The sequence below is a fragment of the Hyperolius riggenbachi genome, chromosome 4 (genome assembly GCF_040937935.1).
Source record: "Hyperolius riggenbachi isolate aHypRig1 chromosome 4, aHypRig1.pri, whole genome shotgun sequence".
NCBI classification, from domain to species: Eukaryota; Metazoa; Chordata; class Amphibia; order Anura; family Hyperoliidae; genus Hyperolius; species Hyperolius riggenbachi.
This window is the reverse complement of record NC_090649.1, coordinates 464534831-464679009: the sequence shown is the minus strand read 5'-3', so window position 1 is coordinate 464679009 and position 144179 is coordinate 464534831. Positions and strand designations below refer to the sequence as shown.

The following is a 144179-nucleotide window of genomic DNA, read 5'->3' as shown; positions in this document are numbered from 1 at the left end:
TGCAGGAGCTCTGGTGATGGGGGGGGGGGGGGGGGGGGGGTTCCGATGATCTTCTCTGCAGACGTGATAACTGTGTAGTTTGTGGTTGTCCCTGGCGGAGGGCTGAGTACCATATGAACAGCCATTGTTTGTTTTTGTTTGTTTTTTTTTTGCAATCTGGAGGAGTTACCATCCCACCTTAGGTCGCTGGATGGTAGGATAGGAGGCGATCAAAGGGATTTTTGTATTGATGATGATGTATCCCCAGAGAATACAAAATGTACTTAGAGTGCAGATTTACTTTCAGAACAGGTAGAATTTTGTTTAGCTTCAGCCAAGTATCAGTAAATAGCTGTGGGTGGGGCTTGTAATGTTTCCAGGTGCTTTCTATGGGAAGAGTCACCGGCCCCGCCTTCATCCATCTACTGTTGCTTGCTGAGGGAGAGCTGGAGAATCCGGTTTCTAGGGGAAAGCAGGCAGCAGATTGTTGAGGGGTAGCTTGAGAGCTAGATCAGCTTTCTATACGCAGAGACTGGCCTTTACTTTTACTTTAGACAGTAATACTGCATAAGGTGCAGCACGGTGGCGTAGTGGTTAGCTCTCTCGCCTTGCAGCGCTGGTTCCCTGGTTCGAATCCCAGCCAGGGCACTATCTGCAAAGAGTTTGTATGTTCTCTCCGTGTCTGCGTGGGTTTCCTCCGGGCACCCCGGTTTCCTCCCACATTCCAAAAACATACGGATAAGTTAATTGGCTCCCCCTAAAATTGGCCCTAGACTACAGTACTTACACTACATAATATAGACATATGACAATGGTAGGGATTAGATTGTGAGCTCCTTTGAGGGACAGTTAGTGACAAGATATATATATATATATATATATATATATATATATACTGTACAGCACTGCGTAATATGTCGGCGCTATATAAATACTAAAAATAATAAATATTAATAAGGTAAGTGAAATCTGCAGTATTTAGTTATGCTGAACATGTAGATTTCCTGAAGATGAGGGCGACTTATTTAACGTATTTAATTTAATTCAAGAAAGTCAAAAGCTACGGGAATTCTAAAATGCTCTCTGTTTGGAAATAGGGATGTCTGTGCACTTCTTAAAACTGGTCTCTTTTTCTTATAGGTAATCAATGAACTTAAAGGCAAGAAGATTGAGGATGTAATCGCTCAGGGTAAGTTCTTACCTTTTTCAACGGTGTGGTTTCGGTTTGCCCTAGATTTCTAGCGTCTTCTTGACGTCGTGACTTAACCATATTGCGTTATTACTGAGTTAAGCATGCGCAATAGAACTTTCATTCTCTGAAAACAGCTGATGGACCGCTGATTTCAGAGACGTGCCCAGCCGGAAGTTCTGATCAGGGATGCACCATTCTCTGTACAGACTGCACTGTTACTTTAGTGCTGCAGAAAGCAATAGCAGAGACAGGAGGGGGCAGAACAACTTGCCTCCTACTGTCTCTGCTAATGCTTGCTGCCTCACTAAAGTAATGGTGCAGTCTGTACAGAGAATGGTGCAGTCCTAATTGGAGCATTTTGCATATGTCTTTGAAATCCGCTGTTTTCAGAGATTAAAACATTCTATTGTGCATGTGCAATGCGGCGCTAGCGTTATCACCAGGGCTGGATTTCTGGGAAGGCCAGGGCCTTGGGCAGCTGCAGCCTGGGGGGGGGGGGGGGGCACCTGGACATGAGAAGGGCTGCTACATCTGAAAGAAGTCTGCAAATGTAAAGCAACACATGAGTAGGGAAGGTGATGTCCAAGAGAGCTGTGCATGAAAGATAGTGGCTGCTGTACAGGAATATATGATGTTAGGAAGTGGGACATGGAATAGGAGGGATGCTGCTGCACTTGGAAGGAGAGCCCCAATATACTTAGCCTAGAGGCGAAAAAAGTATACATATTGGCCTTGTAGATCACTTAATATGGCTATGACATAACGTTAAAGGAAACATCAAGCATTTTAAGCTACCCCAGATCTACTTACCCGGCGCTTCCTCCAGTCCCTGCAGCCGACCTGTCCCTGCAGCCGACATGTCCATGCTAATAATTCTTGGCTGCTTGATTTGATTGGTCCATTTCCAAGCTACACAGATATGCCTAAAATGTGCATGAGATTTACTAGCATGTCATTGACCATCCTTACAAACAAGCACTACTGTAATAAACTTTATACAAGACTACATGGCCGATTTCTAACAGTGTATTGGACTTAAAAATAATAAGCTGTAGCTTGAAGGCGTAGCTGCAGGGATGTACAACTCAGCACACAAGCGATTTCCATCTATTTTTGCGGATCAGAACCAGAACGTATACTGTACAAACGGAATGGATGTGAAAGGATCCAATGTTAACCTATGGATCCATTCACATGCGTCCGTTAGTACGGATACATTCCGGTCCACGGATCTAAATACTGCTGCAGGCCCTAATTTTCCGGACCGTTCTGCCCGGCGGAACGGATCCAGACAAAAAATACTGCAACATTGGGGCAATGGGAAACAGAATGTTTCTTCACACTAGTGAAGAAACTGACTGTTTCACGGGGGATGGGGGCATGTGCCGGCGCGAATTTAGCGACGGGAGGGTGCAGCAGCCGGGCGGGTTAGTGAGGGAGGGTTTATAAATACCTAATTTTCAGTAGTAGCCGGCGGTAGAGGCTTCCGTCTTCCGCGTCATGTGACTAGTCACGTGAAGCACTGTGTAGTCACAGCGGAAGAAGAGGAAGCCTCTACCGCCGGCTACAACGGAAAATTAGGCATGTATTTGCTGAGTGAAAACGGATCGGATCAATCATTGATCAGATCCGTTTTCACTATGTGAACCGGGCCACGGACTGAGCCATCCGGATCCGGTGAAGCGGAGACCGGATCCTTTTGGGTCAGAACGCTAATGTGAAGCGGACCTAACAGTCTCTTAGCGGCGCTGTACAGACTAACCAGCAAGCTCATGGTGACCCAGAACTCATTGGAGTGTGTAAGGGACTACAATGGTCCTAAAAGCCCCCTTACTAAGATGTTAAGAAAAACAAAAATTTGCTTTCTTAAAACAGAAAGAATTTGCGATAATTCAGGTTGGAGTGAGCTTGAGATGTCTCCTAGAGCACCACTGCTGAATATATGCAAATTAACCATTGTACCCTTAGAAGCTAAACACACCTCCAGAACCGCTGGAATGCAATGATGTGTCAGTCTCTTAGCGGCGCTGGGAGACTGATGGCAGAGCTCCGTCATCCATGCGGAGATGCGCACGCATCCTGCAAATCCCCACTCCAGGACTTGACCTGGGGCTGCTGCCTTTGTCACACCCAATGGCGTTAGGCAGACTCAGAGAGATTTAAAAAAACGCTTTTTACCTTATATTCAACAGGGGCATGTTTGCCCCTGCTAAAACGCCGATATCCCGCGGCAGAACGAGGGGTCTTTACACCCTAAATCCACTCGGTGGTGCTCGGGGAGCGCTTCCTGTAGAGGCAGAGCTAAGCCCTGCAGCTCTGCCTCTCAGCGCATCTGTTAGCCCTGATCGCCACCTCTCTCCCGCCCCTCAGTTTTCAATGAGGGGCGGGGGAGAGGCGGAGATCCACCGCTGATAGACGGTGCATGGAGGCAGAGCTGTGGCTCATAGCTCTGCCTCCTAGAGCAGCAAAATCCACGACCAAGAAAGTTGTGGATTTTGCAGGGGGGGGGGGATTTGGGGGGTAAAGACCCCTCGTTCTGCCACGGGATAACGGCGTTTTAGCAGGGGCAAACATGCCCCTATTGAATATAAGGTAAAAAGCAATTTTTAATCTCCCTACAGAGTCTCTTTAAGGGGGTTAAAGGACACCTAAACTGAGGGATATGGAGGCTGCCATATTTATTCTTCTTAACAATGCCAGTTGCCAGGTAGTCCTGTGTTTTAAAGGAAATAAAAATGGCAACCTTCATATCCCTTTCCATGTAAAAAACGTATAGCGCACATCCAAGTACATTTTTCCTTCTAAGGTTCAAGTGCAGACTCCTATCTGGTGTGTACAATCCTCCACCATAGACACCCAACAGCATGCAGACTCGCCAGATAATTTGGCCACTATTAGATTGGCCAAATGTGCACATATCCAGGAGCCTCAGGATCCTGGTGCACTTCTCCACAAAGGATTACCAGATTTTGTCCCAGTGTCATGCAGCTTGTAGCAGACACAGACAGCACCTCCAGCAGAGAGTGGACACAGGTAGAGCTGCTGCAAAGTCTGGAGGAACAGCTGATTCACAAGGGGGGGTCTCTACGCCATGTGAGGGTCCCCCAAACACACAGCTCATTCCTCTCCTCCTTCCCACTCAGCATTCACACACCTGGCTGCAGGGGGGCTTCTCACCTGGATGGGGGGAATACACATTGTCCAGAGCAAGAGCCCTCCTATCATGTCCTCAGTGCAAGCTGGGGGTGTGGCCTCCTCTCTATGGCTAGGAGTCTGCACTTAAACCTCAGAAGGATAAATGTACTTGGATGTGCGCTATACATTTTTTTTTACATGGACTGTGAATGGGTCTGCCAGACCTGGTTGCCGTGCACTCCGTTGGACTATGTGACTTTTTACTGTAGCGCTTTGATATAAATTTTACTGTTCATATCCCTTTCGTTTCAGTTGTGCTTTAATGTTGGTCATTTTCCTTATTGCCAGAAAAGGTATATTAAATAAAAATCTGAATTTAGAGAATTAGTTTACCATCTGTATTTCTGTAGATAAAATAAAGTTGGCAGGTTGTCGGTGCTGGCTTTTGACTTTTTTGGCTTTCGTGGTTTTTAAATAAACCACTCTTAGAATTCTAGAAAGTATTCTCATTTTTCTGCACACGTTAGTATATTAACCACTAAGGATACACTCCTCTTCACCTTCTTGGTTTAAGGTCCATCCTAATACCCACAGGTTTGGTTATTGAACCTGCTGAGTTTCGCTTGTGGACCAGAGTAAATGAGAGGCACTTTAACTGGATTTTTCCACTTTTGGGAAGTTCTCAGAGGAGGCCTCTCTAGACACAACTTTAGTTGGTTCTGGTAACAGCATCACATATGTATGTATAAACATGTTCCTGTTACACAGAGCCGAATACTATATATAGTTTCTAAAACCCCATACACACGCTCAACAGCGGCCTTTTATGCAGCACAATTATCAAACAACTTTTGTTGTGAAACAACCAGAAAAAGTTGCTTGCTATTCAAACAAGTGATCAGACGTCAATCCAACTGTTGGATGTTGTGTTATCAATCTTATCAGTTGTGTGAACAATGGCAATCAATTTTTTTCTGGTTGTTTCGACTTGTTTCACAACAAAAATTGTTTGATAATTGTGCTGCATAAAAGGCCGCTGTTGAGCGTGTGTATGGGGCTTAAAACATAGCTCACGTGGCAGGAGATAACATGGGTACATATACCCCTAGGACTACTAAGAACCTGTTTGTGTTTACTTTTTTTATTTATTAATCTTTTTTTTTTAAAAAGCGCTAACCTATTAGACGGCACTGTACAATAGGTAGGGGAGTCAATACAACATTAAACAATGTTAAACAGGGACATTATAGTGTGCAACAATGGTACACAAAATGGGTTGCTTTTTTATTTACAATTTATTTTATGCATTGTAAATGTTAATGGCCTAATGTTGTCTTTGTGCAAATGAAGCAGTCAAACAGGAAGTCGAATGTAGCTGTGACAGTTCGAGTCTGCTTTAACCCCCCTGGCGGTATGAAAAATTCCGCCAGGGGGCAGCGCAGCAGGGCTCGCTACATGATAGCCGCTGCTCAGCGGCATCCCCCCGCCCGCTTCGATCAGGAAATCCCGTTCAAAGAACGGGATTTCCTGGAGTGCTTCCCCCGTCGCCATGGCGACAGGGCAGGATGACGTCACCGACGTCGGGACGTCATTGGGAGTCCCGAACCACCCCTCGGCGCTGCCTGGCACTGATTGGCCAGGCAGCGCACGGGGTCTGGGGGGGGGGGGGGCGCGCCGCATCAGATAGCGGCGATCGGGCAGGGGCCGGCGGCGATCAGAGTGCTGGCGCAGCTAGCAAAGTGCTAGCTGCGTCCAGCAAAAAAAAAAATTATGAAAATTGGCCCAGCAGGGCCTGAGCGGCACCCTCCGGCGGCTTACCCCGTGTCCAGCACGGGGTTACCGCTAAGGAGGTTAAAGGGGTTCTGTGGAAGGTTTAAAAAAACTAACAAAAAAAAGCTGACACTTACCTGTAGGGTTGCAACCGTATGAAATTCCACGGTATAACCGTCAAAACAAATACCATGGTATACGGTATTAAACAATTATTTGGACCCGGGCCCCATAGGTAGCCAGGGATAGGTGTAGCCAGAATTAGGTAGCCGCAGCATAGGAAGCCAGGAATAGGTGTAGCCAGGATTAGGTAGCCGCAGCATAGGAAGCCAGGGATAGGTGTAGCTAGGATTGGTGCCCGCAGTATAGGGAGCCAGAGATAGGTGTAGCCAGGATTGGTGCCTGCAGTAGAGAGCGAGGGGGGGAGGGGGGGGGAGCAGCAGCAGGGGGTACTCTCCAGTATGTGAAAGTTTTTTTTGTTTTTTTTTTTTTTTGTTTTTTTTTCTGCAGTTGTACTGAACCATTTGTAGTTACAAAGATCTGTTGTGAGTTTTGGAACGTGATATATATGTAATCTTATTGTATCTGTTCATTGACAGGTAACACCAAGCTGGCCAGCATGCCCTCTGGAGGTGCCGTGGCCGTTGCCTCTGGATCTGCGGCCTCTGCAGCCGGTGGATCTGCTGCCCCAGGTAATGTCCTGCAAGACGGCCTTACAAAATGGCCGTGATCAGACATGCAATGATAAAGTCCCGTTGTGAAGATGGGATTTTCCACTTAAACCACATTAATGGGGGGGTAAAGACCTCGTATGCCTGTGGGGATGCGGCGAATCATCTTTGCTCTTAAAGAGAACCAAAGACTAAGCACCTTCATGTATTTTACCATATATATCAATGGGGGCATGACAGTAAACACCTACTCTGCTCTCTGTTTCTCTTTTACTACTCAGTCTTCTTATCAGCTCTGATAAAATCCCTGACTGAGCATTCAGTCTAGCTTTGCCCCTGATTGATTATAGCTGAGTCAGTCTTCTGTGATGTCTTTTCAAGCCCAAGCCTGCCGCCTTCTGGCTCTGCTTTCCTGCTATCCTTGTAGCAGGAATGCAGAGCTTGAAAAGACATCACAGAAGACTGACTCAGCTATAATCATTCATAGACTGAATGCTCAAAGACTCCTCCGTTTATGCAACCTCCGACTCCAGGTACCCAAAATTGCTCTGACTCCATCTCCTCGATTCTGATTCCTACTTATCAGTGCTGTGGAGTTGGTACAAAAATCCTCTGACTCCACAGTATATGAAACCACCAACTTTGTCTCCATGTACCCAATATTGCTCCGACTCCACAGCCCTGTCTCTGCCTATCTCAATTATGAAGTAGGTAGCAGAAAGCACTTTGGATTGCCAGTGTATTTTCAGCAGTGTTATTTCATGTAGACCGAGAAGGTATGCTTAGAGAATTTATAACTAAGTCAAGGAGCAGATTTAATGCTTCTTAATGGGCTCTATTCACAATAAGCAATTTGGTAAAATCTTTTTGATCACTAAAATACTGTACCTCCTGTGGTATTTAACACTTTTTTCCAAATTCACAAAAGTTTGCCCCCCATGAGGCAGAAGTTCGCTAATTTACCGAACAAACATGCCTCAATTCACTGAGCCCTGGTTGGAAAGTGTCACTTACCAGCCTTCTAGCAGGGCAGCAGGGAGATTTGTGTGTGACTTGGATGTTTTCCAGACTGCATCCTGTCATCCCTTTAGATGTGCTTGTCCCACCAGGGGGAGCTGTGCTAAAATACAAATATGCACATCTAAAGGGATGCAGGGATGCCTGCAGAGTTGTCAGCTTGTCTCTGCTTTGATACACTGAAAGACCCACCTGCATCCCTATTGCATCCAATCACAGTGAGAAGCAGGCTGTGTGGCTCTCCCTATTGGCTGGCTGTCTAGTTACCGCACAGAAACCGCATGGGGAGAGCAGGTTATCGGCTGCTGTGGGCTGGAGAAAATTACTGAACACTTTTGGCCGGTAAATAACATGCGGAAATCTTTGAATTGACATTTCTTGACATTTCCTGAGGTAATTGCCACACTAGTACGGGAACAGTGATTTTTCTGTGCAGTGATGGGTGTAGTGACTTGTAACTTGGGAAGGTGATCAGTAAAATCAGCTGCTTAACATGTCCCTGTCCTGTGTAGAGGAGAGGCAGGAGGCTTCCCATAATACCCAGAGCAACAGCAGTTCTCCCAAAAAATCCACCACAGCTTAATCCTTGGCCATGGTAATTTTGGCTGTCAAATGGCTGATGTCAATGTGAGGCTTAAAGAGACTCTGAAGCGAGAATAAATCTCGCTTCAGAGCTCATAAATAGCAGGGGCACGTGTGCCCCTGCTAAAACGCCGCTATCCCGCGGCTAAACGGGGGTCCCTTCACCCCCAACCCACCCCCCGCAAAAGTGTGTCGTGAAAAGGTCGCTGGCTGTCTCTTCCTGGAGGCAGGGCTAACGGCTGCAGCCCTGCCTCCAGTCGCGTCTGTCAGCGGCGCATCGCCGCCTCTCCCCCGCCCCTCTCAGTGAAGGAAGACTGAGAGGGGCGGGGGAGAGGCGGAGATACGCGCTGACAGACGCGCGTGGGGCAGGGCTGCGGCGGTTAGCCCTGCCCCAACCAGGAAGCGCTCCCCGGGTGTATCGAGGGGGATTTGGGGGTGAAGGGACCCCCGTTAAGCCTGCTATTTATGAGGTCTGAAGCGAGATTTATTCTCGCTTCAGACTCTCTTTAAAGGGAACCCGAGGTAAAGGAATATGGAGGCTGACCTGTTTTTTTGTTTCCTTTTAAATAATACACATTGCCTGGCTGTCCTGCTGATCCTCTGCCTCTAATAGTGTAAGCCATAGATCCCAAACAAGCATGCAGATCCTATGTCTGACAATATTAGCTGCATGCTTGTTTCAGGTGTGGGATTTATACCCTACTAACCAGAAATATCAGCAAGACTGCCAGGCAACTGGTATTGTGTAAAAGGAAATAAATATGGCTGCTTCCACAGGCCCTATACCTCAGGCTCCTTGTAAGTTTATCTTCCGTATGGCAGCCTGTGAGATTGTTGTGAATACTGCTTGTTATTGCATAAGGATGTTAACAAAACGGTTTGCTTTTCAGCTGCTGAAGAAAAGAAAGAAGAGAAGAAAGAGTCGTCTGCTGAGGAATCCGATGAGGACATGGGATTCGGCCTTTTTGATTAAATCCAGCTCCTTTTACAATAAAACCAAAAAAGACTTTTCTGAGCTTTGGTGTTTTTGCTTTCTGAAAATAAAAGGGCATCATGGGGGGGGGGGGGGGGTTACAGCTTCTGTTTGCAGGGAGTGGGTTCTGCTTTCCCCTCTAGTGGTTTAGAAGGATCATATAAGCACCAATTGGATTAGAAAGTAATATAAGCCCAGAGGGAAAAATACAAGATCCTAAATCCGTGGGGTGTTTATTGAACAGCTCTGCAGGAACAATTCCACAACCATCCTGAATGAAATGCCAGGATGTTTGCATTCTGCTAGCTGCAGCTATTGTGGAGTCTGGGCCTCACTGATGACCTCACCACCACTTATGCTGGGAATCCACCATGCAATTTTCTGTTAGATTTACCTGCCAGATAGATAAAGTTCAACATGTTGGAAATGTATCTATCTTACCATCTATCTGCCGAGCAATTAGGCATTGTTCTACTCAGCAGGAGATAAACAGAAGACAATGCACCAGAGGTAATGACCATTCTCTAGAGAAAATAATCGATGCATTCTAACACAAAATCTAACAGAAAATTGTATGGTGTATTACAGACCTGTGGTTCATTGATAACACTGTGTCCATACAACACATACCCAGCCGCCTGCAACTCGCAGAATACCACACTGAGGATCATAGGAATACTTCCACAGGCTGCATTTTGTGAAGATACCAAAGAGTAAGACTGATAACAGGACGGTGCAAGGAATTCTTGTCTGGTACCAAGAAGGGCAGGCTCTGAAATTGAGCTTGCATTGAGAGTGCTTTAAAGAGAATCTGTACTCTGAAATTCTTACAATAAAAAGCATACCATTCTATTCATTATGTGCTCCTGGTCCCCTCTGTGCTGTTTCTGCCATTCTCTGCTGCAAACCTGGCTTGTAATTGCCAGTTTTAGGCAGTGTTTACAAACAAACTAACCAGCTTCTAATAGGCTCAGCTAAGCAGAGTGTGTTAGTCACACAGAGCCTGCAGGGGGTGTGTACAGCTTCTAGCTAATCACAAGCAGCCCTGCACATTCCAGTCTGACTGCCTCAGCCTGACTGTGCCGACTATAGAGAGAAGATTAGATCATATAACAGAGATAACACAGCTACTGTGCAATTAGGAAAAGCTGCAGTAAGCCAGACCACATTAGAAAAGGCATAGGAACTTATAGCATAGAAGAAATAAAGATAAACAATTTGTTACAGAGTCTCTTTAAAGAGACTCTGAAGCGAGAATAAATCTCGCTTCAGAGCTGATAGTTAGCAGGGGCACGTGTGCCCCCTCCTAAACCGCCGCTATAGCGCCGCTAAACAATAATATTACAATAATATTTATATAGCACTTTTCTCCCTGGGGACTCAAAGCGCTGTGACCCTGCATTATGCAGTCTCAAAGGCTAGGGAAGAGAGGTGAGTTTTTAGCCTTTTTTTAAAGCTGTCCAGAGAGGGAGCCTCTCGTACTGATTGTGGAAGTGAGTTCCATAGAGTAGGGGCTGCGTAGGAAAAGGCCCGAGCACCAAATGTTAAGTGTATCCTGGGAATAATCAGCTTCATCTTGTTGGCAGAACGGAGGGTGCGTGGAGGGGCATAAAGTTCCAATAGATCCGCTATGTATTTGGGTCTCATGTGGTGTAGAGCCTTGAATGTCAGCAGGCAGATCTTAAAATTGATTCTCCATTTTACTGGCAACCAGTGAAGAGTTTGCAGTACTGGGGTGATGTGTGAGCTGCGGGGGGCATTGGCTAGGAGTCTGGCTGCAGCATTTTGTACTAGCTGTAAGGGGCGCAGAACCTTTTCTGTAGATCCGATGAACAGGGCGTTGCAGTAGTCTAGGCGGGAGGATACAAATGCGTGAACCAGGACAGGTAGGTCTTCAGCTTGGATAAGGTGTTTGATTTTCGCTATATTTCTTAGATGGAAGAAGGAAGACTTGACGACAGCTGATATCTGCTGTTTGAGTTTTAGATTTCCATCCAGGATCACCCCAAGGTTTCGCACAGAGTCTTTATACTGTACAGTATCTCCCCCAATTGCTAGTTTGAGGTGGTGAGCGTTTTGAACTTTATCCAACATGTGTGGACCACCTACCACCAACACCTCTGTTTTGTCAGAGTTCAGCCTCAGCCAGCTGGTGTTCATCCAATTTTGTAAATCCACTAGACACGCATTTATGGATGCTGATGGGTCTTGGGTGCCAGGCTTGAAGGACAGATATAGTTGTGTGTCATCTGCATAACAATGGTATCCTAGGCCATAGTTCTGGATTATTTTGCCCAGTGGGAACATGTAGACTGCAAAGAGTAATGGTGATAGTACAGAACCCTGTGGAACTCCATAGGGAAGTGGCACTGGATTAGAGTAGTGTGTGCCCAGACATACTTGCTGTGTCCTGCCAGATAGGAAGGTCTGAAACCAGCTAAGAACAGTACCCCTTAGGCCACAGTAATTCTTCAGTCGCTGGATTAGTATTTCATGATCCACAGTATCAAATGCTGCAGACAAGTCAAGAAGAATCAGAATTGAGCAATCACCCTTGTCCCTTGCAGTAAGTAGATCATTCATTACTCGGACTAATGCTGTTTCAGTGCTGTGCCTTTTCCTGAATCCTGACTGAAAAGTATCAAAGATGTTGTTATCTGTAAGCCTGGCTTCCAGCTGGTTGGCGACTACTTTCTCGATAACTTTTAATAGGAATGGTAAGTTTGCAACAGGTCTGTAGTTGGTTACAGAATCAGGATCTAGTGATGGTTTCTTCAAGAGGGGTTTTATGATTGCTTTCTTTAGTTCTTCTGGGAAAAGTCCACTTTGCAAGGAGCACTGAGTGATTTTGTGAAGTGCTGGCCTGATCAGCTCTGGGCACTGCATTAAGGATCCAGTTGGGCCAGGATCCAGGTCGCAGGTAGTGGGGCAGAGACTTTGAATGAGAATTCCAAAATCTTCTTCACTCAGAGTGTCAAAGACTTGCCATGGTGGTACGGTAGTAGGCAGATGCAAAGTCCAGTGGTCAATTGATGTTGGTGTAATGCTGGCACGGATGGTAGACACCTTGTTTGTGAAGAGGGCAGAGAATTCTTCACACCTTTCCCTGGAGAATATGGTTGGGGCTTTTAGGCAGGAAGGATTGCAGAGTGATTCCACTGTGTGGAAGAGTTGACCAGCTCTGTTGTTGGCTGTAGATATTTTGTGCGAGATAAAGTCTGATTTTTTTTCTTGGTTATTGCTTGTTGGTATTGTCTGAGGTGTTGAATTAGGCTAGATTTGTGCTCCTCAGACCCTGATTTACGCAACTGTCTTTCAAGTCTGCGCCCTTTCTTTTTTTAGATCCATGATGGTTTTGTCAAACCAATTAGCTTTCTGCTTTTTTGTTGCTCATTTGGTGCGCCATGGGGCAATACTGTCAAGTGTTTCATATATCGTGGTGTTGTACTGGGTTACTAGAGTGTTTGGGTCCATTTGACTGTGGAGCAGATTTGTAAAATCCAGGTTGGCAGTTATCCTCTCCGGTGTTAATTTTATTTAGGGGATGGATTTTGATTGTTTCTTTAGGGAGCTGCTTAATAGGGTGATGTTCAATAGTAAACTGTATTATGTGATGGCCTGACCACACCACTGGGGTTACTGTTATGTTACTAATGTCCATTCCGAGGTGGAACAGTAAGTCTAGCGTATGCCCTCCTCTGTGGGTAGCAGATTTTACAACTTGTGTGAAGCCTAGTCCACCCATGAGATTTATTAGTTCATTTGCATTTTGTGATTGAGTGTCATCAACCCAGACGTTGAAGTCACCAAGGATGATCCATCTCGGATAAGACAGTCAGCATTGCCAGAAGTTATGAGAATTCCTGTAGGAATGGGTCAGCATCTCCGGGGGGACGATAAACCACTAAAATTTTGAAGCCTTTACCAGCTGAGATCTGAGCACCTATACATTCAAAGGACTTTGTTGAGCCAACATTCAGGGCTCTGAGCTGCAGAGTTGTTTTGCCACAAATTGCTACACCCCCTCCTCTGCGGTCTCGTCTTCCCTCACTTAGGACTGAGTAATTGTATGGGATGGTTGCTTCCAATGTGGGGCCCGCATTGGCATAAATCCAGGTTTCAGTGATGCATGAAAAATCGCATGTCTGAATAAGGTCCGCAATAATGGCTCTTATTGTTTATAGAGCGGGCATTGCAGAGCAATGCCGTGACTGCATGGGGCTTAGCATTGGCGACTGGGTTCACTGCCGGGGTGTTACTGCATCTCTGACTAGGGACATGGTAACTTCTGCTACCTTCACCCCCAAACCCCCCACTGTGATACTTGGTTGCTCCTGGAGGCACGGCTAACTGCTGCAGCCCTGCCTCCAGTCGTGTCTATCAGCGGCGCATCGCCGCCTCTCCCCCGCCCCTCTCAGTGAAGGAAGACTGAGAGGGGCGGGGGAGAGGCGGAGATACGCGCTGACAAGACGTGCGTGGGGCAGGGCTGCGGCAGTTAGCCCTGCCCCAACCAGGAAGCGTTCCCCCGCTGCACGGAGGAGATTTGGGGGATCAGGGACCCCCATTAAGCCGCGGGATAGCGGCGGTTTAGCAGGGGCACACGTGCCCCTGCTATCTATGAGGTCTGAAGCGAGATTTATTCTCGCTTCAGACTCTTTAACCACCCTGGCGTTCTATTGAGATCGCCAGGGTGGCTGCGGGAGGGTTTTTTTTAAATTAAAAAAAAAACTATTTCATGCAGCCAACTGAAAGTTGGCCGCAAGAAAGCCCACTAGAGGGCGCTCCTGGAGCATAATTCCGATCGCCTCCGGCGATCAGAATTAACAAGGCAGGCTGCAATGAGCAGCCTTCCTTATTTGGCTTTCCTCGTCGCCATGGCGACGAGCGGAGTGACGTCATGGACGTCCGCCGACGTCCTGACGTCAGCCGCCTCCGATCCAGCCCTTAGCGCTGGCCGGAACTATTTGTTCCGGCTGCGCAGGGCTCGGGCGGCTGGGGGAACCCTCTTTCGCCGCTGCTCGCGGCGGATCGCCGCAGAGCGGCGGCGATCGGGCAGCACACGCGGCTGGCAAAGTGCCAGCTGCGTGTGCTGCTTTTTATTTGATTCAAATCGGCCCAGCAGGGCCTGAGCGGCACCCTCTGGCGGTAATGGATGAGCTGAGCTCGTCCATACCGCTAAGGTGGTTAAGAGGGTTCAGGTTGGAGATACCCCAGAGTATACCTTGTATGATAGGGGGTTCCTAGACTAGAGCGTACATTTTATGTAGGTTCCTATATTGGAGGATCTGCAGGGGTGTTTTTGTATGGGCAAAAGCTGTCAGGTTGGCAAAACCTTAAAATTTTATTACTGTTACTAGTCCTAATGCCCGTTTAATAACAGGCGCTAGGTTGCACCGCACACTTGTCGCATTCATGTAATTAAGACGCTGGGAAATTTGGGCACAGGGAAAAGCTGAAAAAACTGCTCACCGTGCTCCTTCAAAAGCCACAGTGGCGATAATGCTAATTTCCCATCCAGGCTACCATGGACTCTGGGGAAATACATAATTTGGCTTCGAGCTATTGCTGGTGGACAAGTTAGGCTGTTTTACTAGTAATTTGGGCGCCATCTTTTGACAGCACCTAAATTACAGTATAAGTGCCTTTATAGTCAAAATTCCCCTTACGGCCTACGACTGTGCACCCAAATTTCCAGAGCCCTTTTTGCTCGTCTCGGTGCCCACCGCCTTGTGCCTGCGCAGTATGGCTTTTGGCGCACACACTGATCCAGGTGGGGGCAGTCCTCATGTAGCGTGGACATGTCCCCAAATTTTCTTTGCAAAGTCCACAAACATTATTAACTGTCCCTCAGAGGAGCTCATAATCTTGAGTCCATGCCATAGTCTGGTGGATGCTGGCTTCCGTCCACAAGGTTTAGTACCAGGATCCACCACGCTTGCGCAAGTGATGTGGTCAATCAAATTGTATGAGCCGCTGCATGTACCTTCTAGCTATGGTTGCGTACACAGGCCGCTGGATGGATCTTGGCTGAGACTGAGTACAGGTGTCCTCTGAGCTCGTTTAACCTCCCTGGCAGTAACCAGAGTTAGGTTCAGAGTGAAAAGAAGAAACCGGGAGTGGTAATACCAATCCTGACTCTGGGTAGCCGCCGGAAGGTCTATGGAGAGCCTGCAGCACAGCGGGTGTTTAAGCTAGCCTCCCTGGGATCCAGATGCTGGCAGCCATTCTTCTTCTGGTCCTTGGAGGCTCTGGATCCCTCAGGTGAGACTGCTGTTTGTCATCATGACAGACAGTGATCTTACAATAGGGGTATAGTCCCACCTGGAGGACAATTGCATCGCTAGATCCCAGGAAGGTAAATGCAGGGTATGATTTTTTTTTTTAATTTTTTTTTTACTTCCTGGTTTTAGGGACTAAAACTGTGTGGGAAAAATTGCACTGTTTAAGATCCGTAAATAATCATACCATCAGGGAGGTTAAAGACTCACCATGGTGGATCTTAAAACTCCACACCCCACAAATGCTCCTCACCCACCATCTTTGCTGTGGATGGTGCCTTTGTCCCTCATCCCTCTTTGTGAGGACCAGTGCTTACCAAAATTATTTTTTTAGGCGTTTCTAGGCATGTGCCTAGCAATTTTCTAAGCATGCCTAGCGATTTTTGGAGTGTTTTGGTGTTGCATTTTTTTTTGTTACAGTAGAGCTGTAACTGAACAGGTTCTGTAACAAAAACGCTAGCCATTTTGCTAGAGTTTTGCTCTGGTGTTTTTTGGCGATTGTCAAAAAATCACCATTCACACTTTTTTTTTTAGCGACCGCGTTTTGCAAATGAGTGGGTCCATAGACTTATTACCCTAGCCCTTTGAAAGGTGCTAGCGTTTGAGCATTTTGCCAAAATCGCCAGCAAAACGCTCATGTGAATGGGCCCTACAAGAGATTTTCCACTTTCCTATACTTAACATTGAGGCTGAATCGCCTCAGAAATCAGCAGAAATGCTGCAGGACTTGCGTTTGGGAGAAAATCACATCGCTCTGCTGTGATCCATCCCATTCAAATACATTAGCCAAACGTTTTTAAAAGCGCTCTAGGTGTGCATTGATGTAGCTGATGTGCAAACTTAAATGGAGCCTGAACTGCGAGGTATATGAAGGCTGCCATATTTATTTCTTTTTAAACAATACCAGTTGCCTGGCTGGCCTGTTGATCTCTTTGGCTGCTGTAGTGTCTGACAAGATTAGCTGCATGCTTGTTCCTGGTTCAGACTTCAATGAGAAACATCTGATCTGCATGCTTTTTCAAGGTCTATGGCTAAAAGTATTTGAGGCAGAGGCTAATGGTGTGCACACACTTGAAAGATAAATGAAAGCTCTTATGCCGGAAATACACGGGTTGATCTGGCAGCCGATTAGCCGCTGGATGGACCCCAGCCGCATCCCTGCTCATCTGCGCGGATCGATTGCCGCTCGTCCCTGCCGCCGCTTCCTTTATCAGCGCTTGATTCCCTGCCATTGTCCGCCGGCGGGGGTTGAGCGGCTTGATTGGGCCAGCTGAATATTATCAGCTGGGCAGATCAGCTGCTCGATGCACGGTACAGAAACGTACCGTGTATCCCCAGCGTTAGACCAATTTTACCACCTTCCATGTAGTATGAAAGTTATCTACACAGTCTATTCTATGGAGCTGAACTCCCCATCAGATAAAAATCTTTGCAAGATGCTGCACACATTCAGAAGATCTGCAGATCAGATCCACCAGGATGGATTTTCAGATCTGCAGATAATTATCTGATCTGCAGATGAATGTCTGTTAAACAAGGTGTGTATGAGGATTTGCAGATATCATAGACTATGAATGCATTTTGCAGGAACAGATCTTTTGCATATACTGATCTGTTGCATGTGTGCAGCATCTTGCAAAGATTTTTATCTGATGGGGCGTTTAGCTCCAAAGAATAGACTGTGTAGAGTATGGCTCTCATACTACATGGAAGGTGGTAAAATTGGTCTAAGATCTTTCAATTGCGTACACACCATTAGCAGGACAGCCAGGCACTGTGCATTGTTTAAAGGAATGGCCCAAGCTATTGAAGAAAAAAAATCCACTTACCTGGGGCTTCCTCCAGCCCATGGCAGCCGTCCTGTGCCCTCGCCGCAGCTCCGGTGGCTCCCAGTCTTCTCCGCTGGTGCAGCCGACCTTGCCAGGTCAGGTTCCGGGTTGGCTTCTTCTGCGCTCCACTGTGCGGGTCACTTGGTCCCTCCGACGTCATCAGGACGGTACTGCGCAGGCTGAAAGTATTTGAGGCCTGCGTAGTACCGTCCTGATGACATCGGCCGGACCACGTGACCCGCACAGTGGAGTGCAGAAGAAGCCAACCCGGAACCCAACCTGGCGAGATCGGCTGCGCCAGCTGAGAAGAGCGGGAGCCACTGGAGCTGCGGCGAAGGCACGGGACAGCTGTCATGGGTTGGAGGAAACCCCAGGTAAGTGGATCCTTTTTTTTTTTTTTTTTTTTTTTCCCTTCAATAGCTTTTTTTAAATCATGTAGCGAGCCGAGGGCTCGCTACATGATAGCCGCTGCTCAGCGGCATCCCCCCAGCCCCGCCGATCGCCTCAGGCGATAGGCGATCAGGAAATCCCGTTCAAAGAACGGGATTTCCTGGAGGGCTTCCCCCATCGCCATGGCGACGGGGCGGAATGACGTCAGCGACGTCGGGACGTCATTGGGAGACCCGATCCACCCCTCGGCGCTGCCTGGCACTGATTGGCCAGGCAGCGCTCGGGGTCTGGGGGGGGGCGCGCGCCGCACCGGATAGCGGCGATCGGGCGCGCGGTGGCGGCGATCGGGGTGCTGGCGCAGCTAGCAAAGTGCTAGCTGCGTCCAGCAAAAAAAAAATTAAGTAAATCGGCCCAGCAGGGCCTGAGCGGCACCCTCCGGCGGCTTACCCCGTGTCACACACGGGGTTACCGCTAAGGAGGTTAAAATGAAATAAATATGTCAGCCTCCATATCCCTCTCACTTCATGTTCCTTATGAGATAAAATTTTCAGGGTCAGGACCCATTAGCATTCCGTGGATTTGCTGATCCCTGGTGATTGACAAAGTGCTAGGACACTATGGAGTGCTATGGGGGTAATTTCACTACAGCAATAACTATTTGTATGAAATCGCAAACATGCTGCCTGCAGAATATTCAGAGCTGCTTGCTTGCAGCTTGGGGTTGGACCAATCGAGATGGTCAGGAAATGTTTGTAATTGGCCCAATTCCAAGCATGATACAATCTGCATGTAAGCTCGGCTGGGATTATTCCCATCTCCAGTATTCAGTGAAGGTAGTCACACACTTGTCCATTTTCCGTTTTTATTCCCTACAAATTTGATCACTCTGATTCTATCAGAAATCTATGTCCCATCATGTCTGACCGATTGTAATTTTGATTGATTTGGGCTAAAAAAAAAAATCAATTGGACCAGTCACCAGACCCAGGGTCGGACTGGGCCACAGTAGTACAGTTTTTTTCCCTCGGTGGGCCCTGCCTCCAGGTCTCTGGTGGGCCCCCCCCTCCTTGTCTGACAGAGATCCAATTGCTGCACAAAAATTCTCTTCTCAGTGCTGTAATCACTCATGCTGAGAGCAGTGGCGTAGCTAAGGAGCTGTAGGCCTCGATGCAAATTTTACAATGGGGCCCCCAAGCGCTCTATACATAACAATTGATACGACGCACCAAAACTGCCAATGGCAACTACAGTGTCAGAGGTGCAAGAAGGGGATGGGAAATAGCTTGTTAATGATTACCACTGTTCAAAGTATCTAAAGATGTGATTATTATGAGCACAGGACCAATAGAGAGGTAATACTGTAGTTGATGGAGGGCCCTTCGGGGCCCCTTTGGCCCAAGGGCCCCGATGCGGTCGCAACCTCTGCAAAGAAGGACATTACTTTACATTGAAGGAGGGGACTCTGCAAAGTTTTGCTGGGCCGCCGTGTCTCTGAATTACAATGCTGCTAAGGTCATGTACATTTGGCCCTGTCCATAATACATCGTGACCATGCCCACCTTCTGGTGCATGGTCACACCCTTTTTCCCCGCAATCCTGGGATGTGTGGGCCCCAGGTTGAAATTTCTTTGGTGGGCCCCCAGTGTCCCAGTCCGACCCTGACCAGACCCCTGCAGTGCTGTGGTGCATTACCATAGCAAGGCACACATTAATGCAGTAATGTGGCTGGCTAATGGGTTAACAGGCGGTGTTCCCCCTGTGCCAGTAATGGTAAAATTAGGCAGGTGCATAAATTTGCATAAAAAGAAACAAAATCAATATTTATGACTTTGATGAACAGAGGCGCCAGCAGAATAAATAAACACTTTATTAGTACCCCAATAGATGCATCTATTGGGGTACTAATAAAGTGTTTATTTATGTCAGACAAGTAGTCTAGTCTGCTTTCGGAGGTAAGTCCACCACTGCCTCCCCAGCATATTTTAAAACTTTTAATTGTTTTTATTCTGCTGGCGCCTCTGTTCATCAAAGTCATTATAGTGTCCACCCTTGGGACCCACCCCTACCTTTCTTCTATCTACAGAGAGCGACTTCTTAACCCTGAGTGAGGACAGGTCTAATCTCCTCACCTGCATTCACAGTGGTTGCCTCAGCGGTAACCCTTGTTTGTGAGTATAACCTTCTCACATTACATTATCCACTATTGTCCTGAGCATACTACACCATATTGGGCTCGGTGTCTTTTTCTTAAAATCAATATTTAGTAGATCCTCCTTTTGCAGAAATTACAGCCTCTAAACACCTCCTGTAGGCTCCAATGAGAGCCTGGATTCTGATTGAAGGTATTTTGGACCAATCCCTTTTTACAAAACATCTCTAGTTCATTCAGGTTTGATGGCTTCCGAGCATGGACAGCTCTCTTTCACCTCCTGAGCATTACGCCGTTCAGGAGGTTTTGCCAGTTTGTGTCCCCCAGTATAATTAATGGTATCCCATGCCTGTAAAACCTTTAGCTAGCACTCGGCTAGCTAGTACAAGTGTCCAGCATCCCCCGATCCAGCCAGTTGTATTACCCAGCCTGGATCCTGCGATCCCCGCACAGCTCCGGTCTTCACTACGGGGAGGATCGCAAATGACGTCGCCGACGTCATGCGCAAACCCGATCTTCCCTATAGAGAGTCCGTAGATTTTCAATTATATTCAGGCGATTTTGCTACAATGGAAGGTATAGGAAATGCCTTTTCCAGGTCAAAGAGTTCACGTCCTGACTTGCGTCAGGAAGTGAGAAAACAAATCGCTTTGAAAAAGCGCTTAACAAAATCATAGCGCGCAGTGGAGCACCGGGAGGGGGGAAAAAACGTGCAAAAAATCAAAGATCGCTGGCATCAGCTACTTTGATTTTAGATATGAACAAAGCCATACTGAATGGAATCCATGTGTCCCTCATCTTTGAAAAGATTCCCAGTCCCTGCACTGGCCACACACTCACAGCATGATGAAACCACCACCATATTTTACTGTAGGTAGCAGGTGTTTTTCTTGGAAATTGCTCCCATTGTGTTTGGAGATCAGGTGCCTTCGCAACACAGTTGTACCTTGATGGGAAGTTGCCTTCCCATCGACTCAGAATCTTATGGCACAGGTTGCAAATGGCACTGTTGTTGTCAGAGGCACACACACAAAAAACACTGGTGAGCTTTGGGATGACGGCATTCTGGTTGTGGTAACAGCAGAAGTTGGCGGGTGTGTTGGCTCGCTGACCCCCAGGTGACGATACATGTAGTGTACTGGTTAAGGGCTCTGGCTTTGACATGGGAGACCAGGGTTCAAATCCTGGCTAGGTCAAGTATCTATTCAGTAAGGAGTTCAAGGCAAGACTCCCTAACACTGCAGGGTGGCCTCTTGAGCGCATCCCAGTGGCTGCAGCTCTTGAGCGCTTTGAGTCCGACAGGAGAAAAGCGCTATACAAATGTTCCGATTATTATTATTATTACATGCTGTTTGCCAGTGCCACTAGCTCCTTGCAATGAGCTCACCCTGCTTCCAACACTTCTCTCCCTCTCTGTCTCCCCATCTTACCTGTCCCCCTCCTCATCTCTTCTTGCAGGCACCCCACGTCACATGCATGGACACATCATCATCATAAACTGCTTCACTTGCATCTGACAACTGACAAAAGGAAGCAGCAGCGGGTACATCATCATAACACCTTTCATCCATGTGTGTAATGTCGCCTGACTGAGGTCCAGTAAACATCAAAAAAGCGCTAGCGTAAAAGCAAAAGCATAACGCTTTTTGAAGTGATTTTTCAGAGGGATTCTAGGCATGTGCAAGGCGATTTTCTAAACATACCTAGCGATTTTTGGAGCGTTTTGGTGTAGCGGTTTTTATATTTTGTTACGGTACAGCTTCGGTAACAAAAATGCTTGGAAATTCGCTCTGATCTAGGGCTTTTCAGAGCGAATTTTCCACTTTCCTATACTTAACATTGAGGCTGAATCGCCTCAGAAATCTGCAAAAATTCTGCAGGACCGGAGTTTGAGTTTTGGGGAAAAAAATGAACTGCTGTGGTGTGCACCATCCCATTGAAATATCTTAGCCAAGCGGTTTTCAAACCACAAGCGGTTTTAAAAACGCTCAGAACCACTCTTGGTGTGGACCAGCCCTGAGACACATCCTTATCTCCATCCTCTAGAAATAATGCTTGCGCTTCACTCATTTCCTCAAAATGATGTGTAAATAACTGACACATCATGTGAAGTGGCTAAAATCAAAATCGCTGACGCCAACGACTTTTGATTTTTTTTGTGTTTTTTCCTCCCCCCCCCCCCCCCCCCCCACTGCACGCTACGATTTTGTACAAAGCGCCTTTGTAAGCTCTTTTGCAGAGCGATTCCGTTTTCTCAATTCCTGACGTCAATCAGGAAGTGAATTCTTTCACCCGGAAATTAAAATATACAATGCATTTATTCATAAAAGCGCAAAGGCAATCAAAGCGATTTGTGAGCCTTTTGCGTTTTTTCCATTATAGCAAAATCGCCCAGAAAATGGTACATGCAGCGCTTTGCTGAGCGGAACTGTCACATAAGGAATCATTGCACGTGCGCTTTTAAGGCATTTTTTTTTAAGCTGGCCATACGCTTATTTAATTAGAACTCAATTTTGATTATTCTGATTTTGTTCCCAATATGTAGGTTATGAAATTGGACGTTATTTTGCACTGCGTTATGTGTCTCTTAGTGCGCCGTTTTCGTAGCATACTCATGGAACGAAAACGGCGCATGCGTTACATTTAAAAAGAAAAAAAAAACCTTAAGGGCTGGTGCACACCGAGCGGCTTTTTGGGCGTTTTCAGATCCGCTTGCGGCTGCGGATCTGCTTGGTCAATGTATCTCAATGGGGTGGTGCACACCAGAGCGGGAGGCGTTTTGCAGAAACGAAAAATGCCTGGGTGAGGCATTTTTTGGATTGCGGATGCGTTTCTGCCTCAATGTCAAGTATAGGAAAAACGCAAACCGCTCTGAAAAACGGCACTTCAGAGCGGTTTGCCAGGCGGTTTTTGTTACAGTAGCTGTTCAGTAACAGCTTTACTGTAACAATACAGGAAATCTACTACACCAAAACCGCTAGACAAAACCGCAAAACGCTAGCTGAAACGCTACAGAAAAAGAAGAAAAAGCGTTTCAAAATCTGCTAGCATTTTGCGGATCTGCTAGCGGGTTTTGGTGTGCACCAGCCCTAACTGAGCATGTGCAACACACATAACGCAGCAGATATATTGCTAAACGACAGCATGCAGCACTTTTTAATAACGCTACACGTTACACACTGACGCAACGTGTGCACTGTGAATGTCGCACAGACTTTGCATTGCTGTGCGTTACTCTGCGTTAAAGTATTTTCTAACGTGCGACTTTAACGTCGCACTGTGAAAGAGGCCTAAGACTAAAAGTAGGCTCAGCCTAGAGTACTAATGTTCTAGAGGCAGAGGATAAGCAGGACAGCCAGGCAACTGGTATTGCTTAAAAGGAAATAAATATGGCAGCCTCCATACATACCTCCCAACATTTTAAAATTTGTAATATATCAATTTAACCACTTAAGCCCAACTGGACGAAAATTTTCGTCCAGTTGGGCTGCGCGCACTCCCGCGGGTCGCGCGCGCTCCCGCGGGCCCCCCCGCGGGTCGCGCGCGCTCCCGCGGGCCCCCCCGTGCGCGCCCCCGCTGCTGGCCGCTAGCCCACCGATCAGTGAAAGGGATTATAAATCCCTTTCGCTGATTGGACCCCCCCCCCCCCCCCCCCGGAGAAAAGCCGACAGCGTCTCTTCAGACGCTGCGGCTTTTCTGAGCTCTGGTCTCCTTTCTTCTGCCTGAGAGCGAGATCGATCGCTCCCAGGACTTTTTGATTCTGGCCATCTTGTGGCCAAAAAGCAAATTACACCCAAAACACACTTGGTATTAAATAAATATATTTAAATACATTAAAAAACCCCTGTTTACCTCCCACACCAAAAAATACCCACATACAAGTTTAAATAAAAAAAAAAAAAAAATTACAATAATAAAAAAAAAAAAAACCATCAATAGTTACCTAAGGGTCTGAACTTTTTAAATATGCATGTCAAAGGAGTATATCAATATGATTTAATAAATTATGGGCTTCTAAATAGTGATGGACGCAAAACGGAAAAAATGCACCTTTATTTCCAAATAAAATATTGTCGCCATACATTGTGATAGGGACATAATTTTAACGGTGTAATACCCGGGGCATATGGGCAAATACAATACGTGAGTTTTAATTATGGAGGCATGTATTATTTTAAAACTATAATGGCTGAAAACTGAGAAATAATGAATTTTTTCAGTTTTTTTCTTATTCTTCCTGTTAAAATGCATTTACAGTAAAGTGCCTCTTAGCAAAATGTACCACCCACAGAAAGCCTAATTGGTGGCGGAAAAAACAAGATATAGATCAATTCATAGTGATGAGTAGTGATAAAGTTATTGGCAAATGAATGGGAGGTGAAAGTTGCTCGGATGTAAAAAAATTTCAACCCTTCCGGCTTAAGTGGTTAAAGGATGGGAATAAAGTTTAGAGTCAATCAAACACATTTTTTAAAACAGAATATATATATATATATATATATATATATATATATATATATATATATATATATATATATATATTTTACATAGAAAGAGGGACAAAGTCCTGAAAGAAAGACAAATAAGGAGGAAAGAGGGACAGGGTTCCCAAAGAGGGACTGTCCCTCCAAAAGAGGAACAGTTGGGAGCTATGTCCATATCTCTCTTGCTTGCAGTTGACTGCCTATGGTCACTGTGAGGACTTTTGTTATCAGGCAGCCGCATAGACAGCCCCTTTAAGGACCGCTACAATCAGGCAATGCCATAGACAGCCCCTGCGAACAACACCGCTATTATCAGGAACAGGCAGCGCGTAGTATACCCTGTGCCAGGAATTGGCTATGTGCTGCTCAGGCTGTACAGTAGACAGCCGTGTGAGGACCCCGGCCCATGTGTAGCTGCAGAGACTTCCTGACATCGGGATAAGCATGAAAAACCAATCGTCTTCACCGGGGATAGACCGGAGGCTGAAACACCGACTGACCCAGGTATAGAGGGTCTTCGACACCGTGCCCAGACTGCACTGATCCTGTGTACAGCTGCTAGTCCCCTGCTCCCCGGCGTACAGTGACACCCCGAATCACACAGTGTACCCCCCCCCCCCCCCCCCCGCCCTAGTGTCACCTCCATCCCTCCTATGCTATCCATTATCCTCCACCCCAAATCCACAGTGTACTCCTGTGTGCCAGTGTCAGTACACAGTTTACCAATGCCACCTCCAACCCTCATAATCACTGATCAGTGCCACCTCCAGCCCTCATAATCACTGATCAGTGCCCCCTCTATATACCAGTGCCATCTCCATCCCTCATATTCACTGCACAGTGCCCCCTCTATATACCAGTGCCACCTCCAGCCCTCATATTCACTACAGTGTGCCCTCTATATACCAGTGCCATCTCCATCCCTCATATTCACTGCACAGTGCCCCCTCTATATACCAGTGCCACCTCCAGCCCTCATATTCACTACAGTGTGCCCTCTATATACCAGTGCCACCTCCATCCCTCATATTCACTGCACAGTGCCCCCTCTATATACCAGTGCCACCTCCAGCCCTCATATTCACTACAGTGTGCCCTCTATATACCAGTGCCACCTCCATCCCTCATATTCACTACACAGTGCCCCCTCTATATACCAGTGCCACCTCCACCCCTCATTCACTACACAGTGAGCCCTCTATATACCAGTGCCACCTCCAGCCCTCATTCACTACAGTGTGCCCTCTATATACCAGTGCCACCCCATCCCTCAAATTCACTACACAGTGCCCCCTCTGTATACCTGTGCCACCTCCATCCCTCCTATTCATTACACAGTGCCCCCTCTATATACCAGTGCCACTCCATCCCTCAATTAACTACACAGTGCCCCCTCTATATACCAGTGCCACCTCCAGCCCTCATATTCACTACACAGTGTGCCCTCTATATACCAGTGCCACCTCCATCCCTCATTCACTACACAGTGCTCCCTTTATATACCAGTGCCACCTCCATCCCTCATATTCACTATACAGTGCTTCCTCTATATAACAGTGCCACCTCCAGCCCCCTCTATATTGTATTGTATTTAATGCACAATGCCAACTTTCGGTATGTACTTTAATAAAGAGGAAGTAACTGAACTTATTGTGATCTTCATAAATTGGCCTTTGTAGATTTGCTTTGTATATCAGTTGCCTACACAAACGTTTCACCTTCCTGTGTTCTTCTTGCAGTATTTGAGCAGTAACCGCTGTGGAGGATATGTGGATATTGCATCTGTAGCTGCGGATCTGCAGAGGACATACAGGTAACACTAATGAGGCTCTGCTCATGTGCATCTTCACATTAGCTGAATACCCGATGGAGCCCGGGTGTGTATTTGGTTGTTGGCTCCACCCACTTTTTCTAACCTTGACACAGATTCACTCAATGGGGTCAATTCATAAAGCATTCCCGCATGCGGTAATGCTCAAAACAGCTGACTTTACTGACCACTTAGCAAAATGTAAATTCATAAAAGCTGTTACCGCATGAAAAGCTGAAATTCCTGAGCAGTGTAGTAAATTACCGCCATTTGCAGTGATTATCTCAACACATGTCACTAAATGTCAATTCATAAAGATTAGAGCAGGCGGTATTGGGACTGATAATACCGCTTGCTTTGAAGAGGTGATAAGAGCAAAGTTAATGGAGACAGATCTCCCAGGCAGCAGCGGTGAGAACAGAACAAAAAAGACTTCCCAGAATACCCCAGGCTGTGTTTTTTTTTAACCTCTTGGGTACCTGTTTTCAGATATATTTCACATCAGAAAGCCTGCATGTGTAACATTTCTTGACGTTTTTCTAAGCTGTGGCAATTAAATAGATTGTTTAGAAAGACTAGTAGGCAGATTCAGGGCAAACAGAGGCAGTTTAAAAAAAATGCACATCTAAAGGGAAGTTGGGGATGCCTCTTTTATTGTAACGCTGTCTCTGCAGGAGAAAATGTATCAACTCAGGCAGCTTCTCATGTTAACGCCAGCTTGTTCGGGAAATCACAGAACTTCTATCGCAGCTGTAAACAGTTTTATGAATTAGCACACAAAAGTCTAAAATACCGAATGCAGTATTTTCCCCCAATTTTTTTTTCCCGTACAGCCTTTTATGAATTGACCCGATTGACCAAGTTTGTGAGCTTTGGGGTCCTTGGTATCATAAATTTCAAAATTCCCACTCAACACCCTGCAGATTTGATTGATCTGCAGGCAATCGATTCCCCACAAATTTTCAATTTGGTATATCAATTTTAAAAAAAATTCCCTGCTGAAATCTACTGAAGATCAATTTGCAGTGTATGGTGTGGGTAGAAAAAAACAAAGTTTTGTAAAAGTAATACCTTTTAATGGCTAACTGATAAAGTTAAATGATGCAAGCTTTCTGGGATCTAGTCCCTTCTTCAGGCATATTTCCAGATGTTGGCTGAAGTAAAACACTGATGCAGGTAAATAGTAAACATGTAGATGGCAGTTGTGCTGGTTACTGTTTAGCAGTTAGATATCAGTGTGTGGTGGAAATCGAATCCTTCCTGAATCAGTTTCTTTCACAGAGGAATGGATTGTATTGCCACAATGTGTGGCTATCTATAAGTGTATGGCCAGCTTTAGGCTCCAGTTCCAGTTTTTATTGAGCCTGAGCTGCCTAGTTTTGGGGATTTATCCAGCCCTGATAGAATATAAAACCTCAGTTGATCCGGTCCAACTTATTTTGAATTGTTTTTTGTTTTTGTGTCCTTGCTTTCTCGATAAACAGGACAACTGAAGTGAGAGGAATATGGAGGCTGCTATATGTATTTACTTTTAAACAATACCAGTTGCCTGGCAGCCCTGCTGAACTATTTGGCTGCAATAGTGTCTGAATAACACCAGAAACAAGCATGGGGGTTAATAATCAGGGATGATCACCGACCTCAAATGAGGATTAATTATTAGCTGAGCTGCGGGGATTGGAAGGGTTATTTACCCATAAATCTGCATCCTCCCCGCGCTCCATATAGGCCCATGCATCCTCATAGTAGCGTTCCAAGCCTCGCTGCCGTCACTTCCTCATTCCGGCTTGGAGGAAGTGACAGCAGCGAGGCTTGGAGCGCGGGGAGGACACAGATTTATGGGTTTATAACCCTTCCAATCCCCGCGCTCAGCTGCTGTAATTAATCCTCATTTGAATCACTAGTAACTCATGATTAAGGTTGGAGAACATCCCTGTTAATAATGTCAGAAACACCTGATCTGCTGCATGCTTGTTCAGGGTCTATGGCTTAAAGTATTAGAGGCAGAAGATCAGCAGGACTGCCAGGCAACTGGTATTGCTTAAAAGGAAATAAATATGTCAGCCTCCATATCCCTCTTGCCACAGTTGTCGTTGAAGACCTGAAAAATGTAAAAAAAATTAAAAGGTGCATTTGGGCCTTTAAGGTACAAAATTAGTTTGTGACTGTGCTGTGTTTGTTCTTTTTAGCGCTGAATATGGGAGAAGGAAAAGAAATGCTTTTAGAATCCAAGTGGAGAAAGGTAAGACTTCCTATGTGATGATTCTGCAGTATTTTGCTAAATCTCATGTCTAGAATGCGTGTCCTTTGTGTGGCTTGTAACTTCATGATCTTTGCTGCTCTCTAGTGTTCAAAGTGATCTGTGATGAGAATGAGGACATCGGCGCCATGGAAGGCGCACATCTGGCAAAGCGGGCAAGGAAAGGAACAGAGGGGTAAATATTACATCTATTGTCAAAGGGAGAAAGTTCAGTCAGCATTGGCTGATGTTGCTGTAGATGCACAGTGCTAATGTCACAGCACAAGTTCACTTTTCTATTTGCTTCCCCAGCTGTGTGCCTCCCTTACTTCTAACTGGTAATGCAGTGCGGTTGTGCTGATTTGGCCTTTGTGCTAAAATATAAGCTTATCACAGCCAATGTTTGCATTACAAAAGTAAGTTTGCATCAGTTTAATGTGTACGTATTATAACGTCGCCTGGAGAGTTAGGCACAGGGAGAGCCGAATGACAGCTGACCCTGCTGCATGTTAAATTCTGGCCGGTGTTAAATACTAATTCCTCCAAGTTGTAGCAACTGAGAGGGACTCGTAACTTGGTGGTTTACTATTGCTGTCACCCGAATTACATTGAAATGCAATGTGCCATCTAATGTGTGTGTGTGTGTGTGTGTGTGTGTTATTAAAGGGGCAGGACAGCGAATGCAGGCTACTCGGATTTCCTTAGTAGCTTGTTTCTCTAAGAGCAACACTTGTTAGATAGTGCTGTTGTTTGGATAGGATTTATAGCTCACATACAGACCCTGACGTCGCCAAGGCAATGGAAGCGATGTACTATGTGTTCAGTGATAACAGCTCTCTTTCTCTTCTCTTCTCTCTTTCTCTTCTCTCTTTCTCTTCTCTCTTTCTCTTCTCTCTTTCTCCTCTCTTCTCTCTCGCGAGAGGTGTTTGGTAAATAAACAGACAGCCTGTTTATTTACCTAAGACATTCCAAAGCACAGTACTTTCTGCGGAATTAACTTGCATTAGGAGGACGGGGCTTTAGCTGAGGGAGAGGAGAAATATATTATCTGTTATCACACTACATAACTGAACACAGACTAGTCCTTCCCTTGCCTTATTAGTGACGCCAGCATCTGTATCTGGACTATAAATGATCCTATTTAAGTGACCTTTGTAAACGACAGCTTTATCTAATATATGTTGCTGTTCCTAATAGAAACTTGCTACTAAGGAAATCACAATAGCCTAAATTTCAGTGTAGTGCCCCTTTAAGTCTATGGCAGTGCCCAGGTCAGGTGCTATGCAGCTGAGAGCATTCTCCGAAATGACCTGCCTCGCAGTTAAACATTTTAAGGCTGATACACACCATGCAATTTTCATGTCAGATTGACTGATCGATAATTTCCAGCATGTCCAAACTGCTTCTGATCAAGAAAGATCAAATTTGATCATTCCTGATCTCACAATTGATCTTTCTCAGTCAGAAGCAGAGGGCAAGTTGGGCAAAAAAAAATGTGCCTTGGGGCTGCTGTAGGCTGACATGTGAATTAGGGCTATAGCAGCAGGCAGTGGGCAATTTGGGCACTAGCGAAAGACTAGGCCCAAATTACGATAACAGCGCAATTTGTCTGCCAGCAATAGTTGGAGCTGAATTGCATGTGAGCCCCGCTGAACAACAGTAAAGTAAAGACCAGGGCTCAGACTGATTAGTGCTGTGATAGCAAAGCGATTGAATTCATCAGCAGAGCAACAACCAGATCACCGGCACAACGTTTCAGGCTGGTACTCCTTTTCTCAAGTGCCCAGTGAGAGTAACAGTGGTTTAAATACAAATCACTGTAATAAAAACACACCCACATATGGCCAGCACATCTCTTAATTACATTGTTAACTCTAACAGGCCAAATACAAGAGCAGCAAACAAATGTAGCATTTCTTTGAAAATTCATCATTTTAGCCCCCAGCCAGTGTCCCCAGCTCCTCTATCCATCAGGCCTCATGTCGCAGTAGTACTTTGGTGCCATTGCAACCCTCTGGTACCTAAACAACTTTAAGAACACACCAGCACATTTGATTCGCATTGTGACCAGCTTCTCAGAAATGTTTTGCCAGAGGTGGTTCAATCTCCTTTTTGGTTCTTAATAATTTAATCTATTCCTGGGCGCTTCTTTACCCCCTATGTGGTACAGAGATCATGTGTTCCCTATTAAAAAGAAGGTAACATGTTGCTTGTTCCTATCTTGGCTTTGGTATGTCTAGGAATAGTTATGCAAGACTTTTTTTTTTTTTTTTTTTTTCCTTGTTAGAGATTTAGCAAGTCCCTCTGATGACTCTTCAGACACTGACGACTACACAGATCAGCCGGTAAGTTGATGCTACTCTAAGGTGAAAAAGTATGGCTGCCTTCCTTAATTTTTTCCTTTATTTTTTTTTATTTTTTTGTACTGTTGCTTGGCCATACAACTTAGCACCCAGATAGGTTTTACCTCTTCTTGTCACTAACAGAGCTTTCTTTTGGTTGTCTCTCGTGCTGCAATTTTTTTCCCCAATAAAAATCCCTGTCTAGTAATTTACCCCCTCCCCCCCCTGGAAAGTGTCCCTAGACTGAAATCCATACACTACACATACATGGGCATCAGCCTGTGCATGTGATTAGATGGGGAGCGGTTAAGTGGAACGGTTAAGTGACAAGGCTGTCCCTTGTACAGTGCTGCGCTACATCGCAGCTCTGTACAAATGTTCGTTGCTCCCCCCCCCCCCCCTCTATTTCAGCCTGCCAGTTCCGATCGCGGCTTGCAGGCTGATCACGCATACTCAATTTGTTTCCGCGCAAGGAACACGCGAGTGTATGTTCCCTGCTAATCCCGCCAATCGGTGTTAGGCGGTCCCCAGCAAGCCACGCTCCCACCACTGATCAGTGTGAGGCGTTCGGGAGGTGGTTAATTATTCTTAGGCCTCTTTCACACTGAGGCTTTGCGTTGGCCTTTTTTTTTACCGCCGACTAATGCTATGCCAGTGAGTCTATGGGGCTTTTTACACCAACGTGATGCGGCGGAAATTACGTAATCACCGCAACCCCCGAAACGAGCGCATACCTATGTTACCGTCGATTCGCACGGCGACGTGTGGCGAACCAGAAGTGATGGCAATGCGTACATTCTAATGCCAATTCTTGCATTAGCATTGTGGCGTGGAAGCGTATTTTAGCAATTCACTTCAGCGGAATTCCTTTCTTTGGCCACAGGAAGTGAGCACTAGAGAGCCACACTTTCTCCTTGGATTGCTGCCAGACAGGGATTACTGTGTATTAATGCAGAAATCGCCAAAGGCTGTTTTTTGGCGATGAGACCCTCGCATCACACTACCGCCAGTTAGCGGTGTGAAATCAGCCTCACTTGTTTCGGATCCCTGAAGCAAATTTTACTGTAGTACAAAAGACAACCTGAGTAAAGACAACACACAGTTCTAGACTGTTCTCTTGATTTATTGACAGAAAAATGTCCACTAGTACTCATATCAGCCGTGGGGAAAAGTAACTGTTAACGGTATATAAATCAATAATGGTGTATTTCCAGCGATTGAAGAATTACTGTGGCCTAAGGGGTGCTGTTCTCAGCTGGTTTCAGTGCTTCCTATCTGGCAGAACACAGCAAGTATGTCTGGGCACACACTACTCTAATCCAGTGCCACTTGCCTATGGAGTCCCACAGGGCATCTGTGCTATCACTGTTATTTTTTTGCAGTCTACATGCTCCCACTGGGCAAAATAGTCCAGACCTATGGCCTAGGATACCAGTGTTACACAGACGACACACAGAGGCTGAACTCTGACAAAACAAAGGTGTTGGTGGTCGGTGGTCCACACATGATGGACAAAGACCAAAGTCTCCCTACTTCAAACTAGCAGTTGGGGGAGAAACCGTACAGTATAAAGACTTGGAAACCTGGGGTTTATCCTGGATGGAAAGCTAACACTCAAACAGCAGTTATCAGCTGTGTTCAAATCCTCACTCTTCCATCTGAGTAATATTGCAAGAATTAAAGGGATACTGAGCAGCTCTAAAAAAACACAATTTGTACTTACCTGGAGCTTCCTCCAGCTCACTGTAGGCCACGAGGTCCCCTGGCGTCCTTCTGGCTCCTCTCCCGTTCGAGCTAGCGGCTTCATTAGCATAAGTCCCCACTGCGCACATTACGCATCATCACGGCGGCCAGCATGAGAGTCCTGCACATGTTCAGTTTAGAGTTAGAGAATGACACGTAACGTGCGACGGGGACTTGTACTGGCGACATCAGGCGGATGTCGCCAATTAGCCAAACTGCCAGCGGGACCGGGAGAGAAGCCAGGTGGATGCTGGGGGACCTCGCTGCCTACAGTGGGCTGAAGGAAGCCCAGTAAGTACAAAGGCCTCTTGCTCCCTGCACACTGCAAATCGGAATCTGAATCGGATGTAAAAACTGAATAAAAAGCGGAATCTGAATCGGAATCACTTGCAGTGTGCAAGAGGCCAAATTGTGTTTTTTAAACCTGCTCGGTATCCCATTAAACATTGTCCCAGCTGAAGACCTACCTACTCTAGTTCATGCATTTGTATCCTCCCACCTGGACTACTGCAATGCCCTGTTCATCGGATCCCCGGATAAAGTTCTGTGCCCCCTACATCTAGTACAGAATGCAGCAGCCAGACTCCTAGCCCACCCCCACCCCCCCCCCCCCCCCCCCACAGCTCACACATCTCCCCAGTACTGAAAACTCTACACTGGATGCCAGTAAAGTGGAGAATCCATTGTAAGATCTTCCTGCAGACATTCAAGGCTCTTTACCACGTGGGCCCCAAATAAAGAAAGTGGATCTATTGGCACTAAATGCCCCCCTACGTACCCTCCGCTCTGCCAATAAGACTACTTTGGTTATTCCCAGGATCCACTTAAAAACATTTGGTGCTCGGGCCTTTTCCAATGCAGCCCCTACTCTATGGAACTCGCTTCAACAATCAGTGTGAGAGGCTCCTACTCTGGAAAGCTTTAAAGAGGGACTGTAGTGAAAATCTTAAAATTTAAAACGCATACAAATAAGAAGTTCATTTCTCCCAGAGTAAAATGAGCCATAAATTACTTTCCTCCTATGTTGCTGTCACTTACAGTAAGTAGTAGAAATCTGAGATTACCGACAGATTTTGGACTAGCCCATCTTCTCATAGGGGGGTTCTCAGGGTTTTCTTTATTTTTAAAAGCACTTAGTGAATGGTAGTTGCTCCGTCCAACTGCCAAAATAGTGTCCTGTGAGCAGGGAGGCTGGCCAACATCTTTGTATTAATCATTTTCAGGGAGTGTCTTTATAAAGAATAAAGGTCATGCTGAGAATCCCCCATGAAGAGATGGATTAGCCCAAAACCTGTCGGTATGTCAGATTTCTACTACCTAATGTAAGTGACAGCAACATTGGAGAAAAGTAATTTATGGCTCATTTTTCTCTTGGAGAAATGTACTAATTTGTATGTGTTTTTAAGTTTTAAGATTTTCGTGACCGTTCCTCTTTAAGAAAAGGCTAAAAACCCACCTCTTTTCCTGGGCCTTTGAGACCGAAGAACGCAGGTCACATCGCTTTGAGTCCACAGAGAGAAAAGCGCTGTAAAAATATATTTTTCTGTGCGTTGTGCTTTCCTGTTGCAGTTCCTCAACTCTCCAGCAGAGGCCTCTACTGTACAAGAGACCAGTAGCAGGCAAGCTGCTGTCCCAATGTAATCAATTGCATCAGTGCACTTGTTTTGGTATTTATCTGCCTTTTAATTCTCCAAAATGTAAGAATGCAAATGAAATGTCTGTACAGTGAGACGTCTCCCATGAAATAAAATAAATTCTCTATTCTTATTTTTCTTCTTCAGTCCTCAAATCATATGAACAGCTCTCTGCTGTCTCTATACCGTAAAGGAAATCCTGACTCCTCCTCTAGCACTCCTTCCAAGATGGTGGCTCCCGACACCAGCACTCCCGCACCCCCCAGATCCGGCGCGGGAGCGGAGAACAGCACTCCAGAGCTCCGATGGTTCATTGACAAGAATCCCAGCACAGCTGTGCAGAAGAATATCTTCATAGATCTGTGTGAGGAGGGTGAAGGCAATAACAAGGCTGGGGGTAAAGAGGTGAGCATCATGTCTGTTACATCATGGTATTTTTAAAGCCACACTCTGGACTCAGATGTCTTCCTGGTCCTGTGTGGGCGGTGAGTGGCAGGAAATGAATGGGAGAGCAGCAGTGGCACTTGTGAGTGGGTTAGGAAAGGGGGAAAACATCTGCAGAATTTGTGATTGGGTGCAGCTAGTTGCAGGAGGGGGGGGGGGGGGTAGGGAGGAATGCAGCTGGGGCTCTTGTGATTGTCTATTCCACTGGTTCCCAACCCGTGTTTTGCGACACATTCATGTGCGGCAGCATCAGACGTGTCGCCACCTTGTTCTCTCTCCCCGCCTCTGCTCTGTCTGTAATTAGAGCAGGGCTACAAGAAAATGGCAGCCGGTGTCCACACATGCGGACATCGGCTGCCATTTCCTTGTAGCCATCTAACTACAGAACGAGCGGAGGTGGGGAGATGGTGACTGAGGAGAAGGAAGCCGGTCGGCTACAAGGCAGCGTCTGCCAGCTCTGAAGGTTACATGAGTACTGACCACGGGAAGGGAGGAAAAGCAGGCTGGCCACCTACCTGGCTAACGCTTAGACGCTAAGGCAGCTATACTGGGGGTGACTATACTAGATACCCATACTGGGGCAACTATACTCCCTATACTGGGGAAGCTATACTACCTATACTGGGAGCAACTAACCTAGCTACCTATACTGGGAGCAACTATACTAACTATACTGGGAGCAACTAAACTAGCTACCTATACTGGGGCAATTATATTGGGGGCAACTATGCTAGCTACCTATAATGGGGCAACTATACTATTTATACTGGGGACAACTATACCCGGCTACCTACCCCTACTTACCTATACTGAGTCTGAGAGCGAGTTTTTTTTTTGGGGGGGGGGCACCATGGCTATAACTCGCAAGATGCAAATTGTGGGTACTATGCCATCATTCCAAATTGGAGGGGGGCCCTAACTGTCCCCCTGAAAGGTTCTAGGCTTTATTTTTAAGTATATTCAGGATAATGTACTCTTTCTATCCATTTCATGGTTATTCTTAGTATTTATCTATTCTACATATGTGATGTGTCACACAGATCTGAGCGTTTGGTGTGATGTCACGACTTCAAAAAGGTTGGGAACCACTGGTCTATGCAAATCCTTTGTTACTGATTAAAGGAAACCCGGAGTGAGAGGGATATGGATGCTGCCATATTTATTTCCTTTTAAACAATACCATTTGCCTGGCTGTTCAGCTGATCCTGTGTGTCTAATACTTTTAGCTATAGACCCTGAACAAGCATGCAGCAGATGAAGTACTCTGACCCAGCTGACTCTGGCTTTACTGGATTAGCAATATGCTTGTTCCAGGGTTTTGACTCAGACACTACTTATGCCAGAGGATCAACAGGGCTGCCAGATAACTGTTATTGTTTACAATGAAATAAATATGGCAGCCTCCATATCCCTCTCGCCTTATTAAAGACCGTCATATAAGGTATAGAGTACATGCTCAATTTTCAGACTGTCATGGCTTGAAAAAGGAGCATGTCCATCGCTTTGAATGGTTCAAATTTCTGTAAGACTTCGAATTGTAAGTAACTGGGTTTGTAAGAACTTTACAAGACTAGTAAAAAGTTTTTAATGAAATTTTGACTTGATAAGTAACGTCTTGATATTCAAGCACAGAGTATATACACCCGTCACAACTGAGCTGATGGTGCTGATCCTACAGGATTATACTTATCAGTGTTGAGACTGTTCAATGTCACATTTCTATCAAATCTTCAAAAGGAGGCAAAAGTAACTGTCATTGGATAAGTTCTTAGTTAAAGGACAATTGAAGTGAGAGGGATATGGAGGCTGCCATATTTATTTCCTTTTAAGCAATACTAGTTGCCTGGCAGTCCTGCGGATCCTCTGCCTCTAATACTATTAGCCGTAGACCCTGAACAAGCATGCAGCAGATCAGATGTTTCTGACATTTTTGTCAAATCTGAAATTAGCTGCATGCTTGGTGTTATTCAGACACTACTGCTGCCAAATACATCTGCAGGGCTGCCAGGCAACTGGTAATGTTTAAAAGGAAATAAATATGGCAGCCTCCATATGCCCCTCACTTCAGTTGTCCTTTAACCTTCCTGGCGGTACCTCGGGCTATGCCGCGCAGGAGGATTTTTCAGGCCCTGTTTTTTTGTTTTTTGTTTGTTTGCAACACGCAGCTAGCACTTTGCTAGCTGCGTGTGCATGCCGATTAGCCGCCGATCGGCAGCGCTAAGGGGTGGATCGGGACTCCCTTTGATGTCGGTGACGTCATCCCGCCCGTCGCCATGGCGACGGGGGAAGCCCTCCAGGAAATCAAAGATCGCCGGAGGCGATCGACGCGGGTGGGGGGATGCCGCTGCACAGCGGCTAAGGCTCGCTACATGAATGTAAAAAAAAAAAAAAAAAACTGCTGCGCTGCCCCCTAGCGGTTTCTAATAGACCGCCAGGAGGGTTAAAGGAAAAGATCTGAGGGGAAAAAAAAAAGTTCTATTTACCCGGGGCTTCCTCTAGCCCCTAGCAGCTGATATGTCACTTGCCGCAGCTCCGGTGTCCCAGGATCCCCTCTGTTGCAGATGCCAACCTCGCCAGATCCACAGAACGCTCAAGACCATGTGAGCGTGATCACAAGTGGCGCTTACGCAGAAGATGCCGACCTTTTAGCGATAGTGGTCCTTTAAGACTATAATGACCCGAAAGCTGAGAAATAATGATTTTTTTTTCTTAATATTCCCATTAAAATGCATTTAAAAATAAATAATTCTTAGCATAATGTACCACACAAAGAAAAACCTAATTGGTGGCGGGAAAAAAAAAGATATAGTCAGTTGTGATAAGTAGTAATTAAGTTATTGGCGAATGAATGGGAGGAGCGTTGAAATGTGAAAATTGCTCAGATGCATAAGGTGAAAATACACTGAAGGCTGAAGTGGTTAACCTGCTTATTGACCACCACCAGAGAGGAGAGGAAGATAGGTGCAGAAACTGAAATTAGGCAGGCACTAAGTTTGGTGAACTGGGATAATGTACTACAAGGGGAAGACACTGAAGGGAAATGGCAAGCTTTTAAACTTATACTCAATCAATACTGTAGTATGTATATCCCATATGGAAACAAAATGTCTAGGAATAAAAAAAGGCCTCTATGGATGAATAGAAAGGTTAAAGATAAAATGAAGAGGAAAAAGAATGCCTATAAGGTCTTAAAACAGGAGGGGACAGAGGCTGCACTAAGCAATTATAAGGAGTGCAATAAAAATTGTAAAAAAGAAATTAGGCAGGCAAAGATTGAAGCTGAAAAACAAATCGCTAAGGATATCAAATCTAACCCAAAAAAGTTTTACAAGTACATTAACTCTAAAAAAAGAAAGGTTGACTGTATAGGACTCCTAAAGGATGAGGATGGGAACTCAATGGTGGATGACCAAGGTAAGGCAGAGTTATTAAATGCTTTCTTTGCTTCTGTCTTCACAAAAGAAACAGCACTGTTGCAAACTACAGAGGCGGAAGAGTCTCAATCTTCTAACTGTAATATTAAATACTTAACACAGGAAGAAGTGAAGGCAAGACTAAATAAATTAAAAATAGACAAGGCACCTGGCCCGGATGGCATGCATCCTCGGGTCCTAAGGGAATTAAGTTCAGTTATAGATAAACCCCTTTATCTTATCTTTTGTGACTCTCTTGCAACTGGCAGAGTCCCAGTGGATTGGCGTACAGCCCACGTTTTCCCATTATTTAAGAAGGGCAAAAAATCTGATCCAGGAGATTATAGACCTGTAAGCTTAACATCAGTTGTATGCAAACTATTTGAGGGGTTACTAAGAGATACTATACATGACTTCATAGTAGAAAATAATCTTATTTCTCAGCATCAACATGGGTTTACTAAAGACAGGTCCTGTTTGACTAACATGCTCAGCTTTTATGAGGTAGTGAATGCTAATATGGATATTGGGAATGCTGTAGATGTGATATACTTGGACTTTGCAAAGGCCTTCGACACTGTTCCGCACAAAAGTCTGGTGCAAAAGTTGAGGATGCAAGGACTGGGGAAGAGTCTGTGTTCATGGATAGGGAACTGGCTAATGGACAGAAAACAAAGAGTTGTGGTCAATGGATCATACTCAAAATGGGAGACTGTTAGCAGTGGGGTCCCACAGGGGTCTGTTCTGGGTCCAGTGCTCTTCAATTTATTTATTAATGACCTAGTAGATGCAGTAGTGAGCAATGTTGCTATTTTTGCAGATGATACAAAATTGTGCAGAATCATTAACTCTCAGGAAGATAGTGTCATATTGCAACAGGATCTGGATAGGATGGATATATGGGCACATACATGGCAGATGAAATTCAATGTTGACAAATGTAAGGTCATGCATTTTGGACGTACTAATGGTCTAGCACCATACAAAATAAATGGGATACAGTTGGGGACATCAAACTTGGAGAAGGACTTAGGAGTACTCATTGACAACAAGTTAAATAATCGTACTCAATGCCAAGCAGCTGCAGCTAAAGCTAACAAAATTTTGGGATGCATTAAAAGGGAAATAAAAACTCGAGATGCTAGCATAATATTGCCCCTGTTTAACTCTCTAGTAAGGCCACATCTGGAATATGGAATTCAGTTCTGGGCACCACATTACAAAAAAGATATTGCAGTTTTAGAGCAGGTGCAGAGACGAGCAACAAAATTGATGTGTGGGATGGAAGGACTCACTTATCGAGAAAGGTTAGATAAACTGGGTTTATTTAGTCTAGAGAAAAGACGCCTTAGAGGGGATCTAATTAACATGTATAAATACATCAGAGGGCAATATAATACCTTGGCGGATGAGCTTTTTGTCCCTAGGCCTTCTCAAAGGACTAGAGGACATGATCTGCACATGGAGGAAAAACGTTTTAGCCATTTATTTAGGAAAGGGTTCTTTACAGTAAGAGTGATTAAGATGTGGAATGCATTGCCACAGGAAGTCGTTATGGCAAACTCTATACCTGCATTTAAAGGGGGCTTAGATGCTTTCCTTGCATTGAAAGACATCCATGGCTACAATTACTAGGTAATGCCTAATGATGTTGATCCAGGGATTTTATCTGATTGCCATCTGGAGTCGGGAAGGAATTTTTCCCTTTAGGGGCTAATTGGACCATGCCTTGTAAGGGTTTTTTCGCCTTCCTCTGGATCAACAGGGATATGTGAGGGAGCAGGCTGGTGTTGTACTTTATACTGGTTGAACTCGATGGACGTATGTCTTTTTTCAACCAAAATAACTATGTAACTATGTATATTAAACCATTCACTGTTTTTTCCCTTTCACAATTTTGGACTTCCCCACTTACACCTGGTCTCCTTTCTGCAGAATTCTATGGATGTTTCTCTCTTGGAGAGTGAAAAGAAAAAGACAAAAGGAAGGAAATCCCGGAAGTCTAAGACTGGGTCACAGGATGTGGAGGAGGAGATAAAGTCCGCCATAATGGAGAAAGGTGAGGTAGAAGTGGTGGCGCCCTTCTTATCCTGGAGCTTCTTTTTTTTTTTGTGTGTGTGTGTGTGTCACACGGCTGTCCCCCTGGCAGGCTCAGGAGTGATCTGCTGCCATAGGCTGAAGCCTATGACAGCCGATCACGCTGATTGGCTGGCAGAGGGAGGGAGGAAGGGATATAAAATAAATTAAAAAATAAGCACATTTATTGAAAAAATAATCAAATATTTATGAAAAAAAATAAAATAAACGCTGGATCAGACCCCACCAACATAGAGCTCAGTTGGTGGGGAGAAAAGGGGGGAGGAATCACTTGTATGCTGAGTTGTGCGGTCCTGCAGCGAGGCCTTAAATGGAACCTAAACTGGGAGGGATAAGGATGTTTTCTTTTAAACAATACCAGTTTCCTGGCAGTCCTGCTGATCTCTTTGGCTGCAGTAGTGGCTGAATCACACACCTGAAACAAGCATGCAGCTAATCCAGTCTGACTTCAGTCAGAGGACCTGATCTGCATGCATGTTCAGGGGCTGTGGCTAAAAGTGTTAGAGACACAGGATCAGCAGGAGAGTCAGGCAACTGGTATCATCTTAAAAGGAAAAATCCATATTTCCAAATTAATTTCCGTTTAGGTTCCCTTTAAAGCTGCAGTGGCCTATTTTTGGTGAAAAATGGCCTGGTCACTAAGGGGGGGTTTAACACCACGATCCTCAAGTGGTTAAAGCAGATCTAAGTTCATCGTTCGTTTCTAAAAAAAATTTTTTACAGTGTGTGCGAGGCTTTAACGTGCCCATTAATGATTCAATTCCCTGGACAATCAATCGTCTGATTCAATCATAATGATCATAACTTGCCGATGTATTCCACTTGCGGCCCACATAATGCCACTACTTTCTCCTTCAAATCCGGAAGGAGGAGGTAGTGGTGTTAGCGCTATCTAATTTTAAATTTTTAGTAGCTCTGTACACGTAACTAACATCAATACCCAGCAGCACAGGGGCCCCGATTACCTGCGGACAAGACACAGAACACGGGTAACTTGATAAGGAACAGAGGGGAGGGGGGAACAGACGAGCGAGAACAGACACTTTCCATACCAAGAGACTTGTACAGGTTCCGTGAGCATCCACAGTTCTAAGAATCAGATTGACATTAAATGATAAATTTCAAGAAAAATGGCAAATGTATAAAGCGTAACTGAAGATTCGTTAAAAACAAACAGTCTCTCTGACTTGGGACTTCCCCAGGCCCTCTGCAGCCGTCCTGTCCTGCGCCGGTCCTGTATGATCCTCGGTTCTCCCGCTGCGGTGCAATTTCATAACTACCGACTTGCAATTAGATGGCAACTGCTCTTGCGCAGCCCTGGCCACATGTACCCTTCTTCGCGTTACCGTCTACTTACAAGTCATCGATATCCAGCCGATCCGATCATTTGATCCTGTCTTCTAGAAATTGATGCCACAAGTGTTTCCTGGTTGATCGCTTTTCGGCCAAAAACTATCGATTCAGCTGATCGCACTAGATGGAAGAGTTTGCTTTATCGGCGGTGGGTTTGGAATGCGTTGCTAGCGGCATTTGATTTTCCGAGGAGAGAAGTACGCAGCAAAGCTTGCCCTCAGCTGTTCACTGGTGCTTCCTCCTGGGTCTTCTCTCCACCTCTGGGACTTCTCCCGGTCTCCTCACTCCTGTGGCGCCTGTGTTGTCACAAACACTAGAGGCCTCTAGAGATCATATAAGGTATGTGCCATGGTGTCCACTGTGTTTAGTCTCTACTGTAGTCACTGGACCCAGAGCTTTGCGGGATAGATGCACTGGTGGTGGAGAGAAGGGTGGGAGTTTGGATTGGGAGGCGCCAGTGGACAGATGAGAGTATTTGCTGCCTACACTTCAGTCTTCGTGCTGAAGTCTATTGAAAATCTGTTTGTAGAGTGTGGAGGGGATTCAATCAGATAGTTCCCTCTTTGATCAGAATATGTGAGAGTGCTCGGTTTGGGATATCAACCAGTTTATGGCAAACTGTAGTCTTCATTTCATTTGATTTAGCCATTTACTCCCTGTGTTCATGTTCTCACTCCAGGTAAAGGAAAATCCATCGAGTTGCAGAGATCGTCTGTTAGCTTTGAGGATGTTGGAGGAAATGATGAAACGTTGGCGGTACGTTTTTCTGTATTAATATTTAAAGCAATCCTGTTATGGTACACCGGGCCGTGAACTGGCGTCAAGGTCAAGAACAAAGATCTACATTGTGTCTGCTGAGGTCTGGTGCTGTGCTGGAATCTGCCCTCCCATGTCCCTTCTGTACATATATCTGTCCTTTTCCTGCCCCTCCTGTGGCTGCCACACCCACTTCCAGCCCCCTAGTGATGTCATTTCCTGGCCTAAGCTCCAATGTTTAAAGTGAGTGCTAAGCCTGAAAAAAATAAGATACTAACCTATAGAGCGGGAAGATTCTGGGTCCTATGGAGCAGGGGTCCCCAACCTTTTTTGACCCGAGGACAACTTTGATGTAAGACATTCTTTCCAAGGCCTGGCAGAGTGGGATGGGGAGAAATCAATGACATAACAGGATAAAGTGTATATAATACTATATATTTTTTCAAACAATTCAAATATACACACCAAATAAGCCCTCATGAAAAACAGCTTCTCAGCAACATAAACAAGGGAAAACAGAACATATAAAAATTACAGCAGATCCATATCTCCAAACCAGACATTGCAACTAGAGTTGGGCGAACAGTTCGGCTGTGTTAGCCGAACTGCAGCCGAACTGTTCGGCTGCCCAACCTGTCATTTTGCTGTGGCTCTTACTACTTCTGGGTCGCAATGACCCGGAGTAGTACGTCTGCGCTGGCCCGGCGGAGCGCGTCCTAGATCGCGCTCCCGTTGCCGGGCACTCTCTGCGCATGTGTGTGACGTCACTCATGACGTCACACACATGCGCAGAAAGTGCCCGGCAACGGGAGCGCGATCTAGGACGCGCTCCGCCGGGCAAGCGCAGACGTAGTACTCCGGGTCATTGCGACCCAGAAGTAGTAAGAGCCACAGCAAAATGACAGGTTGGGCAGCCGAACAGTTCGGCTGCAGTTCGGCTAACACAGCCAAACTGTTCGCCCAACTCTAATTGCAACTAACACCGTCATAGTGTAATGAGTACAGCTAAAATACTAAAGCCTAACTAAATACTGACAAGTAACAGTTGTTTGAGGTTTGAAAGTCCTGGGAGAAAGTTCGAACTATGCTCAGGCACAAATCTTTTCTGCAACCTTAAAGAACTGTAAAAAGAAATAAATATGGCAGCCTCCATATACCTCTCACTAAAGCGGTATTGTCACCATAAAAATCAAATTTCAACAGCAATTGGTCTGAGTGTATTAAGTGATAAAGATGCTAATCCTGCATTCAAAACTTTCAACACTTTTTCTGCTGTTATGGTTTGTAGTTATCACATACTTTAGGAGCACTGGCCCTAGTGCCAAACAGTGCCAAAGAGTTGAATGCTGGGAGCTCTTTTTATCTATAATATATTCCTCCTCTTCTCCCTATCTAGCTGCTTAGGGCTCTTTCACATCAGAGCTTGCGTTGGAGAACGCTCAAAGCATACGTTTTGTTGTATGCGTTTTGATATGCGTTGCACTGCAGTGAGTGTGCGTTTTTAATCCGTTTTCAATGCGTTACAGCACATAGAAAAACGCAGGTTATTTTTTTTTCTTTTAGTTTTCAACTTTCTACATTGTTCCTCTGTTGCATTCTGGGACTGATTGCCTGCGTTAACGGATTAAAAGCGCGCATAGTGTGCGTTTTACATTGACTAACATTGTAACGCATAAAGCTAGCGTCGGCCGAAAAACTGCGCCTGGGTGCACAAAAAGGCTGCGTTATATGTGAAAGCTAAAATAAAAGTCTATGGACTTTCATTTCACCTTGGGTAACGCAAACTTTACCCTTTGCGTTGAAACGCAGAAAATCTGCCCTAATGTGAAAGAGCCCTTATCATACACCCTCTGATTACTTGTGTTTACAAGCAAGGCTGAGGTGACTCAGTGATTGGATGTGTAAATAAAAAATAGACTCTGGGAGGAGGGCAGCTAATGAATACACAATGAGCAAGAGAAGGGAGGGGGGAAAACAAGAGTCAGGGAGGATATGATGTCAGCATTAGCTTGGCAAGATGGCCACTGCCTAGAGTAGCATTCTCTGCTTTTCAGTTATAATATTCACAGGAATCAGTATGTGGATAGCACAATACATCTGTTATGTAAGTAGAAGTAGTATTTATCTACTTATATATGTGTTTTTTATTTCTAGATTAGCATGGGTGTCGCTTGTTCTTTAAGCAATGCCAGTTGCCTGGCAGCCCTGCTGATCTATTTGGCTGAAGTAGTGGCTGAATCACACCAGAAACAAGCATGCAGCTAATCTTGTCAGATCTGACATGGTCAGAAACGCCTGATCTGCTGCATGCTTGTTTAGGGTCTATAGCTGAAAGTACTAGCTCGGGATAACCGGCAAGGAGGTTAAAGAGGAACTTGTGCCACCTTTTTAACTGCACCCTCTCCTAAAACTTCACGGCAAATGTCCTTTTGTAGCAGGCAGGATGAACTCTTCACCAATGGCAAATGGCTTTTTAGCCTTAGCAATGCGATTAGCCACCATGAATGACGCTTTTAGTGCACATACGTGTGTTGAAGTGCTGGACTTTAGCAATCGATTCTGTCGTTCATATTCACGTTGGTTTCTTTTAAATAAACTCCAAAGGCTTTTTCTTTTAGTGCAGGGTGCTTGGTCTCCAAGTGTCGTAGCAGTTTTGAAGTTTTCATAGCTGTATTGGATCACCACATGTTAGACAAAGTGGGTTTGGAGAAAGAGTATCTCCTGTAGCAATGAACCCATAATTTAAGTAGGACTCTTGGTACTTTTAAATGCAGCTTTCTTTTTGTTAGCAGTCTTGGAGGATTCTGCGGTATCACCACTGGGTCTTTCCCCTTTTTCAAAGAAGCACTCCAGCAATCTTTGGTTACTCATTCTGCCTGTGAGCTTGCAAAGAAAAAGTGTAAAGGGGCCCATACACCTAACGATTTTCCCGCCGATATACGACCGATTCGATCACAGTGATCGAATGGCTGTGAAATCGCTGCCCACACCGCTGACAGAACGATGGATTTCCGTCCAAAATCCATCGTTCCCGTCGATCCATCCGTGCGGAAGATTTTTTTCGAGCGCCGGCGGGTCGGGAGTGTGTCGATAGCGGTGTTCGATTGCCCAACGACCGACGCAATACAGCGGGTATACATTACCTGTTCCACGGCGCGAGTCCCGCTGTCACGTCTCCGCGCTGGTCTTGTCTTCGGCATGCTTCACTTCTTCCTGCCCGGCAGGAAGTTTAAACAGTAGAGCGCCCTCTACTGTTTAAACTTCCTGCCGGGCAGGAAGAAGTGAAGCATGCCGGAGACCAGACCAGCGCGGAGACGGAGCAGCGGTGTCCAGGGGACTCGCTCCGGCGGAGCAGGTAATGTATGCAGGCGGGGGGAGCGGCGGCAGCACCACCACCACCACAGATTGTGAACGGTTTCAGGCTGAAATCGGTTCACAATCTGTTTGCAGTAAAGGTAGCCATACGATCCCTCTCTGATCAAATTCGATCAGAGAGGGATCTATCTGTTGGTCGAATCTGATAGCAAATCGACCAGTGTATGGCCACCTTAAGAATAATGCAAGTGTACAGTGTTTTTCCAGGCTCTGTCCTTTGTTTTCTTGATTCTGATACTTCGGTTGGTCTTCTCTTTGTGATATGTTCTTGTTATTCTAGGAAAGCATAAACAAACTTGCGACACTAGGGATTCATGATGGCAAAATGTGAATCAACTTTTCACTAGTTATTACTCAGCTCACACTAAAATATGCCAACAGAGATAGGACCTGACTCTTCATCCCAATTGAGCAGCCGTTGCTCTCAGCCACACTTGCAGTACTCGGCCACCACTATTCATCTGTGAATGAATCTGCTATGGCTATGCAGCAAACACATACAGATTCCTGTGCTGGAAGGAGATCTGTCTATGACTATTACTGCAATTCCATACACTTATGCCAAGCTGCACCCACTCAGGCTGGCATTCACATACTTTGACTGGACTTGTCAGGACCCCCACGCAACTTCTCGGCTGATGCTCGTCACACTGCTAACTAGCAGGAAAAATGGTGTGGCTGAAAACGATGCAAGAAAAAAGCTATCCATGGCTGAACAATTTAAAATGTAAATGGTTTTATATTTGGGATAAGTCACTAATAAACTTTGTGCTAAGATTGAAATGGTGTGTAAATTATTATTTTTTTGTCATGGATAGCTTTTTTTTTTCCCTTTGTTAACCTCCCCCAGCAATCTGCAGAAACCCCATCTCTCTGGCAATCTATGCATGTGTTGCATCATATGCTAGCACAGTAACTCCCTAGTCACTAGTGTGAATCGCTAGTGACTAGGGCTGGCATATGATGCAACGTATGCAAAGAGGCAACTGACCAAAGTGTGCCTTGACTGACATTCTCACTGTGTGAGCAACCTACCTGCAGAAAAAAAAGCTATCCATGACTGAACAAAATACACACCATTCATTCTATATTTCAGTGTTAGCACAAACTTTATTAGGGACTTATCCCAAATATAAAACCTCTATTTGGGAGAAGTCCCTAATAAGCTGTGTTGAGACTGAAATATAGAAGGAGTGGTGTGTATTTTGTTTAATTATGGATACCTTTTTCCCTTTTTTAACCACCCCCAACAATCCACAGAAACCCCATCTCTCTGCCAACCCATAATCCTAATTATGTGCAGTTTTTGATCCACCTCTTGCCGGCTTGTTTTTTGAAAGGTATCCATGACTGAACAAAATACATTATTATTCATTAGGGCCTAATTAATAATGTATTTTGTTCAGTCATGGATACCTTTCAAAAAACAAGCCGGCAAGAGGTGGATCAAAAACTGCCCATAATTATGATCACTGATTATATCAGCAAAGTATTAAAATGCATGTACAACAATCCCAGGCCTAGGGCCTGTCCTAGTATGCAGCACAGAAGTATCTGAGGTAGTGAGGCTACATTCAAAGGAAAGGAGGAACAAGTATGAAATACACAACGAATACACATTAGAAACTAACTTGTCAGACTTACCCAGAAGAAAATGTATTTGGATTGAATATGGTCCGCCACGCTCTCTCTGTCTCACTGCCACCCTGTCTCACACTGCCGGAGGAAAGCGCGGGTGCACACTCTGAAGCCAAACGCTCGAAAAAGATGGTATGGGCTAGAGCGGCGTGACTTCCGGCTTGCGCGGCTGCGCTCTGCAATGCGTACATGCGGGGATCTAGCCGTGTGGAGTCGCGGCTAATGAAGGAGGGGGCAGAGGCAAAGTAAAATCAGTGTGAGGCAGGGGATTAGCCGTGGCCCGGCGCAAAACGTCCCGCGGACCGGTATTGAGCCGCTGACCGGGGGGTTGTGGACCCCTGCTAGAGCCTTCCTGCTCCTCTCCTGGTCCCTGTGTTCCAGCACTGTCACCTGGTAAGCAGTATCCAATCGGTCGAATACTGCTCCTCTTTCACCGTGAGAGGCTTTGGGCGGCTCCTTACCATGCATGTGGGAGTGCGCGCTCACGCATGCGCAGCACAGAGTGGCCTGTCTTCAGGAGCACCCGGGCTCCCGAAGCCTCCAGTGGTGGGGGATTCAAACCGGAGTGACATTGCTGGAACGTGGGGACCATGAGAGGAGCCGGAAGGCTCTATAGGACTAAGAACCTTCCCTATCCATAGGTGAGTATCTGTTTTGTTTTTTTATTTTTTCGGGCTTAACATTAGCTTTAATAGAACTGGAATGCCACTTATAAATGTGGAAATTTGCGACCTTTCCCGAGGGCTGCAGCTAAGTTTGCTGAATGTGTCAGAAGCATATTAAGGTACCCCCCATCATTATAAGTTTGGCAGCCAAAACGATTAACAGTAAGGGCCGGTTCACATGGGCTAAATGTTTTCCTGCACGCTTGCTGAGTGCTCATTTACACTGGGAGCCAAGGCCCTTTCCAATTCCAGTTCTTATGTGTAGTCGCAGCCAGTATCGCTAAGCCACTAAGGCCTCGATTCATAAAGCATTACCTCATGCGGTAAGGCTGAAAACAGCAGACTTTCCCGAGCACTTAGCAAAGTGTCAAGTCATAAAGGCTGTTACTGAATGAAAGCTGACATTACCGACGAGGGAGATAAATTACCGACTTGGCTGTAGTTACCTCCAACACATGTCAGTAAATTGTCAGCAAATGTCAATTCATAAAGCCTTCATCAAGTAGTAAGCCTGAGGATAGTTACTGACACCTCTGGTGAGGCGTTAACAATGCAAAGTGCCTGGAGCCGAAGTCTGTGAGTCATCTGTGCAGAGCAAAAGAGCAATATCGCCACACTGCTCTACCGCTCAATGAGCTGCGGGAATTTACCAACCTTCAACGGCAGCTGGGGAAATCTTTATGAATTAGCACACAGACCGGGAAAATACCGAGTGCGGTATTTTCCCAACAAGATTTTTTTTTTTCCATCGCACTGCTTTATATGAATTGAGGCCTATATGCACGGCTATAGTGATTCGGCAGCAACCTGTAGAGATTTGCAATGCAGTGCAATCTGGACAACTAGCCACAAGATGGGCAGCGTTTCCCTGCCCCGCTAGTATTGCCGGGAGACGCACCATCAGCCTGGTGTGGAAATATGCCCAGAAAGCATTTAGTGACTTCCGGCTGCATTTTTCACCCTTTCAGGGGGACATGGAAAAGCAATCCTGGAAGTTACATATTGCTTCCAGGGTGGGCTAAGCGCCATGCAGATGACATGAAAGGCAGGGATAAAAAATGTGGCATTTGTGCAAATAGCGGTAAACGATGGTACCATCACTGCCCATTTATTTGAACAAGCGCCGCAGCAGACCTTTTCAGCCCGGGAAACTTCTGTGTGAACCGACTCTTAAGCTGTCAAGCATCAAAGGCATGTGTACCTTTTTTTTTAAAGGATAACTGTACTCACATCAGTAAGTTTTTACTTACCGCAAATGTATGCCGTCCCAGGGTTCTCCTTAAAGGATACCAGAGGCGAAATCTGGGTAGGGGGGCATAATCCAATACTCACGCGCCTTCTGTTCCTCTCTGTCCCCCGCTGCTCTTCTCTGGTCTGTCCCGTTGTCCTGGGCGAATTCGGTGACTTCAAACTCTGACATACTGTGCAGTGTATACGCAGTATGTCCATTCTGCGTTCCTGTAGCTGCACAGAGTGACGTCACAGGACAGGAGTGCACTCGCTCCCCCTGCGTCTCCAATCAGTGCTCATGCCAGGATGCAGGAGCAAGCACGCTCCTGTCCTGTGACGTCTTTACGCGCCCACAGGGAAGCAGAATGGACATATACTGCGCATGCACGGCACAGTATGTCCAGGTTTGGAGTTGCCCAGGACAACGGGACGGAGGGGAATGGGAGTTGCGGTGAGTATTTCATTAATACCCCTCTACCCAGTACAACTTGAGTTTTTACCAGAGCCTTTCGCCTCTGATATCCTTTAAAGCAGGGGTCTCAAATTTACCTGGGTGCCGCAGGAGGCAAAGTCAGAATAAGGCTGGGCCGCATAAGGGAATCAATCAATCAGCAGCTCACGCTTATTTCAAAATCAAATTCACACTGAAGCGAACTATTTTGCCTATTTTACTTTATAGTTTGCTTCAGTGCTCCCATTACAAGTAATCCTCCGCGTCCCCGCCGCAAAACGCGGGCTGCAGACCCCCCCAAATCGCCCGGGGGGCAATCCGCCGGCATTTCCTGGAAGGGGCAGAGCTTTCAGCTTCAGCTCTGCCCCTCCTGACATCAATCGCGGCGCATCGCCGCCTCTGCCCGCCCCTCTCACTCTTCCTTCACAGAGAGGGGCGGTGATCCGTGCTGTGATTGACGTCAGGAGGGGCAGAGCTGAAGCTGACAGCTCTGCCCCTTCCAGGAAATACCGGCGGATTGCCCCCCGGGCGATTTGGGGGGTCTGCAGCCCTCGTTTAGCGGCGGGGATGCGGCGGATTACTTGGGAGCACTGAAGCGAACAATAAGGAAGCTTTTGCCGGCGAGAGCCACAAAATATTGTATCGAGGGCGCAAATGGGCCGCGAGTTTGAGACCGCTGCTTTTAAAGGATACTGAGCACCTGGTTTCTTCTAAGTGGAAAAAATCTTCTAAAAGGACCTCTGTTGTGAAAATCTTAATAGTTAAAATATATGTAAACACATACAATGAAGAAGTATGTTTTTTTTTTTTTTTTTTTTTTTCCCAGAGTAAGATGAGCCATAAATTACTTTTCTCCTATGTTGCTGCCACTTAGAGTGAGAGTACTCTACAGTCCGACTATGTCCCGACTTGCATACCTGAATGTTAAAGGGATACTGTAGGGGGTTCGGGGGAAAATGAGTTGAAGTTACCCAGGACTTCTAATGGTCCCCCGCAGACATCCTGTGTCCATGTAGCCACTCACCGATGCTCCGACCCCGCCTCCGGTTCACTTCTGGAATTTTAGACTTTAAAGTCTGGTAAAGGTGTGTGAGGCACCCCTCTGTAGTAACTGTGTGATGTGCCTTGGCAAGGCCCGGCAGCACTCCTGGCTAACTTGATGCTTGAAAGAAAGATGCCGGCACCATCAGATATCTTCTTATGCTCTTTTATTCATCCAAAAACAGCGTAGCCATCATAGCAACGTTTCAGAGAACACTTCTCCTTTGTCAAGCTAAGCCACGTTGTAATACACTTAATATACATACTTTCACGCTTTATATATAGGACATGGTAGGTAATCCACCAATAACATGGGAGATTGGTGTTTAACCAATCCCTCAGGTCCGCTGCTAGTCGGACCTGATGGGAAACTTCATAGCTTTAAGCCTATTGGGCGCTGATAGGAGAACCCGCCTCTCCCCTCTTTTGAATCTATTGGTCGCCGCCACGAGCCACCGCTAACCATGCCGCGCCTCCTCCTGCGTGCACCGCCCACCATCTCCGCAAACAGCGGACCTGATGGGGAACATCGCAGGGTGACGTGGGCGGGAACAGCGTCATACGCTTGTCCACGCCCCGCCAGAGTTGCAGCCAATGATGTAGGTGCCGTCGACCGTCGGCACCTCGCATCACCCGCGATGTAAACAAAGCGGCAGAGCGTGCGGCGAACTATACAAGTCAAGGCGATCATATACTTTGTTACATAAACACGACACTGGCAGAAAGCCATAAATAGAGGAAGCTGGGAAGGGAAGAGAAATAAGGAACAACAGGGGAACACATACTATAAATGAATACCATAGTAGCGTGGATTGTCATGTGATACACATGAATAAAATTGCAATTATAAGTGCAGCAGCCCAAGGGGAGGTACCTACAGAAACGGCAGCAGATCTAACTCACGGTTTAAACCCCGTGGTTCCATGGTATCGAGTTTTTTTTATCCAAAAAGCCTCACGCCATAATAACTTCTTGATCCTGTCACCACCTCTTCTAGGGGGTGAAACTTGCTCCAGAATCATGAATCTAAGTTGAGAGACATTATGTCTAGCTAGAGAAAAATGATAAGGGACTGCCTGATCAATTAAACTTTCCCGTATTGCGTGTTTGTGGGATGAAAGTCTCACTTTCATTTTCTTAGTGGTCTGGCCAATGTACAGAAGGCCACAGGGGCATTTAAGAGCATATACTACATACATTGAGTCACATGTGTGACATCCTTTAATCTTAAATTTAGTGCCCCTATGGGGATGTATAATTTCATCGCCTTTAATGACCGAACTGCAGTGAACGCAGTTCAAGCAAGGGAAGGTATCTTGTCGGGTAGAAACTGATTTAGAGGACGGATTTGTATCTGCATGTACCAATCGGTCCCTAAAATTTGGTGCTCTACGATAAGAAAACAGGGGAGGATTCACAAAATGTTCTATGTCTGGAAAGCTGTCGGACAAATAGTGCCAATGTTTCCTAATAATTTTAGATACATTATTACTGGCTGTAGAGTATCTGGATACAAAGGGTATCCTATTTGACATCTGTCTATTATTTCTTTGTAGAAATAATAGACAGATGTCAAATAGGATACCCTTTGTATCCAGATACTCTACAGCCAGTAATAATGTATCTTGTGAATCCTCCCCTGTTTTCTTATCGTAGAGCACCAAATTTTAGGGACCGATTGGTACATGCAGATACAAATCCGTCCTCTAAATCAGTTTCTACCCGACAAGGTACCTTCCCTTGCTTGAACTGCGTTCACTGCAGTTCGGTCATTAAAGGCGATGAAATTATACATCCCCATAGGGGCACTAAATTTAAGATTAAAGGATGTCACACATGTGACTCAATGTATGTAGTATATGCTCTTAAATGCCCCTGTGGCCTTCTGTACATTTGCCAGACCACTAAGAAAATGAAAGTGAGACTTTCATCCCACAAACACGCAATACGGGAAAGTTTAATTGATCAGGCAGTCCCTTATCATTTTTCTCTAGCTAGACATAATGTCTCTCAACTTAGATTCATGATTCTGGAGCAAGTTTCACCCCCTAGAAGAGGTGGTGACAGGATCAAGAAGTTATTATGGCGTGAGGCTTTTTGGATAAAAAACTCGATACCATGGAACCACGGGGTTTAAACCGTGAGTTAGATCTGCTGCCGTTTCTGTAGGTACCTCCCCTTGGGCTGCTGCAGTTATAATTGCAATTTTATTCATGTGTATCACATGACAATCCACGCTACTATGGTATTCATTTATAGTATGTGTTCCCCTGTTGTTCCTTATTTCTCTTCCCTTCCCAGCTTCCTCTATTTATGGCTTTCTGCCAGTGTCGTGTTTATGTAACAAAGTATATGATCGCCTTGACTTGTATAGTTCGCCGCACGCTCTGCCGCTTTGTTTACATCGCGGGTGATGCGAGGTGCCGACGGTCGACGGCGCCTACATCATTGGCTGCAACTCTGGCGGGGCGTGGACAAGCGTATGACGCTGTTCCCGCCCACGTCACCCTGCGATGTTCCCCATCAGGTCCGCTGTTTGCGGAGATGGTGGGCGGTGCACGCAGGAGGAGGCGCGGCATGGTTAGCGGTGGCTCGTGGCGGCGACCAATAGATTCAAAAGAGGGGAGAGGCGGGTTCTCCTATCAGCGCCCAATAGGCTTAAAGCTATGAAGTTTCCCATCAGGTCCGACTAGCAGCGGACCTGAGGGATTGGTTAAACACCAATCTCCCATGTTATTGGTGGATTACCTACCATGTCCTATATATAAAGCGTGAAAGTATGTATATTAAGTGTATTACAACGTGGCTTAGCTTGACAAAGGAGAAGTGTTCTCTGAAACGTTGCTATGATGGCTACGCTGTTTTTGGATGAATAAAAGAGCATAAGAAGATATCTGATGGTGCCGGCATCTTTCTTTCAGACTTTAAAGTCTGAAAATCACTGCGCCTGCGTTGCCATTTCCTCGCTTCCCCTGATGTCACCAGGAGCGCACGGCGCAGGCACAGACCATACTGGGCCTGCGCAGTACACTCCTGGTGCCATCAGCGGAAGCGAGGACACGCCAACGCAGGCGCAGTGGTTTTCAGACTTTAAAGTCTGAAATTCCAGAAGTAAACCAGAGGCGGGGCCGGAGCATCGGGGAGTGGCTGCGCGGGCACAGGATGTCTGTGGGGGACCATTAGAAACCCCGGGTAACTTCAACTCCTTTCCCCCTCCCCCCTTACAATGTCCCTTTAACTCTTTCAGGCAAAGAAAGGAAGGAACACCGCATAGTTATTTGTATGCTTGGTATTATACATACACCTGTTAAACTCATTAGTTTATTTTCACATCCATATTCCTTTAAATAAATTGAACCCAATTTGGCAGAATTCTCTTTCAAATACTCCAAAGGTGGGTTTGGAGACACTGAGGAGCATACATGTAATTATGGCGCTAGATGGAAATAGAAAATGATTGTCGATATTTAAAATATTGGTAAATTTACTTATATTTAACTATGACCTTCCCTATCATGTCTCACACTAACCCTCCTCTACAATACAAGCCTCCCCCCTACACCCCCCCACCACTACCACCTTCTCCTAGCACTAGCAGTATGTGACAACCGATCTAGCGCCTATGGTCCAGCACTGCCTTCCACAGTGCAGTCGAGCGGTTGTTCTTTTGATTGCTCACTAGCGCCACTTACCTGCCCCCGCCGCTATCTGAAGCTTGCAAACTACGTACGCCGCTTTGTGGCCTCGCCACTTCCACCAAAGCTGTCCATAGTTTAGCTATCCTGGCTACAAAATGACACCGTATTCGCTGCCATAGATACACATTACATTTGGGTCTATGGCAGCACTGCATATTCCAAATGGCCTGTGCGCCATATTCGCCTGCTTGTCCTGTGCGTTGTGTGGTGGATACTGATTGCTGAATGTTGTCATTGTTACAGGAAGTCTGTAAGCTGCTTATTCACATGCGGCACCCTGAAGTCTACCAGCACCTGGGAGTGGTGCCACCTCGTGGCTTCCTGTTACATGGCCCTCCGGGGTGTGGCAAGACCTTGCTGGCTCAGGCTATCGCCGGGGTAAGTTCTGACAATGCTGAGGTAAGGTCCATGCTTGCTCTAGTGCTGAAAGCACTCAGAGAGCATTCCTTTATCAGTTATCATTGAGCATTTTTAATGGGCAAATGTAGATACTTGCCTCATTAGAGGGAAGCCTCTGGATCATCCAGAGGCTTTCCATGTCGACCTCCCAACCACTGTTCCAGCACTGGGACCCTCAGAAGATCTGGGCTGCACTGCGCAGGTGCCAGTTGGATTGCGTCTGTGCAGTAGCAGGGAGCCGCCACTTGGGCTCAGCAGAAAAAGCCACGCACATTTCGCACCGTGCTACTGTGCAGGCGCAAGCTGCCTTCGGAGTGCAGGCCACGCTTTGACGCACTTCGGGAGGTTCCGGCACTGGAGCAGCGAGGTGGAGGGAGGTTTATCTAAAGCAGTTTCTCAACATTTTATTGGTATGTCCCCCTTTTAAAACCCTGTACTCACCAAGTACCCTCTAGCATAGTAAACATTATCACAAGTACCCCTTGACAAATATATGTTTAATCATAGTACATAATTGGGTCTAAACTATTCCCAAGCATTTACTATTGCTTTTAATTAGCTAAAATACTAATTTGGTGTTTATATAGGATTTATCATTTTCTACAACTATAAATTTGTTGTTCTTGGTGAAGTATATCAAGCCTGAGTACCCCCCTCGGGTACACGTACCACATGTTGAGAACCTAGGATCTAGAACACTGATGTCAAACTCGAGGCCTGTGGGCCGAATGCGGCACTCCTTGCCATTTTATGTGGCTCTTGGTAGCTTAAAAATGTGCACCATTGTAAACCGTAAAAGAACAGTACACTGCCTTCCCACCCCCACCACCTTTGCCCACTAATACCCTCTAGTGGTGCAGCAGAGCAGTGTAATATTTACCTCCTCCACCGGTGTGTTGTGACTTTTCTATTCTTCCTGGCAGCTGCACGCTCTGTGCTTCCACACCTTCAGCACCTGATCACATGACCTGCATCCAGAGCCAGAGTTGTGCAGCAAAGAGCGTGTGTTTATCAGGAAGATTTGCACGGTTGAGTTTGACACACCTGATCTTGTCTCTACCTTAGCAAGTACCCATTTAAGGTTCTTTATTTCACTTCAGGTACATTTTAAGGCAAAGCTTAGTAGTTTACATTTGATTCTGCAGCAAATTAGAAGCCGATATGTTGAGCTTATCAGAGAGGAGCTGCAAAGTAGAAGCAGCTTCTCATTACGAATGCTTCCTGTACTTAACAATTATCTTCCTGCAGGAACTGGATTTACCAATGATGAAGGTTGCAGCTACAGAAATGGTGTCTGGGGTCTCCGGGGAATCTGAACAGAAGCTGAGGGAGCTGTTTGACCAGGCTGTGGTGAGGTTTATCCTGTGTTACTCTGCATATGACACCAGATCTTGAACATGTAACAGTTTTAGACATATTAAGGTGGAGTTAGAGTGTTTAGCAGGAGCAGAGTGGAGCAGGGCTGCAGTGGCAGAGCAGGAAGGGGCTGGGAAGACATATGAAGGTGGAGTTGGGTTGTTTACTAGGAGCAGAGTGGAGCAGGGCAGCAGAATGTGGCTGGAAAGACCTGAGAAGGTGGGGGCAGAGTGCAGCAGGAAGTGGCTGGAAAGACGTATGAGGGTGGAGTTTGAGTGTTTAGCAGGAGCAGAGTGAAGTAGGGCAGCAGGAGCAGAGCAGGAAGTGGCTGGGAAGACCATAAGGAGGAATTTGAGTGTTTCGCAGTATTAGTGGAGCAGGGAAGTTGTAGCAGAGCAGGAAGTGTCTGGGAAGACGCATGAAGGTGAAATTTAATTTGCTGGTTTACAGCAATAGGGCCTCTGTACTGCCTGCAGCATGTAAACAATAGAAGATGCTGTCTTCATATCCAGTTTCAAAAGCAAAGTAAATAATGCAATATGATTACATCATTGTGATTCCTCTTCAGAATACACATTATCTTGTTTGCGGTCCAGGCCTGGTTACTGCCTGTAATTGCTCTTATCTTTACAGTGGAGTCTGGGGAGGCCTCAGCTTTGTTTGTACTCTCATGGTTTTGTACTCAGGCCAAGCTGTGGTGAGGACTGCCTGCCTCTTAAGCCCCGTCTACACTATGAGAGGTTGTAGCGATCCGGCGGCTCGATTAGCCGCCGGATCGCCTCTTCCGCGTGCCCCGCATTCGATTCCCCGCTGGCGCCGCTTATCTCCCGCACGATTCCCTGCCATTGTCCCCTCGAGTGGAGCGAGCAGGGAATCGGCGGTGCGGAGATCCGTCCTGTCGGATCTTATCAATCGAGCCGCATTAGCGGCTCGATTTATAAGGAGCATCGCGGCTGCATCTACGCGTGTAGATGCGGCTTGAGAGAAAGCTTGTATGTCCACATGATTACACTAAAGCCTCATCTACACGGGTAGATGAGGCTCCGATCCGGCGGCTCGATTAGCCGCCGGATCGCCTCTTCCGTGCGTCCCCGCTGGCTGCGCGTGCGCCGGATTCCCCGCTCGGTGCCGCTTATCTTCCGCTCGATTCCCTTCCATTGTCCCCTCGCGGGGAGCGAGCAGGGAATTGGCGGTGGTAAGATCCGTCCTGTCAGATCTTATCAATCGAGCCGCATCAGCTTTCATATTGTGTCATACATAGCATAGGATGGGGTTGAGGCTTAAGGGGCCCATACACTGCTCAATTTCAGCAATTGATTCTATTGAATCAATCGATTTGATCTATCTGAGTGAATGAAAAATCTAGGTCGATCTGCTGCTCGCAGCCCATAGAGTTGCATTGGATCTTAAGCCTCTTCTGCACGGTACAATTTTCCATCAGATAGATGGATCTATTAGATAGATAAATCTAATAAGAAATTGCATCGTGTGTAGACGTCCAAATTGTTTCAGATCAATTTTGCAATAGATGTTGCCTTGATGAGTACCCAAATCTATTGCAAAATCTAACGCAATCTGATTGGACCGGTTGTAAATTATCTAATAGATCCGTTAAATAGATCTGATGGAAAATTGTACCGTGTAGATGAGTCTTAATGGGGCAATAATGCATTTAGATCGATTTCCAATAGATTTAATTCTGAAATCTATTGGAAATCTGTTGCTAGTGTGTGGCACACATCAGATTCCGGTCAGATTCAACTTGACAGGCATCTGACAGAAATCTGATGGTCGAATCTGCTGCAAATCTATAAGTGTATGGCCACCTTTACACTAGCATCTATTCATGATCATGAGGCTAAACCAATTACTGTATTGCTCTGTGCTAACCTCCTACGTGTGGAATTTCTTTTTATTACACATCACTGAAGATGAACTGTAGTGAAAATAACATAATGAATAACATTTGCTTTTTTTGTTTAACCCTCCTGGCGGTATATTAAAAACCGCCAGGGGGCAGCGCAGCCGTTTTTTTGATTTATTATTTTTTTTAAATCATGTAGCGAGCCGAGGGCTCGCTACATGATAGCCGCTGCTCAGCGGCATCCCCCCAGCCCCGCCAATCGCCTCCGGCGATAGGCGATCAGGAAATCCCGTTCAAAGAACGGGATTTCCTGGAGGGCTTCCCCAGTCGCCATGGGACGGGGCGGGATGACGTCACCGACGTCATGGACGTCGTGACGTCTAAGGGAGTCCCGATCCACCCCTTGCCGCTGCCTGGCACTGATAGGCCAGGCAGCGCAGGGGTCTAGGAGGGGGGCTGTGTTGCGACGCGGATAGCGGCGATCGAGCGCGGAGCGGCGGCGATCGAAGTGCTGACGCAGCTAGCAAAGTGCTAGCTGCGTTCAGCAAAAAAAAAATTATTCAAATCGGCCCAGCAGGGCCTGAGAAAACATCCTGCTAACCTCCTTACCGCCAGGAAGGTTAAAGAAAACCGGTAACAAAAAAAACCCTCCCCTGGGGGGGTACTCGCCTCGGGTGGACGAAGCCTCCGGATCCTATTGAGGCTTCCCCCGTCCTCCTCGGTCCCACGGCGGCGGCGATAAAGCTCCCCGAGCGGCGGGGATGTAAATATTTACCTCCCAGGCTCCAGAGCAGGCGCAGTATCGGCTCCGCTCGGAGATAGGCGGAAATAGCCAATCACTGTCAGCCCGCTCTACTGCGCAGGCGCAATTATCCTGCGCCTGTGCAGTAGAGCGGACCCAACAAAGATCGGCTATTTTCGCCTATCTCCGTGCGGAGAGCCACAACAGCGCCCCTGCTGGAGCCAGGCAAGGTAAATAAATCTGAGCTTGTCAAGGGAGGATTCTGGGACACTTCGGGGGATCCAGCGCTGGATTGCCTGCAGCTACAGGGGAGGGGGAAGCCTCGTTGGGACCCTGAGGCTTCCCCTACCGAGGTGAGTACCCCCCAGGGGAACTTTTTTTTTTGTTACAGGTTCTCTTTAACAATATTTATAAACTATTTAGTCAGTGTTGGTCCATTGTCACAGTCGTAAACCTCTTTAGTATTGGCAAGCAAACTCTGTGGAGTGTGCGTTACTGAGAGTTCTCAAGCCGGCACAAGAAGATGGCTGGTCTCCCAGAATGCTCTGGGGGAAGAATTCTACATAATAAACTCCCTAGGACAGGGGTGTCGAGCTCCAATACAAAGTGGGCCAAAATTTTACATCGGTGACCTAGACGTGGGCCAATCTCTGTCTGTTGGGCATCATCCGCCCTTATAAGTACGGTTCACTGGCTGTAGTGCTTTCCCCGTCCCCCATATGGCTTCCCTGCTGGTATAGAGTGGGCCAACCATAATGCCAAGTGGGAAAACCACTTGAGGGCCAAAGTTAACAGCTCTGAGGCCGGATACGCACTATAAGAGCTTTTTAAAAAAATTTCCCGTTCACTTTCATTAAAATTGTGGAAAAAACGCAGCGATTTTTCATGTACGCGATCGTGTCGATTTTTACCGCAATGTTAATGAAGGTGAATGGGAGAAATTTTTATAAAAGCGCTCAGAGCACTAATCAATCACAAAGCGCTCAGATAAGCGATTATAGTGTGGGCATGTATGCCCTAGAATAAACCTCAGTGGGAGGGCGGGGCATCATTCAATATGCAGCAATATTTAAATATAGGAAGTGTTTTAAATGGTGGAACCAGGATGATTACTGTAAAAGTGGGTATCCTAAATATTTTACTGCATTCTACAATCTGTCACTACAGGGCCTCTTTATGTCAACTTTTACAGCTTCTGCCCCAAAATACAGCGTATAAACGGGAACTGTGACAAGCGGTATGATTAACACATCTGCCTGGGAAGGTTTCGGCTCTTGTTGTTCTGTGACGAGGGTCTTTTGGACCTTTTATCAGTTGTATTAAGTTGCCCACTAATGAGCCAATCTTTTTTTTTTTTACCAATCTTACCACTTGAATACTTTAGGTAGTCTCTTATATTGTATAGATTGTGTATTCACTCCCATTTTCCCCTCTACACAGCCCCGTACACATTCTTAGGAGTTCTGGTTCACTCTGAGGGTGCTGAGCAATCTGTAACTCTGGATGCTTCAATTCCTACTCCATAGAGCCACATTAATCCATGCCATGCACTGATGGGGATCAGCCAAATGAAAACAGTCTGTGTGCATGTTGGATTGTGGCTCTGTAATATTTACAGTCCTGTTTCTATGAGCGTGCAAATCGCCCGGGCGCCGGATTGAGCTGCAGAAGGGCGGCGGTTCCCGTATGCCAGGGGGTGCAGGCATAGTAGTTATAACCTGGCCTTCTGCTGCGGATCCCCTGCATCCTAAGTCTCCTTCCTCTCCCGGCGTCCGTCTGGTTGGAAACTGCGCCCCCTGTAATGACATGCAACAGCACCCCCTGTGATGACTTGCCGCATGTCATCACAGGGCGCTGTTACCAATGCGACAGACGCCGGGAGAGGAAGGAGATAGAGGCTGCACGGGATCGGCGGAAGGAAGTAGAGTTATAACTACTATGCCCCCCCCCCCCCCCCGCCACTGCAAGGAACCTACTTCTCTAACCTATACAGCGGTCACCTACCTAACTTGCACTGCGCGCACCTACCTATCTAACTTATACAGCGGACACACCTACCTATCTGATATACTGCAGGCACCTACCTATCTAACTTATACAGTGGACACCATACCTATCTAATATACTGCGGGCACTTACCTATCTAACCTATACAGCGGGCACCTACTTACCTAACCTATACAGTGGGCACTTACCTATCTAACCTATACTGGGGGCACTTACCTATCTAACCTATACTGGGGGCACCTACTTATCTAAGCTATACAGCGGGCACTTACCTATCTAACATGTACTGGGGGCACCTACCTATCTAATATACTGCGGGCACCTACCTATCTAATATACTGTGGGAACCTACCTATCTAATATACTGCGGGCACTTACCTGTCTAACCTCTACAGAGGACACCTACCTCTCTAACCTATACTGGGGGCACCTACCTATCTAACCTATACTGGGGGCACCTACCTATCCTATACTGGGGGCACTTACCTATCTAACCTATACTGGGGGCACCTACTTATCTAACCTATACAGCGGGCACTTACCTATCTAACATGTACTGGGGGCACCTACCTATCTAATATACTGCGGGCACCTACCTACCTAATATACTGTGGGAACCTACCTATCTAATATACTGCGGGCACTTACCTGTCTAACCTCTACAGAGGACACCTACCTATCTAACCTATACTGGGGGCACCTACCTATCTAACCTATACTGGGGGCACCTACCTATCTAACCTATACTGGGGGCACTTACCTATCTAACCTATACTGGGGGCACCTACTTATCTAACCTATACAGCGGGCACTTACCTATCTAACATGTACTGGGGGCACCTACCTATCTAATATACTGCGGGCACCTACCTATCTAATATACTGCGGGCACCTACCTACCTAATATACTGTGGGAACCTACCTATCTAATATACTGCGGGCACTTACCTGTCTAAACTCTACAGAGGACACCTACCTATCTAGCCTATACTGGGGGCACCTACCTATCTAGCCTATACTGGGGGCACCTACCTATCTAGCTTATACTGGGGCACCTACCTATCTAACCTTTACTGGGGGCAACTATGCCAGGCGTACCTATACTGGGGGGGAACCTATAGCTTGGCTAACCTATACTGCGGGCACCTATACCTGGCTCTACGGGGGAGGAGGGGGGTGATTTTTGCTGGGTGCAATTTAGCCTAGAAACTGCCCTGAATATTAACCAGCTGACACATCTTTGCATTCCAGCGGTTCTGGAGGTGTGTTTAGCTATCGGGGACAAAGAGATCATTTACATATTCAGCAGTGATTCATTGTGGGCCACCTCAGAGCTCACTCCAACCAGAATAATAGAAAATGCAGAGTTGGTGAAGGAAGGCCCGGTTCACACAGGCTTTCGGCGGTGACTCATTTAGATTATGCTAAACACTTCTGCAGACAAGCAGAGAGGCATTTGGCATCGGTTCCCAATGTTTGGTAAACGTTGGCCCTGCCGGCGGCACACGGAAGTACAGTGCTAAGCCATTCAGCTACAAAACCAGACATTGGGATCGAGTGCAGCTTTTGCGCAAACAATGGGAAAAGCCAGTACCGTCATTTAAAAAGTGCTGTCCATTTGCGTGGACAGCGCTTGTGTGACGAACAACACGGGCCCCTATTAAGGCCGGTTCAACACCTGGCTGAACCGACCCTTAAAGTGGATCTGCACCCTGTATGTATTTAGAGTTTAGCCTAATTCTCCCTAATCTGTGTCTAATCACAAATTGTAACTTGATCCCTCAGGTGTGTCAGCAGACTGCCACGGCAGATAAGCTCATTTGCAAGCACAGGATGTTAACAATATGTCTGCTTCCATGAAAGCAGGATGTAGAACTATTTGAGATTTATTGCAGGATTTGTAACAACTGTATCAAATAAATGTTTTTTTAACAGTGATTGTGCTGTTGCTTATCTTTTAGCGCAGAGAGGACCTTCTGAGTTCAGGTCCCTTTAGGCTAATTTCACACCAGGACGTTGCGTTAGAGGGGGCGTTAAGGTCGCATAACGTCCCCCTAACTCAACGCCTGGTGGTGCTGGATCTGGACGTCAGAGTGAGCCGCGTTGTGCAGCTCACTCTGGCGTCAGTGATGCCGTGATGCGCACTCTTGTGCGCATGCGGCATCACGTGGTCCCGCCGGCCAATCGCCGCACAGAGCGGCTGCTCCAGGAAGTAAGCCATGTGCCTGGCCGCTCTCCGCTCCTCCCCAACATTACTGAGCATGTGCAAGCAGTCTAACGCGGCTCAGCCGCGTCTAAAGTACTGCATGCAGTACGTTGTCTTGTGACGCAGCGTTACACTGTAACGCAACATCCGCACTGTGAACAGCCCCATTGATTTTTCATTGCTGTGCGTTGGGCTGCGTTACAGGCTGCTCTAACGTGCGCCTGTAACGTCCCACTGTGAAACCAGCCTTAATGTTATGTTAGGAACTTGGGTGGTGACTTATTTTTGTTGTGAATTCTGCTATCTGCAATCTCATTATTATCATCATTATCGGGCAGGCAGGTTTGCTGAGATCAGCTGAACACCGGTAACCAAACAGAACAAACCAGTAGTGTGTGTTTCATTGTGTGTCTGATAATACAAGATAGTGGCGATACCCATCTTCTATAAATATTCATTATGAGGACTGGGAGGATTATTGATGGTATCTGCCCACAACAGCTGCTCACATAGAGAGGACACAAACGGGCTGAAAGTGAAGCTGACTTGTGTGGGTTTGTGTGATGTTTTAAATATTTTGAGGCAAAGTCTTAACCCAATCTACACGATACGATTCTTTATACGATTCGATTACCATTCTATTTACGATCCGATTAAATCTGACATGTCCGATTAAGATTGGCTTCAGGCTAAATGGAATGCATTATGGGATGGAAGATTGCCTTGCCGGACTATCGTCCCTGTTTGCGATGTCTAATAATGAGGGTTGGGTAGGCGTGATGGACTAGATATTAATCTTTACAATTGAATTGTTTATACGCGGGATATGTCTTAAGCCCAATCTACACGATACGATATATTGTACGATTCGATTACGATTCTATTTACGATCCGATTAAATCCGACATGTACGATCGGGATTCGATTTGGCATTGTTTTGCAATGGCAAATCGAATTGAATCGAATCCTGATCGGACATGTTGGATTTAATCGGCTCGTACATAGAATCGTAATCGAATCGTACAAAGAATCGTATCGTGTAGATTGGGCTTTATTATCTTTGGATGCTCTGGTATTCCATTGTTCTCTTCTTTGTTATTATTTAAAGGAATCTGGAGGCAAAAGTAAATTTATGAGATAAACAATTGTATCTATCCTTTTGTACCAGTCAAACTAATTGTGCATTCTGAGTGCAAAAAAAAAAAAAAAACGCTCTCATTCGCTTTCATTAAAAGCGTGGTAAAAATCGCAGCGGGTTTTTTGTTTTTTTTTGTTTTGTTCTGTTTTGCATATGCAATCGTGATATTTTAATGGCCTAAGGCTGGAACCACACTATAAGCACTTTTCTGAGCACATTGTCATTATTAGCAATTCTGAGCACTTTTTAAAAATTTTTCCCATTCACTTTTATTAAAATTGCAGTAAAAATCACGATTGCATATGCAAAAAATCGTTGCGATTTTTTTAACCACGCTTTTAATTAAGGTGAATGAGAGTGATTGTGTTTTTTTTTATTTTTATTTTATTTTTTTTTGCGCTCAGAATGCATTAATCAATCACAAGCGCTCAGAAAAGCGCTTGTAGTGTGAATCCGGCCTAAAGGTGCCCATTAACGATTTCTCAAATGATTGACCATCTGATCCGAACTTTGAAATTGATTGGAAACGATCTTTCAGGTCCACCAAAAAAAGGGTACGATAAATAATCCAATCAGAGTAAAAGAACTGTTCCAGAATTTGGATTGACGTAATAATGTTAATGAGCACCTTATAGCAAACCTTATACGAAAACCCCCCAAATCTTATGAGATAATAAATTGTACAGTACAGACCAAAAGTTTGGACACCCCTTCTCATTCAGAGTTTTCTTTATTTTCATGACTATGAACATTGTAGATTCACACTGAAGGCATCCAAACTATGAATGAACACATGTGGAAGTATAGTACATAACCAAAAAGTGTGAAACAGCTGAAAATATGTCATATTCTAGGTTCTTCAAAGTAGCCACCTTTTGCTTTGATAACTGCTTTGCACACTCTTGGTATTCTCTTGATGAGCTTCAAGAGGTAGTCACCTGAAATGGTTTTCACTTCACAGGTGTGCCCTGTCAGGTTTAATAAGTGGGATTTCTTGCCTTATAAATGGGGTTGGGACCATCAGTTGCGTTGGGGAGAAGTCCGGTGGATACACAGCTGATAGTCCTACTGAATAGACTGTTAGAATTTGTATTATGGCAAGAAAAAAGCAGCTAAGTAAAGAAAAACGAGTGGCCATCATTAATTTAAGAAATGAAGGTCAGTCAGTCTGAAAAATTGGGAAAACTTTGAAAGTGTCGCCAAGTGCAGTCTCAAAAACCATCAAATGCTACAAAGAAACTGGCTCGCATGCGAACCGCCCCAGGAAAGGAAGACCAAGAGTCACCTCTGCTGTGGAGTAGAAGTTCATCCGAGTCACCAGCCTCAGAAATCGCAGGTTAACAGCAACTCAGATTAGAGACCAGATCAATGCCACACAGAGTTCTAGCAGCAGACACATCTCTAGTACAACTGTTAAGAGGAGACTGTGTGAATCAGGCCTTCATGGTAAAATATCTGCTAGGAAACCACTGCTAAGGACAGGCAGCAAGAAGACACGTGTTTGGGCTAAAGAACACAATGAATGAACATTAGACCAGTGGAAATCTGTGCTTTGGTCTGATGAGTCCAAATTTCAGATCTTTGGTTCCAACCACCGTGTCTTTGTGCGACGCAGAAAAGGTGAACGGATGGTCTCTACATGCCTGGTTCCCACCGTGAAGCATGGAGGAGGAGGTGTGATGGTGTGGGGGTGCTTTGCTGGTGACACTGTTGGGGATTTATTCAAAATTGAAGGCATACTAAACCAGCATGGCTACCACAGCATCTTGCAGCGGCATGCTATTCCATCCGGTTTGCGTTTAGTTGGACCATAATTTATTTTTCAACAGGACAATGAACCCAAACACACCTCCAGGCTGTGAAAGGGCTATTTAACAAGGAAGGATAGTGATGGGGTGCTGCGCCAGATGACCTGGCCTCCACAGTCACCAGACCTGAACCCAATCGAGATGGTTTGGAGTGAGCTGGACCGCAGAGTGAAGGCAAAAGGGCCAACAAGTGCTAAGCATCTCTGGGAACTCCTTCAAGACTGTTGGAAGACCATTTCAGGTGACCAACTCTTGAAGCTCATCAAGAGAATGCCAAGAGTGTGCAAAGCAGTAATCAAAGCAAAAGGTGGCTACTTTGAAGGACCTAGAATATGACATATTTTCTGTTGTTTCACACTTTTTGGTTATGTATTATATTTCCACATGTGTTAATTCCTAGTTTGGATGCCTTCAGTGTGAATCTACAATGTTCATAATCAGGTGTGTCCAAACTTCTGGTCTGTACTGTATGTATAGTACTGATAATGAATAGAACATTGGTGGCAAAGAAAGGAGTGTCATATTTTTATTTTCAGTTATGTACTCTGTGTTCTCCCCAGGCACTTTTAGCCGGGTGCTCCACCCGGCCAATTTTGATGAGCACCCGGCAGTCATCGGCTCACCTCCTCTTATGCCGTAAGCAGAGATGCACACAGGAGAACAAGCCCTGCATTCTCTCATCACCCCACCCGGCTACTTTTTCATGCCACCCTGCTGGAAAAAAAATCTGTGGAGAACACTGTATACTGTAGTTTTTTTTTTTTTTTTAAATTTAACCTCAATCTGTTACAGTTGCCATTTTAAAACTACATTTTTTTTTTTTATTTTTTTTTTAAAGGGACACTTAAAGGAATACTATCGATGTATGCATTTATTTTTAAATGCTGTATGTTGTAGCACACATTAGGGCAAGTACTAGGAGCAATTTGATTCCTCACACAGCTGTTCCTCTCAGCTGTAAAATCCTCCCTCAGTTTTGGCATCAGTGTTGGATACAAAATGTATCTAATACTGAGCTCCCAGAGGGCTAGACCATGTCTCTGCAAAGGGGAGATGCTATCAACTCCTCAGTTTATAGTTTAATTATCACCTTACTGAAAGAATCTTGTTGATATGGTGGTAAGGGGTTAAAGATTCTAGCAATGTGTGTGTATTATCTTTGCTTCTCTTTACTGATAAAGATACTAATAATGCTAATTGTAGACAGTGGTCTGCCCCTCTCAGCAGCTTGTAAAGTGGATGCAGCCTGGAGTGAATGCCTCAAGCAGGCAGCCAGTCTGAGTGTAAACACAGACTCCTGGTATAGCTAGTTATATTCCAGCAATATTCCAGCTCATTTAGTTACCACCTCAGATCAGCCCATTTCTCCTCATGTCTTCTGCATGCTGTGAGTGACACAGTGACATATATTTGTGAGCTGTGTGACAGAGTAACCAAGCAGCTCAGGGTGACCCAAACTACTATGAGCTGTGTGAGAAATGAATTTTTAAGCAGGGATAGTGAGAGAGAGACCTGGGTGAATAAATAAAGTGCTCTTAGCACTAGTGGTAATGTGTACACTAATATAGAGTATTAAAAAAAAAGTCGTTTCAATCGATAGTATTCCTTTAAGCCAGAAAAAAAAAATAGTTTTACTCACCTGGGGCTTCTACCAGCCCCCTGCAGCAGTCCTGTGCCCTCGCAGCCACTCACTAATCCTCTGGTCCTTCGCTGCCAGCTAGTTTCGTTTTTGCCGACAGGCCCGACAGGACTGGCCACGCGTAGCTTTTTCTGCATTCCCGACTGTAATTAGCGCTATTGGGCTGCAACGCGTACAAAAATACGCGTTGCCGCATATCTATGCGTTCATAATGCGGCAACGCGTATTTTTGTGGAAACTAGCTGGCAGCGGGGGACCAGAGGATTAGTGAGTGGCTGCGAGGGCACAGGACTGCTGCAGGGGGCTGGTAGAAGCCCCAGGTGAGTAAAACTCATTTTTTTTTGACTTAAGGTTCACTTTTAGCTATAAAACAAAGCAGAAAAGATGACCCTTTGAACTTTCCTGCAGTAAAACCTTATTTTAAGCTGTCTCTCACTGTTAAGTGCTTCAGAAAACAGGACCTGAGTTGGGTACAATCGCTCAGAGAAGCTCTTTTGTATAGATAAATTGAGTTTATTTTAACTCTTCCTCTACTGGAAACCATTTGAGACTCTTCTTTGCTACTAATGTTCTATTTCTTTAGCTGTACTACACATACAATGTATTATCTCATAAGTTTGTTATTGCTTCAGGTTTGCTTAAAGCTGCTGATTGGCTCAGGATCATGATGTATGTTTCTTGCAGTAAACTTGGAGAACTAGCATCCGATTGGTCGTGACTGAGCGTGTTTTTGTGTTTTGGATATTCTAGAGCAGCGCTCCTTGTATTCTGTTCATTGATGAGATCGACGCCATTACGCCAAAGCGGGAAGTGGCCTCCAAGGACATGGAAAGAAGGATAGTGGCCCAGCTGCTCAGCTGTATGGACGGTCAGTATCGCCCCTCTCTTCACCTGCACCCTTTTCCTGCAAAATCCCGCATGGGGCACACGGTCAGGGACGCGTTCTGTTCTGCCCAGAGTGGAGGCAGTACTGTACACAAAGTGAACCTGGCTTTCGGAACAAAGACTTAGGCCTCAATTCACTAAGATCATGCTGGAGATAATAAAGCAAGAGAAAACTTACCTCCACACGTGAGAGAGTTATCTTACCTCTTCATTCCTTAAGTTACCTCTCCTGTAGTTAATTTACCTCCTCTGTAGTTATTTTCACACGCAGTTAATTAACAGCCTGTCTTTAACTCTGGAGTTATTTTAAGGATTGGAGAGTTAATTTAAAGACAGAAGAGTTAACTTTAGGTTTGCCTGAGGTAAAATGTTTCCTGAATACTACATGCCTTATCACCATGGTAACAACTCTAGAAGAGTTATTAAAGACAGGAGATAAGCTTAGTGAATTGAGGCCTTCGACTTGATTCAGATGGACGCTTGTGGGGAGTTAAATACATTTTTGCCAAACGTAAAAAGTGTTTTTAGAGGGATCTACCACTGTTCTGTAAATTTGAAGTTGAGCATTTCTTTTAAAAATGGTGCCAGCAGTCCGTGTAAATGCCGCGGTAGATCCCATCGACTCACCTCTTTTGCTGCCTACACGACAGCTGTCACAGGATTGACATTAAACGTCTTCAAAGGACTTTAAAAGCTGTTAGGGCCCGTTTCCACTAGGGCGGTTTCGCCGGCGATTCGGCAGAGTTTCCCCGCACATCATTCGCACGGGGAAACTCTGCCATAAGGGATGACAGTGCCGCGGCGGAATCGCTTGCGGGAGCGATTCGCCCGGAACCCCCCGCAGATTTCGCCACGGAGGCTGCAAATCCCATAGCCGTGCATGGCACGGCTCATGGGATTCGCCTGCGATCCCGCCCACCGGCTCAGTGCGGTGTGCGTCTGCGAGACGCACGCCGCACTAGTGGAAACGGGCCCTTAACGTTGGCGTTCAAATGAGCCACCCAGCAGAAGCCCTACAAGCATCCAACTGAACCAAGCCTTATACTTGTAATTTGTATGGCAAGAGGCGTACACTGCATTCCAAATGATTATGTAAATTGTATTTTAGTGTAATAAAGATTAAATATTTTTGCTTTTTAATTAAACTCATGGAAGCACACCCAAAGTAAAGTAAACTTTATTCTGCTGCAGGGCTAAAATTTTCCTGCCGCTGGGGAAGTGAGCACCTGATCTGCTGCATGCTTGTTCAGGGTCTATGGCTAAACGTATTAGAGGTAGAGGATCAGCAGAACAGCCAGGCAATGTGCATTGCTTAACCCCCTCCCGAATGCCAATTGGTGTCGGGAGGGTGGCTGCCCCAGGACTGTGTAGCGCTAATTAGCGTCAAGTCCTGGGGGCGGGGCTTTGCAGGGGATCCACTCCATCATCAGTCTGCCAGCGCCGTCTATTTACATTGTACAGCGCTGCAATCTAAGGCAGCGCTGTACTGGGGACAGCTGTGTCACTCTGCTGTCCCCTGAAGAGGCACAGAGAGCAATCCCCTCTCATAGGCTGATGCCTATGAGAGCTGATCGCTGGGATTGGCTGTCGGGGGAGGGGGAAAATAAAAAAATACACATTTATTTAAAAAAAAAAATCCCACAAAGTTCTGTTAGTGGGCAGGGGGGGGGGGGGGATCATTTGTGTGCTGAGTTGTACGGCCCTGCAGCGAGGCCTTAAAACCTAATGAAACACAGAATTTCTTCTTTGCTCTAAAATATTATTTATAGCATATTATAAACTACCATTATGGTTTTTTTTACTAGAAGAGCATTCAATTAGTTAAACACGGGAGTTACAAGCTCAGTGCAGAGAAAGCTGGACGCATCCGAACTGGAGATAATGTTAACTTGTGTTTACTTAATTGTGTCAAGTGAGGAATGTTACACCTTCTCTGACTCTGCAGACTCTCCTGAACACAGACAGACAATCAGGCCTAGTGCACACCAGAGCGGTTCGGCTGCGGTTTGCGATCCGCTTGCGGGTGCGGATCCGCTAGGGTAATGTATTTCAATGGACTGGTGCACACCAGAGCGGGAGGCGTTTTGCAGAAACGCATACTCCCGGGCTGCTGCAGATTTTGGATTGCGGATGCCTCAATGTTAAGTATAGGAAAAACGCAAACCGCTCTGAAAAACGGCACTTCAGAGCGGTTTGCCAGGCGTTTTTGTTACAGTAGCTGTTCAGTAACAGCTTTACTGTAACAATACATGAAATCTACTATACCAAAAACGCTTCACAAAACCGCAAAATGCTAGCTGAAACGCTACCGAAAAATAAGTGTTTCAAAATCTGTTAGCATTTTGCGGATCTGCTAGCGTTTTTTGGTGTGCACCAGACCTCAGAAAGCATTTCTGCCTTCAATACAAGATGAATAAAACCAGTTATGTACAGTGGAGGAAATAATTATTTGACCCCTCACTGATTTTGTAAGTTTGTCCAATGACAAAGAAATGAAAAGTCTCAGAACAGTTTCATTTCAATGGTAGGTTTATTTTAACAGTGGCAGATAGCACATCAAAAGGAAAATCGAAAAAATAACCTTAAATAAAAGATAGCAACTGATTTGCAATTCATTGAGTGAAATACGTTTTTGAACCCCTACCAACCATTAAGAGTTCTGGCTCCCACAGAGTGGTTAGACACTTCTACTCAATTAGTCACCCTCATTAAGGACACCTGTCTTAACTAGTCACCTGTATAAAAGACACCTGTCCACAGAATCAATCAATCAAGCAGACTTCAAACTCTCCAACATGGGAAAGACCAAAGAGCTGTCCAAGGATGTCAGAGACAAAATTGTAGACCTGCACAAGGCTGGAATGGGCTACAAAACCATTAGCAAGAAGCTGGGAGAGAAGGTGACAACTGTTGGTGCGATTGTTCGAAAATGGAAGGAGCATAAAATGACCATCAATCGACCTCGCTCTGGGGCTCCACGCAAGATCTCACCTCGTGGGGTGTCGATGGTTCTGAGAAAGGTGAAAAAGCATCCTAGAACTACACGGGAGGAGTTAGTGAATGACCTCAAATTAGCAGGGACCACAGTCACCAAGAAAACCATTGGAAACACATTACACCGCAATGGATTAAAATCCTGCAGGGCTCGCAAGGTCCCCCTGCTCAAGAAGGCACATGTGCAGGCCCGTCTGAAGTTTGCCAATGAACACCTGAATGATTCTGTGAGTGACTGGGAGAAGGTGCTGTGGTCTGATGAGACCAAAATAGAGCTCTTTGGCATTAACTCAACTCGCTGTGTTTGGAGGAAGAAAAATGCTGCCTATGACCCCCAAAACACCGTCCCCACCGTCAAGCATGGGGGTGGAAACCTTTTGCTTTGGGGGTGTTTCTCTGCTAAGGGTACAGGACAACTTAATTGCATTAACAGGAAAATGGACGGAGCCATGTATCGTGAAATCTTGAATGACAACCTCCTTCCCTCTGCCAGGAAACTGAAAATGGGTCGTGGATAAGTGTTCCAGCACGACAATGACCCAAAACATACAGCAAAGGCAACAAAGGAGTGGCTCAAGAAGAAGCACATTAAGGTCATGGAGTGGCCTAGTCAGTCTCCGGACCTTAATCCGATACAAAACCTATGGAGGGAGCTCAAGCTCAGAGTTGCACAGAGACAGCCTCGAAACCTTAGGGATTTAGAGATGATCTGCAAATAGGAGTGGACCAACGTTCCTCCTAAAATGTGTGCAAACTTGGTCATCAATTACAAGAAACGTTTGACCTCTGTGCTTGCAAACAAGGGTTTTTCCACTAAGTATTAAGTCTTTTATTGTTAGAGGGTTCAAAAACTTATTTCACTCAATGAAATGCAAATCAGTTGCTATCTTTTATTTAAGGTTATTTTTTCGATTTTCCTTTTGATGTGCCATCTGCCACTGTTAAAATAAACCTACCATTGAAATGATACTGTTCTGAGACTTTTCATTTCTTTGTCATTGGACAAACTTACAAAATCAGTGAGGGGTCAAATAATTATTTCCTCTGTATAAAACGCACTTTGGCCTCAATTCACTAAGCTTATCTCCTGTCTTTAATAACGTTTCTAGAGTGATCACCATGGTGATGAGGCATGTAGTATTCAGGAAACCTTTTACCTCAGGCAAACCTAAAGTTAACTCTTCTGTCTTTAAATTAACTCTTCAATCCTTAAAATAACTCCAGAGTTAAAGACAGGCTGTTTATTAACTGCATGTGAAAATAACAACAGAGGAGGTAAATTAACTACAGAGGTGGTAACTTAAAAAAATGAAGAGATGAGATTACTCTCTTAGGCCTGGTGCACACCAGAGGAGTTTTTCTGAGCGTTTTGAGTTTTTAAATCTGCTGCTAATGTTATCCTATGTGTCTGTGCACACTGGAGCAATGAGGTTTTGTAAAAAAAAAACATAGCATTACATTGGGAAGAGCTTTTGAAACCTCTAAAAGCTCTTCCCAATGTAATGCTATGGGGTTTTTTACAAAACCTCATTGCTCCAGTGTGCACGGACACATAGGATAACATTAGCAGCAGATTTAAAAACTCAAAACGCTCAGAAAAACTCCTCTGGTGTGCACCAGGCCTAACTGTGTGGCGGTAAGTTTTCTCTCGCCTTATCTCCAGCATGATCTTCGTGCATTGAGGCCAATGTCAGGTCTCAGAGCAAAAAACGTGTACTTTGGGAACTTATAATTTCTAAATGAATAATAATACTTATGCACAAAAGCAAATCTGATAACCGTATGGCATATAAAAAGTAGGAAAACATGTCTTTATTGAATATTATGTCAGGGTTTTATACCGCTTTAAAGCTGCAGTGGCCTGAATTGTAAAAAAAAACAGCCTGGTCACTAGGGGGGTGTAAGCCTATGGTCCTGAAGTGGTAAAAAGGAAATAAAAATATCTCTGTACCCCTCTCACTGAAGGTGAGCATTCAGGCAGATTTACCAGCAGAACTGGAAATAGTAAAACGTTCCACAGAATTACAAATGAAAGGCATCTTTCTGGGAAATTCTTCTATAACCGTTTTCACTTTCCTCCCATCAGACTTGAACAGCCTTGCAGTGACGGCGCAGGTATTGGTCATCGGAGCCACAAACAGACCGGATTCCCTGGATCCCGCGCTGAGGCGCGCCGGGAGGTTTGACAGAGAGATCTGCCTGGGGATTCCCGATGAGAAAGCCAGACACAGGTAATACTGGTGATCCCACTGTGTGTTCTCTCTATCATTGGCAGCATGTTATATTGTTATCCTGCCTCTGTTAACTACGGCCTGTCAGGTGGTTGTTTTTCATTTGTGTTTTTTCCACCAGCATTGGGGACATTTCTGTGCAGTCTGTACAATACACCCTGCCCAGTAACACCCCAGCACTCCCCATGTGACTCCATGGATAATTGGCTGTACTGAGCACAAGTCTGAAGCTGTCCCTGCAAATAAAACAGAAGAAACATAAATCTAAAATAATGCTACTGTATCCCTCCATAATGTCACATAGGTTTGAAAAAGACATGCGTCTATCGAGTTCAATCAGAAAATAACATAACACTGGCAGTACCTTCACGTAACTTGGTTGCTCCAGAGGAAGGCGAAAAACCCTTACAAGGCATGGGTCAATTAGCCCTAAAAAGGAAAAAAAGTGAATATGTAAACTTAAAGCAAATTCTTTGTTTTAAGAAAGCAAACTTGTTTTTCTTAGCATTTTAGTAAGGGGGTTGCATTCCAGCGGTTCTGGAGGTGTATTTAGCTTCTAGGGGCCTGTTCAGACTGTCAGCGTTTGTAGAACGCGTATAAATTCAAAGAAACGCAAGTTGAAAAACGCATGTGTTTTTCCTGCGTTTGAATGCGTTTTCTATTGCTTTTTGCATACACACGTGACCCAGGAAAAAAAAAAGAATTATGGGAACCACAGAGGGAAACGTACGCGTTTTTGATACGCGTCCATAGACTTTCATTGCGTCCGTTTCTATGCGTGATGCACAGAACTGCGTGCAGCAATGCGGATGAGAAACGTATGCGTCTCATACGCATACATGTGAACGAGGCAATTAGAAAACATTAGTAGCCGTTTCTATGCGGAAAGTCTGCCTGTACGCGTTCTGGAAAAACAGCTAGAAACGCACATAGTCTGAACAGGCCGTTAGGGTAACAATGGTTAATTTGCATATATTCAGCAGTGGTGCCTGGGAGACATCTCAAGCTCACTCCAACCTGAATTATCGCAAATTCTTTCTGTTTTAAGAAAGCAAACTTTTGTTTTTCTTAACATCTTAGTAAGGGGGCTTTTAGGACCATTGTAGTCCCTTACACACTCCAATGAGTTCTGGGTCACCATGAGCTTGCTGGTTAGTCTGTACCTCTCGGTGTTACAAGCCCTACTGCATAGAGCCAAATTAATCCATGCCATGCACTGAGGATCAAACAATCCGAAACAGTCTGTATGCATGTTGGATTATTATGGCTCTGTACAAATTAACAGGCTGACACATCATTGCATTCCAGCGGTTCTGGAGGTGTGTTTAGCTTCTAAGGGCTCGTTTCCACTATTGCGGTGCAGAATCGCCTGGATTCCACCGCTGTTGAAATTCCATGAATTAGCATGCTGATGCGAATTTTTGCGCGTTTTTTGCCGCGAATTCGCATGCGAATTCGCATAGGTGAGGGTATATGCGAAATTAACCATGTCACTGCCTGTTTGAATTACATTGGTACCTATGCGAATTCGCATACCATAGCCGCATGCGAATTTCCTATTAAATACATTAGCGGCGATTCGCATGCATTCCACTCGCAGGCGAATTCGTTGGCTCTTTTGTGCGTTTTTTTACCGCTGAAAAAAAGCACCTCAACAACGCTACAGTGGAAACAGGCCCATCCACTTGCATTACATGTGCGAATCTGCATGCGTTGGACGCATGCAGATTCGCGATAGTGGAAACGAGCCCTAAGGGTAACAATGGTTAATTTGCATATATTCAGCAGTGATGCACTGGGAGACATCTCAAGCTCACGCCAACCTGAATTATCGCAAATTCTTTCTGTTTTAAGAAAGCAAACTTTTGTTTTTCTAAACTTAAAGCGGGATTGTCACCATAAAAATCAAGTTTCAACAGCAACTGGTCTGAGTGTATTAAGTGATAAAGATGCTAATCCTGCATTCAAAACTTTCAAAACTTTTTCTGCTGTTTATGGTTTGGAGTTATCACATACCTTAGGAGCACTGGCCCTTTAAAGGGGAACTGAAGAGAGAGGTATATGGAGGCTGTCATGTTTATTTCCTTTTAATCAATACCAGTTGCCTGGCAGCCCTGCTGGTCTATTTCTCTGCAGTAGTATCTGATTAAAACCAGAAACAAGCATGCAGCTAGTCTTGTCAGATCAGACTTATAAGTCTGAACCACTGAAACACCTGATCTGCTGCATGCTTGTTCAGGGGCTATGGCTAATAGTATTAGAGGCAAAGGATCAGCAGGGCTACCAGGCAACTGGTATTGTCTAAAAGGAAATGAACATGACAGCCTCCATATACCTCTCTCTTCAGTTCCCCTTTAATAGTCGGTGCCAAACAGTTGCATGCCGGGGGGTTCTTTTTATCTATAATATATTCCTCCTCTTCCATTTATTTCCCTGCCTATCTGAAACACTATCCTCTGCTCACTTGCGTTTACAAGCAAAGCTGAGGTGACTCAGCGATTGGAGGAGAAAAGAAAAAAAAAAGTTAAGGGCAGAAATGACATCAGGATTTAGCCTCAAATTGTGGGCAAAAGACATGGATCCCACCAGGAACAGAATTCTCTTCATTTACTATATAAAATTCACTGAAATCAAACCGTGGACAGTACAATACATGTGTTATGCAAGTAGATCAAGTATTCATCTACTTATATATGTTTTTTTTTCCCTGGAATAGTATGGCTGATCCTACTGCTTTAAGTGGATTGTGTTGGTTTTATCAGTTTAAAAAGTGGAATGTTCCTTTAACAAGAACCCGAAAAAGGGTGGTGGTGCATTTTTGTGTGCAAAAATAAATTAAAAATTGCTACCTGATCAAGGGGGCTAGCCAGACCAGGTAGCCTCAATTACCGCCATTCCTGTGGCTAAATATTCTGTAGTTTCGGTTTCAGTGACCCCAGGGGTCACGATGCTGCAGCTCTGTGTGTCTCAACACAGTGGGGAAGCGGAGGGGGAGAGGCAGAGCTGGCCAATGAGAGCTGGGGAAGGAGCGTTAGTAATGTTAGTAGTGGGCCTTTTTTTTTTTTTTTTTTAACAGTGCCTCTTTTGCAAGGGACGCCCCTTCCCCTCGAGATTGCAGACAAGCTTCATGTTAGCAATTTCTGGGATGACAGCGTGGGGCAGAGAGCAGCGCATAGGGGACACAGTCATGTCATGGACCGGGAAACATGCCTTTGTTTCCCACCTGCTCCCTCTGCGCCTCCTCTAGTATACTTTAAAGGGGCACTATGCCAAAAAATTGTAAAATTTAAACTATGTGCAAACCTATACAAACAAGTACATTTTTTTCCAGAGTAAAATGGGCCATAAATTACTTTTCTCCTATGTTGCTGTCTCTTACAGTAGGTAGTAGAAATCTGACAGAAGTGACAGATTTAGAACCAGTCCATCTCTTCATGGGGGGATTCTCAGGCATTTATTTATTTTCAAAAGCACTTAGTGAATGGCAGTTGCTCTGTCAAACTGCCAAAAAACTGTGTAGGGAGCAGGGAAGCTGGCCAGCATCATTGTTTAAATCCATTTTATTGAATAACTATAAAGAATAAAAGCCTTGCTGAGAATCCCCTATGAAGAGATGGACTAGTCCAAAACCTGTCACTTCTGTCAGATTTCTACTACCTACTGTAAGGGCCTGTTCACACTATATGCGTTCCTAGCCGTTTTCAGGGAACGCGTACTGGTACCAAAATCGCATAGAAACGGCTCCTAATGCTTTTGAATAGGCTAGTTCACATGTATGCGTATGAGACGCATACGTTTCTTATCCGCATTGCTGCACGCAGTTCTGTGCGATACGCATAGAAACGGACGCAATGAAAGTCTATGGGCGCGTATCAAAAACGCGTACTATTGCGTTTTTAGCGTCCGCTTTCCTCTGCGGTTCCCATAATTCTTTTTTTCCCCCTGGGTCACGTGTTTGTGCAAAACGCAATAGAAAACGCATTCAAACGCAAGAAAAACGCATGCGTTTTTCAACTTTCGTTTCTTTGAATTTATACGCGTTCTACAAACGCAGCAAGTATGAACAGGCCCTAAGTGACAGCATTCATTTTACTCTAGAAAAAAAATGTACTTTGTTTGCACATATTTAAAATTTTAGTTTTTTGGCAGAGTGCCCCTTTAAACCCAAGCTGCTTATTTAAGAGGCAATACAGCCTAAAATTCACATTGCGCTCTTCGCATTAATTACTTATTTCTGGAATTAGTAGTCAGTTAATCGGGTCAGATTTTTGTACAGCGGAAGTCATGGCAGCGCTTTCAAACCGAAGTTATACCTGAATATTCTATCTGCATGGATGTGCAGAGCTCCAGTAACTGGACAATATTACACACCTAGCAGTCACTACAGGCAAAGGAGGGTGTTAGCTTCAGTAAATAATGTGTGCACAGATTACCTAATAGACTTCCCCACGGCAATGATGGACCCTCTCAGGGAAGGCCTAACACTAGCCTAGCAATAAAAACATAATTGTCTGTCTGCCAGTCAGATTTTTGATCTGCGTGCTTGTTCAGGGTTTATGAATAAAAGCATTAGAGGCAGAGGATCAGCAGGACTGCCAGGCAACTGGTATTGTTTAATACTGTTTTTAATATGTCAGCCCGAAAAAAGGATTAAGATGAAATGAGGCCCAAGACAGGTTCTACCCTTTGCTTCCTCCTATAGTCTTTTTGGTATGTTGAGGTAGGAGTGTGTTCAGGGAAAGTAGCAGCTGGGCCCCTTGATGTCCGCTAGGCCCCAGGCAGTTGCCTAGGTTGCCTTGTGGATGATGCTGTCCTGATGTCAGCCCCCATATCCCTCTCTGTTCAGATTACCTGTAAATAGCTTTATACTGGAAAAGGAGATTTCATTTGTAGTTCCAACACAAGATGGCGCACCTCAGCACAAGTTCTCTGGGCAGGAGGACCTGAGGCAGGACCAGGGCTGGATCTGGAGGATGTGGATGAGGGCCAAACTGATATGTGATGGGGGAGGTTCAGCTCAGGGACTCAACAGGAGTCATCTGCTGCTCATGAATGAAACTGAGGCTGCCACGGAACAGTCCTGATACTGATACTTGCAGCACACTGCTATCACTTATAGAAATGGATAATTTCCAACATGTCCGATCTCCTGCCCGATTGATTCTGCACTCGATTTTTCATTGAGAACAATGGAAAAAGATAAGAAAAATGAGCGGAAGATAAGAGAATTGAGCCAGAAAAACGATGGCAGAGTCGGGCGCCAGAATCAACTCGTGTATTCCCCGCCTAAGAGGGAAACGTCTGGGTCCTGCAGAAGCTTCCCACGCCATGCGCCTGACCACCATGGTTGCCCAGAACCCTCCTGGAGATCGCCACAGCGCTCCTTTACATGCATGAGTGCAAGCTCCTTGCTGCGCAGGGATGGCCATACTTGCACGGGACGTAATACGGCCACACTCATTGCATGAGGAGAGCGCTCAGGATCAGAAATCCAAAGGGCTCCAGTCAGATATCTTTCAGGGCACATCCACAGTCTGCAGCGGTGGTCCTGAGGATCCAGAGGCTTTCCTCTCCTTAAAGAGAACCTGTACTGAGTAAAAATATTTAAAATAAACACATGAGGTAACTTCAAATGAACATTACATAGTTACCTTGCCATCAGTTCCTCTCAGAAGCTCACCATTTTTTTCTGACCATAATCCAATTCTGACAATATTTTGTCAGATCTGAAATATATATCAGTTGCTGTCAGTTATAGCTGAGAGGAAAACTGATGTACCAGATAATGTCCATGTTTCCCTATGGCTCAAGTGGGCGATGTTACAGTTTAACTGTGTGCTGACCAGAAAGCTGTTATGGGTAATGGCCATTTTCAAAATGGAGGACGGAAAATTCCCTTGATCACAGTGAAGAAACAGGACGTGTGGGACAGGAGAAAGACACTGAGGAGTAGACTACACGGGAGGTAAGTATGACTTGTGTATGCTTATTTTGACTTTTCATTTTCAGTTCAGGTTTTCTTTAAGGGCTGGAACCCACAGGAGCGCTTTTGGCAGCGTTTTGGCAGCACTGCGATATGCTAGCAGTTTGCCAAAACGCTGGGCTAATGTTAATGGATGGGGCAACTTCCACAGGAGCGTTTGCGTTTCTCAGAAACGCAAACGCAGGACATGCAGCATTTTGGGAGCGTTAGCGCTTCAATGTAAAGTATTGAACCGCTAACGGAAACGCTCAGCAAAACCTAAAATGAGCGGTTTAGCTAGCGTTTTGCGGTTCAGCACACTGTAACAAAATGAAAAATAATTCACAGGACCAATCAGGATAAAAACTCAAAACGCAAAACGCTAGGCACCCGCTGGGAAAAAATACAATGTTGCAAAACACGACCAAAAACGCGCATGAATCCGCTTGCAAACCGCTCAGACAAAACGCTAGCGGTTGCGTTTTGCGTTTGCGGTTTTCAGTGGGTTCCACTGTGTTTCCACTAGAGGAAATCTGCATGCGTTTCCTGCATGCAGATTCGCATAGACAACACAAGTGGATGGGACTGTTTCCACTTGTGCGGCATTCTGAGCGGTTTGTCGTGCAGAAAAAATCTGCACAGCAGACCCATCAGAATTCGCACGCCGCACACCCGCACGTGATTCGTCGGTAATGTAACTAAATAGGGAAACCGCAAGCATTTTAGTCTTGCGGTTTTCCCTGCGTTTCTGCGTGCGTTTTCGCTTAAAAACCCATGTCAATGCTTGCCGGCATTGACATGGTTAAAATTGCGTTGCACTAACCGCAAGCGATTCCACGTGAAAATCTGCATAGAAACAGCAACGAAACTGCAACTGCATGCGGATTCCTTGCCGCGATTTTCCCGTCGAAATCACACCGCACGAGTAGAAACGGGCCCTAACGGACCACTATCTCGAAAAAGTAGGCAGTTAAAATCTGACAGAACCGACAGGTTTTTGGCCAGCCCATCTCCTCACGGCGATTCTCAGCATTTTCTTTGTTTTCAACAGCATTTCCTGAGCAGCAGTTGAAAAGTCTGTCAAAATAGTGTGCAAGTGAGTAGGGAGGTTGGCTGGTATCTTACTATTTTGGCAGTTAAACTGCTGTTCAGGAAGAAGATTTTGGGCCAGTCCATCTACTCATGGAGGATTCTCAGGGTTTTCTTTTTCCTGAAAAGCAGTTTAACTGCCAAAATAGTGAGATGCCAGCCAGCCTCCCTACTCACTTGCACACTATTTTGTCAGACTTTGCAACGGCTGTTCAGGAAATGCTGATGAAAACACAGGAAACCCTGAGAATCCCCCATGAGGAGATGGACTGGCCCAAAATCTGTTGGTTCTGTCAGATTTTAACTGCCTACTTTTTTTGCGATAGTGGTCCTTTAAGTAAATATCTGGATTTTGCCTCGGGTACACTTGAAGCATGTCAAAATGACTTCAAGCGTATCCGAGATGAAAAACTAACTATAACAAGTAACTTGTCTATATATCTTATCTAATGTTTAGACAGTTTACACAGCAAATCTGGCTGCAAACAGCTTCAACTGTGTATGATTAATTATTCCTGTGATACAATGAGAGCGGCCATGTTGTTTGTCATCATTACACAGGTAATCTGCAACTGCATCTCCAGCCCTCAGCTCACTCCCCCCTCCTCCTCCCCTCTGCCTCTGAAATCTCTGGCTAGTAACCACCTCCTCCTGCCCAGACTGAGCTCCCATAAGCCCTTGATACATGGGTCCGAGTGCCTTGGTGTTTTGGAGAAGCCGTGGGCGAGGCTTGTTTGGTTTTATAGGGAACTAGAGTATTAAAACAAAAACAAAAGTATTTGGCTTGAGGTATGCCCTATAAACTATATGTAAGGAACACAATTATGCAATGAGTAAAAGTTCATCTCGGATCCACTTTAAGTGTACAAGTGCATGGAGATGCCCTTCTCCTGACCTGCCTGCGCTGACGCTGGCTGTTGTTGTGACCTTTGCTTTTCCATTTCAGCTGGAAGCTCGGATACCTGATAGCAAATCAAAGATAAAGAAAAGATTCCAAGTGTACTTTGACTAAGGCAATATCCGAAGTCATGTTGCCCTTGAGACTCAGTGTAATATGTATATATACTGATTTCAACAAAGAAAAACTGTGTGCCTCAACCAAGTAGAACCTGATAAACATGGCTTTGCAAATTTGGCCTAATTGGCTAATCACGAGACATCGCTCATGCAAATGTGCATTTGCTTTAGGCTCATACACACATCAGACTATAGTCTTTGGAAACTGAAAGATCACAAACCAATCTTACCACCCTTCATATAGTATGAGAGCCATACTCTACACAGTCTTTTCTATGGAGCTGAACTCCACATCAGAAAAAAATCTTTGCAAGATGCTGCACACACAGATGCTGCACACACAGATGCTGTACAGACACAAAAGATCAGTATCTGCAAAAGATCTGTTCCTGCCAAAAATCCATTCCTGCAAATTGCAATGATAGTCTATGAGATCTGCAGATCATCATACACACATGATTTAACTGACATTCATCTGCAGATCAAGCAATCATCTGCAGATCTGAAAATCCATCCTGGTGGATCTAATCTGCAGATGAATGTCAGTTAAATCATGTGTGTATGATGATCTGCAGATCTCATAGACTATCATTGCAATTTGCAGGAATGGATTTTTGGCAGGAACAGATCTTTTGCAGATACTGATCTTTTGTGTCTGTACAGCATCTGTGTGTGCAGCAACTTGCAAAGATTTTTTTCTGATGTGGAGTTCAGCTCCATAGAAAAGACTGTGTAGAGTATGGCTCTCATACTACAAGAAGGGTGGTAAGATTGGTCTGTAATCTTTTATTTTCAAAAGACTATGGTCTGATGTGTGTATGGGGCCTTTCGCATGCCAAAATATGCAGGGTCTAAAACTAATACCGCAAAGCGGTTGCCCTGCGGGGATTAGTTCATGCTACATTAGCACTATCCAGGAGTGCCACGGGGAGGCTCCCCAATGCCCCCATACAACCGGGGGGTCGCGGGGGCCCCAAGCTCTCTCACTGCCTGGAACCCACACTGTGACACCCCGGAGGGGGAGGCTGGGAGGTGCAGGTGACCCCCTCCAGCATGGCCAGTGCCGGGAAGGGCTGCCCACACCCACCTCCCAAAATTAAAATCAGGCACTTACCTTAACGTCCATTGCGTTCTGCTGCATGTGCATGACCTGGGCGCGACACATAAGAAAGGAGTAAAGCATAGGCCCCCCAAGCTTGTAGGGCTCGGGTGGCTCACACGCAACACTCCAGAGGGGGGGAAGAGGACGGGTGCAAGCAGCCTGTTCCAGGGCTTTCACCTCCTAAAACAAGCCATTCACCACCTGCCTCCAAAGGATAGAAATGCAATACTGATTTCAACAAAGAAAGAATGTGTGCATCAGCCAAGTAGAACCTGATAAATATGGCTTTGCAAATTTTTGGCCTAATTGGCTAATCACGAGACATCGCTCATGCAAATGTGCATTTGCTTTCGCATACCAAAATATGCAGGGTCTAAAACTAATATAATATATACTATGTATGTATGTGTGTATGTATGTATGTGTGTGTACACGTTATGCTAGGTACACACAATGTGTTTTTTCGGTCGACTCTCCGTCCGATCGATTTCCGTCTGATCGATATTCGATTCTGTTATCTTTTCTTATCTGTTTTTAATTCACTTCTATGAGAAATCGATAAAAAAAAATGATCAAAAATAAGATCAGACATGTCGGAAATTATCTTTCAAACCATGTAACACAAAATTGTATGGTGTGTACCTAGCATATAAGGTGGCCATTAACGGTACAATTGTTACGCTAAATGCGATCTTTCTATGCGTTTTTTTTTACACATAGTTATTTTGGTTGAAAAAAGACATACGTCCATCGAGTTCAACCAGTATAAAGTACAACACCAGCCCGCTCCCTCACATATCCCTGTTGATCCAGAGGAAGGCGAAAAAACCCTTACAAGGCATGGTCCAATTAGCCCCAAAAGGGAAAAATTCCTTCCCGACTCCAGATGGCAATCGGATAAAATATATGGATCAACATCATTAGGCATTACCTAGTAATTGTAGCCATGGATGTCTTTCAACACAAGGAAAGCATCTAAGCCCCCTTTAAATGCAGGTATAGAGTTTGCCATAACGACTTCCTGTGGCAATGCATTCCACATCTTAATCACTCTTACTGTAAAGAACCCTTTCCTAAATAAATGGCTAAAATGTTTTTCCTCCATGTGCAGATCATGTCCTCTAGTCCTTTGAGAAGGCCTAGGGACAAAAAGCTCATCCTCCAAGCTATTATATTGCCCTCTGATGTATTTATACATGTTAATTAGATTTCCTCTAAGGCGTCTTTTCTCTAGACTAAATAAACCCAGTTTATCTAACCTTTCTTGGTAAGTGAGACCTTCCATCCCACGTATCAATTTTGTTGCTTGTCTCTGCACCTGCTCTAAAACTGCAATATCTTTTTTGTAATGTGGTGCCCTGAACTGAATTCCATATTCCAGATGTGGCCTTACTAGAGAGTTAAACAGGGGCAATATTATGCTAGCATCTCGAGTTTTTATTTCCCTTTTAATGCATCCCAAAATTTTGTTAGCTTTAGCTGCAGTGGCTTGGCATTGAGTATGATTATTTAACTTGTTGTCGATGAGTACTCCTAAGTCCTTCTCCAAGTTTGATGTCCCCAACTGTATCCCATTTATTTTGTATGGTGCTAGACCAGGCGTGGGCAAACTTGGCCCTCCAGCTGTTACGGAACTACAAGTCCCACAATGCATTTGCCTTTTTGAGTCATGACTGTGGCTGTCAGACTCCTGCAATGCATTGTGGGACTTGTAGTTCCAAAACAGCTGGAGGACCAAGTTTGCCCATGCCTGTGCTAGACCATTGGTACGACCAAAATGCATGACTTTACATTTTTCAACATTGAATTTCATCTGCCATGTATGTGCCCATATAGCCATCCTATCCAGATCCTGTTGCAATATGACACTATCTTCCTGAGAGTTGATGATTCTGCACAATTTTGTATCATCTGCAAAAATAGCAACATTGCTCACTACTGCATCTACTAGGTCATTAATAAATAAATTGAAGAGCACTGGACCCAGTACAGACCCCTGTGGGACCCCACTGCTAAGTCTCCCATTTTGAGTACTATCCATTGACCACAACTCTTTGTTTTCTGTCCATTAACCAGTTCCCTATCCATGCACACAGACTCTTCCCTAGTTCTTGCATCCTCAACTTTTGCACCAGACTTTTGTGGGGAACAGTGTCGAAGGCCTTTGCAAAGTCCAAGTATATCACATCTACAGCATTCCCAATATCCACATTAGCGTTCACTACCTCATAAAAGCTGAGCATGTTAGTCAAACAGGACCGGTCTTTAGTAAACCCATGTTGATGCTGAGAAATAAAATTATTTTCTACTATGAAGTCATGTATAGTATCTCTTAGTAACCCCTCAAATAGTTTGCATACAACTGATGTTAAGCTTACAGGTCTATAATTTCCTGGATTTGATTTTTTGCCCTTTCTTAAATAATGGGAAAACGTGGGCTGTACGCCAATCCACTGGGACTCTGCCAGTTGAGAGTCACAAAAGATAAGATAAAGGGGTTTATCTATAACTGAACTTAATTCTATTAGGACCCGAGGATGCATGCCATCCGGGCCAGGTGCCTTGTCTATTTTTAATTTATTTAGTCTTGCCTTCACTTCTTCCTGCGTTAAGTATTTATTATTACAGTTAGAAGATTGAGACTCTTCTGCCTCTGTAATTTGCAACAGTGCTGTTTCCTTTGTGAAGACAGAAGCAAAGAAAGCATTTAATAACTCTGCCTTACCTTGGTCATCCACCATTGAGTTCCCACCCTCATCCTTTAGGAGTCCTATACAGTCAACCTTTCTTTTTTTTAGAGTTGATGTACTTGTAAAACTTTTTGGGTTAGATTTGATATCCCTAGCGATTTGATTTTCAGCTTCGATCTGTGCCAGCCTAATTTCTTTTTTACAATTTTTATTGCACTCCTTATAATTGCTTAGTGCAGCCTCGGTCCCCTCCTGTTTTAGGACCTTATATGCATTCTTTTTCCTCTTCATTTTATCCCTAACCTTTCTATTCACCCATAGAGGCCTTTTTTTATTCCTAGACATTTTGTTTCCATATGGGATATACATACTACAATATTGATTGAGAATAAGTTTAAAAGCTTGCCATTTCCCTTCAGTGTCCTCCCCTTGTAGTACATTATCCCAGTTCACCAAACTTAGTGCCTGCCTAATTTGATTGAACTTTGCTTTTCTAAAATTCATAGTTTTAGTGGTCCCGCTGCCCTATCAGTTACCAGGTCAAACGTTATCATGTTGTGATCACTATTTCCCAAATGTTCTTGAACCTGCACATTTGATACATTATCTGGTCTATTAGAAATGATCAGATCCAGTAACGCATTCCCCCTAGTTGGTTCCCGTTAACATTTGAGTCAAGTAATTGTCCTGTAGTGCTGCCAGAAATCTGCTGCTTTTACCAGAATGGGTAGCCTCAATACCCCAGTCAATGTCTGTAAAGTTGAAGTCGCCCATAACTATGACCTCATTTTTACTTGCAGCTTTTTCAATCTGCTGTAGTAATCGCAGTTCTGCAGCTTCATTAATATGAGGTGGTCTGTAGCATACCCCAATAAGCAATTGGCAACTTTTATTTCCACCATGAATATTTACCCAAACGGACTCCACATCTTCGCAATCTTCCTCCATCTCATCGTTGAGGACAGCTGTAAAAGAATTCTTAACAAAGAGACAAACCCCTCCACCTTTTTTCCCTGTTCTATCCCTCCTAAACACATTGTATCCTTTTAAATTAGCTATCCAGTCATGGCTTTCATCCATTCATGTCTCGGTTATTCCCACAATGTCATAGCCTTTGTCATTCAGAATGAACTCTAGTTCGTCTATTTTATTTGCAAGGCTCCGAGCATTGGTTATGATTTTATTGTATAGAAAATTCACAGTTTATGAAGGCAATCGATAATGAACGATTCTTTGGTCGATCACTTAATAGGATCACATCAATTCGAAAGTTGGAATTTATGATCGAATTTGAAGAAAGAATTGTTCAGTAAATGTGAACAATCGATAATTACCTTCAGATTACTTACGATCATTCAAACCGCATCGAAAGATCGCATTTGGTGTAAAATTGTGTACACACACACACACGCACGCGCACACATTGCTACTTACGGTAACCTTGTGAATTCCTGTTATCCTGTGCAGGATCCTGCAGACTTTGTGCCGCAAACTGAGGCTCCCAGAATCCTTTGAGTTCCAGCGGCTGGCACATCTGACCCCGGGATACGTGGGCGCAGACCTGATGGCGCTGTGCCGGGAAGCAGCAATGGGTGCTGTCAACAGAGCACTGATCCAGCTGAAGGAGGCGGAACACCCTGAGGTTCCAGAGCAAGAACAAACGCCTAACGTTCCAGAGCAAGAACAAACTCCTAACGTTCCAGAGCAAGAACAAAACTCTTCACCAGAAGAAACAGAGTTAAAAGTCCAGAAGGAACCGCCAATTCAGGTATAGCCCTTCTGCTGGGAATACACGACTCGTTTCTGCCGCAGATAGATGGTTCGATAGATAATTTCCAGCATGTCCGATATCCCGTTTGATCGTTTTGCCGCTCGATTTCTGATAGAAGTTATGGGAAAAAGATAAGAAAAACGAGCGGAAGGTAAGAGAATGGAGCTGCAGAAACGCATCGTGTATTCCCAGCATTACATAGCCTGGGACTATATAATGGTTCTCTGTGTCTGCTGTATGTACGGTTGGGCAGATATTTTCTGTGTTTAATGCCTGGTACACACAATGAGATTTTCTGGCACACTTACTATCAGATCGATTATTTCCAACATGTGCGATCTGATTTCTGATCAATTTTTCATTCGCTTTTTTTATGGAAAATGATTGGAAATCAGATTGGACATGTTGGAAATAATCGATATGACAGTAAATTTGCCAGAAAATATCATTGTGTGTATCAGGCATTAAAGCGGATCCGAGATGAAAAACTAACTATAACAAGCAACTTGTCTATATATCTTATCTAAAGCTTAGATAGTTTGTACGGCAAATCTAGCTGCAAACAGCTTCAATAGTTTGATTATTTATTCCTGTGATACAGTGAGGGCGGCCATGTTCTGTTTGTCACAGGCTGAGGGCTGGAGATGTTATCATCTTGCCTGTGTGTAATGTGAAAAATTCAATCCCCTCTCCTCCTCCCTCCTCCCCTCTGCCTCTGAAATCTCTGGCTAGTAACCTTCTCCTCCTGCCCAGACTGAGCTCCCATAAGCCCTTGTTACAGTGCCAAGGCACTCTAAAAATCTCTGGGTGAGGTTTGTTTAGTTTATAGGGAATTGGAGTATTAAAATAAAACAAAAAAAGTATTTGGCTTGAGGAATGCCCTATAAACTATACAATACAATAACATTTGTAAAGTGCTTTTCTCCCATAGGACTCAATATATGTAAGGAACTCAATTATGCAATGAGTAAAAGTTTATCTCGGATCCACTTTAATCAGACTCCCAACCCCCTCCATTGTTCAATCTATGGGTTTTCTATTCATAGTTGTCAGTCAAGCATTTAAGCAACCTAGTCTCTTCTCTCTCTATCGCTAGGTACACACAATAACATTTTCTGACAGATTTACTGTCAGATCGATTTATTTCCAACAGGTCTGATCTGATTTCAGATCGACTTTGCGTTCACGTCTATGGAAAATTGATCAGAAACCAGACCTGTTGGAAATCTGTAAATCTTATAGTGTGTACCTGCAAAAGGTGCATGCAGATGCAGAATGCTTGTCACCAGGAGGGATCGGGTATTCATCCCCGCTTGGCATCAGTTTGAAGTTGAATGCTGTACAGAAGCCTTGCTCTGCTATAGTGAAATGATGCATGTGTTGCTGTAGGGAGGGGAGGATGGAAGGCATGGGGCAGATCATTAAATAGGAACTCTAATGAGAAAAATTTCTTATCTTTTTACGATATTCATTTGTAAATTAAGTCAGTGTTTGCCTATTGTAAAAGCTTTTCCTCACCTTGATTTACATTCCGAAATTTATCACAGGGCATCTTTACTGGTGGCAGATGCATCGCTGTGGAATGTTTTTTACTTTGTTTTGAAGCCAGTAGAAGTAATACCTGGTCTCCCAGAATGCTCTTGGAGGAAAATTCTGCATAGCATCACTGGGTAGGCGGGGCTACATATCAATATACAGCAATGTATAGATATAGAAAGTTTCTGATGTTGAAACCAGAGTAACAATCGTAAAAGTGAGTATCCTGGATAATTCTTCTACTCCTCTACTTACAAACATGTTCCCAGAGTTTGTAAGTTGAGTCCTGTGTTATACATAGTGAAACGTAGATAAATGATTTACTTTTGGACAACCGCACTGTATATTTTGAACATGGAGACCACTTTGCATGTACAAAATGTTGTTACTCAAGTAGTTTGCAAGTAGGGGACTGCCTGTATATGTCAGTACAGGGCCTTTTTAAAGGGAATCAGAAATGAAAATAAACTTATGAGATAACAAATTGTATGTGTAGTAGAGCTAAGAAACAGAACATTAGTAGCAAAGAAAATAGTCTCCTATTGTTTTCCATTACAAGGAGAGTTAGAAAAAAAAACTTCAGTTTTCTATGCAAAAGAACTTCTAGAAGACAGCATTGTTTTCTGAAGTACTTATTCATCAAAGAAACAGTGAAGGACAACTTCAGATAAGGCCATTAGCTCTGCTCTGTTTCATAGTTTAAAATACCGAGTGTAATTTGTAAACTGCAAATATTAGGGAATGATGCAATGTTATTAAATGTTGTTAAAAAAAAGCTACTGTATATAACTGAAAATTAAAATGAGGGCTAGTTCACACTGGGCGCTTGGAGCGCTGCTTGCCCGTGATCGCGTTTGGCTCCGTGATTACGATTTGCGGGCAAAATCTCTTGATTTGCCCAATAGAATGAGAATCGCAGTGCAATCGCCCCTGAAACGCTGCAGTGTGAATGTATCCATAGGGATACATTAGTAGCAGCGCTAAGCTGATCGCCTGCGGTCAGCAAAGCGCTGAAAAATCTTTTCTTTGCTACCAATGTTCTATTACTTATCTGTACTACATACAATTCATTATATCATACGATTTTTTCGCTTCAATGTCACTTTAAGCTCCTGATGAATAACATGCAGTCTGATGTTTATCACTGAAGTTACATTTTACCATCTCATGAAGGGTCACCTTTACTGAATGTGTATTTTTCACCAGGATAAGCTGCAGCGACTCCTCCAGGTTCTGAAGGAACAGACGCCCTTCCCAGAGGAGCAGCTGCAGGGCCTCTGTATTGAGATGTCCGACTTCCTGACCGCTCTGCCAGCCGTACAGCCCTCTGCTAAGAGGGAGGGCTTTGCCACTGTGCCGGACGTGACCTGGGCGGACATCGGAGCACTGGAGGGGATCCGGGACGAGCTGACCATGGCTATACTGGTGAGCAGTGATGTGTACCGGTAGCATCTGCCAATGCATCCATGTAATCAAAGCGCCTGGGGAAAAAAGGGCGCAGGGGATTGCTGCTAGTAGACTATCAGTAAAATTACCAAGACTGTACTAAATTCCGATAGTAAAGTATTGGTAATCTTTACTGATGGTTTACTGTTATTTAACCTAATCCTACTCTCACCCAGAACCCTCCACTACCAATGCCCAACCCCAAAACCTCCCTCTACCAATGCCTAGCCCTTCACCTTTCCTCCACCAATGCCTAACCCTTTCTCTACTGACCACTAACCCTTCCCTCTACTGATACCGAACCCTTCCCTCTACTGATACCGAATCCATCCCCTTACTGATACCGAACCCTTCCCCCTACCGATACCGAACCCTTCCCCCTACCGATACCGAACCCTTCCCCCTACCGATACCGAACCCTTCCCCCTACCGATACCGAACCCTTCCCCCTACCGATACCGAACCCTTCCCCCTACCGATACCGAACCCTTCCCCCTACCGATACCGAACCCTTCCCCCTACCGATACCGAACCCTTCCCCCCACCGATACCGAACCCTTCCCCCCACCGATACCGAACCCTTCCCCCCCCACCGATACCGAACCCTTCCCCCACCGATACCGAACCCTTCCCCCTACCCCCTCGGATACCCAACTTTTAACCCTCCCTATACCTGTGCCTAAACCAAAATAGTGTCGGTGTGCTCTCACGCCAGGGAGCGTCCTGTGCTTGCACAGTTAACAAAGACTAAAACTGCACATTCACAGAATGCTCCTTGATACAGGAATTATATCCAAGTAGGCAGCAGCACACTGGAGAGGATCGGAAGCACAGCGAGGCTCCAGATAGACTGCTAGGGGCTCGGAGAAGCCCCAGGTAAGTAAATCTGACACCTCCTGCACCTCGGGTTTTCTTTAAGAATTGCATTTCAGGCTTGCTGGATCAATAATGTCAGTGCATTTGATTGGCCAGGTTCCTAGCTGCAAATACTGTACATACATTCTGCATGCCTGCTGGAATTAATTAGTAGCATCTTGTTGGCTATCTCTAGCTCTGAAACCTTATAATCTAATAAAAGTATTATTGAAAAGCATCTAAGTGATTTGTTGTGTATTTGTCCCCTGCAGGCTCCCGTGAGGAATCCGGAACAGTTTAAGGCTCTGGGCCTGATGGCTCCGGCTGGTGTGTTACTTGCAGGGCCTCCCGGCTGTGGGAAAACTTTACTGGCTAAAGTAAGGCATCATTATTAATATTATTATTATTATTATCTTATACTCTCGTATAAACCTAATTTTTCAGCACAAAAAATGTGCTGAAAAGTTACCCCCTCAGCTTATATGTGGGTCAGTAGAGCAGAACAGATGGTGGAGCAGGTCTTGTTACTGACAGAGGAGTGTAAGGATCATGTACTAGTGATCCTGTTCTTGCCAGCTGGCTGTGCCCCCATTCACTGCAACATGGTGTCCAGAATGTGCTGCTCAAGACTACCGGAGTCCCCTGGCTTGTGGAGCAGAGCGTGCAAGCAACGTGTCAGCGGTGCAATGATCAGAGATTTTTCCTGTGTGCCAATCGCTGTGTCTCATAACTACGACGCCATCTAGTTGCGTTTTTGTGACACAGCTGTATCATCATTGGGGCACATCTGGCTGTGAAGAGGGGAGCTGACGTGTACTGGGGGCATATCTAGCTACTGAGGGGGATTGTACGCGAGTCAATTGCCTTTCCTGGTTTCTGAGGGAAAAGTGGATCAGCTTATATGCGAGTATATACGGTATTATTTTCATGTGCCTTTGTTACTGTCTAACCCTCTTTAAAATAAGGACAAGGAAAAAGCGAGAGCTCAATAACTTTTTATTTTTTAAAAACGCTATTAAAATTGCACTTACAGGAATTCAGAAGTGACACTCAAGTACAAGGCCGCCAGCGAGTCCTCTCACAGCACCTGAGCTTGGCCAGAGCTAGCCGGTGTACACACGTATCACTTCTGAATTCTTGGAAGTGCAATTTTAATAGTGTTTTAAAAAAAATAAAAAGTTAATGCATTGGAGCGCTCCCTTTTTCCTTGTTCTTTGCATACATACATACATCTGGCACCACCCAGCAATAGGGAGCAGCTCCTGGAGCGGAGGACTGTATTTAAAGGGCCAGAGCAGTTTGGGCTACGCGCAATTTTATGGTTCATTGCTATCTAAAATTAGGCTCAGGTTTTGTCATCTGGTACGATCTCTGGAGATCATATGGGATAATTGTTAAAGTGGTATGAAACACAAATTTTATCTCTATCCTAGAGCATTAAACGCATCATAAAATGAACAGGAAAAATTGCCTGATCGGTTTTCAAGATGCTGGAAGGATAAACAATTGCTCACTTCCTGTATAGAACATTACTTGGCCGTGTTGTTTTGATCCCCTGCTTTTCATACTCTGGATTATGCAGATCTGAGGTTTTGGCTGCCTTCTTAAAAGGGAATAAAGATCCCCCCCCCCCCCCCCAACCCCTGGAGTAAAAGTGATGCTTTATTGTAAGTTTTATGTTTTTCCTCAGGCAGTTGCGAATGAATCTGGACTGAACTTTATATCGGTGAAGGGTCCTGAGCTGTTGAACATGGTAAGTCTTGTAAACAGAATCCGTTGTACAATAGCTGTTTCTTATAGTTTTTATTTTGAAGGGGGAGGGGCTGGGATTGTGACTCTAGTCCTCTCTGTAAAATGTTTTTATTTATTGCCGTCTGTCACTAATACCCCCCCCCCCCAATAAAATATGTCCTACTTCCGGGGAGACAGAAAGTGACTCATAGATGGGGACTACAATAAAAATCTATGAGGTTCTGCCCCTCTTGCCACACTATCCATAATTACAATATATTTTTTCCCTGGAACTGAACAGTTGGGTGTTTAAGACCTGCTTGAATGAGTTGAAGGTGGGAGGGAGTTCCATACTGTAGGGGCTGCTCTGGAGAAGTCCTGGAGCCTCACAAATAATATGAGGGATTGATATCCCCAGAGTATTGGAGGTGTGGAGAGAGCGGTTTGGGGAGTATCTCTAAATGAGATCGGAGATGTATGAAGGGGAGGTATGGTGAATTGATTTGTATACCAGGCAGAGCAGTGTAATTCTGAGGGGGACAGGGAGTTGGTGCAGGGACTTGTGTAAAGGCAGTTGAAGAGCAGCGGAATGAGCCTGGCAGCTGCGATCATTAGAGGAAGAGTGAGCATGGTGATAAGTTCATGTCCTGACCGGTCCGTGTTTTTGGGGGTTCCCAGGAGAGCCGGGCAGGCTGTGATCACTGGTTGTGGCGTCTAGTATGATGTGGCTCTCCTGAGAGGGGAGACATTATGTACATACTGTATTATTTCTGTATTTAGCTTTTGGCTTGCAGTCCTGCTTTAGGAAAGCCTGTTGGGGTTCTTGTCTCTAATACTCTTGTGTTTTTTTCAGTATGTGGGTGAAAGTGAGCGAGCTGTCCGGCAGATTTTCCAGAGGGCCGCAAACTCCTCCCCCTGTGTAATATTCTTTGACGAAATTGACGCTTTGTGTCCGCGGAGATCCGGTCATGAGGTGAGTGTTGGCGCCGTCATCAGATCAAAATATATCTTCCCAGCCCAGACTGGTGACACAAGGCAGATAAAGGCTGTTACCACATTCTGGCCATCAGATTTATCAGACTGGGCAATTTTTTATCCCATTGACTAGAGTGGAACATGTCATGTGATGTGTTAAAGAGAACCTGAGATGGGCATGTAAGAAAGAAATCTGAAAAATGTAAGCATTCATTTCCCACTCTAGTCCTTGCAATTTCAGCATTGCTGTTTGTGCTGGATTGATTAGTCTGGTTCTGCATAAAGATGACCACTAATGATTCAATCTTTTTCATCCAATTTTACCAAATCTATGTAGTAGAAGGGTAAATTGAGTGCATATATTGACTATATTGACAGTCAGAGTGTGTGCTGTGCTCCAGTGCTGCAGGCAGCTGCTATGTGTCTGTGTGTGTGCTGTGCACAGACCAGGCCAGCTGCTGCCTGCTGACCAGCTATTAGACTTAGGTATAGGTTAGGTTAGGTTAGGGATTAGGGAATAGGAACACGTGCAAAGTGATCATTTAGGCTGTTACCTTAAATTACAATCTTTTTCATCCAATTTTACCATTTCTATGTATCGTTGGAGGCCACCATTACATGGGGCTATCACTTGAGGAAAGCAGCTACCGCTAAGGGGTGGTTAGTTAGGACATGTGATGATGAAACATCATGTGACATAAACCAGCCATTCTGTTTCCAGCAGGGAAAGGAGTACTACTACACATGGCAGCAATCATGTCTTTTTAAAGGACCACTATCAAGAAAAGTGTAAAATGTAAAATACATGTAAACATACCGTATGTTAAAATGCATGGTTTAAAGATTTTTGCGATAGTGGTCCTTTTATAGTGGACCTGAACTCTTGCACAGGACAGAAGGAAAACGTACAGAAATGCACCCTGTATGTATTTAGAGAATTTAGCTTGTCTAATTCCTCCTCATCTAAGCTCAAATTGTAATTTGATCCCTAAGCTGTGTCAGCTGACTGCCTATAGCAGAGATCCCATTTGTAGAAACAGAATGTTAAAGGACAACTGAAGTGAGAAGACTGGAGGCTGCCATGTTTATTTCCTTTTAAACAACACTAGTTGCCTGGCAGCCCTGCTGATCTATTTGGCTGCAGAAGTGTCTGAATAACACCGGAACCAAGCTAATCTGTCAGATATGACAATGTCAGAAACCTGATCTGCTACATGCTTGTTCAGGGTCTATGGCTGAAAGTATTAGAGGCAGAGGATCAGCAGGGCAACCAAGCAACTGGTATTGCTTAAAAGGAAATAAACATGGCAGCCTTCATATACCTCGCTCTTCTTCAGTTGTCCTTTAACTACTGTGTTTCCCTGAAAATAAGACACTGTCTTATATTTACTTTTGCTCCAAAAGATGTGCTAGGGCTTATTTTCGGAGGATGTCTTATTTTTGGGGGAAACGCTGGTAGTTTCCTATACAAAATGTATATACTGCATGCCATGCTGAAACACGTGCAACATACACCGAGCTTGTGGTTTGCAGAAATTGTCTCTTACTTACAAGAAACGGATTCCTCCTGATCATGTGGGTAAGTCTCTATTTCTTGCAGGCAGAGAACTCTGTCAGGCTCCCCAGAGCTATGATGGGATAAGCTGTGTGTCCTGGGAAAAGGTGAAGAGGTGAAGTGTTGCTGCTGCTGCTGCTTATCACACATCAACAAAAGCACAAGTTGCCTTACACATATACTGGACTGTAGAACTCATTATACTGCTGCTCTCCTGTATCCAGGCTTTGTATTGCACGTGACTTGCTGGTGTCATGTGGGCTGCTCCTAGGGCTTACTTTCAGGGGATGTCTTATATTTCAAGCATGCTAGGAATGCCCGCTAGGTCTTATTATCAGGTGATGTTTTACTTTAGGGGAAACACGATATATGTCTGCTTCCCTGAAAAGAAGGAAGTAGACAAACTTCAGATGTATTGCAGGATTTGTATCAGCTGTAACAAAAATGTTTGTTCTTTAAAGGTTATTATTCTGTTGCTTCTCTTTTAGAGCAGAGATGAAGCTCTGAATTCAGGTCCACTTTAACCTCCTTAGCGGTATGGACGAGCTCAGCTCGTCCATTACCGCCGGAGGCTGCCGCTCAGATCCTGCTGGGCCGATTTGCACCAAATAAAAAGGAGCACACGCAGCCGGCACTTTGCCAGCCGCGTGTGCTACCTGAGCGCCGCCGCAGCGTGGCGATCCGCCACGTGCAGGGGCGAAAGAGGGTCCCCCCAGCCGCCCGAGCCCAGCGCAGCCGGAACAAATAGTTCCGGCCAGCGCTAAGGGCTGGATCGGAGGCGGCTGACGTTAGGACGTCTGCTGACGTCCATGACGTCACTCCGCTCGTCACCATGGCGACGGGGAAAGCGGAACAAGGAAGGCCGCTCATTGCGGCCTTCCTTGTTACTTCTGATTGCCAGAGGTGATCAGAAGTACGCGTCGGGAGCGCCCTCTAGTGGGCTTTCATGCAGCCAACTTTTAGTTGGCTGCATGTAATACTTTTTTTTTAATAAAAAAAAAACCTCCCGCAGCCGCCCTGGCGATCTTAATAGAACGCCGGGGAGGTTAATACCCCAAATCTCCTCCAATTCATTTCCAATAGCCCATAGTTTATATGGTGCACAATGACAATGTGTTGTGCCACTTTATACATATGCCACAAAGTGTTTGTGCAAATAATTCAAACAATAAAGATACAACAGATCAAAACCAGTACTACTGTTGCTTGAATGGTTTCATATTAGTGGTGGCTTTAGCATAGAGGGCAAGTCTTTGTGAAACTAGCTTGTTTGCTTGCTGGAGGATTAAGCAGGACTTGTTTGCATTGTAATAGAATGTGATGTAGGGATGCTGGGCACTATGCCACGTCACTGCCTACAGGGCACAGAACTGCCAGTGTCACTTCTGAGCCATTCAACACAGGCGGCTTGTACAAAGGAGCTTTTCTTGAGACTAGAGAAGTCCTCTCTTGTATAGCCAGAGCTGATATACTGAGCAGTGTAGATTAGGGCCTTGATCCCACTACAGGCCATTCCATCTGACTTGTTGCACGTATCTTGCAATGTAAATTGCTGTACTCCCACTAGTGTGATATGATTTGTTCTAAAGTGCAGACACACTAAGGCCTTGTTCACATTGCATTCCGTTCGCGTGCGAAACCACCCCATCGTTCCTTGGGGTGGAACCCCATTGCGTTCCACTCCAAGCGTTGGGTGGTTTTTTAACGCGTCTTTTTTTTCTTTCTTAGTGGTTTTCTAAGCGTTTTTCCTGAGCAGTTATTTAATTCACTCCCTGTGAACTCTTTGACCCGGAAAATAATAAATACAATGTATTTATTCTTAAAAACGCGAAGGCAGTCGCTGCACAAAACGATTTTTGTGAGCGTTTTGCGTCTCTCCTATAGCTTCCATAGAGGCGGAATTGCCTCAAAAATGGTCTACGCACCGCTTTGCTGCCCGCACAGCGCACGACCCGCGCTGATATGAACCTTCTCATAGAAAGTCATTGCACAAGCGTTCAGGGGGACGTATTTAAAAAGTGCACGCGGGAGGAAACGCCTGCAGTGTGAACGAGCCCTAAGGCCTTGTTCACACCTAAAAACAAAAATGCCAGCGTTTTGCACGCTTTTTTTTAGCGCCTCCCAGTGCTCCACTGCGCGCTGCATTTTTGTAAAATTGCTTGTCTAAGCGATTGTGTAATTCACTCCCTGATGCAAGTCAGGAAGTGAACTATTGGACCCGGAAAATAATAAATACAATGTGTTTATTCTTAAAAACGCAATCGCTGCACAACGATTTTGTGAGCATTTTGCGGTTTTCCTATACCTTCCATTGAGGCCAAATCGCCTCAGAAATGGTAAAGGCAGCGCTTTGCTGAGCGGATTGGAAAGGAACCGCTCAGATGTGAACTCTCTCATAGGGATTCATTGCACAAGGGTTTTTAGGGCGACTTTGAAAATCGCCTGCGCTTGAAAAAGAGGCAAAAACGCCCTTCGTGTGAACGAGCCCTGAATGCTGCTTTTACATTGGGCCATCATTTGAAGCTCGCCATTTAGTGATGCGACATGGAGGAGCACTAAATGACATCCAGGGGCAGATTTAAAGCAGACCTGAGCTCAGAACTTCCTCTCTGCTGTAAAAGATGAGCAACAGCATAATAACCTTAAAACAAAAAAACATTACTTTGTTACAGCTGATACAAATCCTGCAATACATCTGCAGTGTGTATACTTCCTGCTTGCATGGAAGCTGATATAGTGTTAACATCCTGTGTTTACAAATTAGCTGCTCTGCCGAGGCTGTTGAAATTCCTGAGCTGACACCACTGAGAAATCAAATTACACTTGTTGATAGTCACAGATGAGGGGGGATTAGACAGGCTAAACTCCCTAAATACATCCAGGGTGCATTTCTCTCTGTTTTCCTTCTGTCCTGTGCAAGAGTTTAGAGCCACTTTAAACATTATATATTTGCCTGAGATGTCCCAGAAGAGATCTTCCCTGGTGAGTATTATCTGGCGTGTGTAGGAGGCTTCAGTTCAGAGAGGAACATAGTTACTTCAGCCAAATAGCTCAGCTCACATGTTTGGTATTTCTGATGGCAGGGAGACATTTTGGGTACCTGGATTCGGTGGTTTAAAAAAGCTAATCAACGCAAAACGCTCAGAAATGCGTTTCTAGTATGAATGTGCCCTAAATGTCTTATTCAGTGTCTGGGGTGCACTTGGACTGTGCCTGGCATTGATTCTAGTTTCTGTATTGCCTCACACAGCCTTTCTTTTGTCTTGTAGTCTGGAGCCAGTGTGAGAGTTGTCAATCAGCTGCTGACAGAGATGGATGGGCTGGAGACCAGGCGTCAAGTGTTCATCATGGCCGCCACTAACCGCCCAGGTGAGCTAGGAAAGCCCATAGTGAAAGATAGTCTACCTTAAGGCCCCATTCACACTATATACGTTAGCTGTCCGGATTTTGGCAACGTGTGGAGGAGGCAGACGCGCACCATCAGAAGTGCATAGACTGCACTGTCTGATGTTCAGACTGCATGCGTTGCGGACCACTGCGGTCCACGAATGCATGCTGCACACATTTTTTTTTCTGCCCAAACGCATCATATTTCCTTTTAAGCAATACCAGTTGCCTGGCTATCCGGCTAATCCTCTATCTTAGCCTTTTAATACGTTTTGCCATAGACCCCAAGCAAGCATATGCAGATCAGGTGTTTCTGGCATTATTCAGACAGTACTGCATTCTAATAGACCAGCAGGACTGCCAGGCAACTGGTATTGCATAAAAGGAAATGAATATGGCAGCCTCCATATATTTCTCACTTCAGTTGTCCTTTAAAGCAGAACTCAAGTCAAAAAGCAAGACATTTTAGTGAAAAAAATTAAAACAACTGTATGTTCTCTTCGAGCGAATCTGAAGAGAGGGATATGGAGGCTGACATACTGTGTGATTCAGACACTACTGATGCGTGAAAGATCAGCAGGGCTGCCAGGTAACTGGTATTGTTTACAAGGAAATGAATATGGCAGCCTCCATATACCTCTCACTTCAGGTGTGCATTAAAGTGAACCTAAATTCAGAACTTTCTCTCTCCTCTCAAGGATTACCCACAGCAAGATGACCTTTATGGAAAAATGTCATCATTACAATTTATGGAAGTCCTAAAGAAACGCCTAGACTTTTACTTGTTTTCCCTTTTGTAGAAGGCACTGAAAGGGTTCAGCCTCAGTGTTTATTATACAGAAAGCTGGCTAGGCAGAGCTCTCCTGCAGTCTATTCACAGGTTATTCTGCCTAAACAAACACAGAACACAGAGAAGGGAATTTCTTCAACAACCATATGTGGAAAAAGGACTTTTCATTGTGTGCTGTGCAAAAGTTTGGATCTGCTTTAACAAGCAATATATAGGTTGTAAAATCAAGCACACTCATGTAATGTGATGTAAGGCAGCCAGTTCAACATCTGCAAGGAGTTTGTATGTTCTCCTCGTGTCTGCATGGGTTTCCTCCGGGTACTCCCATTTCCTCCCACATCCCAAAAACATACAGATAAGTTAATTGGCTTCCCCCTTAATTGGCCCTAGACTAGGATACATGCGGCACCCCTGTTGAGATGCAATGGATTTTCCATGGGCTTACTCCTGCAGGATACAGCAGTGAGGTAGTTTTAGACCCTGCATATTCTGGCAAGCAGATGCATTTTGCTAATGCGATGCCATTTTAATTAGTCAATAGATATTAGCAGCCAGTATATAAGGCCCAGTGCACACCAAAACCTCTAGCAGATCCGCAAAACGTTAGAGGTTTTTGAAGCAGATTTCAGAGCCATTCTAGGCATGTTTAGAGACATTTTCTAAACATGCCTAGCGGTTTTTGCAGCGTTTTTGTGTAGCAGATTTCATATATTGTTGCAGTAAAAGCTGTTACTGAACAGCTTCTGTAACAAAAACGCCTGGAAAACCGCTCTGATCTAGCGTTTTTCAGAGCGGTTTTCCACTTTCCTATTCTTTAACATTGAGGCAGAAACGCCTCAGAAATCTAAAAAATGCTGCAACCCGAGTTTGCGTTTGTGGAAAAAACGAGCCGCTCTGGTGTGCACCATCCCATTCACTTTCATTAGCCAAGCGGTTTCCCCCCTGCAAGTGTTTTAAAAATGCTCCAGAACCGCTCTGGTTGTGCACCAGCCCTTAGGCCCAGTGCACACCAAAACCGCTAGCAGATCCGCAAAACGCTAAAAGTTTTTGAAGCAGATTTTCAGAGCGATTCTAGGCATGTATAGAGAGGTTTTCTAAACATGCCTAGCGGTTTTTAGAGCGTTTTTGTGTAGCAGATTTCATATATTGTTACAGTAAAGCTGTTACTGAACAGCTTCTGTAACAAAAACGCCTGCAAAACCGCTCCGATCTAGCGTTTTTCAGAGCGGTTTGAGCTTTTCCTATACTTTACCGTGAGGCAGAAACGCTTCTGCAAACCGCAAAAGTGCTGCAGGACCCACGTTTGCGGTTTGCTAATAACCTCAAACCGCTGGTGTGCACCATCCCATTGAGATACATTAGCCAAGTATTTTCACAGGCGGAAGTGGTTTGCGAATCGCTTCAAAAACCGCTCGGTGTGCACCAGGCCTAAGTCCTGAGATGCCTGGTCTGAGCACACACCCTTTTTTATTAGTTAGCAATATATAGGTTGAACGCAAAATCAAGGAGCAAGAATCAAATGCGGCAATCTCTGCAGAGTGAAAAATGCATTAGATGTAAATGAACGCATTGATCAACACAGGCTACCTGTGCGGGGGGGTGTTCAAGCTTACCTATCTGACGTCTTCTTTGGTCCCTCCCTCGGCGCCTCCCACGATGCGTTCCACGCGATGGTCATGTGATTACAAACCCTTCCTCTTTCCGGGTTGAAGGAGGAAGTGTTTGTACTCACGTGACGTGCGTGGACCGCATCGTGGGAGGCGCCGAGGGACACACCGAAGAAGACGTCAGATAGGTAAGCTTGACCTCACATGTAACTGGGTGAAATCCGGATAGCAACTATCCGTATTCACCCGAATTTGAATTTGAGCCCATCCCTGCCTGAGTTCTAATGACTTTCCACATAGCAGAAAAACTCCAAATCCCCCCCACCCCCAGCCTACACCCACCACCGCCACCACCCAAAAAAATACTGGATACAGTGTGAATAAGCCCAAGTCCCAGCGGTTTGTAGAGCTGAAATACTCATTACTATGTCTGTGCTGAGATCAGATCATCGCCTTGTCCAATAATAACCCCTCTCCATTGGGCAACAATCATCTGATATCTGCACTCAGCACAAGAGCTCATTCCTCTCTGGGCTTATCTGATTGTTCTCACCTGGGTGAGGCAGAATCTGATTTCCATCAAAGGAGAGGCGCCCATCGGGGAGTTCTGTATAGGAACACACTGATCATGTATGTCTTGCATAATCACGGTTATAAACAGCAATTAGGGCTTTTGATTAGTTTGCGTTTTTTAAGATTTGCATTTTAAACCGCCCATACACTCAGCCGATTTTCTGGCCGATCGATCGATCAATCGATTGCAAATCGGTTGGCCAATCGACCGATCGACGGCCGATTTCGATCGATTTCGATGGATTTCCATCGAACTTGCAGGGTGGAAAATTTAGGTCGATCTGATGAGATTGCTTATCAGTTTGCATTGGCCTTAATGGAAATCTGATGGCAAAAAAATGCCATCAGATTGAATTTCAATAGATTTCAAACTGAAATCTATTGGAATTCTATCCTGGTAAAAAATGTTCTAAAAACGCATCAGATAGATCATCAGATGCATTTCTTATCTATCTGTTGCCAATCTGACGAGTGTATGGGCACCAGTTCAAGGCACAGATTTTTTTTTTTGTTTTTTTTGTTTGTCATTTAAGTTTTATGTTGTACATTCAACCAGAAAGACACTGAAAGTCAATTGTCATCGCGTACAATCAGATGCACATCATGGCATAAAAATCAAGAACATAAACAGCAGACAACAAAACCCGATGTATAGTAATATGTCTGAAAAAACTTTAGGGCTGATTCACATGGACGCTGTTTACCCAAACCCTGGCTGCTCTTTACCCAAATGTAAATTAGTTACCCCCATCTGGCATTCATGGCACCACGTTGTGGCGCTCGGGGGGCATACGAGAGAATTCGCAGCCAGGAGACTTGGGCGCAGGATACAGCCGGTATACGGTCCCGGCGGCGTTAATTACTATTCCCCCTCCAGGTCCACGTGGATGGTGGGGAATAATGTAAATCGGCTGGCAGCTTTTGCTGTCGGCTGAATTAGAGTGTTTTAAAAGTAACTTGAGCTATGTCTTTCGACGGCGCCGAAGTTACTCACTGAGCGCCGCTATAGCTGTAATTGTTATTACGGTCTATGGTGGCGCTGGCTGCGCCCAAATCTTCTGCGCTGCGATTAACGTGCTCGCCCGGGGGAGACAGCGAAGGAGACTGGGAGCAACTGGGCAGACGTGTAAGCTTGAGCAGGTGAGATTATAATGCACAAGGTGTCTGTCGGTGTGTGTCTGTGTGTGTGTGTGTGTGTGTGTGTGTGTGTGTGTGTGTGTGTCTGTCTGTCTGTCTGTCTGTCTGTCTGTCTGTCTGTCTGTCTGTCTGTGTGTGTCTGTGTGTGTCTGTCTGTCTGTGTGTGTCTGTGTGTGTCTGTGTGTGTCTGTGTGTGTCTGTGTGTGTCTGTGTGTGTCTGTGTGTGTCTGTGTGTGTCTGTGTGTGTCTGTGTGTGTCTGTGTGTGTGTGTGTGTGTGTGTGTCTGTGTGTGTGTGTGTGTGTGTGTGTGTGTGTGTCTGTGTGTGTCTGTGTGTGTCTGTGTGTGTCTGTGTGTGTCTGTGTGTGTCTGTGTGTGTGTGTGTGTGTGTGTGTGTGTGTGTGTCTGTGTGTGTCTGTGTGTGTCTGTGTGTGTCTGTGTGTGTCTGTGTGTGTGTGTGTGTGTGTGTGTGTCTGTGTGTGTGTCTGTGTGTGTGTGTCTGTGTGTGTGTGTGAGTCTGTGTGTGAGTCTGTGTGTGAGTCTGTGTGTGAGTCTGTGTGTGAGTCTGTGTGTGAGTCTGTGTGTGAGTGTGTGTGTGTGTCTGTGTGTGTGTCTGTGTGTGTGTGTCTGTGTGTGTGTCTGTGTGTGTGTGTGTGTCTGTGTGTGTGTGTGTGTGTGTGTGTGTGTGTGTGTGTGTGTGTGTGTGTGTGTGTGTGTGTGTGTGTGTGTCTGTGTGTGTGTCTGTGTGTGTGTGTCTGTGTGTGTGTGTCTGTGTGTGTGTGTCTGTGTGTGTGTGTCTGTGTGTGTGTCTGTGTGTGTGTCTGTGTGTGTGTGAGTCTGTGTGTGAGTCTGTGTGTGACTCTGTGTGTGACTCTGTGTGTGACTCTGTGTGTGACTCTGTGTGTGACTCTGTGTGTGAGTCTGTGTGTGTGTGTGTGTGTCTGTGTGTGTGTCTGTGTGTGTGTCTGTGTGTGTGTCTGTGTGTGTGTGTGTCTGTGTGTGTGTCTGTGTGTGTCTGTGTGTGTCTGTGTGTGTCTGTGTGTGTCTGTGTGTGTCTGTGTGTGTCTGTGTGTGTCTGTGTGTGTGTGTGTGTGTGTGTGTGTCTGTGTGTGTGAGTCTGTGTGTGAGTCTGTGTGTGAGTCTGTGTGTGAGTCTGTGTGTGTGTCTGTGTGTCTGTGTGTGTGTCTGTGTGTGTGTGTGAGTCTGTGTGTGAGTCTGTGTGTGAGTCTGTGTGTGAGTCTGTGTGTGAGTCTGTGTGTGAGTCTGTGTGTGAGTCTGTGTGTGAGTCTGTGTGTGAGTCTGTGTGTGAGTCTGTGTGTGACTCTGTGTGTGACTCTGTGTGTGAGTCTGTGTGTGAGTCTGTGTGTGAGTCTGTGTGTGAGTCTGTGTGTGAGTCTGTGTGTGAGTCTGTGTGTGAGTCTGTGTGTGAGTCTGTGTGCGAGTCTGTGTGCGAGTCTGTGTGCGAGTCTGTGTGTGAGTCTGTGTGTGTGTCTGTGTGTGTGTCTGTGTGTCTGTGTGTGTCTGTGTGTGTCTGTGAGTGTGTGTGTGTGTCTGTGTGTGTGTCTGTGTGTGTGTGTGTGTGTGTGTGTGTGTGTGTGTGTGTGTGTGTGTGTGTGTCTGTGTCACAACTCATTAACATTTGAGGGGACAGCGGCGGATGCTGCGTCACGTGGCAGATTCCAGGGAGATTTCATGATATCGATCGGGAATTGGCCTGCAGTGTATGGGCAGCCAACAGATCTCTCTGTGATCAGATTCGATCAGAGAGATCGGTCTTAAGGTGCCCATACATGGTACAATAAAAATGATCGATTTTCCCCATTTACTCAACCAGAATGGTCGAATCGAAAATAATCCTTTTTTTCGATCAAGAAAAACGATTATCCCATTTGTTTTCAATAAAAATCTGATCAGACATGTTGGAAACATGTTTATTGGATCTAATGGAATAATTGAACTAAATTATCTAATGGAAAAAAAATTGTATTATGTATGGACACCATAAGTTGATCTGCCCATCATCGCTAGATGTATGTTCACCCTTAGGGCTGGTGCACACCTAAAAGCGTTAGCGTAATCGCACATGCCCAGTGTTTTTAGAACTGCTTTTTTTAGGCGATCTTCTTGCGATTTTTTTTTTTTTTCTAGCGATTTGTGGAGCACTTTGGTGTAGCAGTTTTTATTACAGTAGAGATGGAAGTGTACAGCTTTTGTAAAAAAAAAAAAAGGCTTAGAAAATCGCTTCTACTTTCACTACCTATACGTAAAGGGAACCTGAAGTGAGTAAAATTATTTAAAATACACAAGACGTAGGTGCAAATGAATATTACATACTTACCTCACTGTCAGTTCCCCTCAGAAGCTCACCATTTTCTTCTTACAGAGATCCCTCCCAGTTCTGACAATATTTTGTCAGAACTGAAACATACCAGTTGCTGTCAGTTATATATCAGCAGCTGTCAGTTATGACTGAATGTGCAAGGTAATGTCCATGCTTCCCCTATGGCTCAAGTGGGTGATATTACAGTTTAACAGTGTGCTGACCAGGAAGCTGTTATGGGGTAATGGCCATTTTTAAAATGGAGGACGGAGAATTCCATTGATCAAAATAAACAAATGGGACACAGGAGAGGAGAAAGACTTTGAGGAGTAGACTACACAGGAGGTAAGTATGCCCTGTGCGGGAGTAAGTATTTTGACTTTTTACTTTGTTTCTCTTTAACATTGAGGCTGAATCGCCTCAGAAATACTGCAGTACCCGCGTTTGTATCACATCGATCTGGTGCGATCCATTCCATTCCATTGAAAATCAATAGCCAAGCACTTTTCAAAGCGCTAGCGTTTTGAAAAGCGCCCAGAACGCCCTAAGTGTGCACCAGCCCTAAGTGCTTACATCAGATAATGCAAGCTGTGAATCCCGCCAGTGGTACGTGCCGGCTCGCATACACAGCTCTGGGCACTGTCCATTATTTCACTCTGCAAGTTTCTCTGATACAAAGCACCTTTTTGTTAATGCTGACTTTACATCATGGTTACAGTTTGCAGCTGCTATTAAGGAAGCTGCTGTAGTTTTTATAGAGCTGTAACCACTCATTTATATCCTGCACCATTGCTATGGAAGAGGAAGTAGGAAACAGAGTTTTTCGGGTTTGCCATTCAGTACGGTACAGATACATTTTTTTTATTATTTTTTTTTTACTACTACCATTCAGTACCAAGACTATCAATGTCCTTATCCGGAATCTGCCAGACCATCTCATATGTGCCATATCCACATACACGTGTTCAAATGGCTTTTTCATCCAAACCTTCCCGTGACGTCTCTATTGTACACACACACACACACACACACACACACACACACACACCACACACCACACACCACACACCACACACCACACACCACACACCACACACACACACACGTATATACAGTGCCAAGCACACTAAAAACTATGCTGTGTTCCTTTTTTTTTCTTTCTCTGCCTGAAAGAGTTAAACATCAGGTATGTAAGTTGCAGTTCCTGTCTGATGCTGGGTACACACTAAGATTTTATGGTCGATTTACTGTCAGATTGATTATTTCCAACATGTCCGATTTGCTTTCCGATCAATTTCCGAGCATTTTCCGAATGATCGGAAAGCAAATCGGACATGTTGGAAATAATCGATCTGACAGTAAATCGACCTTAAAATCTCATAGTGTGTACCCAGCATGAGTCAGGACTGGGTCAGACTACAGCATGACCCTCACTAAGAAATTACCGTATATACTCGCAAGCAAGCCGAATTTTTCACCACCCAAAAGTGGCCCAAAAGTTGGGGGGTCGGCTTGCTTGCGAGCCATGTGCCAGTATGGGTAGGCGGGTGGGTAGGTAGTGCCCCTCCCCGCGGCCGCCGCAGCTATTACCTTAGGCGGCGCCGCTTCCTCTATTCCCGTCCTGCTCCGGTAACTAATTCACAGCAGCGCGCCCCTCGGCGGCTGCTGTGATGATGGAGGAAACCATAGAGAGCGGTTCACATAGTAACGGCGATACATATCGCCGCTACAGGAAGCCGCTCTCTATGGTTTCCTCCGTCATCATAGCAGCCGCCGAGGGGCGCACTGCTGTGAATTAGTTACCGGAGCAGGACGGGGATAGAAGAAGCGGGCGCCGCCTAAGGTAATAGCAGCGGGGGGAGCGGGGAGGGGCACTACCTACCCACCCACCTACCCATACTGGGACTATACTAGCCATACTGGGCACAATGCTAGCCATACTGGACACTATGCTAGCCATACTGGGGCACTATGCTAGCCATACTGGGGGACTATGCTAGCCATACTGGGGGACTACCGACCCATACTGGGCACTTTACTAGCTATACTGGGCACTATACTAGCTATACTGGGTCGCTACCTACCCATACTGGGCACTATACTAGCTATACTGGGCACTTTACTAGCTATACTGGGTGCTATACTGGGCACTACCTACCCATACTGGGCACTATACTAGCTATACTGGGTCGCTACCTACCCATACTGGGCACTATACTAGCTATACTGGGCACTTTACTAGCTATACTGGGTGCTATACTGGGCACTACCTACCCATACTGGGCACTATACTAGCTATACTGGGACACACTGGGGGGGATCACGCGGCCAGCATTTCCTACCCCCGGCTTATATGGGGTTCAATCATGTTTTCCTGGTTTTTCAGGTAAAAGTTGGGGGGTCGGCTTACATGCGGGTCGGCTTGCTTGCGAGTATATACGGTACAACTGTAAAACCCTTTCCTAGCAGAAAATGGCTTCTGAGAGCAGAAAAAAAGATAAAAAGGGACAGGGTCAATAGTTCATAGTTAGCTCTGGCATACTTCAATGAATGTTATTGATCAAAAACTATAAAACAGTAAAAACCTAAAAGTTGATTTAAATATAAAATAAAACTGTGGAATATCTTAAGTCAATTTTTAGGAGGAGGATGGATACAATTGTTTGTTTCATGCGTTTATTTTCACCTTTAAAGTCCATTAAGATGGCCGTACATTTAGTGATGATGGGCAGATACAACCAAGAGACAGATCTCTCTCTGATCGAGTCTGATCTGATCAGATCTGTCAGCTGCCCACACACTGCAGGCCGATGCACATCATCCTATGTATGGGCACCTTAAGACTATTGCAGCTTTAGTGATGTGGATAGTTTATTGTACACTGTAAATCTCTGTGGAAACTGCGAGCACAACTGCGAACCTAAAGTGAGAGGGATATGGAGGCTGCCTTACTTATTTCCTTTTAAACAATACCAGCTTCTTGGCAGTCTTGCCGATCTCATTGGCTGCAGTAGTGTCTGAATCGCACACCTGAAACAAGCATGCAACATTATCCAGTCAGACTTTAGTCAGACATCTGATCTGCATAACTGTTTACAAGATACAAGATGGATTTATTCGCCAAGTGCGGGGGTATCATACTCGGAATTGCTTGTGGTATACATGGCAAAGGCAAAATACACGTTAACAGTTGTCTATCTTACATATATAGCTACAAGTACAAATGCACAGACTAAACTAAAAGGATTAACAGTACATTTTACATTCTACGTCTGCAATCCCTACCATTTAACACGCTGCTGCGTTAGTAAGATGACCCTGACTGAGTCCAAGCAGCCTTAACAGGTACAACGTCATGGATCATTGTGCTAGTGAGAGTTGGATGCAGACATTAAGGCAGGAGAGCAGCACCTGGGGCAAGCCTGCTGATTGCAGGCTAGGAGGGAATAGTCAGGCGTCAGTGTTGTTGAGCAGTAGAACAGCCTGGGGAAAGAAAGAGTTCCTGCGCCTGGTGGTCTTGCATTGGATGGTTCGGAAGCGACGGCCGGATGGGAGAGGCTCAAAGAAGCGGCTGCCAGGGTGGGAGGGGTCGCAGGAGATCCTGGTGGCCCTCTTCCTCATCCTGGCCGTGTGGAGGAGATATAGAGGTGGTAGGGGCGATCCAATGATCCTCTCTGCCTCACTAATGACTCTTTGCAGTCTATGTCTGTCGCTGGCTGTTGCGCTGGCATACCAGACGATTACTGAAGAGCAAAGTATAGACTCCGTGGTGGCGGTGTAGAAACTGGTCAGCAGCTCCCGAGGCATTCCAAATTTTTTAAGTTGGCGCAGGAAAAATAGCCTTTGTTGTGCCTTCATCTGAATTTTGGTGGTGTTCGGCCCCCATCTTAAGTCGGCGGATAGGGTTGTGCCAAGGAACCGGACTGATGGAACTCTGGAGACTTCGGTGTCGCCTATGTAGACTGGTGGGAGAGTAGGGGGGTTCCTCCTGAAATCAACAGTCAGCTCAACAGTCTTTGCAGCATTGAGGACAAGGTTGTTATTCTTGCACCAGTTGCAGATTCTCTCTATCTCACTGCGGTAGTCTCGCTCTCCGTTACCGCCAATGAGACCGATGATTGTTGTGTCATCTGCAAATTTGATAACCTTGACGGAGTCCGAGGCGGAGGTGCAGTTGTTGGTGTACATGGAGAACAGAAGCGGAGACAGTACACACCCTTGAGGTGCCCCTGTGTTGGTAGTTCTCTCGCCCGAGGAGCAGTTATCCAGCTTAACCTGTTGCGTCCTGCCTGTGAGGAAGCTCCTGAGCCATGTGCGAAGTGTGGGGTCGACGCCGAGCTGCGGCAGGTTATCAACCAGGGTGTCAGGGCAGATCGTGTTGAAGGCCGAGCTGAAGTCCAGGAATAGGATCCTGGCGTAGGAGCCAGGCCTGTCGAGATGCTCCATAATATACGCCAGGCTGACATTTATGGCGTCCTCTATGGACCTGTTGGCCCTGTAAGCGAATTGGAGTGGGTCGAGCAGTGCATCAGTGGTGCGTTTGAGGTGAGCCAGGACAAGCCGTTCTAGAACCTTCATAATGGTAGGGGTTAGAGCTACGGGTCTGAAGTTGTTGAGGTCTGTACTGCCCGATTTTTTTGGGGACTGGTACGATTGTGGACCTCTTGAGACAGGAGGGGACAGTGCCTTCTGCAAGCGACTTACTGAACAGAGTGGTGAGCACCGGGGCCAATTGAACTGCACAGGTCCTTAGGCAATTTGATGACACACCATCCGGGCCTGAAGCCTTCCTGGGGTTGAGCTTGCGAAGCAGCCTAAGAACTTCTGCTTCCTGGACTTCAACCGGTGCAGCGATGTCTCGATCTCTCAGTGCGGCGGGTGCCGTTATCATCGACCCTGGAGCCCCGGGCTGCTGGGGCTGTTTCTCGAACCTGCAGTAGAACTCGTTGAGTTCCTCGGCCAGTTTAATGCTTGGTATCACCCGTTGGGGAGAGGGTTTGAAGTTAGTGACCGCCCTGAGGCCTTGCCACACCTCCCTCGAGTTGTTGGACTGAAGGCGTAGTCCTAGCTTATCGGAGTAGGCTCTCTTCGCAGCTCGCAGTTCCCGTTTTAGGTCGTACCTGGCCTCCTTGTACTCCTCTGGGGTACCGGACTTGTGCGCTTGCTCCTTGCGCTTGCGAAGTTGTCGCAGTTTGTTGTTGAACCAAGGCTTGTTATTAGGGAAGGCCTTGAAGGTCTTGGAAGGGATGCACATTTCTTCGCAAAAGCTTATGTAGGAGGTGACATTTTCCGACCATTCGTCAAGGGTGGGTGCCTCCAGAGATGACCAGTCGGTACAGTCAAAGCATGCTTGTAGCTCCAGCTTGGCTTCTTCTGTCCACTTCTTGACAGACTTGACAGTGGGTTTAGCAGTCTCAAGAAGCCTCTTGTAGGTGGGGATCAGATGGATTAGGTTGTGGTCAGAATTCCCCAAGGGGGCACCCTGGCTAGCCTTGTACGCATTTTTGTGGACCGTGTAGCAGTGGTCCAGGGTGTTCCTGTGCCTGGTGGGGCAAGTGATGTGCTGCTTGTAGCGGGGCATCTCCTGATGCAGATTTGCGTTGTTGAAGTCGCCCAGGATGATGAAGAGTGACTGGATGTGCAGTCTCCCACCGTGAGATGCTGTCGCTGAGTGTTCGCAGGGCGTCCTTGGTGCTGGCATCAGGTGGGATGTAGACTCCGACAAGAACTAGGGATGAGAACTCCCTCGGAGAGTACTGAGGTCTGCAGTTGATGGCTAGGAACTCGACTTCTGGGTTGCAGGACTTGCCGAGGATGGTGGTGTTGGTGCACCAGGTAGTGTTTATGTAAAAGCAGATACCCCCTCCTTTCTTTTTCCAAGAGAGCAAAGTGTCTCGGTCCGCGCGGAGGAGGTCATAACCTGGTACCTGCAGGGAGTGATCGGGGACGCATTCGCTCAGCCAGGTCTCCGTGAAGCAAAGAACCGGGGTGTTGCTGCCGATCGAGCATTTGCTTTCAAGTAGTAGGAGCAGCTCACCCACTTTGTTAGGGAGGGAGCAAACATTCGCTAGCAGGATGGCCGGGATGGAGGAGCGAAGGCCTTTCCTCTTGAGTCTCACAAGTGCACCAGCTCTTCTCCCTCTGTACCGTTTGTTTGGGGCACCATGGGTTCTGTTTGTAAGGTGATTGATGTGTTCAGTAACCACGTCCCACAGGGTCCCACTCTTTGGCAGGTTGTTGCTGGCGAGGGCTTCCCATCTCAGGAGTTCCTCTCTGGTCAAGGTGGTGGGATGCTGTGAAGCTGACTCCACTCCCATGGCTAGTGTTGGGCAGCAGAGCGCGGTTTGTGTCAAATTGGCAGGGCTGAGGGAAGCCGTGAAGGATGTTGCACACAAGGGGCCGCGATAGAACAGGACACACTTAGCGGTTAAAAAGGCAGTAGTGCAGAGATCATAGCAGTAATGCGGCATAGATCAGGGTTCAAAGTAGATATACTGGCGGTGGTAATAAGTTCATCTGTATATGCATCTAGGGTTTAGGGTCTGTGGCTAAAGGTATACAGCCCAACCTACACGATATGATTTACTGTGCGATTCGATTACGATTCTATTTACGATCCAATTAAATCTGACGTGTCCGATCGGGATTCGATTTCATTCAATTTGATTTGCCATTGTTTTGAAATGGCAAATCGAATGAAATCGAATCCCGATCGGACATGGCGGATTTAATCGGATCGTAAATAGAATCGTAATCGAATCGCACAGTGAATCGTATCGTGTAGGTTGGGCTTTGGAGGCAGAGGATCAGCAGAACAGCCAGGTAATCTGTATTGTTTAAAGTAAAGCTAGCCATACATCTAGCTATTTTGCGGCCAGTCGACCATCCAGTGAAAATAGTGCACCAACAAGCATGCAAAATCCCTAATTTGACCGGTGCTTGCCTGGACTCCAGGTCTACCACTTACCCCTATTTATGTCTCCCGCTGGCCATTGGTCGACATCCCAGGAGTGGAACATTGAGCATGTGAGATATGCTTGCAAATTTATGCGATCTTGTGCGTGCATCTCTTTTGCAATTTGCAAACTGAATTAAAGGTATTGCACCATAGAGGCGCTTTCTTCTTCTCTCCTTTTTCTGATACAGACACTAGTGAAATCCCAGCTGATCTGGACGCTACCTTTCTTACTTTCATTGTCTGATTTCACTTTGGACATAATGGGCTTAATTCACTGAAGCGTGATAACTATCACAGCAGTTATCACGCGATCTGCTGCGCGCAAAAATTTGTGTGTGAACGTCGTTACTTCGCGTGAAAAGCGCCCGTGATTGCACACAAACCTTCGCTTATCACGCGAAGTAACGCCGTTCGCGTGCAAACCTTTGTGCGCGGCAGATCGCGTGATAACTGCTGTGATAGCAGTTATCACGCTTTTAGTGAATCAAGCCCATGATCCTTTAGTACTGATTGTAACGCACAGCGCGCATATATTTGTCTATTGAAATGAACATGCTGTATGGCTAACTTAAAAGTGCATTTCTCCTCTCCTCCTGTCTGTGCGGAGGAAGGAGCGCTCAGAGGATTCTCACTCCTGCGACGCTCTGTGAATGACATTCCAGTAAAAGTGACACCTGCAGGCATGTAGGCGGGTTTCCAGCGGACGTGAACCGTGTCATGTCAGCCACAATAGCTCAGAGGCTAGCTTATGAGCGATTAGATAAGGCTGTATTCCAGTAGCGGCTGTTTGCTCGGGTGAAATGCTGTTTGCTTAGGCAGACAAGGGCATTGTTTAGCGGCGGTACGATGTGGTTCAGGGTGACCTATCTGTACTGTGATATGTGTGACCTGCCTACACCGTGATCTATGAGCACTCCACCTAAGGAAATCAGGCCTGTCCTATCCTGAGCCATTCTATAGTGCGTTATCAGTGAGTGTGGTATATCCTATATAGCGCAGGAATTATCAGCAAGTGCTGCAGCTAGGGAATGATCAGTGGAAAAATCTCAACTGTTAGCATTTTTCCTGGAATGTGACTTTACATAAACACCCTAAGGGGTTCCTATACATCTAGCCATGCATGGGCAGATTGACCAAGAGGCAGAGCTCTCTCTGATGGGATGAGAGAGATCTGTTGGCTGCCTGTACGCTGCAGGTCGATTCCCGATCGATTCAGCATGAAATCTTTCGGGAATCGGCCTTGTGATGCCACCTACGCTGCATACAAGAGAACTCGGCGCCGAGAGACTTGGGAGCAGGATATAGCCGGTATATGGCTTATCCTGCTGCTGCACAAGTCCCGGCGGCGTTCAATACTATTCCCCCTCCAGGTCCATGTGGCTGGTAGGGAATGATGTAATTCGGTTTCCAGCTATTGCTGAGGCCGAATTACAGTGTTTTGAAAGTAACTTCAGCTCAGTCTTCTGACGTCGCCAAAGTTACTCCCTGTGTGCTGCTATAGCTGTAATTCCTATTACGGTCTATGGTGGCGCCGGCTGCGCCTAAATCTCCTGTGCTGTTATTACAGCGCTCGCCTATGCTACCTGGCTGCTGTTGTCGTCCCCCCCCCCCCCCCCCCCCCCCAATGCTAATGTGCCCCCCGATGACCATACATTCGTATCACACCTGTCCAGCTGCTCCCGGTCTCTTCTGCTTCCCCATGAGGGCTGCCGTCACACTCAGCCACCACATGGTGACCGTGTATAGCGCGTGTGACGTCACGCGCCTGGTGACGGAGAAGTAGGGAACTAAACCAGGAGCAGCTGGACAGGTGAGATTTGAATGCCCGGTCACCAAAGGGGCAGATTTACATTTTTGGGGAGATTTCATTGTGAAATCGGTTGAATCATCGCTCGTGCATGCTGGTTGTGGCACAGATTTTTATCCAATTCGATAAAATTATCAAATGGTCGATCGGGCCGCTATATGGGTAGATGTATGGACACCTTTATTGTCCCTGTCTTGCACCGAGTGGTTTAAGGCGCAATATGCAGACTTCTACAATAACGGTATTCAGTGCGTCACAAAGTGCTGGGATAAATGTCTGGATGGAGACTACGTAGAGATGAGTCCTGTTATGGGTATTAAAGAACACCTGTAAGGGGGAAAAAGTGCCCCTGGGGGTTCTTACCTCTGGAGGGGGAAGCCTCTGAATCCTATTGAGGCTTTACCTTGTCCCCCTTGGCCAGCCCGATCCTATGCTGGGACCCCAGACAAAAAACGAAAACATTCTGTTGCCGCTGCGCACAGACGCACTAGTGGCTAACTGCTAGGGCTGTGGCAGAAATACTGCACAGGCGTGAGTCATCTGCACCTGCACAGTACAGCAGACCCGATCGGCCTCGGCTATTTCTGCCAGAGCCTGGGCGGGAAGCTGTTAGTGCCCGTTGCTGGATCCCCTCTAATGGAGAGGATGGGGAAAGCCGCCCCTTTAGTATCCAGAGGCTTCCACCTCTCGAGGAAAGTACCCCCTAGGGGCACTTTTTGTCACTACAGGTTGTGAACAAACTCTGGCTAACGGGCTGTGAATTTGTGATCATATTACTGTTTGCTACTAGTGATGGAGTCTGTTGCGTATAAATGTGTTATAGTAACTATTACTTGGGTTATACCACCAGGACGGTACTCCTTGCCTTATTCTTGTCATTTCTTTGCTTATACTATTTGGATCCTGTATAACCCAGAATGCAGCGGGGCTAGCGATGATTGAGCTTTACAGCGATTAGTAGTCGGGGGTTGATATCTCACAGGTGTCTTTTTTTCTTTTTTTTTTTTTTTCCTTCATGTGACCACTACAGATATCATTGACCCAGCCATTCTGCGGCCCGGACGCCTGGACAAAACTCTTTACGTGGGGCTTCCTCCTCCTGTGGACCGCCTGGCAATCCTGAAGACCATCACCAAAGTAAATCTCCTCCTAGCAACAATATGCCTCCTTGTGTCTCCCATGTGCCACCTTGTGTCTCCCATGTGCCACCTTGTGTCTCCCATGTGCCACCTTGTGTCTCCCATGTGCCACCTTGTGTCTCCCATGTGCCACCTTGTGTCTCCCATGTGCCACCTTGTGTCTCCCATGTGCCACCTTGTGTCTCCCATGTGCCACCTTGTGTCTCCCATGTGCCACCTTGTGTCTCCCATGTGCCACCTTGTGTCTCCCATGTGCCACCTTGTGTCTCCCATGTGCCACCTTGTGTCTCCCATGTGCCACCTTGTGTCTCCCATGTGCCACCTTGTGTCTCCCATGTGCCTCCTTGTGTCTCCCATGTGCCTCCTTGTGTCTCCCATGTGCCTCCTTGTGTCTCCCATGTGCCACCTTGTGTCTCCCATGTGCCTCCTTGTGTCTCCCATGTGCCTCCTTGTGTCTCCCATGTGCCACCTTGTGTCTCCCATGTGCCACCTTGTGTCTCCCATGTGCCACCTTGTGTCTCCCATGTGCCACCTTGTGTCTCCCATGTGCCACCTTGTGTCTCCCATGTGCCACCTTGTGTCTCCCATGTGCCACCTTGTGTCTCCCATGTGCCTCCTTGTGTCTCCCATGTGCCTCCTTGTGTCTCCCATGTGCCTCCTTGTGTCTCCCATGTGCCACCTTTGCCCCCATTGGAAGCCACATCAGGGACGTCTCACCTGTTCCATGCCGGTGTAACGTCCCACCGTGCTGCCCGGAGGCCGCTTGGCCGTCCTCTCTCTCCGTTTACTGTCCACCTGGCGGCTTCTCATGCGTCGCATAATGACGCATCAGGAGGAGACGCCACTAGGGGGCTTCTCCTGATTGCGTCATTATGCGACCAATGAGAAGCTGCTGGGGAAACAGTGAACGGAGAGAGAGGACGGCCGCACAGCTTCCGGGCAGCACGGTGGGACATTACACCGGCATGGAACAGGTGAGATGTCCCTGATATGGCTTCCGCTGTGCCTACTTGCACTCGAACGGCAGCAGAAGAGGTAGTCCCCGGCTGCGGGACGTCATCTCGGTGGGTCGTTCGTAAGTCAAGCGTTCATAAACCGGGGACTACCTGTACATACATATACCGTAAATGTACATTTCTCCAGAGTAAAATTAGCTACATATAATTATTTTTCTTATGTTGCCGTCACTTACAGTAAGTAGTAAAAAGCTGACGGATCGGATAGAATTTGGACTAATCTATCTTCTCATGGGTGATCTCAGTATTACCTTTATTCTTTACAAAAGCAATCCCTGAAATGGATCTATACAAAGATGCCAGCTAGCATCTCTACTTATTTGCACACTATTTTTGCAGCTGGACTGAGCAAAAGTGCTTTTGTAAATAAAATGTCACCCCCCAAAAAAATAAAATAAAAAAATACACAAATTTTATTAAAAAACAAAATGAATGGAAACAAAAAATACTTCATGTAGCAGTGATCAGAGCCCGCCAACAGAAATCTCTGTTGGTGGGCAGAAAAGGGGACACGATTAATTTGTGTGCTATGTTGTATGGCTTTGCAGCAATCAGTTAAAGCTGCAGTGCACTGAATTGTAAAAAATAGCCTGGTCACTAGGGGGGTGTAAGCCTCTGGTCCGCAGCTGGTTAAATAATGCCAGTTGCCTGGCTGTCCTGCTGATCTCTTCAGCTGCAGTAGTGTCTGAATCACACACCTGAAACAAGCATGCAGCTAATCCTGTCACACTTCAGAGCAGTCAGAGCACCTGATGTGCTGCATGCTTGTTCAGGGTCTGTGGCTAAATGAAATAGAGGCACTGGATCAGCAGGTCAGCCAGGCAATGTGCATACAGTAAATGTCAGCCTCCATACCCAGTTCAGGTGTGCATTAAGTGTTGTACTTAGATCAGATTAGCATAGTTCACATATTTGTACATATAAGCTGACTTGAAGGATACCCGATGTGACATGAGATAGATATGTGTATGTACAGTGCCTAGCACACAAATAACTATGCTGTGTTCCTTTTTTCTTTTTCTGCCTGAAAGAGTTAATCAGGTATGTAATTAGCTGACTCAGTCCTGACTCAGACAGGAAGTGACTACAGTGTGACCCTCACTGATAAGAAATTCCAACTATAAAACACTTTCCTATCAGAAAATGGCTTCTGAGAGCAGGAAAGAGATAAAAAGGGTCAATAGTTCATAGATTTTAGCTCTGGCATACGTCAATGAATACAAGAGGACAAGGGTGCGCACCTATGGTGCATTAACTTTATTCACTGTTATCACACATAAAACAATTGCACTTACAATGAATGTGCAAGTATTGCACATGTAGAGGGCCGCCAGCGAGTCACTCCCACTTCCTGAGCCTGGCCAGGGCTTCCAGGATCCGTGCACAATGTAAGGCAAGTGGACTGGGGACAACCGCCGGCTCCTACTCCTCTCGGCAAGCCGTCTTATCGTCAACTCGTTTCAGTGCTTAGCCACACCTTCTTCTGGTGACACCGGCGGGGAGATAAGGGGTTATTTACTCATAAATCCGCATCCTCCCTGCACTCCAAATAGCTTGCACGCGTCCTATTGGATGCGTTGCAAGCCTTGCCAGCCCTCACTTCTGCCTTGGAGGAAGTGAGGGCTGGATTGTGGGAGAGCTAGCGGGCAATCGGGCAGAACTGCTGTTGGCTGGCACTTACAGAACAGGAACACCCAATAAACCATGTGCTCAAAACCCAAGCAGTAAAAAAGTCCTTGAAAGCACAACAGATGGAGAATGGTCTGGCACTATGGTTTAATAGTTAGCAGCATGTGCAAAATATACAAGTGGTAAAGTGCATGACAGGATATGACAGTCACAGCAAACATCGGTAAGATGTGTCATACCATAATAATTTGATGCTCGGGTGTGGAAGGGAGGCAGCAGGTGTGGGTGCCAAGAGGTGCCTGGCCTAACGACCGTGTTGCACACTCGAGCCTCAGAAGAAGTTTGGCGTTTGCCATACGAAACGGTCGTTAGGCTGTGCACCTCTTGGCACCCACACCTGCTGCCTCCCTTCCACACCCGAGCATCAATCAAATTATTATGGTATGACACATCTTACCGATGTTTCCAGTGACTGTCATATCCTGTCATGCACTTTACCACTTGTATATCTTGGAAGTGAGGGCTGGTGAGGCTTGCAACGCATTCGATGGGACGTGTGCAAGCTATTTGGAGCGCAGGGAGGATGCAAATTTATGGGTAAATAACCCCTTATGTCCCCGCCGCACACCTGCCGTAATTAATGCTCATTTAAATGCAGTGGCTGGATGGTGTACTGGTTAAGGGCTCTGCCTCTACACAGGAGACCTGGGTTCGAATCTTGGCTCTGCCTGTTCAGTAAGCCAGCTATTCAGTAAGGAGCTCTTTGGGCAAGACTCCCTAACACTGCTACTGCCTACTGAGTGCGCTCTAGTGGCTGCCTCGCAAGCGCTTTGAGTCCGACAGGAGAAAAGCGCTATACGAAAAAAGTTATTATTAAATCACATATTCAAGTGCTTAGGCACTTAAATTTACTCGTGAGAGCATCCCTACCGATTATGTTCACGTACATAGTCACATCACTGCATGTTTTCAGAGGAGCTCTCAATCAAATCCCCACCATAGTCCAATGTCTAATATGTATATGTAAAGTGCTGTAGAAGATGTTAGTGCTGTATAAATGCATAATAAAGAGAACAGCCACGATGCAGGTTGCACCCACCAAAGAAGTTGATGTGTTTGCAGGTCCAAATCCCCTGCTTTCTGGCGATTGCAGTAAACTGGAGATCTAGAAGATGACCCAGAATCCTCAGAAGTAATGTATTAAGCTCTTTTATTCAAAGAGAAAGGCAGGGTACAGCGAAGACGCTAATGCATCAAAGTAGCAACGTTTCGGGAGGACACCCTCCCTTTGTCAAGCCAGCAAAGCCTCTCACTGACTGTCCTCAGAGGAGCTCACAATCTAATTCCACTACAGTCCTAGTGTAATGTCCTACCATGTTATCATTATGTATTTATATAGCACTGACATCTTCTGCAGCACTTTACAGAGTACATAGTCATGTCACTGGCTGTCCTCAGAGGAGCTCACAATCCCCTACCTACAGTATTTGAATTGTTTCATGATATTGAAAATAAAAAATGGATCTTGCTATACCTACACTCTGTACAAGCGGCCAGTGAGATGCAACTAATTCTGGCTTGCATGCAAATTGTAGGGCTCAGTCAAACTCAGTAGGAAGTGAATTTGATTGGCCAAATTCCAAACTGCATACAATTTGCATGATATTTGCATGTAATCCAGAATAATTTGCATCTCCTTGACCAAACCTACCCTTTAGTGACCAGGTTTATCCGAGGTAGGATCTGCATAGAAAAAGCTGTTTGATGGATCTCAGCATTGACCAGAAATGAGAAGCTGCATGTAATTATTTCATCTCAGACATGTATCTGTGTTTTAAAGTGCACCTGTAATCCTGCACAGGACTGAAGGAAAACATACATGCACCCTGTATGTATTTTATACCAGTGGTCCTCAAACTAAGGCCTGCGGGCCAAATGTTGCCCCCTGAGTCTTTTTTACCGGCCCCACACACACGAAAGGTATTACTTATAGATGCGGTCAGCTACATCTTTAAATATTGGTGGTCAGCATATAGAATAGCAGAGCTGGCAACACCCATCCACATGGAATCCAGAAAGAAGTAATTCGCTTGTTTCTAATCAAATTCCACATCAGGTGACACTGCTGTCCAATCAGACTGCAGGTTGTCACCTGGGTATGCTTCACTGTCTGGCCCTTAAAGACTTCTACATCATTTTATGTATACTCCAGCCCCCCAGCAGTCTGAAGTATGTTGACCTGGCCCTCGGCCCAAAATGCTTGGGGACCTCTGATTTAGGGCTTGTTCACACTGCAGACATTTTCGGGGTTTATTTTTACACGCGGGTGATTTTTTTTAAATCGCTCCACGACCGCGTGGACAATGAATGTCTATGTCTATGTTCATATCAGCACAGGTCATGCGCTGTCCGTTCAGTAAGGCGGCAAGTGTACCATTTTTGAGGCGATTCCGCCTCAGTGGAAAGTATAGGAGAAACTCAAAACGCTTACAAAATTGCTTTGTGCAGAGATTGCCTTCGCGGAAAAAACGCTTACAAAACCGCTAAGCACAAAAAACAAAACTAAAGTCTCAAAGCCCATCGTGGATGGACACGCGAGCCAAACGCAATGTGACCAAGGCCTTAGAGAGTGTAGCCTGTCTAATTCTTCCTCATCGGTGACTAATCACAAGTGTAATTTGATCTCTCGTTTGTGTCCACGCAGGAATATCAGCAGCCTCGGCAGAACAGCTACAGTAATTTGTAAACACAGGATGTTAACCCTTTGTCTGCTTCCATGAAAGCAGGAAGTAGACACACTGCAGATTTATTGCAGGATTTGTATCCGCTGTAACAAAGAAATGTTGTTCTTTAAAGAATGTTATGCTGTTGCTTATCTTTTAGAGAAGAGAGGAAGTTCTGAGTTCAGGTCCGCTTTAATAGCATTCAGCATCTTGAAATTCTGCTAACCTTGAGATGGAGCTGTGATGAGATCTGCAATGTTTTTGTGATTCTGTAGGATGGGAGTCGGCCGCCACTGGCATCAGATGTGGACCTGGAAGGGATCGCCTCCGATGGACGCTGCGACTGCTTCACGTAAGTCGTAACTGACTGGTTATACTTTTATCAGAAGTAAGTAATGGAGGTCTTTGCGGGGTTGTGATCGAAGTGTGTCTATACCATACAGAACAATGCACTGTTAGGGCCCGTTCTCACTTGAGTGGGAATCGCTCGATTACCGCTCAAGGCAAACAGCAAAAACCGCTACAGCATGTAACACATGGCAGTGTTCTCACTGCCGTGTTTGCAGTTAGCGTTTACCGCAAACGTGTTAAATGCAGCGGTTTGCCGGCGATACGCGATCAGCATGCATAGCACGCTAATCGCCATCGCTCCAAAACCGCCGCAGTGCCCAGTGATTTTTCCGCGTTATCGCGGGAAAACCACTCCCGCAAAACGTTTTGCTATTTTTAGATGTGAACGGTCCCTTAGGGTGGCCACACACACACGATACAATAAAATGATCCAATTTTATGGCAATTCCATAAAAACTATTGAATTTCCCAAAGAAGAGGAAGAAAAAAAAAAACTTTTTTTTTCTTATTCGAGCAAGAAATCCAATCAGATTTCCAATTTTTATTCACTATAAGTCGATCAGGAGTGGTGAATTTCTCTGATAAATTTTTATAAAAATGTTAGGGGACCCTGAGCAGTGGCGCTGGGTAGGCTTTTAAAGTGACCTAGAGACAACAGATGTTAAAGATTTTTACCTGGGGCTTCCTCCAGCCCCATAAGCACGGATGCGTCCCTCGCCGTTTAGCCGCAATCAGCCCTTGGTATTTGGCTCAGTGGGGCCCAGTCTGACTGAGTGATGTCAGCCGGGGTTTTGTGCGCTTGCGCAGAAGGTCCATGCATGCGCAGAAGGCCTCCTGCTGACATTACTGAGCCGAATACCGGAGTAGATTGCGGCTTAACGGAGGCACTCAGGAGGACGGCGAGGGACGCATCCGTGCTTATGGGGCTGGAGGAAGGCCCGGGTAAGTGAAAAAAAAAACTTTAATATCCGTAGTTTGGTACACTTTAAGCATACCCACGTCTATTTAGGGATCAGTTTAGACCAGGCATGAGCAAACTTGTCCCTCCAGCTGTTAAGGAACTACAAGTCCCACAATGCATTTGCAGGAGTCTTACAGCCACAGTCTTGACTCATAAAGGCAAATGCATTGTGGGACTTGTAGTTCCTTAGCAGCTGGAGGGCCAAGTTTGCCCATGCCTGGTATAGACTCACCGGCCCCTCTGGTAATCTCTAGCCGCCCCGGTATGCCCGCTCTCTATTGCATTGAAAGGACGACTCCTAAAGAAAGTCGCTCTGTGACCCGGACAATGATGTCTGTGGGTTCTTACAGCGCAGGCACAGGCTCTGTCATGTAATATCTTCCTCCCCTCTGTTCCATGCACGGAGCTATGTTGCGCAGCAGAGGGGACCCAGACTGATGCGACTGAAGCAATTACTGGGGCTGACGGCGCGGGAGGATAGCATGGAACTCGCATGTGCTTATGGGGCTGGAGGAAGTTCCGGGTAAGTATGGATTCTTTATATGTTGTGATTTCTGATTTACTTTAAAGGGAATCTGAAGTGAAAATAAACTCATGATATGATTTGTATGTGTAGTACAGCTAAGAAATAAAACATTAGCAGTAGAGTTATGAGTATCATATTGTTTCCAGTACAGGAAGAGTTAAGAAACTTCAGTTGTTATCTATGTAAAAGAGCTTCTGTAAACTCTGCAACTTTATAAAGTCGTGGACAGCACAGTCTTTTGAAGCTCTTATCTCAACTGTCTCTCATTGTTTCTTCTTGGTTTATGTTTTTTTTTCCCAGAGAAAAGTTCAAAGGGTTACTAGCCTGCTATGTGAAATCATCGAAAATACTGAGTGTATTGTGGAAATTGCAATTATTAGAGAATGATGCAGCGTTATAAGAAATAAGCTATATATACCTGAAAATAAAAAATATGACACAATTTTCTTTGCTACTAATGTTCTATTAATTATCCATACTACACAACCAATTCATTATATCATGAGGTTTTTTCCCGCTTCAGTGTCACTTTATCAGGTGTTCCCTTGGATATGACATATTTAGGTCATGCAGCGGGGGACATGAGCAGTCTGATGAAGCACACGTACGCGCTGAAATGCTTTTGGTGTTAATTGGTTCCGTGCTTCTCGTTACAGCCAGAGATGGGTTAGGTTAGTATAACCAGCCTGACAACATTACTGCCATATTCATATCAGCAGGATATTCCTCATGTCACATGTAATATCTCACAATGGTCACAACATAGAGAACGTCACCGGCCAGCTGGAAGAGGCTTGGCAATTTAAAGTGTTAGTGCACTTGTATATAAAGAATAACTGTAGGTACAGACATAGGTGGAGTTATCCCTCTGCCCCTCCTCTCTAGAGTGCTCTTTACCGATTATATATACCACTTCCCGCCCTGTTCTGTGCATTATCTCCATGAACCAGGGCTACCTGGTATCCTGTGGTGTGGTTGTTTTATTAACATAACCCGTGTGTGTTCCCACCTTCTTCCCCGACATCCCTGTCTATGGCGCTCACAAAGGCTTAAACATGAACTCTAGCGCAAGGCAGAAGGGAAACACAGAGAAATGCACCCTGTATGTATTTAATGAGTTTAGCCTGTTTAATTCTACCTCATCTGTGACTAATCACAAATGTAATTTGATCTCTCAGCTGTTTCAGCTAGCTGCCTCAGCAGAGCAGCTAATTTGTAAACATAGGATGTTAACCCTATGTCTGCTTCCATGAAAGCAGCAAGTAGACACCCTGCAGATTTATTGCAGGATTTGTATTAGCTGTAACAAAGAAATGTTTTTCTTTAATGGTTATTATGCCGTTGCTTATTTTTTAGCGCAGAGAGGAAGTTTTGAGTTCAGGGAACCTGACATGAGGAATACGGAGGCTTCCATCTTCATTCCTTTATAGAACATGCCAGTTGCCTGGCTGTCACGCTGAGCTTTTGGCTTTAGTTGTGTTGGAGTCACACCTGCAACAAGCATGCAGCCAGTGGAGTCACAGCATCCGATCTGCAGCTCATTCTGGGCCAGCGACTTCTAGTATTCTGCCTGGTACACTCCATGCAATTTGCTCTCAGATTTTCGATTGAATCAATAATTTCCGACTGGTCCTGTCTGATTTCTGATTGTTCTTCTGGTCGATTTTATACAGAAGTGATTGGAAAATCGATCAGAAAAATTGACTTGTCGGAGATTGATTTGACCTAAAATCTGAAGGCAAATTGCTTGGCATGTTCCAGGTATTAAGCCCCATCTACACGATACGATTCTTTGTGCGATTCAATAACTATTCTATTTTCGATCCGATTAAATCCGACATGTCCGATCAGGATTCGATATTATTCAATTCGATTTGCTATTGTTTTGCAATGGCAAATCGAATTGAATAGAATCCCGATTGGACATGTCGGATTTAATCGAATCGTAAATAGAATCGTAATCGAATTGCACAAAGAATCGTATCGTGTAGATTGGGCTTTAGAGGCGGAGCATTAGCACTAGTGATGGGCTCACGAGTAGTTACTTATTCGAATTCGTGATTCAAATGAGGCTTAATTGCCTCAGCTGTGCGACTGGGAGATGGGGGGGTTACTTACCCAGAATTCCTTCGTCTTCTATGCGACCTAAACGTCTTGCACACGGCCTATGGGACGCGTTGCAAGACTCAATACTGCGCACTTCCCTTTTCAAGCCGGAAGGAGGAAGTGTGGTAGAGAGTCTTGCAACACCTCCCATAGGCCGTGTGCAAGACGTTTAGGACGCATAGAAGAGGCGGCACACAATTGGCTGCAAAAACTGTTAATGTGTATTATGGAGCAAAGCACTATGCAGTGCTTTGCTCCATAATACACAGCAACAGTTTTTGCTGCCAATTGTGTGCCGTCTCTTTTTCGTTCGTTTATAGCTTTGGTTGACACCTCTACCCGATACCTGCTGAGGTTTAGATATAGGCACTTGGAAGTAAAGACTTTTGGCTAGAGCACTCCTAAGCCGCAGTAGGCTGTGCTTGCTTAGAGGTCAGGTCTTGCAGTAGTAATATCATTATTACAATGTCTTATTTCCGGAGTGGAGCTCATCAAAGGACAACTGGAGTGAGAGGCATAAGGAGGCTGCCATATTTATTTCCTTTTAATCAATACCAGTTGCCTGGCAGCCCTGCTGATCTATTTGGCTGCAGTAGTGGCTGAATCACACCAGAAAACAAGCATGTAGCTAATCTTGTCAGATCTGACAATGTCAGAAACACCTGATCTGCCGCATGCTTGTTCGGGGGCTGAGGCTAAAAGTTTTAGAGACAGAGCATCAGCAGGACAGCCAGGCAACTGGTATTAAAATAAAAAACAAGTGTCAGCGCCAAGGCAGAAGGCGACCGCAGCCGAGAAGGACAATGTCCAAAAGTCCACACAAGCAATGAATATATAAAGTCAGCGCAGGTCTATAGTAATACAGCTTTAATCATTTTTTGGTATACAGGATCTTCGAACAAAAGGGTAAAGAAGCAAGGCTTACCAGATTCCAACAACCCACATTATAAGGTTGTAAACGAGTTTGATAGGTGGTCCGCAGAACTTTCAAATGGTGTCGTTTCACCAGCGATGTTGCACACTACAGATTCCTCCGGAATATAGTAGATATCCTGAGATCGCAGAGACTCACCAAAGGGGAGTCCAGTAGGATAGTGACATGAAAGAGATGTACGGCACATCTAAGTGTAAACCGTCTTTATTACATAACAAGTAAAACAATTAAAAACAAGGATAAAGGAAAACTCACATACGGGGCCCGTGCACTGGGAACCCCGAAAAAGTAGCGCGCATAAAATGGTCAATAGAAGACCTCAAATAAAATGGTGCCGCCTGTCTCCTTCCCAGGGAAGGGAAGGCGACAGGCGGCACCATTTTATTTGAGGTCTTCTATTGACCATTTTATGCGCGCTACTTTTTCGGGGTTCCCAGTGCACGGGCCCCGTATGTGAGTTTTCCTTTATCCTTGTTTTTAATTGTTTTACTTGTTATGTAATAAAGACGGTTTACACTTAGATGTGCCGTACATCTCTTTCATGTCACTATCCTACTGGACTCCCCTTTGGTGAGTCTCTGCGATCTCAGGATATCTACTATATTCCGGAGGAATCTGTAGTGTGCAACATCGCTGGTGAGACAACACCATTTGAAAGTTCTGCGGACCACCTATCAAACTCGTTTACAACCTTATAATGTGGGTGGTTGGAATCTGGTAAGCCTTGCTTCTTTACCCTTTTGTTCGAAGATCCTGTATACCAAAAAATGATGAAAGCTGTATTACTATAGACCTGCGCTGACTTTATATATTCATAGGCAACTGGTATTGCTTAAAAGAAAATCAATATGGTAGCCTACATAACCCTCTCACTTCAGTTGTCCTTTAAGGTGCCCATACATCAATGTATGGGCAGATCGACCAATTAACAGATCCCTCTCTGATACAATCTGATTGTAGAGAGAGCTTTTCAGCATGAAATCTTTTGGGTATCGGCCTTGTGACGCTGCCTTGGGGCCCTCAGTGCTGTCCCCCCTAATGTAAAATGTGCCTTCTACAGTATACTTTACGTGTCGGTGTCCGCTGGCTCCATGCTCTGTCCACATACACATACCCCACTTGGTTGCTGGTGTGTAAATGTGTGATGTCACACTCGTCCACCTTACACCGGCAACCACATGGTGCCCATGTATACGGATAGAGCCAGCGGCGGACAGAACCAGAGACGAAGCACCCTCATGTATTTTACCATATGTCAATGGGAACATGACCGTAAACACCTACGCTGCTCTTTGTTTTGATTCTTCTCTGCTCAATCTGCCTGTTATCAGGTCTGATAAGAATCCCAGACTGAGCACTGTCTAGCTTTGCCCGGCATGATTATAGCGGAGTCGGTCTTCTGTGATGTCTTTTCAAGCCCAAGTCCGCCCCCTCCTGGCTCTGCTATCATGCTAAGAGGATACATGAAGATAAAATAGAGGGACGTTTATTCAAAATCTCTCCTTGCTGGATCAGTTATTTATTGGACATACTCTGCTCACAGGGATTTACTACAAACAATTTGCATGATTAACTGTGTACTAAATAACGTGAGTAGCAGATTGGTAATGTGTTCCAGGTGGCTATATATTACTGCAAGGGTCCCCCCCCCCCCCTCAATATATTGTAATGGGGTGTAGCTATCTCGCAGATTATATGCCCTTAGTCAACCTGGACATAATTTATTCTTACAATGGTGCAATTTTTAGGTACACAGAGAACACAGTGTCTACTTTGTTAATGTGGCTGGCTGGTAATGTCTTGTTGGGAATGAAATCACTATTAGGGTGTATAAAGTGAGGTACAGAGTGCAAATAAGTCGGTGCCACTCAACAATTTTCACCTCATTACTCAAGGCGTCGTCAGGACTTCGTGATGCACAAACTCCTGACGACGCCTCGAGTAATTTCTTATTTGCACTCTGTACCTCACTTACACCCTAATGGTGATTTCATTCCCACCCAGCTACCTTCTGTGAAGGTGTTTATAGTATCCCCTATGGTGTTAATCTGCTTGGTTGTTGCGACATGCTAGGCTGGTTGCCCAACAAGACATTACCAGCCAGCCACATTAACAAAGTAGACACTGTGTTCTCTGTGTACCTACAAATTGCACGATTGGAAGAATAAATTATGTCCAGGTTGACTGCGACATAGCTACACCCCATTACAATATATGGGGGGGATCAGCAAGGATCTTGCAGTAATATATAGCCACCTGGAACACATTACCAATCTGCTACTCACGTTATTTAGTACACAGTTAATCATGCAAATTATTTGTACTAAATCCCTGTGAGCAGAGTATGTCCAATAAATAACTCTGATCCAGCAAGGAGAGATTTTGAATAAGCGTCCCTCTCTTTTATCCTCATGTACATTAAGGTTAAGCCTATTTTGGCAAAGTGTGACATACGATTTTTACCAGTACATCATTCGGTAGTGGGATTGTAAGAGGATACCTAGCAGGAAAGCGGGGGCAGGAGGGGGCAGGCTTGGGCTTGAAAAGACATCACAGAAGACTGACTCAGCTATAACATACTGGGGCAAAGCCAGACTGAATGCTCAGTCAGGGATTCTTATCAGCGCTGATAACAGGCAGATTGAGCAGAGAAGAATGAAACAAAGGGCAAAGTAGGTGTTGCCGTCATGTTCCCATTTATATATTTGGCAAAATACCCTATATACTCGCAAGCAAGCCGACACCCCCCCCCCCCCCAACTTTTACATGAAAAACCAGGAAAAAATTATTGACCCTCATATAAGCCGGGGTCGGAAATGCTGGCTGCGTGATCCTAGTGTGTCCCAGTATAGCTAGTATAGTGCCCAGTATGGGTAGGTAGTGCCTCAGTATAGCTAGTATAGTGCCCAGTATAGCTAGTATAGTGCCCAGTATAGCTAGTATAGTTCCCAGTATAGCTAGTAAGTATGGGTAGGTATTGCCTCAGTATAGCTAGTATAGTGCCCAGTATAGGTAGGTAGTGCCCAGTATAGCGCCCCAGCATGGGTAAGTAATGTCCCCACGGCCGCCGCTGCTATTACCTTAGCCGGCGCCGCTTCCTCTATTCCCCTTTCCTGCTCGTAACTAATTCACAGCGACGCGCCCCGCAGCGGCTACTGTGATAATGAGGCAGGAAGCAGGAGAGAGTGCAGCTTCCTGTAGCGGCGATGTGTATCGCCGTTACTATGGGAACCGCTCTCTCTCTACGGCTTCCTGCCTCATTATCACAGTAGCCGCCGTGGGGCGCGCTGCTGTGAATTGATAGTTACGAGCAGGAGAGGAGAATAGAGGAAGCGGCGCCGGCTAAGGTAATAGTTGCAGCGACCGCGGGGAGAGCTGAGGGGGGGGACCACAGACCACATGACTCGCAAGCAAGCAAGCCGACACCCAACTTTTGGTCCACTTTTTGGGGGTCAAAAATTCGGCTTGCTTGCGAGTATATATGGTACATGAGGGTGCTTCGTCTCTGGTTCTCTTTAAAGGGAACCTAAACTGAGAAGGATATGGATTTTTCCTTTTAAAATACCAGTTGCCTGGCTCTCCTGCTGATCCTGTGTCTCTAATACTTTTAGCCACAGCCCCTGAACAAGCATGCAGATCAGGTGCTCTGACTGAAGTCAGACTGGATTAGCTGCATGCTTGTTTCAGGTGTGTGATTCAGCCACTGCTGCAGCCAAAGAGATCAGCTGGACTGCCAGGCAACTGGTATTGTTTAACAGGAAACATCCATATCCCTCTCAGTTTAGGTTCCCTTTAAGTCTACACGCACGGGGCATCAGGTCGCATTTTACATTAGGAGGAACAGCGCCAGGGGTTCTGTCACGTTCATTGCTTGCCCCGATATCGCTCACCATTACCGTCACACACTCTATTGTAGCATGTCCAATCGATAGGTGTTACCAATTGCAGTCCAAAATTGGTCACACCCGTGATCGGGCATGCTCTTGGCGGCATCGATTCTCATCCGATTGTAACAATTGAACTGGATGGTCGATTGGCCGATAAGTCGCCTGACGTATGGCCACCTTTAGGGACTGTAGCTTCGTTCCTTACCTGAATCCGTCCTTCTCTCATTTGTTAACCGCTCACTACCTGTATATACATACATTGTTCAATGATTTTCATGTATCAAGGGCAGTCACACAGGGCCAGACTTGTGACTCCATATCAGGGGTAGGTAACCTATGGCTCGGGAGCCAGATGTGGCTCTTTTGATGGCTACATCTGGCTCACAGACAAATCAGTAGGGGGTTGATTCACTAAGCTACAATGCTCAAGCAGCGCAGCTTAGTGTGGCAGCGCAAGTAAAATTGCTTTTCAATCACTTGACAGGCAGCCTATTGGGCCAAAGTGCGGGGATCTCGTCCTACAAAGTGAATCAACCCCCAAGTCAGCTAGCTAACTGTACAAGCTGTTAGTCGGTATTTCTCCTGTCTGGCTCTCTGGGAAATTGCTGATGTTGATGAAACCCAAGAGAAGCTGAAGATGTGTCTGACACTTCCGCAACTTGGAGGATCAACTGTGAACACATCACCATGGCAACAGGGATGTGAGCCCTACTGTCCCAGTTTGAAACATTGTATGGCTCTTATTGAATTACAATTTAAATTATGTGCTGTTTATGGCTCTCTCAGACAAAAAGGTTTCTGACCCCTGCTCCATATCAACAAATGGTCACTATTAGCTTGTATAAGTAGAATCTCCTTATTGGCTGCTGTTTACTGACTGATCTATAGTATGCTATACTCATCTTGTGTTTATTGTTGTGCAGAGGAGCAGACCTGTCAGCGCTGGTGCGAGAGGCTTCGGTGAGCGCGCTGAGGACAGAGATGCTGCAGCCAAGTCCGGCCGGGACTAAGGGTGAGTTCAGGACACTTCCCTGTAGCCCTGCAGGGATGGGGTTTATTGGCCGGGCTCTGACCTGGGAATATGTGGTACTGATTAACTGCGTAGCTCCTTGCCTGCCAGAACCAGCAGAGCCCCCGTCTCCTATGAAGGTCAGCAAGCTAAACACATTCAGCAACGCACACTCCACCGCTGACTGAGCACATACACAAGCGGAAGAGAAAATTCCAAAGTCCGATGGTAAAAAAGTTTACTCACCGGCATTCTTCATAAAGTGACATGAAACCGAGCAGAAGGAAGGACTCCTGTAATCTATAGCTTTTTAAAAGAAAAAAAAAATTGGCTGAAAATGTGTTAAAGTAGACCTGAACTCTTGCACCAGACAGAAGGAAAGCATATATGCACCCTGTATGTATTTAGAGAGTTTAGCCTGTCTGATTCCCCCTCATCTGTGACTAATCACAAGTTGTAGTTTGATCCCTCAGCTGGCTGCCTCGTCAGAGCAGCTTATTTGTAAACCCAGGATGTGAACCCTGTGTCTGCTTCCATAAAAGCAGGAAGTAGACACACTGCAGATTTATTGCAGGATTTGTATCCGCTGTAACAAAGAAATGTTTTTCTTTAAAAGACAACTGAAGCGAGAAGGATATGGAGGCTGCCATATTTATTTCCTTTTAAGCAATGCTAGTTGACTGGCAGTCCTGCTGATCCCCTGCCTCTAATACTTTTAGCCCGAGACCCTGGACAAGCATGCAGCAGATCAGGTGTTTGTGACATTAATGTCAGATTTGACAAGATTAGCTGCATGCTTGTTTCTGGTGTTATTCAGGCACTACTGCAACCAAATAGAGCAGCAGGGCTGCCAGGCAACCGGTATTGTTTTAAAGGACATAAATATGGCAGCCTCCATGTACTTATTACTACAGTTGTCCTTTAAAGGTTATTATGCTGTTGCTTATCTTTTAGAGCAGAAATGAAGTTATAAGTTCAGGTCCGCTTTAAAGCAAACCTGTGACCAGAAACAGGAGGCAAGATTTGGATACATCTCTGACGCTACATGCTCACCGGAAGATGGATCGGGGAACCCACGGCAACTCGACCCGGTGAAAGAGCGTTCCCCGATCCATCTTCCTACTGTGGGAGCGTCGTGGCGGCGACCGAGAGTTCAAATGATCACGCCACTTTGCACTAGAGTTGTTGTGAACCTTAAAGATCCGATTGGCTATGATGGGCCTAATCGCCGCTTTTCGCAAAACATTGTTTAAACCTGCAAAAGTACCCAGGTTACAAAATTACGGAAATGATCACTCATCACGCAAAAAATCATAGATCGTGGGAAAAATGACATTTTAAGTTGCGTCGTGGGTACGTGCCTTTATTGGGAAGCCTCAGGATGGTGTAGAGATCAGCACTCCCCTGCTGGCCGGGACCCTTACTCCTCTATTCCCCCCTCCTCCCTGCGGCATCTCCCCTCCTCCCCGCACTATTACAGAGCGCAGCAGGGAGGAATAAAGGCAGCGCACACAGACTCGCCTCATCATGGTTCCAAGCGCTGGAGTTCTGGTCTATACTCTCTGCACCACCGCCGGTGTAATGACAGATAGTGCAGCCTTTCTCATGGAGTATCACGCAAGTGGGAAGTTAGACATTATTTTCCTGAAATATCTCCGCTTCTGTACCACGTACACTCCCAAAATTTTCAAGGTAGGGAGGGGACCCCCAGATCTAGCTCTGTGTCAAATTGCAGCCCCCGAGCCCACTGGTTCCCGAGACTAATTACAGCAAACCTATCTCGGGAATTAGCAGGGCTCGAGGGCTGCAGTTTGGCACATAGCTAGATCGGTGGGGGTCCCCTCCCTACCCTGAAAATTTCGGGAGTGTACGTGGTGCAGAAGCGGAGAAATTTAGGACGTTTTACGTGGCAGCACAATTAAATGGGACGCAGGCTCCTACTGCGCATGCGGGGCTGCACAACATGCACTATCTGTCATTACATCGGCGGTAGTGCAGAGAGTATAGACGGGAACACCAGCGCTTGGAACCATGAGGAGGTTAGTCTGTGTGCGCGCTGCCTTTATTCCTCCCTGCTGTACGCTGTAATAGTTCGAGGAGGGGATACCAAGGTGGGATAGAGGAGTAAGGGAGGAAATGACATCAGGATTTGCTTCATCCTGTGTAAGCCTGCAGGGAGGAGGGGGGTGCTAATCAGAGAGGAGCGGCCAATCCGAGAGGAGCAGAGGGGAAAAAAAAAAAAAAAAACAGCATGCACTGCGATTTCTCTTCTGCGGCTGATGTATGAATTAAGAGCTGGGGACATGAGGATTAATATTCATGTTGGATAAAAAAAGTAAGATTGATTTTGAACTTTGGAATTACCTTTTTAGCATCCTTCTTATCTATTTAAAGGGATACTGTAGGGGGGTCGGGGGAAAATGAGCTGAACTTACCCGGGGCTTCTAATGGTCCCCCGCAGACATCCTGTGCCAGCGCAGCCACTCCCCAATGCTCCGGCCCCGCCTCCGGTTCACTTCTGGAATTTCTGACTTTAAAGTCAGAAAACCACTGCGCCTGCACGCCCGTGTCCTCACTCCCGCTGAGGTCACCAGGAGTGTACTGCGCAGACACAGACCATACTGGGCCTGCGCTGTGCGCTCTTGATGACATCAGCGGGATCGAGGACACGGCAACGCAGGCGCAGTGGTTTTCAGGCTTTAAAGTCTGAAATTCCAGAAGTGAACCGGAGGCGGGGCCGGAGCATCGGTGAGTGGCTGCGCCAACACAGGATGTCTGCGGGGGACCGTTAGAAGCCCCGGGTAAGTTCAACTCATTTTCCCCTGACCCCCCTACAGTATCCCTTTAACAGAGGGAAATCTAGAAGTGATTTTGGATTTCATGCCTAACAGTTACTCTTTAAGGTCGGATGTGGGGCAGTAATGTTGTGGGATGAACGAGACAGAACCCCTGGAGTTGCACGATATGTAAAATGTGCCCGGTGCATGCATACTGTACCTGTCCATGCCCACCGCTGGCTATGTGCTCCGTACCACGTGGTTGACGTCACATGTATACATGTCCGTGTTTCCACATTCATACATCACAAACCTCTAAAGGCATTTTAGTAGAAAACGATTTCTGCCTACAGCGGATGTCTATAGACTTTTTATTTCCTCATTTTCCTGGGCCACGGACGTCTAAAAGGCCTTTACAACAAGGTCTGGGCTTAGCGCCAACTTTCTACTTTACTTGAAATATGCCAATCATTTGAATATGATGCAGGAATATGCAAATGTTAATGCTAATCTATGCACTTTAAAAAGATGAACCCAGCAAGGTCTTCCACTGCAAGATCTGATTAGTTAATTTACATTTTAGATTTTTATAATTAGCAGTTTGTCATTGAGAATTATGCTAATCCTATGATACAATCCTCTACTGCAGTGCTTGCAGAGTAACGCTGATTATCAGTGTAGTGGCTGGATAGTGTAATGGTTAAAGTGGATCCGAGGTGAACCTTTACACTATAACAAGTTACTTGTTATACTTAGTTTTTCATCTCGGATCCGCTTTAAGGGCTCTGCCTCTGCCACAGGAGTCCTGGGTTCAAATCTCGGCTCTGCCTGTTCAGTAAGCCAGCACCTATTCAGTAGGAGACCTTGGGCAAGTTACCCTAACACTGCTGCTGCCTATAGCGCATGTCCTAGTGGCTGTAGCTCTGGCGCTTTGCGTCTGCCAGGAGAAAAGCGCGATATAAGTGTTTGTCTTTGTCTTTTTTTACTGACTAGCTTTAAAAAAAACAAAACAAAAAACAACCTTGCTGTCTAATGCTGGGAATACACGGTGCGTTTCTGCTGTGCGTTTCTGCTCTCGATCGTTTTTGCCGCTTGATTCTGCAGTCTATTCTCTTATCTTCCGCTTGTTTTTCTTATCTTTTTCCATTCACTTCTATCAAAAATCGAGCAGCAAGGGTATCGAAAGGGAGATCGGACATGTCGGAAATGATCTATCGAACCATCTAATCACCGCAAAAACAAACAGTGTATTCCCAGCATAAGGGTTAAAAAATACATCCGGGAATATTAAAAAAAAAAAAAAAATGTACTTACCTGAGGCTTCCCTCCAGCCCCTGGCAGCCTATGTGTCCCTCGCCGCAGCTCTGTTCCCAGCTCGTGTCCCCTCTGTAGTAGCTAATCCGGCCAGATTGTGGGCTCTGCGCATGCGCAGCTGCTCGCTGCCGCACCCCTGTGGTCAGGACCTTTCTGTGCCTGCGCACAACTCTCCCGGCTACAGGAGCATGACCACCCGCATGCGTAGAGCCCACCGACCCGACCAGGTCAGCTACTACAGAGGGGACACCAGCTGGGAGCAGAGCTATGGCGAGGGACACACAAGGTGGCCACACACCACACAATTTTTTTAAACCTCTGTTCAATTCAAGAATAGCAATCAATTTTTCTGACTAATTGTTACAATTCAAAAATCTGACCAATGTACCACACACACAATTTTTCCCCAATCATGAATAATATAATTGAAAGCTCAGAAAAAAAATTGATTGGAACTGTACATCAAGTAACTGACAATCCATCACACACCATACAATTCTTGATAAAGTTGGTCTGAAATTTCCAACATGTCCAATCTACAAAAATTGAAAAAAAAAAGGGGGGAAATTCGATTGGATTTATCAACAACAACAAAGAAAAGCTCTCGGTTTTTTGGGGGTACAACAGATCGAAATAATCAAATTGGTGAAAAATTGGATCTTTTAATTGTATGGTGTGTGGCCACCTATAGGCTTCCAGGGGTTGGAAGAAGCCCAGGTAAGTAAATCTGTGTTTTGTTTTTTTTTTTTTGTTGTTTTTGTTTTTTTTATCCTGGATGTATCCTTTAAAGTGAACCTAAAGTCACGCGAAAAAAATGAGATTAACTCACCTGGGGCTTCCCTCAGCCCCCTGCAGCCGATCGGTGCCCTCGCAGCTCCGCTCCGATGTCCCAGGACCCGCCGGCGAGCACTTCCGGTTTGGCCGTCACCGGCCGACAGGCATGGGAACGCGAGTGATTGTTCGCGTTCCCAGCCTGTATATCGCCCCCTATGCTGCTATTGCGGCCTCCTGGCATATTGCAGCATAGGGGGCGATATACAGGCTGGGAACGCGAACAATCACTCGCGTTCCCATGCCTGTCGGCCGGTGACGGCCAAACCGGAAGTGCTCGCCGGCGGGTCCTGGGACATCGGAGCGGAGCTGCGAGGGCACCGATCGGCTGCAGGGGGCTGAGGGAAGCCCCAGGTGAGTTAATCTCATTTTTTTCGCGTGACTTTAGGTTCACTTTAAGGAAAGTATAAATGTTTGAAAAGCCTTTATACACAAATAATAAGTACGATATTCTAAACAAAAATAATGTATGTGCCAAGCGGTACTTGAGATGACGTTATTCCCAATAGGGGGTACTTGGCCCACAATCTCTTCCATGAAGGGGTGCATGCTGAGAAACGCTAGACCAGGCATGGGCAAACTTGGCCCTCCAGCTGTTAAGGAACTACAAGTCCCACAATGCATTTGCCTTTGAGTCATGGCTGTGGCTGTCAGACTCCTGCAATGCATTGTGGGACTTGTAGTTCCTTAACAGCTGGAGGGCCAAGTTTGCCCATGCCTGCGCTAGACCTACACAAGAAACAACACATTTTGCTTTGTTAAAAAAAAGTTTCTCACTTTGTATTTGTTAGGGGATAGCACAGTGGTTAGGTTGCTGACCCTCACAACTTGCAGAGTCCCAAGTTTTTTAAAAAAAAACAACAAAAACATAATGACAGCACCCAAAACCTGTCCTTGTCTGAGCTACGCCTCCTAGAGACTAGAAGCCTATCATGTCTGCTGGTGTCTATTAGAGAGGGGTGGCCTCAGCAGTGTGAGCTGTAGCATCCCCCTCCCCCCATGTGGACCACATCACTAATTTCAATCTGAACTGGAGATTTAAAGTGTACCTGTGTACCTCAGGTCAAAAGTAAAATACTTACCTAAGAAAAGGCAAGCCTTTGGAGCCTGCAGAAGCTTCCCACCTTCCTCCAGGCCACCGTTGCTGAGCGCGGACCCCCAGAGAGGGATCGGACAAGCTTGCGACCGTGCTCCCCTTCAAGCGCAGCCGCACCTGTGCAGTAAGCTGGAGCCGTGCTATTGGCCATGCTCGCAAGGATGCAGCATGACTGCACTCATGCGTGATGAGGAGCGCGGTCACGATGTGGGGGGTCCCAGGCAGCCGCGGAGGACAGCGTGAGAATCCTCCGGAGGATCCAGAGACTTGCCTTTTCTTAGGTAAGTATTTGACTTTTGAGCTGAGGTTCACCTCGGGCTCTCTTTAAAAACCCAAATTTGGGGCTCTTTTCCACTACATGCTATTGATTTCTGGATTTTACATGCGATTCCAATTTTTGATGCAATTAAAAAAAAAAAAAAATGTCCTGCATGCTTTTTTTTTTTTTTTTTCTTCCTGTGTTGCTAGAAACCAGTGTTAATCAAAATATTGAATCGGAAATTGGAATTGTGATTTACGCTGTAAAAGAAGCCTCAAGCTGTTTTTTATATGCATTTTTTATAGCATATTCATAATGCATTAAATGTATAATAAAACATTTTTATTGGTTTTCCTAAAAAATTATAAAAGAAATGTGTAGGTGTTACAGCAATTCTAAGGACCTGCTGAATGACTGTGTCCTCTGTTACAGGTCTTACAGGTCAGATACAGGTTTATAAGAGACACTTCGAGGAGGCGTTCAGCAAGGTGAAACCATCTGTCTCCAAAAAGGTGAGTGGTCAGTCTGGATGTTGTGCAATATCTTTTTGCCCCCCCCCCCTTTTCCCAACTGCAGATCAGACAGAGAAGTTCCCTGATCTAACAAGTTCCCTTTTGAAGGACACCCAAGGCGAACTAATGAAATAAACAATTGTATCTATCCTCCTTCTCCTAAAAATGACTTTTTAAGATTTGCCATAGTTTTAAATCTACTTTTTAAGTTTGAACGGATTTACTGTTTAGCTCAATGAATTTCTTATCTATGAGGGTCACGTTATAGTCACTTCCTGACTTAGTCAGGACTGAGTCAGCCACTTACATACCTAATATTTAACACACTCAGGCAGAGAAAATAAAAAAGGAACACAGCATAGTTATTTGTGGGCTAGGCACTGTACATACACATGTCTATCTCATCATGTCACATGTCACCTTGGGTATCCTTTAAAGAGACACTGAAGCGAAAAAAAAATTATGATATTATGATTTGTATGTGTAGTACAGCTAAGAAATAAAACATTAAGATCAGATACATCAGTCTAATTGTTTCCAGTACAGGAAGATTTAAGAAACTCCAGTTGTTATCTCTATACAAAAAAGCCATTAAGCTCTACGACTTTCAAAGTCGTGGAGAGGGCTGTTTTCTGACTTTTATTATCTCAACTGTTAATTAATTTTTTACTTTTCCTCTGCCAGAGGAGAGGTCATTAGTTCACAGACTGCTCTGAAAGAATCATTTTGAATGCTGAGTGTTGTGTAATCTGCACATATTAGAGAATGATGCAATGTTAGAAAAAACACTATATACATGAAAATAAAAATATGAGAATATTTTCTTTGCTGCTAATCTTCTAGTAATTATTCATAGTACACAACCAAATTATTATATCATATATATTTTTTCGCTTCAGTGTCTCTTTAAGTGTATGGATAGAAGTCATTACATGACACCAGGGAAGCTCAGGAAAGGCCTTTGTATGGGGGTATATACAGCTCTGTAAATCTAGATAAAACGCGGCCGATAAGGACGTCTCCTGCCGAGAATGTCAGTGAGCACAGTGATAGTTCAGGCAGTACTAGTTGCAGAGCAGGTCAGTGAGCACAGTGATGGTTCAGGCAGCGCTAGTTGCAGAGCATGTCAGCAAGCACAGTGATGATTCAGGTAGCTTTAGTTGCCGAGAATATCAGTGGGCACTGCTGGTCCTACTTGCTGTAGCTGCAGAGCAATGTCAGCGAGCTCAGTACTGATTCAGGCAGCACCTGTTGCAGAGCAGGTCAGTGAGCACAATGATGGTTCTGGCAGTAGTAGTTACAGAGCAGGTCAGTGAGCAAAGTGATGGTTCAGGTATCAGGCAGCACTAGTTGCAGAGCATGTCAGCAAGCACAGTGATGATTCAGGTAGCTTTAGTTGCCGAGAATATCAGTGAGCACTGCTGGTCCTACTTGCTGTAGCTGCAGAGCAATGTCAGCGAGCTCAGTACTGATTCAGGCAGCACCTGTTGCAGAGCAGGTCAGTGAGCACAATGATGGTTCTGGCAGTAGTAGTTACAGAGCAGGTCAGTGAGCAAAGTGATGGTTCAGGTATCAGGCAGCACTAGTTGCAGAGCAGATCAGTCTACAATGATCTGTCAGGCAGTTCTAGTTGCAGAGTCTGTGTCGGCACAATGATGTGACACAGAGAGGACCAGGATGTCGGTAAGGGCCTTTTTCCACTGGCTGCGATGCGATTTAAAAAGCGCATCGCAGCCGTTTTTCTAATCGCTAGAGCACCGCGATAACATGTAAATCGCGGTGCTCTTTTTCCACTACGGCGCTTCGATCGCGATTCGTTTTTGACAAAACGCGATCGCCGTCCTGCGCGATTCTCAACGCGATCGCAATACATTGACGGCGTCGGTACAGCAGAACGCCGACAGTGGAAAAAGGAGCCTGCGTGATCGCAAGCGCAGGTGATTTGCGCTTGCGATCGCGTTTGCTAGTGGAAAAGGGCCCTTACACAAGCTGTGTAATCAATCAGCTCTGGCTGCCTCCAGCCAACCCAGGAGATTAATAATGGAGGAGCTGTTGAATATTTAATTGGGGGTTATGTGCTGCTTTTGTGCGATACAATAATGTGAATTTTGCGGTTTCTCTTGTGTGTAATTACTGCCTCCATCAAAACCTCATGCGCTAGTTTCCTGCTTCCTGCATGCGTAACTGTCATGCTTTGTGTGTAAATGAGCAGAGAAAAGCTAGCGGTCTGTCTGGTTCCGGGACTCGTGTATATGGCTGTTCCTACAAAGCTTCTCACTCAGTTTCCCAAACCTCTGGAACAATCTGCAGAGGCATTTCAACACAGGGCAAACTTCACCTGTCTTATTAGGGCCTCTTCGTCTGTCTTATTAGGGCCTCTGTATATAAACTGCAGTACGGATGTGCGCAAGCACGGTGTGTGAATTGCGTTTGTGACCATATTGAGGTCAGTGTGAATTTGTCTCAATAGCAAATACTCTTATATCACTGTAGAGAAGCCCAACCCCCTATTTTTGCAATCTAAAAATGGGCAAAAGGTTATTCATTCAATACGATCTGAATATTCTGATCAAAAATATGATCATTTACTAAAAAATGGTAGTTAATGGGCACTTTAACTGTTAAAGTGCCAACCAACCGTACAATTTCCTGAACGATTTACAGTCCAATACAATCATTGCAATTGAACAGAAACCAGAAACAAGCAGTCGGTCCAGCCAACTAATCTGATCAGCCTGAAAGAATCGTTCAGTAGAACAGTTGTTCGTTACCGTTCCGCACCATTTACGGTACCCAATTCAATTAATTGTATGGTGTATCTTCTGGGAGATTGTACAGTTAATGGGCCCCTGTTGTAGAGCTTAACTGTTCAACAGCTTGTACTGCACAGATTGTGTACACACACACACACACACACACACACACACCTACACACACACACACACTGTACACACACCTACACACACCTACACACACCTACACACACACCTACACACACACCTACACACACACCTACACACACACCTACACACACACCTACACACACACACACACACCTACACCTACACACACTGTACACACACCTACACACACCTACACACACCTCTACACAATGTACACACACACACACACACACACACCTACACACACACCTACACACACACACACCTACCTACCTACCTACCTACACACACACACGCACACCTCTACATACCTAATATACAGATAACCAGCTCTGCCACTGACTGCTCCTCTGGATTATAAACGTGGCTGGATTCAGTCCTTAAAGGACAAATAAAACCATAACTATTGATAAGCAACAGATGAATTCCGAATAGGTTTAGTTCGAAATTCATCCAGGTAATTAGCACACCTGAGCGGGGAGGAGAGAAGGAACGGGTGTCCGGGAGGGTTAAACTTATCCAGGAACCTTCTGCTTTAACCCGCCCCGCGACGTCCCAATGCACGGTCACGTGACTACCGCACTTCCTCCTTCAACCCGAAAGCGGAGAAGAGAGGGTTTTTTCCTATTCCATACAAGCCTATACAATAAACACAATGACCTCTCTCCCCGCAGGACCAGCTGATGTACGAGCTGCTCCGCCAGTCCCTGAGCCAGTGACCGATGCTGCGGAGACTTCAGAGAAGAGGACACGGCAACCATGCAGCAAACACAGCGTCATGTGACAACCTCCCGCTCCACATTCCACCTGTGAATGTTCTGCATAATCCTTATTATGAAATCCAATGAATGTGTAACATGCCGATACCTCCTGCTGTAAATAAACAAGACACACATGGGGAGATCTATCAGGACAGGAGCAGAAGCAGAGCAGTGTCATCTTTAGAAGCTCAGACTCTGATTGGTCGCTGTGCTGCTTCAGTTTTCTTGGCACCTGTTTTGATAAATGAAGCCCAGAGATTTGTCTTTATTTTTATACTACATGTTCTTGTTGTTTTCATTGCACACTGACACCTCTGATCATGTGTTTGTGGCATGAAAGACAAAACCCATTCACTAGGCTCTTTATGTTTTTAGGTTTTATTTTCCCTCCAAGAACTTTGGCAGTTTTATAATCTTTAGCAAGTTTTAATCCTTTGAATTGTAATGTTGAACTCCAGTCAAAACATGCTGTTCCTTTAACCTGTTCCGGACCACGCGGATTGAAATCGACGCAGTTTGTGTCCTGTCATTCCTGCCAGGGCGTAGAGTTCAATCAGCCCCTTCTCATGGTCTCGCCGTTGGCGCCGCTGCACCCGCTTGCTTTGCTGTCACACAGCCAGCGGAGCTGCGCGGTAGGGGGAAAGAAGAGGATCCACTCACCTTCCTGCCGTTCCCGCGACGATCTGCGCTCCCCACCGCTCTGGCCGGCATCTCTGCTCCTTCTGATGTCAGCGCCGGGTCCCGGCTTGATGACGCATCAAGCCACGACCCAGAACTGAGCAGCAGTAGGAGCTGAGATGCTGGCCGGAGCAGAGGGGTCCACTGCGGCTCATCGCTGGAGCCTGGAGGAAGCCCCAGGTAAGTACCGATTTTATTTATTTCTACTGCTCAGGGGCCCCTTAAAGTAAAGGCTTGCACACATGTTGGCCCCACAAAAAATAGTTCAGGATTATTTCGGGGGCTTTTTTAAGCGTGCATTAGGGTCTATTTCCACCAGCATATCGCATTTCCGCATTTTTCCCACAATTAATGTGGCAATCCCTATACCGCTATCAATCATTGTATGGGAAAGGAATGCACAATGCAGAAATCTACAGCATGTTGTTCATATTTTTACTGCTTCGCACCGCAATTGCAAATTTGCATTCATTGGAAATGTCTCCATTGACAGGCATTGGTTTCAATTCCAATAATCTCATTACGAATTTCTGCTTAGTGTCCCCTGACTGCTGGTTAATGATAAGGCATGCTGGAAAGTCGTAAAGGGATACTGTAGGGGGGTTGGGGGAAAATTAGTTGAACGGTCCCCCGCAGACATCCTGTGCCCACGCAGCCACTCACCGATGCTCCAGCCCCGCCTCCAGTTCACTTCTGGAATTTCAGACTTTAAAGTCAGAAAACCACTGCGCCTGCATTGCCGTGTCCTCGATCCCGCTGATGTCACCAGAAGCATACTGCACAGGTCCAGTATGGTCTGTGTCTGCGCAGTACGCTCCTGGTAACATCAGCGGGATTGAGGACACGGCAACGCAGGCGCAGTGGTTTCCAGACTTTAAAGTCTGAAATTCCAGAATTGAACCGGAGGTGGGGCTGGAGCACCTGATATGCTACATGCTTGTTCAGGGCCTATGGCTGAGAGTATTTAGGGGCAAAGGATCAGCAGGACTGCCAGGCAACTGCTATTGCTTAAAAGGATATAAATATGGCAGCCTCCATATACCTTTCACTAAAGTTCTTGAAGCTTGAGCACTAAAAATAACTACTCATCTATAGTCATGGCAAATGAGATGTTAACAATTCTCTTGCATGCAGATATAATGCAAATCGCAGTCCAGATTGGCAGGGAGAACATTTGATTGGCAGTTCCAGGCTGCTTAGGACTGGCATGTAAGCTGCAATCAGAGGTATGTGATTGGCCGTATCCACTGATGTGCACAAACAGTTAAGTTACTGTTCAGGTTTGGTGGGAGGCAGAAGTGCTCTGTGATGACTTAATTACCGGGAACTAACCCATTCTAAACGCCCTGTTTTCCGTAATGGGATGCAGAGGAGGAGGCGGCGGCTTAATGGACTGGTTGGCATGGTGCTCCGATTACGCAGAAAAACAAAGGATTCTTAGTATCAGAGGAACATGCCTGTTCACATGGGGCAGGAATGTGTCGTTGGAGAGCTCGGTAGTATATTGGGCAACTGCAGCTTGTATAACCTAAACTCCTTTCACTAAGGAAGCAGCAAAGAAAGGCATTCTGCACCGTCTTGGCCAAGACGTCTTGCCCCCCTTAGCGTTCCAACATTCCAAAAGATATCAAATTTTGATTCATCATTCAATACCGCCTTCTTTCCAGCCTTCAGTAATCTGTTGCCAGTGTTTCATGCCAGGCAAGCCTTTTTCACTCTGACGTCTTTGGAACGGCTTTCTTGCTGCAACTTGACCAGTCAAACCTGCATCATCGAAGTCTTGTCTTTACAGCTGAAACTGAGACTTGCTTACTCCAACAACTATGAAGCTGTGGGACCACAAGCCAACTATCACGCAAGCTTTTGACTCTCAGAAACTTGTCTTCTGCTGCTCTTGTGACTTTGGACCAACCAGGCCTCATCCTGGCAGAGGTTCCACCAATTAGAGTGCCTTATACTCCCCGACACCTTTACTTCACATATTATTCTCTAGGGTAGACAGGGACAGTTTTAGCTACAATGGGGCCCTGAGGCAAATGTAACTTTGGGGGCCCCCCTGATGCCCCCATTCCAAACAAATCATCCCGAAGCTCCCTGAGCCGGTTGCCAGGCCCTAACCAATCTGAAGAAGAGATATTGCGAATCGAACCAAGTCTCTTTGCGCCTTTTGAATATTAAAATGAAGAAGGTTTACTGATAATTTTTGCGTTTTTTTTTTTTCCTTCTAAATTTACAGTGGCTTGCAAAAGTATTCGGTCCCCTTGAAGTTTTCCACATTTTGTCACATTACTGCCAAAAACATGAATCATTTTTATTGGAATTCCACGTGAAATACCAATACAAACTGGTGTACACGCAAGAAGTGGAACGAAAATCGTACATGATTCCAAACCTTTTTTACAAATCAATAACTGCAAAGTGGGGTGTGCGTTATTATTCAGCCCCCTTTGGTATGAGTGCAGTCAGTTGCCCATAGACGTTGCCTGATGAGTGCTAATGATTAGAGTGCACCTGTGTGTAATCTAATGTCAGTACAAATACAACTGCTCTGTGAGGGTCTCAGAGGTTGTCTAAGAGAATATTGGGAGCAACAACACCATGAAGTCCAAAGAACACACAAGACAGGTCAGGGATAACGTTCTTAAGAAATTTAAAGCAGGCTTAGGCTACAAAAAGATTTCCAAAGTCTTGAACATCCCACGGAGAACTGTTCAAGCGATCATTCAGAAATGGAAGGAGTATGGCACAACCGTAAACCTACAAAGACAAGGCCGTCCACCTAAACTCACAGGCCAAACAAGAAGAGCGCTGATC

The 144179-nt window shown here is 45.6% G+C and overlaps 2 protein-coding genes across 2 annotated transcripts in view; both read left to right on the top strand.

Moving 5' to 3' along the window:
- Window positions 1–9361, top strand: part of LOC137570982 (large ribosomal subunit protein P2-like) — an 18200-nt gene extending 8839 nt beyond the window's left edge. Inside the window, exons 3-5 of the mRNA XM_068279679.1 lie at window positions 1120–1168; window positions 6676–6768; window positions 9237–9361. Coding sequence (XP_068135780.1) covers window positions 1120–1168; window positions 6676–6768; window positions 9237–9319 — 225 coding nt within the window. The 3' untranslated portion in view covers window positions 9320–9361. The remainder of the gene's footprint in view (window positions 1–1119; window positions 1169–6675; window positions 6769–9236) is intronic.
- A 15416-nt stretch (window positions 9362–24777) lies between these two features.
- On the top strand, window positions 24778–140966 carry NVL (nuclear VCP like). The gene is made up of 23 exons (XM_068232849.1): window positions 24778–24953; window positions 26189–26262; window positions 28449–28501; window positions 28607–28694; window positions 30786–30843; window positions 34365–34622; window positions 40010–40133; window positions 42204–42280; window positions 54622–54756; window positions 56026–56127; window positions 68288–68405; window positions 73503–73647; window positions 86975–87275; window positions 90021–90239; window positions 91388–91492; window positions 92806–92868; window positions 93700–93819; window positions 98646–98745; window positions 114984–115090; window positions 120736–120812; window positions 130149–130237; window positions 136944–137023; window positions 140601–140966. Exons 1-23 carry the CDS (start codon window positions 24894–24896, stop codon window positions 140643–140645), a joined length of 2598 nt encoding a protein of 865 aa, XP_068088950.1. The 5' UTR covers window positions 24778–24893; the 3' UTR covers window positions 140646–140966.
- The last annotated feature ends 3213 nt before the right edge of the window (window positions 140967–144179 follow it).

Bases quoted from the DNA above. Each gene is read 5' to 3' on its own strand.
- NVL (XM_068232849.1), top strand. From the start codon at position 24,894: ATGAAAAACCAATCGTCTTCACCGGGGATAGACCGGAGGCTGAAACAC. The intron at 40,134-42,203 runs GTGAGGTAGAAG...TTCTCACTCCAG, and splicing joins GTCCGCCATAATGGAGAAAG to GTAAAGGAAAATCCATCGAG. The intron at 73,648-86,974 runs GTAATACTGGTG...TATCCTGTGCAG, and splicing joins GATGAGAAAGCCAGACACAG to GATCCTGCAGACTTTGTGCC.